Raw genomic sequence first — 102,523 nt, 5'->3', positions numbered from 1 at the left:
CCCTATATAATAGTTTTAATATAATTTCAGAACTTTGTTACATTTTTCAGAATTTATGATGCAATAATACTCCTAATTATAGGTATGGTTATTGTAATTCTGAATATCGAAATTGCATCAGTTAACTTATTTCCATTAAATTCTTATCCTTTGTATTTGTCCTATACTGTCTCGATGGTTTATCGAGATGGTAGTGTTTAAAGTTTGTTTAATTTTGTTGCTCCTCTGGGCTCTCTGTAAGGGAGACCTTTTGAATAGGCTAGTTAGAAGGGGATCATTTTGCAAAAGACTTTTATTGAAACTTTTTTGTTTACTGTAACTAGTCCACACTCCAGTCTCGCAGCCCCCGGTGGAACCTTTTTCCTTTGGGGCTCCTTAGTAGGGATAAAAATTCCTATTAAAATCCTAAGGGGTGTTTACAAAACATTGAAATTTGGAAAAAGTTTTCGAATGTTTTTATTCGAACGTTCGAATTTTGAAATTAGAAAAGATTCGAAAGTTCGATTTCTAACACAAGGAATTCGAAACCGGAAGTAAAACGAGTCAAAACAAAAACTAACAATAATTCAAAAATACTTAAGGGTCGCACTTAAGGGTGGGGTTTTTCAGCATCCCAAAATGCACTGTAAGGGTGTGTTTCTGTGAGAACGCACTGCAAGGGTCGAATTTTAAAATAAATTCAAAATAATTGTTAAAAAGAAAGGCTTTTACTTCTCGTTTGTTTGAATAAGTTTCTATTGTCTGATAATTACTGTCTGATAAAGCTGGTATGAATAATTTTCTCAGTTTTTCTTTGAAACAGAAAATTTCCCAAGCTTCTTCTTTCACGCAGATTTACAGCTGAGAAATATAGTGCACTATAAGGGTTGGGTAAATCAAGAGGAAATGCACTGAAAGAAGTAAACGAAGTAAACGTCATAACTGTTTGAATAAATCTCTAAAGGGTTCGGTCTTCCTGGACCAGACTAGTTGTCGGTTTTTGCGGGTTTACATTTACGGATCGATTATTTCAAATCTATGACCCTTTTGATTTGAATATTTTGCTTGCAACTTGCGAATCGAGTGACTTGCCTGGATCGCTTCGCAATTCTTATACATATACACTAGTCTACCGGTTAATGATCCTGTAGAGAAAAAGAGATTGCCAGAAATAGCAATTGGGTCTTCCCTTGAGCCTCATTTTTACGATTCTATCCATTGTCCTGCTAAAAGTTCAATTGAAAGCTCTAGCACAGACAACGCTTTAGATATCTTTGGAGAAATAAAAAACAGAACCCGGTGAACACGAAAACGACACACATATCAACTTTGACGAAGATTTGGACTCGAACCCATGCTCCACACACGTGTCTAAATTTTTAGAGTCATTTGATCTGTTTTATCACAACATAGTCAAGGATTTACAAAATGGCGATGAAGAATTTCGAAAATCGATGGAAAAATTTCTCGGCCGTTATAGTAAATTCTCCCAAAACCAAAGAAGTTCCGCACTTCAAAGCTTCGGAACAGTCTTCGTTGGTAAAAACAGAGGAAAAATCAAAGTTCAGCCCACTGCAGTTTCAAGACGAGTCTCGCTAATTGGCAGTCGCCAAAAACAAAGTAATAACAAACTCAGAGCATTACTGAACCGAAGAATTACGTTAAAAAGAAAGCACAAGCTTGCTGTTGAATCGAATGTTCCATCTGCAAAAAAGGCAGGTACTTCTATGAAAAGTAATACAAAATATCCAAAAAAAAACGCCAAGGAAACAATAAAAATAATAACTTTAGGGTAGTGAAAAATATATATCTTTATGAAAATAATAACAACTTTTTAACACCTTTAAAACCCTAGAAAATTATCATTTGGTATGTTGGTTTTTTTATGCTCTAGCATGTTATCTCCTCTTCCAAATGTTTTACCACAAATATCGCACAGGACAGTCTTAGACTTTTATGCCTCAAATTATGTCTTGTAACTTGGGTGAAACAAGGCATGTCCCAAATATATTTTGCGTGACGCGCACCGCTTCCCATTATTCATTAACTTTCATATATAGCTCAAAAGAATCGTATCAACGAGAGGATTTCGAAAAGTGCTGGGTCAAAAATTTATATCAAGCCAATCTCAAGATATCGGTCAAAAACTGATTTTGACGTTATAAAATACATAGAAAAAACACGTCAAAAAGACAATTTAAATGACGTCATTATTGAAAAAAGGCGATAATTCCGATTAACTTACTACAATCAAAGCAGAATTTTGACTGGAGATGTAAATTAACGATTCTAAAATATTTCATGAAAAAAAATTTGAAAATTCATGATGACGTCAGCATTTTTTGACGTATTTTTATTTTTCCCGACAACAAATGACGTCATTCAAATTTTCTGAAAATTTTTGAACAAATATTTCAGAATCATTAATTTACAACTCCAGTCAAAATTTGGTGTTGATTGCATTAATAAAATGGAAGTTATGACGTCATTTGAATCTTACTTATGACGTGTTTTTTCGATGAATTTTATAACGTCAAAATCAATTTTTGACCGATATCTTGAGATTGGCTTAATGCAAATTTTTGACCCAGCACTTTTCGAAATCCGCTCGTTGATAAGATTCTTTTGAGCTATATATGAACGTTAAGGAATAATTGGAAGCGGTGCGCGTCACGCAAAATATATTTGGGACATGCCTTGTTTCACCCGAGAAGTTTTGAAAGGTTTTCAAAACATTTCTTACATGTCTCACATTGAAACTTTTTGCTGTGCTTTGCAGATTTATGTCCATTGAGTGCCTTTTCTATATTGTATGACTGCTTGCAATCAGAACATTTGAACAATTTTCCGCACGATTTGATGTGTTCGTTCCATCTCTTTAAGTGTGTAAACTGAGCTTTACACACTTCACAAGGGTCCAAATTGATTCCATTTTTTGCTCTTGAATTATAGTCCTATAGAAAAAATAAGATAATAGTGGTATGTAAAATAGATATTTATATATAATAAATATAATTTCCAGTATTTCTTTGTATAAATTTCGGCAAGTGTAAGCCCTGTAGTTTGAGGTACTGTAGTATCTTATCTTATCTAGTAAATTTAGTTTTTAGTTATATTTTTTTAGTTATGTAGTTAATGTTCTTTTGAAATAAAGTTTTGGTTGGAATTTACTTACTAATCTTAGCTCCGATTCCATCTCCCTCCATGTCCTTTTTAATGCCTTCGAGGTTTCGTCAAAGTTTTGGTTGGATTGGTTTGACTCCTTTATTAAAAAAAAACGTTTTAGTTTCTCTTACCTTAAGGATACTGACTCGGTGGGACGATGGGACCCCGCAGGACTCCCCACCTACTTGAAAATTTGGTCAAAAAAGCATCCTCGGTGAGAAAAATGCCCTGAAACTCCATCCTAAACAGATAGATAATCTAACTAAATTCTATCCCCATTGAGAAAAACAAAGAAATTTTAGAAATCCCTACTAGATTTTTTGAGCTGTAAAGGATAGAATTCAAAATACCCAGAAGATACATGAAGCACGTGTATAATCCCACCATATGTTCATGCATATACAAATGCCAACCATTCAATTTTGCGTCGTTACTCTGTCGATTCGCCTCTTCTCCTTCGTTATTCCGTTTGACCTCGTTTGTCATTTCTCTTTTCGTCATCGGCTAAAATTCAAAGATGATTGTTTGTGAGAAAATATGAAGTTTCAAAGTGAATATTGGACAGGTATTTTCAAAAAAGAAAAGAAGACTACCTTAAGAGAAGAAATTTAATTTATCTTCAGTAAGGTCTTCATTGGCCCAGCGCTAGCGATAGGGCCTTTCATTTGCAACTTTCCGTCCGTCCTTCCGCTGTCTGTCCGTCCGTTTTCCGAGAAACGGCGCCTCAAAGATTTCTGAGTTTTTGACGAATTAGCTCGTCTTTGTTTTATTGTTCGGAGCCATCTTTACCATCTTAGGCTCCAGACTCTATTCGTGTTATTTTTCTGTTCGTGACTCAATTTATTGAAAAGTATTGGGAGCCAAGTTAAGCAGTCTTCACGAGTCTTTTGGTTTTTTCTGAGCTGCTTCGACAAACTGTTAATAGAAACTGCTCATCACACATGTAATTGTATTTGTTACTGCAGTCTTTACTCCAATTAACACTTTTTGATTCCTGTTGCTCAGAAGATTTCCTGCTTGATTGCTGATACAAAAGAGATATATATAGTATGAAAATATAAATGTTTTCTCCTGTCAGACCTACAAACAACAAAGAGTGGCCGAATTCTCTTTCCTCTTAGAGAGACGATGTTACAATGAGAAGGTAGCAAATCTTCTCTGGGTCCCTCTGTCTTTATCCTGGCTTGGGACAGGCTGACTGTCATTTAAGACAGTCAGGCGACATTACCCCAGCGGCCTGTACAAGATGACAACAAACTCCAGGTAGACTGACAGGAGAAGAAAACAAAAAATGAATCAACAAAGGTGTAAACACCTTAGACTCCTTTGGAGCCGACTGCACTATATATTCTTGTTTGATATCTGGTTGATTAAAGAAATTTGAAAGGTAAAAGTCTTTTCTTTTAGATATGCCATTGTTAATTAATACAGTGACTATCAGTTGTGCACACGATTGATGATTGCTGTCTTCAAAGCGACAGGCACAGGTCGATCTAGCATCTGATAGTCAGATAGTGTGTGTGTGTGTGTGTGGAAGTGCCTTTTTGGAAGTCTGCTGTAGTTCGACCCACCAACGTTTTTTTAACAACTTTTTACTATGTCATTTTTTTAAGCCTCTTTGTAGGAGAATAGCGAGTTTATGTTTTAGAGATAAATCGAGGGGGACGGTATATAGCTAGCAAAGGCTGTCATCGAAAAATTATTCTCTTCGCATCACCCGCCCGCATCATATTTTCTGCAGATTTTCCGGTGCGGAGATGCGGAAAAAAATCCGGGAAGGATTTAAAGTATAGCTTTTTTCTCAATTGCTCTGATGGCCATCGAAAAATTGTTTTGCCCGCGTCACCACCGCCCTTGAATTACTGGCGTGATTAAGAAAACCCCAGAATTTTTTCGGCGTTATGTCTTTCTACAAGGAATTTTATAACACTTTCATGCTTATGATTCACCCCGAACCAAGTTTTTCATGGCAGAACTATGACAGATTAAAAAGACGATCAGAAAATGAAAGCTACTTCAATTTGTGAAGCGTCTTTACGTCACACAAAACAAAAATAAATAGCAAAAGAACAAAGGAATTACCAATAGCCACCATCTCGCAACCATGGCGAATCGCAATTTTATGGAAATGGGAATCCTCTTCATATCAAATAAAGCATCTTCAGAAAATTTCATTCTTCCCCATAAAAAAATGCGAAAATGAAAAACGAAGAACCTTTTGTTTTCTGATCGTCTTTTTAAGGGGCCGTCGACAAAAGAAAATCCTTTTTTTTAGACTTTCTGACCCCCTCTGCCCTTCCTCTTAACCGCCAAAAAATTCTTGAAAAAAATTAACTTTTAAAGGCCTGGAATTACCTTTCTCCTACATGTTCTTTCGGGTTCTTTTTTCTTGGCTATGGTACATTAAAATGCTTTTTTATTTCCTTGGGAAAACATGTGGTTTTGAGCCGTGGCTTTGGGATTTACCCAAGGCGAGTAAGGGCGGGATAGGATAAGTGGTTACCATGAGGGCGGGGGAGTGTATTGTGGAATTGGGTCACGTGATAAATTATATTTCTCGATACTTTAACCGGATTAATTTTTGCGAGATTAAATTTCACGGTTTCGCGAATTATCGCCATTTTTGCGAAAATAAAACTCGCAAAATTAAATTCCCTGCAAAATTTTTCAAATGGCTCATTCGCGAAAATAAATCCAGAAAATTTCGCGAATTTTTGAAAGATACGGAGGAAGAAGATAACGGTGAAGATGACGACGAGGACGCGTCGGTTTTGCCAGAGAAGCAACTCTCTGCATTTGACATTTTTGAAAATTTTGATGATGAGAAATAATTGTAATTTTTGTACCATAGTTGTTTTTAGCAAAATTGTCAAGTTTCAAATCGAATTCAACAGGAGAGCAAAAGCGTCAAAAAAGAGAGCAAGATGACCAAAGTAATTTTTTTTTAAATTTCTTCCCTTCGCAAAATTAAATCCACGCGAAATTTTTGAAAAGGCTCATTCGCGAAATTAAACACGAGCCTGACCAAGGGGCATACACTTGCTTATAAAAAAAACATGTATATGTGTATTTGTAACAAACCTTTTCAGGCTTGTTACAAATGTTACAAATATTCTTTCTCTCAAAGTTCAATTTCGTTTGATGTATTTCATTAATTCTCTCCTCTTTTTTTCAGCTCTTGTTAGCTTGGAAGCCACCACGATTTGGCTTCAAAATTGCTTTCTATCTATCCTGAAAATTCTGGTAAGATTCTTAACTTCTTAAAAGAAATTTTCCATTGCTGAAATAGGACGCCCCCCTCAAAATCTTTGTTACTTTATTATTTTGAGCTCAAATTTTGCAAGAAAGTTCTCTAAGTAAAAGTCGGATTTGTGTGTTTTGCAGACTAGACTCAAAATGGCCTTTTTGGCATTCGAGGGGTTAGTGAAAAAACTTATAGTTTCCTCCAGGGTTGATCTCCCCCGAAAATTTTCTTTCACCCGTTGAGTTTCCCCACAGGAATATTGAGCAAATCTCCCTCCCCCCCAGCCCCTTTAAATCATCTTTGCACATGTTTCTGAAATTTTAAATAAAAGAGTCTATATTCCTTCAGAAGCAGCCAACGAGCCCATTTCCCTGAAATATCTGTTTCCCTTTTCCAGGAGAGAGCTTTTTTGAAAAATGGGGAAACAGATCCGATTTTCTAGGAGAGACCTTTTCCTTAAAACTATCTGTTTCCCCGCTCCAGCTGATGACGTCATCAGAGAGAAACAGATCAATATTTCTAGGAGATGACATAATAAATTGGGAAACAGATATCTGTTTACAAAAAAGATGATATTGCATTGGAAACAGATTGAACTTTATGGGGGAAACAGATATCAATAACAAAAAGAAAGGGAAACAGACGAAAATTTCCAGGAGAGGGGAACAGATATCCTATTTGGGAAAACATATCAAAATTTTCATTCTGAAAATTGTGGAAACAGATCAAATTTTCTAGGAAAGATACTTTGAGATTAAAGATTTAGGTTTTGCGGAGAAACAGATCTTCATTTCTAGGAATAAGATTTTTGAAATATTCGGCCAACAGATCAAAATTTCCAGGAAGGCTATGTCTGGGAAACAGATATTTAAAAAAAGGTCCTCGTTGGATGCTTTCGTTCCTTTAACATGAAGTTGAACATTATTTCCATGCTCTGATTCTAAAATCCCAGGGGTTTCCTAGAAAAATTTCTTTGCCTCTTTTGAGAATTCTCCTTTCCCACCACTTTTGGAAATTGTTTGAAAAGATACCACACCCCAGCAGGTGTGTTAGGGTTTCACGAACATTTTGAGCCAACCCTCTATCTCTTCTTTCTTCTTTTCCCGGAAGGATTTAAAACAATTTCCAAATATCGTAATGTATTCCTTTTCTTTTTTCAGGAACCGTCGATCCTTGGGTCACTTCGATTGAATCGAAAATCAGCTTAATCAGAACTTCCTCGGAATATCTGGTTTACTCAGCATACTATCGGCTTAATTAGAACACTCGGTTTACTCAGAATACTATCGGCTTAATTAGAACACTCGGTTTACTCAGAATACTATCGGCTTAATTAGAACACTCGGTTTAATCAGAATACTATCGGTTTACTCAGAACACTCATAATACCCAAAGTTTACTCAGCTGTCCAAACTTGATATTTGAAAAAAGATAAATTAAACTGTTTTAATTTGTTGAATTTGTTGTTTTATCCCTCGTAACGACTTTGCAAACATGATATCAATCGATGCATATAGAATCTCAATAGGCAATTTCAATTATGCTCGTCGACTAGATCTCCGTTCAATATATCGCCACCTGACTTTAACTTCGTCTTTAACAAGTAGAGGTCTATCCCAAATTTTGAAGCCATCTCGTTTTCTATTAGTAACTCTTTACCTAAGCATACTTCTTATAACATGCGGGGATATCGAAGTAAATCCTGGGCCATCTAAATCTCACAAAGTTGTATTAGCTTCTTTTAATCAAGGAAATGTGACCATTTTTGGTCCGCAGGCTGGTACCCAATGCATGTATATGGCCTCTTCGGCATTGCTATATTCCCATTTGAAACTACCAAGGGACTGGGAAAAATCCGATCTTGATACAATTCTTAGATTGGGTAACGAGTTATACCGTGGCATGGGTTTCACTGATGAATATATTGCCTTAACTGACTTGCCCTCGCAATTATGCATTGAAAATAATAACATCAGATTTTTTCGAACGCCTGTGACTGTATTAGTACTAAACGAAAACAGTAGTGACTTTGTGAACCCACCTCCCACTTTTAATTGTGGAATTTTCCTGGCCTGCGGTAATGGAACAGCCTTCATGTTTGACAACAATTGCTATTATGTTTTCGATTCCCACAACCGTACCCAAGAGGGCATGTGCTGCTATGATAGCACGGGGACATCTATACTCCTTGCGTTTAAAACCAAAAGTGATCTCGAGGAATACATTAAAGTGTTCTACTTGCAACAATTTCGGAACAATCAAGTCGCCTTTGAAGTTCAATACGTAAAGACATTAATTTCCGAAGGCTCTCTGGATACCTTTAAAAACAATCTCCGTAGCTTTGGCTATACTGAGAAGAGAAAAGAAACCTTTAGCATTAATAATGACCAGAAATCCGGCCCGTCTAAAAGATACAAACCAGACATCGACGAAATATCTAGTGAGAGCTGGATCGACCAAAAGGCAACTAATCAAACTCAAAAGTCTGTTGAAAATCTCGAAAAAGATCGCACTAGAAAAGCCAATGTTAGAACTAATGAAACGGACACCAAAATCGATTAAAGAAAGCTAATGCCCGTGCAAACATGACAGAGGAGCAAAAGGCGGAAATTAGAATGAAAGATAAATCGCAAAGAGCTACTACTCGGGCGAATTTGCCAGAAGAGAAAAAGCGTCAAAGAAGAGAGCAAGAACGATTACGAAGGGCAAATATGACAGAAGAACAAAAGCATCAAAAAAGAGAGCAAGAACGATTACGAAAGGCACATGCCCACGCGAATATGCCAGAAGAACAAAAACGTCAAAAAAGAGAGCAAGAACGATTACGAAAGGCAAATGCCCGCGCGAATTCAACAGGAGAGCAAAAGCGTCAAAAAAGAGAGCAAGAACGATTACAAAAGGCTAATACCCGCGCGAATTCGTCAGAAGAACAAAAAAAGGCACAGAAAAAGCAAGACAGAAAAAGGAAAAGTACCAAAAAAGCAGTTTTGCCTCATGAAGACGGTATGATGTGCCGGGTGAAAGCCTTCAAAAAAGAAATTCGAAAAGGCCCATTCTTTATTTGCGTCATTTGTAACAGACTACTTTACAAGATTTCTGTTATTTTGTTTGACAAAAATAGATATCCCGATGTCGATGAGGAGGTCTTTGCTTATCGTGTTTTAAGTTTTGACAATAAGGAATACGTTTGTAAGACTTGTCATAAAAAGCTTCTGAAAAACACAGTCCCATGCCAAGCAGTTGCGAATGACTTGCAAATTATAACCTTGCCAGAAAGATTTTCAGATATAAGGAAATTAGAAAAAATCATCATTGCAAAACTTATACCGTTTAAGAGAATAACAATAATGAGTAAAGGACAAGCCCCAAAAATGAAAGGAGCTATATGTAACGTCCCGATAAAAGCTGGTGACATTTGCAACATATTACCGCGTGGGATGGACAATAACGGAGTCGTTCGAGTGGCTTTGAAAAAGAAGATGAACTTTAAATCCAATGTTTACTTTGAACCCGTTCGGCCGAATTTTGTTAGAGAAGTTCTAACCTATTTAAAGAATAACAATCCTTTTTATTTTGACATAGAAATCAACATAGATTCTATACCTGGCTGCTGGATAGATTCGATCGACAACGATGGTCAAGATGATCAAAATAATGAAATTTGTTTCGTTAACGAGGGGAATAAAGAACAAGTTAAAACTGAGGAAAATGAAGAAGAAGATGAAAACCCTTTAGATCATTTACGTATCCCAGCTTGCGAAACACTTTTCGTTCCCGAATTAGCACATGACATTGTCGATGACTCTAATGTGATTATTGCTCCTGGGGAGGACAAGAAACCCTTGCCCATAATATGCGACGAAGATTGTGAGATGCTTGCCCATCCCCATTTATTTCCTACTGGTAAATTTGGGTACACCTACAACAGAGACGAAAAGTTGAGCCCTTGCAAATACTTTAACCAGCGATTATTAAACTACACTCAAAAGTTTTCTGCGGACAGTGACTACATTTTCTATGCGCAATCATTATTGCAGCACTTGAATTTGAACAACAGCATCAACACAGCTATGAAAAAGATTCAAACAGAAGGATTGACTGCCGGCCATTTGTCACAAAATTTCAAGGAGACAATTTCCAATCTCGTTGCTAATGACAACGCTTATAGCTTTATGAACAATTTAAAAGGCACCCCAGCATATTGGAAACGATTCCTTTATGAACTCTTAGCAATGGTAAAGCAATTAGGTTTGCCAACATTCTTTCATACATTATCGTGCGCTGATTTAAGGTGGTCAGAGATTGTCGAAATCATTCAAAAAATTAAAGGGAAAGATATGACAGAAGAGGAAATAAGCAATTTAAGTTATATGGAGAGAACACAGATTCTACAATCTAATCCTGTTTTACTAGCGAGGCATTTCCAATACCGTCTCGAATGTTATTTTAAACATATCATCGCTAAAGGAGCTTTAGGTGGAAAGCTGAAACATTATGCCATTAGAATTGAATTTCAAGCTCGGGGAAGTGCTCATGCCCACTGTCTTATTTGGATCGAAAACGCTCCTATCTTAACACACGAAACCGTTGATGAATATGCTGAATTTATTGATAAAATTATTAAATGCGACCTGTCAGAAGATACCAATAGAAAACTATTCGATTTGGTAAAAACATATCAAATACATCGGCATTCAAAGTCCTGTCGAAAGTACAAAAATCAGTCTTGTAGATATCACTTTGGCAAGTTTTTTACCGAAAAAACCATCATAGCTATCCCATTACATGAAGACCTACCAGACAAAGATGAGATACTTCAAACGAGGAAATCAATTCTAGCTCCCGTAAAAGACTATATCGACAAGAACCTCGATCCAAGGCATAATAACGTACATGACCCATCAAAGGATAACTATAAAGAACCGAAGTCAATCGAAGAAATCTTGACAGAGTTGGACATCAGCAAAGAAATTTATTACAAAAACCTTGCTATTTCTCCCGATGAAGGTTTTCAAATACACTATAAGCGCTCCACGGCAGCATGTTTTGTGAACAACTATTTTGAAGAAGGATTGCGTGCATGGGAGGCTAATATCGACATCCAGCCCGTCCTGGATTACCACCGAGCAGTGTCCTATATGTGTGCTTACATTTCCAAATCCGAAGATGAATCAACTGAAGCAATGAAGCAAGCAGCCAAAGAAGCATTAGAATCAAATGCATCATTGCGTGAAAAAATGAAATCGATATCAAGAGCTTACAGAACACATAGAGAAATGTCTATACAGGAAGCTGTTTCTATTGTCCTTCCAGAAATTTGGCTTAGAAAAACGTCACCGGGAGTTATTTTTGCCAACAGTAATTTACCTGAAAACCGTTATCGTGTTTGTAAGAGTCAAGAGGAAATTTCAAATATGTATGCAGGAGATAGAAATGTATTCAAAAGAAACATGTTAGATCGATATTTAGATCGGCCGAATGCTCGATACATGAATGGAAGGTATGCTGCAGTTGATCGTTTATGTTTTGCGGAATTTCTAGCCAATTACAGCCTTGAATCTAAAAACAAAGAAGAGGAAAACGATTATCAACCGGAAATCCTTGAAGAATTGGATCCATCAGAGGTCATGGACCAACGTTTACCAGCATCATTTCCTTTAATGTCTAATAAAAAAGAACGTTTAAAATTGCGTAAAACTAAAAGTGTTTTGAGGTATCACGTTCCAAGCAAAGACAAAAAACCAGAGCACTATGCTCATCATTTACTGTTTATGTTTTTTCCATTCAGAATTGAAAACGAACTAAAAGGTCCCTCAGGAACATATACAGAAAAATTACTATTCCCTGAAGTATTAGAAAATGTAAATAGAAACAAAGTCCTTTTTGAACCCTTTGCTGATGCTGTCGATGAAGCAATGGTGAATTTTCATGAGAATCCAAGAAGTTTTGATATTTACGGGGAACAAGAAAACGAGGAAGTAAGAGAAGAAGAAAGAAATTATGTAAGTGAAGAAGAGTCGGATAATGAACAGGAAAATGAGAATAATTACAGAGGAGGTGCTTCCATGCAAGCAATTGAACCATTGATTTCAGATGAAGAACTAAGTTTGAGAATACGATCGCTTAACGAAAAACAAAGAGAAGTATTCGACTTCATATTGCGCTGGAGTAGAAAATCAATGCAACGACTAAGAACTAATACACTTGAGAGGTCAGCTCCTTTTCATATCTTTCTAACAGGGAGTGCGGGTTGCGGAAAGTCTTACACCCTTAACACAATCAAGTTCTATCTACAGAAAGCTTTAACGTACGGGACAAGAAACGCATCAAAAGAAAGATTACTTATTATGGCACCAACAGGTGTTGCAGCTGTCAATGTAGGAGGTTCAACTATAAATTCTGCCTTCAGTATGAATCCCGGTCATGACTACTCCAAACACATCCCTAATCTTCCTGACCAATCTAGATCAAATTTGAGAGAGCGTCTTTCAGTGCTAAAAGTAATCATTATTGATGAAATTTCAATGGTCTCAAAATATCGTTTACTTCACATTCATCAACGGCTTTGTAATATCTTTGGATGTAGTGAAGATATTCCGTTTGCTGGTATTTCAATAATAGCTTGTGGAGATTTCTATCAATTGCCCCCGATTAAAGGTGGAACAATATTTTCTCCTTTCCCAGAACCTTTGTTAAATATCGATCACTGTTGGAGACATTTCAAAATAGTTGAACTTACTGAGGTAATGAGACAAAGGGGCGATCAAATGTTCATTGATATATTAAACAACATCAGAATAGGATTAACTCAAGATAATGACATGGAAATCCTCGCTCAGAGAGTCGACACTGAAAACCATCCTGATTACCCTAGAGAAGCCATTCACTTATGGGCTGAAAATAAACCAGTTGATGCTCACAACAAAATGAAACTGGATGAGCTTCCTGGTGAACTCGTAGAAGTTGTTTCGCTGGATAGATTTCCAAAAAATGTAAGTAATTCAGATAAGAGTGAAGTTTATCGCCGTGGTCAAATGCAAACAGGAGGTCTAGCTCATAAGTTTGTCTTTAAACTCGATGCTAAAGTAATGGTAACATCAAATATCGACGTCGAAGATAAGCTTTGCAATGGTCAGATTGGAATAGTTCAGCACATCAAATTTGATCATGCAGGAAGAGTAAACCGCATACTTGAAAATGGAAAGTAATGATATTGGTGTCAAAGCAAAGAACAGGGATACGTATGGACGTGCCAACAACCTGGTACCAATAGAGAAGATAGAAAAGGAATTTGGAGTTAGAACAACGAGACCATACCCTTCTGTTAAACGTACTCAGTTTCCATTGATGCTTTCTTGGGCGTGTACCGTTCATAATGTACAGGGAAAGACAAATTGTTTTCAATGTCAATTTACTTAATCAAAGAAGTTTTAAACCTGGTCAAGTTTATGTTGCTATAAGTCGCGTTACTTCATTGCAAGGATTATACTTAATGGGTACTTTCAACCCGAAAATCATAAAATCTGATGAGAAAGCTACAGAAGAATACAATACCATGAGAGAAAATTTTAGGCTTGAAACGAAAATCGCTCATGAACGGAATGGAGACGAAGTAATCATATCTCTTCTAAATGTACGATCATTGAAAAAACATGCTGTTGATATAAGTTTTGACAAAATCCTAATTGAAAGCTCCATAATATGTATGAAACGCAATTGGAGGAGCATACTAATATTGATGAAATCGAAAATATCCTTGAACCGTTTTCTCTGTATGTTAATAATTTAGCAGAACATGTATATTCTAACATTGCTATTGCCTACAAGCAAGGTATCGAAATATTGGGTAGCGGTAATTTACCTGGGGCCACACGTCTCACATTGAAACATCATGCTATAGATTTTCCCATTAATATGATTCTACTATACCGTCAACAAAATCTTAACAACGATCATTTTCTTTATACGATCCAACATCTTATAGGAAATGAAAACAATGTTCATATTATCTTAGGGGACTTCAATAAGAACTATTTTACCGAAGTATCTAATTTCTTAAGAACTTATTTACTACAAGAATACGAGATGATTGTTCAAGAAGCAACTCACATATCTGGCTCATTAATCGACCATGTCTACATCCATAAAGAATTTAAAACGATGTATGAAATCACTTCTAGTATTCATAGTATCTATTATTCAGATCAGGATGCAGTCCAAATCAACTTCAAAAAGATCAGTTGTTAAAATTTTATCGTTTACATGCGTTCAATTCAAATCAAATAAGTGCTTCAAATCATAACAAATCAAATCAGAGGGGATGTGTGCAGCGCCTGTTGAGGCCCCCGCGGCTAGTCGGGTCCAACTGCCAGCTTTTTAACTTAGCGCATCCGGTCCGCCCACCCCGCAAAAGGGCGATTTTGTTTGGCAGCCATCATGAACTAGTCCCAGTCCTCCTCTTTCATTCAAAGTCGATCTTTCGATATCAATACCCCTTTCCAAAACAAGATCTGCACCATTAACACATCAAAGTAAGCGTCATATTACATCTGAATTAATCTTGTGGTTTCTACACCCTCATGCTATTAACTTCCTCTCATTAGCTTAAAATACATTAGAAAAGTCATTTGAAGCCTTTCGTTTGTGAAATCTAGGTCGATAGATGCATAAGACATCATCTAACTTACTCATTGTAACATACATGTGTTTTTATGTTTAGATGCCGAAAACGCCAAAGCAAGGTACTCCTGGATCATCCAGTCAAAACAACCAATCAAAACGTAAGTTATATTTTCCATTTAGATCTAAAATAGGATTTATGATGTTTTGGAATTTCTAACATTAGAGGTTTGTGAGATTTTTTTAGATTTTAACAGTCCTGGAACATTTTGTCCTGCTTGGGATTTTTTTTGGAAAGGAGTTTAAAATGATTTCTTGTGGAACAGCCCTGGCAGGCTCGATGCTTAGTAATAAAGTTGGGGAACTTTTTAAATTTTGACACAAATTTCGCTTTAGTAATTCCTGCTAGTCATTAAGACCAAGGGGTAGGATCCCATTTACATCCTCTGAGAATCCCAACAGGAGTAGAATTTTGCTAATTTCTTACAGTGAGTGTAACTTTTGGCACTGTTCTCTTATGTAAAAACAACAGAAAATTTTAAAAACTTAAGAATTCTTGACAAAGAAAGTAAGCTGAGAAAAAGCAGAAATATATGCAAAGTAATAGATAATCAGAAAAAAATATACTATGGATAAGATTGTGCAAAATTTGCATATTTTGTTTGCCAGTAAAGGTCGAGTGAGGAAGAAGTACCTGTAAAAATAAGCATTGTCATGACAGCGGACATTATTTCAAAATGGACTACAATAATTTTGTTGATATTTGAGGTATGATAAGGGCTTCTTACACATTTTGATATATTTACATATATTACTTTCCCAGGTGTTACACTCAAAGGATATATTGATAACCTTTCACCAATCAAGATGTCCAGATACTCAAAACCGTACTGTAATATGAGCCTTGAATTGGAGGATAAATCTGTCAGGAGAGTTGTTTGCCACTCAAATGCCAAGCGTAGAATATTGGAGGAAGCAGAACGAAATATAGTAGGTGTGGACATCACCAATGCCACTGAGTATGATGATGGTACCATTAAGATCGATGACAATGTTTGCATAAAGCAACAGACATTAGGTTTTAAACCAGAGCGCAAAGTCAATGCTACAAAAATAGACGCTGTTGTGAATGAAGTAGCATTAGGGTCCTATGTTAACGTTGAAGGTGTTGTCCGTTTAGACGAGCCAACAGTCTTACAATCCAATGATCAAAACATACCAATTAGACGTGGAAAAATTTGTGATGCTACTGGTTATGCTAATTTACTAATGTGGAGAGAGTACAGCACGGTGTTAGAAAATCAGAAATCATATGCCTTAATTAATTTGAAAAAGGTCTTGTGGAATAATGAAATTGAAATTCAATCATCTTCAACCACAGCGTTCAAACAAATTGAGGACATCAAGGACTATGTTCAACCTGAGGATGACCAACTGTTTCACATGTACGACACCAAAGTTATTGCTGCTAAACTCACTGACACGGCCAAATGCTTCTTCTGTGGGACTGCTATATCGTGCCAGGATGTAACGAAATCAACTGTCAAATGTTCAAAATCAACATGTGGCGCTTCAATTATAATCACAGCCAATCAACAAAAGTATTGGTCCATCTATGTCAATGCATTGAATTCGACCATGAAGTTGGATCTATCCATGGATATTGTACCAAATATGACAAACGACCAGGTTGAAGTTTACCTGCTGTCAAACCATTTCGACATTCATTACAGGGCATCTAATGGCACAGTTGTTGAAATGAAAGCTACCAACATAGAACCAAATGATACCAACACCAATAAGGAAAAAGGAAATCCTGCTGACACTGAAGCAAGTGCTGTTGATGCAGAACCAAAACCAATGAGTGAGTGAGTGAGCAGTACTCAAAAACTAATGGACTGTTGAGATTTAGTTTATTTCTTTGGAACTTCTTTTGTTATTATACTGTCCCTAATAAATTGCAAAAATTTAGGTTCGAAAATTATAGACAACTTGAAAAAAGGCTAGAACATGTTACTCTTAAGAAAAATAAGCTTGAGTCGTTTGAAACAATTTTTTTCCTTTATTTTTTTTAACTGTTCATAGTTTTTAAAATTCCGGCATTGAACTATCTATTATAGAGCCTGGTACTTGGTAAAAACTACTCTTTTGCATTGTAAATATTTTCACTGACGAACATACTTTTCATTTACATATTACACATTTTAAACTTTCTTATTGTTAATAGTAGGTACAAACATATATTTTCATTCTAAAAACGAAAAATAAAATCGAAACATAAAAAAAAAGGCTTTTACATCTTCCATTGACACATAACATTCTCTCAGGGGTTTTAAAAGCAAACTACCATTGCATTATGGTGTCCAGGACCATTGAGTTAAAACCCTTCTCAGGCACGAGAAAATGATGCCACGTGCACGCTTTTTTTTAAAAGAAAAGTGTACTTTGGATGAGGCTTAAGTATTCTTAAGAAAGTGCCAAAATTGAGGGTGAAATATTCTGATCGTATTTTTACTTTTTTAAACTTGACTTTTTTATAAACATAAGAAATGATCAATTTGAGAAATTTGAGTCAAAATTGTACTTCCGAAAATTTTCCCGACCTTCAGAGCTTTAGCGTGTCGGATAAAAATTTCTCCATCTGGGTGCCAGATAATATCAAAGGCCGACTATCATTCCCGTGGTTGGCCGCCAATCCTCCATTGAAATACATGTTTTTTCTTTTATAAGCATATGCAGGCTCAGTTTTTAGTACCTAAACAATGGCTCTATTGTTTGAGAACAATAGAATACTAAGCATAATGCGAGCCTGACATAGGGACAGACACTTGCTTATAAAAAAAAAAACATGTATCAGATAAGAAACTCAATGGTCATCATCAGGACATCCGGCCACAGCAGAACTCGACGACTGTTGACTGTACCCTTATAATAATAATCATAAAGGTTGGTGAGTCCAGTTAAAACACAGATTTGATCTGTAGCGTCACGCTTCACCTTGTCTCAAAAAATAAGTCACTGAAATAAACCATTGTATGCGAAACAAACCTGTCGATAATTTTTTTCAACATCAGAAGAATTAGATATTATAGCAGCCAAATTGAGAAAAGGCCTAATAAAGACTATGTGCGGGGGGAAAACCTCTCTTCGTGTACTTTGAGCGAGCGTCAGCTCGGTTCACACTATTCAAGCTCGGTTCCCCCATGTTCACCTGTTACTAGTTACATGGAAATGTTTACGTGTGCACGCTCCTAGCGAATCCATTTACATTGCCAATAGTACCTACTAACACTGCATACAGCACGCAACCTCAGATTGCTCAGTCTCCTCTTTCGCTGGGCCTTCACGCCCAACGGGCTTCTTGTTTCTCCTAAAAATGCCTTTCAAAAACTAAAAAACTTTCAGCTAAAATATTCAAAAAATAATAGGTCGTTTGCCAAAATTAATCATCGCCAAATTCAGAAATTTTCTTGAATCACCAAAATAAATTCTGCCAAATTGTACCAAATTTGGCGAATTGACCCATTCGCCAAAGTTTCATCCCGCCAAAGTTTCTTCTTTTAAGGTAAAACGCTATAATAGGTTACTACCCGTAACTAAGACTTCAGTCTTCTAAGGTTCGAGTGACACTGCTGGTAGTGTGTTGATTGGCCTCTTAAGTGATATGAGTGTGGCGGGATATAAAACTTGAGACGTTTGTAACGATTGACAGGTTCAAACTATTGAATTGAAAAGTAAATAATGACAAGGATTGACTATTTGAAAATTTTAAAATTGAAATTATAAAATACTTAAACTGAAATGACGCAAATGAAAACTGAGAAAAATGTGATTGAACAAACAGAAAATGAGCAAAATGAGACGCACAAAGAAAAAATGACACATGAACTCGCAAGAAAATAGCACACTGAGAATTCAACAGAAAAAGAAATATTGATAAAACCATGTGTCATTGAAGTCTATAAATAAATTTTTACAAAGTGTTTTTGATAAATATGATAAATAAATAAAATCTTACCAAGTTAGCCCAAATGAATATCCCTGAATGAGCTTGAAAATTTGGTTGAAATTTGATTGAAAATTGATGAAATTGAAAGTTGAAATTTGTTGAAGTTGAAAATTCATTGATGTTGAAATTTTGTATACGAACCCATCTCCTCGCACTTCTCTCTCATAGAGAAGATAAAAAACTTGGATTGGAAATCAGAAAAAGTGAATCGGATTTATGAGTCTCTCAAATACCCGAGAGACTTTGAATAATGACGTAATCTATTTATAAGTAATTAGCTAAAGTATAATTTTTTTATTGCACGATTTTTTATGTGATAATTAAATAAAAACAATCAAACGAAATAACTTTTTCATTCAATGATCGCGTTACACTGGCCCAACCAGGATGCAAAAGTTATTTTGTAGCTGAATACACACTATTCAGATCATCCACCAAATCATGTTCATCTGTTTGATGAATGACTATCAGTTCTCTGACAGCACGTGTTGTTTCACGAAACGATTTCTCATTGGCATTTTTGTAAAGAACAGTCACTTTACGAATTTTGTTATCATTACCGTGATGCGTTTCTTTGACGATTCCGTATTGGTAAGTGGAAGAAATAGCAGAATCATTCTTTGCGAAAAGAACAATATCGTCGACGGCGATATCACGATCTTGGACGAACCATTTTGGTTGGTGCATCAACTTTGGTACATTGTTGATGAGCCATTGATCAAACCAAGCGTTGTAGATTGCAGTGTTTGAGTTGAGTATTTTGGAGAAGCTTTTCGTAACTTCTAACGGACCAGCCGGATTACGATCATTGTTTCGTCCTAACTTCAATCGATTTGGCGTGATAAGGTCCATGGTATCGAAATTGGACACAATACCATTGACTGCGACTTCGAACAAAGTTCGAAGTCGACCAAAACGTCGACGTGAAGACGATGTTGTAGATCGTTGAAACTGATTTTGGTGTCTTGGAAGCCTTTGATGATTTGACTTCCTCGATCAACGTACATTGTCTTTGGATACCCATTGTCGCAAGCGAAACGAGTGAACGACATGAGGAACGACGGAGTACTGTAGTCGTCCATCACTTTGATTGACAATGTTGATGTAGAGATGCAGCAATAGAGTGATAACCAGATCTTGATAGTTTTACGTTTGTTGTGGCTTGATTGAATAGGCTTGGAAGGGTCCAGCGCGAGGTCACATTGTGTGTTATAGAAAGCAGGAGCAATCGTTCTGCAACAACTTGGTGTTTTGCCCATGCTGACTTTGACTTTCGATTTTTTTCGAGGAAACGACACAATTTGCAAGATGCTTTGACCTTCTTTGCAACTTCGCGTCCTTCAATGATGAATGCCTTCTGGGATGCATAGCGTAACGTAGCTTCGATGCCGGAATGTTTGACGACTTTGTTGTGCCAGTGAACTTCACTCAGGACGGCGTAGGCGATGGGTGAATGTTTGCTGATGATTGGAACGCAGAAGGTCGTTTGATGTAGATCCATCATCACTTTCGTCATCGGAGTGATCACGTTGATTTCGTCTGTTGGCATGATACGACCAGTATACGTTAGGATGCCGTCAATCTCTGTTGATATGCGTTTGTACTTCTCTTTACTGACGAACTGTTTCACCTCTTCAGTACCCTTGCGCCAGAAGTACGTCTCGGCTTGCTTGAGTTGATCGTCAGTCAGTCGTCCATTTGATTTGAATTCGTAGGTTGGTGCAGATGATTGTTTACGTAGAGCTACTAAAGATCTAAGTAGTTGTAGAAATTTAATGGCTTGAGCAAGTATTCTGATGACCTTTTGAAAACGAAACTTATTTGGGTCAATCAGATATTTTGGAGCATGAATAGTGATCTCGAACTTCGGACACAATCTTCATTGATGCCAAGTAAACTTCACGACTGCCTTGAATTGCCTCATTCTTGATTTCACATAAGTCAGTAGAATTAAAATTAATTTGACTTACAGTTTTGGTTGGGAAGGTTGATTTGTCACCCCTGAGCCAGGAGTGCCCATTGATCCATGTTGATTTGCTGCTGATATCGTCTATTGTTGCACCTTTACGAGTTGCGATATCTGCGAGCATGTTGTTGTGTCGATGTGTTGCCAATCTTCACGAGTTGTGTGTCGAATGATTTCGCTATTATTCGATTTCGAACGAATGGCTTGAGGGAGATTTCATCATTACTGATCCAGTGTAGAACGATGGTGCTGTCTGTCAATTTGATTGATCCGTTGTGTTTGGACTTCAATGCACGTTTGACGACTTCGGAAGTATGAGTGTTGAGGACAGCTGCTTCGAGTTCAGCTCGATGTTGAGTTGATGATGACAAAATCTTTGATCGAGCAAATACGAGTTGGCACGAATATTCACCGTTTAAACGTAGTATTCTGGCATAGATAGCAACGGCTGCCATCTCTTTGGTTGCATCACCGAAGTCGATGGTCTCAATCATTAAGTTAGCTGCATCATCAGGCACGATGGTTCTGGCGTATCGAATTGATTTTATCTCTTGAATCATTTCGAAGTTGGATTCCCATATGGCTCTAAGGTTGTCCGGTATGGCATCGTCCCACTTCAAACCACGTTGTACGATGTTGTGGAGATCAATCTTGAGTGATGCAGTGATTGGTGTGATCCCTAGTGATGTCGAATAGCTCGTGCACCTTGGATACGCAATGACGCCTTGTGAGGGTGGATGGAACGATACCAACTTTCTCATCTGGTTTCTTTCCTCGTCGTTTCTTGGCGAAGTTTAGTTCGGATACGTCGATCGATACTTCGTCATCTTTAGGATACCAAGTCATTCCTCCTACACCGATTGATTTGCCATCTTTGGAGAGTGATTCTGGAGGATCGCTGCCACTGAAGGTGAAGCCTTTTAATCCGAATCCACCTCTACCGAGTGAGATTTCCATTTGGTCGGCTTTTTCCATGGCGGTTTTGAGATTGTCTTCTCCAGTGATACAGTCGTCGACATAGAGATCGAAGTTGACAATGTGATCGATCTCAGGGAATTCGTTTTTGGATAGTGCTGACGTTTGTCGTATTGCTCGCTCTGCCTGGTTGCCGCTCGATTTAACCCCATAAATCAAGGTTTTGATAACTTTTTCTTCCGGAGGTTGGTTGGGATGAAGATCGTTGTTCCACAAGTATCGTTGGTAGCACCATTGGCTTTGAACGAGTTTGATCGCGTTGTACATTTTGGTTACGTCAGTATGAAATGCGACTTTGTGACAGTACCAGCGAATGAGGATTTCGACAAGTTTATTCATACCGTTGGTGCCCTTTGCGAGAATTGAGTTAAGACTGTAGCCGCTGTTTGTTGGTTGTGATGCGTCGAAAACGACTCGGCAAGGTGTTGTGACGGAGCTTGCTTTCCAAACTGCCCTCCATGGTATAAAGTTTTGAATTGGGCTGTGTGCCAATTGGTTTTGAACGTTGGGATGAAGGTTCCTGATGAAGTCGACGTGGCCAAGTTTTTGGAGCTTAGCCTCAGATTCGATGACGTCACGTTTGTCATTCGGGTAAGAGGATAACTTCTTGACTTGTTGGTCGTACACCTTCTTGGCCTTCATTCGATTTGGATGTAGTCTGATATTGGGATCTTGTGTGAAGGGTAGAGTCGCCACAGTGATCTTCTCGTTTGGTATGACTTCGATTGACTTGTTGATGATATCTTGTTCGATCTCTTCACGAATACTGATGGCTGTTATGGAATCGTTGGTCTTGCAGTTTTCGCAGTCTCGACACTTCATACATCGGTAATTGATGATGCTACCAGCTGTCTCTGCTTCGTCGAATTGGTTTTTGTTGGGTTTTGCACAAAGGAGTGGTACGTCTGGGTTGACACTAAAACCAGACTTGTAAATTGTTAATTGATTTGAAAAGAAAGTATTCTTACCACTTCCTTTGAATTGCTGTTCGATCATTGAGAATATTTGGTGTGGTCCTCCAATCATACCACGACTGCCATCTGGATTTTTGAACAATGATTTGTAAATGGTGAGTCCTGAAGGCATTTGGAAGATCACCTTGGGGTGGTATCGTAGGTATCGTATGCCAATCATAAAGTCGACGTCACCTCCGACAGATGATGAAAGCTTTGGTAAAGTTGACGGATTCCCTCCACTCCGACGAAATGCATCATGGATATCATCTTTGACTTGACCATCGAGAGGGTAATTTGGAAATGTTGAAGTGATCTTCTTGAGAGCGACACCGGTGAGTGTCACATTTGAGCCGTCAAAGGTTGGTAGATCGATACTGTAGATGCCCTTGGATGACAGTGTTGATACGTCGCCAACACCACCAAGCTTGATAGGTCCCTTTTCTTGAAGTCGGGCTCTCGATTCCAATTGATCGATCGCGTGGTCACGTACAACAAAATCGCTGCACCCAGAATCGTAGAAGATCAGGTAAGATTTTGAGTTGATGATGATTTGTTGAAGCTGATATATACCTGAAGCTGAGTCGTCATTTTGTGGACGGATTGGAAAAGATTGAAACGTGTAGTAGTTCGATATCGTTTTTGAAAATTCTGGGATGTTGGGTCGTTTGACAATGCATCGGGATTTGAATTGTTCCAGTACTTCTTGGTTGCCAGGATCTGACTTGTGGTCGTTGCAAACGAGAATGTGCTTCTTCATTGTGTACTTCTCGTGGCTCGGATGTTGACATGTGAAGACCTTTTGACATTTGCCTTCACGATGTTTTCCTGTAGTGGCTTGAGCTCCTGGAAATAAGCACTGATAGCAAAGGTTTTTACGTTTGAGTTCTGCAAAACGATTTGAAGGTGTCATTTCGACGAACTTTTTGCACACAAAGTATTGAATCAATTTTGTGCCCTGTGGACCAGAAGTCAATATATGATCGGACGAATCACAAATAAAACATTTCGATTGGTCAGGAGGGGATGAAGTAGGATCACTCACCTCTGTATCAGTATAATGTGAACGTGGTTGTTTCGGTGGTTGTTTTGGAGGTTCGTTGGTTTGCTTCTTGATCTTCATCTTTTGTTGCTGAATCTTCATCTCTGATTCAAGGAAAATGATGAGTCTCTTCCATTCAGCTTTGGGGGATAACGTTTCGTTTGAAATCTGTGTCAACCAACGAGATAATCTAGCATCTCCGATCAGCGAGTAGATTTTGTTGATACCACCTCCATAGTAGAGGAACTGCTCGATCTTGTGTGTTTCTGCAGTTGTCGATAACTCTTTGAGGAGATTGACCATCTTGTTGAGGGGCGTTGGCTGTGGATTCAGGATCTTTCATCCGATAGAGAGGATCGAGATTGGCCAGTCGGGTTGAGTTTTTGGTTGAGTAGTATCATAACGTCACCATATGTTGATTTAAGGCGTGACCAAATCTCGTCAATGTCGGTGAGCATCTTGACGACACCTAAAGCTGGTTCTTGTAGGTAATTATTCTTTAGAAGATCTCCTAACAAATGTTTTGGTGTTGATTTCTCGTGGACCTTACTGAAATGTTTTTGAAAGTATAAATGTCTATGACGTCATCGTAGCCACTAAATTTGCTAATTTCGATATTAAGTTTGGCAGCTGAGAAGAGCTTTTGTTTGTAGACATCACGATCTCCAAGAGAGAGAAGAGGTTAAGTGTTCGACAAAATTTGACTTTGTTGTAATTAATAGTTTCATACCTCTCTCCTAATGTTTTAATTTCCCATAGGTTTCAGGAGTTGAAACTGGTTTTTTCTAGCAGAATAGATTGATATTTCTTGGCAATTCTGTCGATTTGGTTATCTCTGCTGGCAAGACTGGATTTGATCTGGATAAGCTCTTCATCGGTGAGATTGGATGTATTCTGTTCGAATTCTTTGATAAGGTCGTTAACTGTTCTTGTAGTGTCCTTGATGGAGAAGAGTAGAGCGTCTTTCTTACCATCGTTTTGTTGTTGAATCTTTGTGTCCACGATTTGTCTGAGTTTTGCTCTGGAGTCTTTGATTTTACGTACATAATCTCTGATTGATTGAAGAGATGCTTTTGTCGAGACGAGAAGCTCGTGTTCTGGGTTTTCGGCATGGATTGCGTTCTCGTTTTCTCTGAGGAGCAAACGTAGCCCCATCAGTTGTTGAATAGATTCATCTATGTCGGTCAACGTGGAGGTGGGATTCTCCTCAATGACACCGGTGACCTCTTGAATGGCGATTTTCGTTGAATTGATTATTTCGACGGACATTTGAGACGTTTGTAACGATTGACAGGTTCAAACTATTGAATTGAAAAGTAAATAATGACAAGGATTGACTATTTGAAAATTTGAAAATTGAAATTATAAAATACTTAAAAAATGACGCAAATGAAAACTGAGAAAAATGTGATTGACAGAAAATGAGCAAAATGAGACGCACAAAGAAAAAATGACACATGAACTCGCAAGAAAATAGCACACTGAGAATTCAACAGAAAAAGAAATATTGATAAAACCATGTGTCATTGAAGTCTATAAATAAATAAAATCTTACCAAGTTAGCCCAAATGAATATCCCTGAATGAGCTTGAAAATTTGGTTGAAATTTGATTGAAAATTGATGAAATTGAAAGTTGAAATTTGTTGAAGTTGAAAATTCATTGATGTTGAAATTTTGTATACGAACCCATCTCCTCGCACTTCTCTCTCATAGAGAAGATAAAAAACTTGGATTGGAAATCAGAAAAAGTGAATCGGATTTATGAGTCTCTCAAATACCCGAGAGACTTTGAATAATGACGTAATCTATTTATAAGTAATTAGCTAAAGTATAATTTTTTTATTGCACGATTTTTTATGTGATAATTAAATAAAAACAATCAAACGAAATAACTTTTTCATTCAATGATCGCGTTACAATGAGTGATTCCTCATTCTAGGAAGGTAAAGAATAAAGAAAGATAAATAAAAAGGTGAAGATAAATTAAGGTTTCAGTTGCCTGGAAAGTAGTATCTTTTTAGAAACTGGATTAGGAATCAATATAAGGTGTTAGATTACACGCAGTAAAATTTGTTAAATTTGTCTAGCACAATATGCTCCATTATTGAATGCATTTACATCTAAGAAAAGTTTGAAAATCTCTCATGGATCAAAACACTACCCTCAACATAATCTCAGCAAAAGCTGAAACATCATCACACCCCCAATTGCTCGACCGACAATAACAACAAATATGATACAAAACAACAAAACATTCAAACAAACAATTATACAAAGAAAAAGAAAATGGCAAGATGAAGACAAAGCCTAGAGTCAGGTGTGGTACCAAGAGTAAGCACTCTCTGGCGCCCGCGAGCCACCCGTCATCTTTACCAAAGAAGAAATACAGTATATAGCCCCCAAAACGGAGACGGCCCCTAAAACGGAGGTTTTCATTAAAATGAAGATTCTGACTTGTAGATTTATCAGAATTAAACGATTTTTGTTTATTTTGAAAGAATGATGGTTATACTTAAAAATGAGCATGTTTTTGCTGGTTTCAGACAGATTCAAAACAACATATTTGCGTATAAAGGAAATATTTTAACACCAAAATTAGATAAACATTGCATATAACTCACTCTAGCTCCTTGGATATTGAAAATAAGTTATGAAAACGGGTTATAGGAAACTTTCTACACCTAATGCCGTTCAGAAAATGTAAATATATCTGTGACTTTAGAGGCTGGGTAAAAGATATAGCATCTTGAAGGACAACCAGTATTTTGGAACCCTAGAATCAGCATTGACAAAACCGAAAATTCTAAATGTGAGAAAAAGCAAAAAATCTTGGAATTCTATTCCTATCACCTTGAGTCAATAGTTTATAACAAAAAATTAACATTATATATAAAATTTTTCGCTGAATCAGCAAAAACGGCAAATTCTGTCATTTTTTTGCAAAATATAGGAGAAAAATATCTTTAAAGCTTAATATTTTCAGTTTCATCAGTTAAGCTTTTTTTCTAAAATTTTCACAGCTTATTCCATACATGAATGGAACTATTTTCAAAAGAGATTTGTTTTCAAACACTTGATTAAGACGTTGTTAAATCAAAATTGTCATTTTGAAAATTTCTAAATTTTCAGTTTGGACTTTGCAATATCGAAAATCTTAAAATATTTCACAAAAATCATAAATTTTACATCCATCGGGTCGTAAATTTAAAGAAAAACACAAATATGTTCATAGTTTTCCCCCTATTACCACTGGGCTTAATAATTTGATTTTAACTACACCTCCGTTTTGGGGGCCCCAAACCTGCATTTTGACGACCAGGGGTATACTGTAAAAATTTTATCAAATAAATTTATGCCCAAACCCCTCTAAATCATATTTCAAAACTATGTTCAAAATTTTGTATTCATATCTTAAAGATATCTCGAGAAATCGCTAAAATTTCAAACCTCCGTTTTGGGGGCCATTAGAAAAAAGCTACCTGTCTTTAAGCGATTGAAAAATTTTGAAAAAAAATTCCAGGAAATAAAGTAGAGATGTTAAAGGTTTTCATGCAGCAAAGATTTTTGTAAAATCTCTTTTCCTCTATAGATTTGAGAGAAATTTCAAATTGGATCGCCGTTTTGGGGGCCACATACTGTAGTGTTGATCAGACACTATTTCGTACATAAAAAAAAACAGAGAAGAGTATGGAGAGCCGTTTGTAGAAAAATTCACACGATCATTTCTTCGATAAATATGTAACATTATCGCTCGGTAAATTCAATTTTCATTCTGTAAATTCAACATTATCATTCTGTAAATTCAATTATCATTCTATAAATTCGATTATCGTTCGGTAAATTCAATTTTCATTCATTTTCGTTCGGTAAATTCAATTTTCGTTCGGTAGATTCAATTTTCGTTCGGTAGATTCAATTTTCGTTCGGTAGATTCAATTTTCGTTCGGTAAATTCAATTTTCGTTCGGTAAATTCAATTTTCGTTCGGTAAATTCAATTTTGGTTCGGTAAATTCAATTTTCGTTCGGTAAATCGACTTTTTTCATTTTTTCACTAATTTGTTTTATTTTGAAATAGTCTGGTCTGGTCTGTGTCTGGTGTCTGGTGTCTGGTGTCTGGTGTCTGGTGTCTGTCTCTGGTCTGGTCTGTGGAATACCCATGGCTTGATCAGTCAAAGACCTGAGATCAGATCGTCATTGCTCTCTGCCCACCACGCTGAAATTCTAAATCAGGCGGTCGTAAAAATGGTAGATTTTAATCGGATAGCTAAATCGATAAAAAAAATCGACGGCTAATCGATATAAATATCGATGGCTAATCGATATAAAATATCGATTAAAAATATTATTGATGCGATTGGTCGATTTTATCGATCGGTAAGACACCCGCATTTCTGCTAGTAGACTAGGAACGAGCAAAATGATAGCAGTCAGTTCAATGTAAAATCTCGTATTCATGCAACATTGTAAAAAAAACCGCGGGAAAAAATCAGGTGGCAGATTCAACGTGCATTCCCAAACCCTCCCTTTCTTTTAAAATATAACTATTATGGGAATTTTGGAAAAATCTCAGGGTTTTTTGTTTCTAAATACTAAAATCAATCTTTCCCAAAAGTAGTGTCACCTGGTGGGATTCGAACCCATGTCGAATCTTCAAATTTTTAGAAAGTAAAAGAATAGGAATGTCACTGCGCCACCAAACATTGCGAAACTAACAAATTATTTTCTTATTAAAATAAGGGTTTGAAGATGACTAGGGCCCGACACTTGGAAACGAAACCGAAACAAAAGTAAACAAACCAGGAAAATGGTACCGAGCTCGAAAATTACTTTTTGATGAATATCGAGATTGCTCACGCGCGGAAAATTTCGTGCGCGTAAGCGCACAGGCGAGCGCAGCGTTTTGTTAGGGATAGGCACCAGAAGCCGTGTGCTCATCCCTAACATGCACCCAGACGGCGGTGCACCTTCCCGGTGGTGCACCCGTGTGTGTGTGGTCTTCTTGGAGCAATGGCGATCATAACAGTTAGCCTAACTCGTCACTCGGACTTTTTTATATATACACCATATTTCACTTTATAAATTTGCTCAAATTACAGATGATGAAACGACCCGGTGGCCCAGTCGATAGGGCGTTGGTTTTCAAATCACTGACAAGAATACTTTGGTGGTTCGAATCCCACTATGGTCCAAAAATTTCAAAAAAATTTCTAAGTCCGTGAGCAATCTCGTTATTTATCACCATGTCGAAAATTAAAATCGAAAGTAGGAAAGTGAAAGTAAACAGACTGACAGACGTTAGCAGGATAAAAATGGATGGAGAAATCAAAGATTCCAGGAGCAAACGTTCATCCTATTATCATAAGCTACCAGCTGAAGCAAAAAGCAGGTATGATGCCAAGCTTCTTGCAATGCAGCTTGTGTATGATCCACTTGTGATTGGAAAAACGTACTACCCGTTGACTGACCATTTTGAGCAAATGGCCAAATTTGAGTTATGCTGATATATATGCATATCTCATTAACCACCCCAGCACATATAGCCATCAGCAGTTGAAGGCATACAAAGGACTTGATGGGTATAAATATGTAATTGCAAAAATTGTCAACAATGTCCTCGTCAAACCAATGAAACTTAAAGATGGAAACTACCATTTGGTCATGGCAAAGGTACGCCATGGTCAAAGTATGTTTAGCAAGACCCCAGCTCGGGCATGGGTGTATTTGAATCCTGATGGCGAGGTTTGTTATGCCCATTGTACTTGCATGGCTGGACTTGGTGAAGCATGCTCACATATTGCAGCAATCTTATTTTTGCTTTACATGTCCACAAATCATAGAGAGCGGATGTCATCTAACTCGTGCACATCACTAGAATGCCCTTGGCTGCCAGATTCTGCTGTCAAAGAAGTTGAGTGTCTACCAATATCAAAAATTGATTTCAGTGACCCTAAGAAACGAACTGAAAGTGATACTACTGCCACAAAAGTGAAAGAAAAAAACCCCTTTTCAAGTGTACCGAAGCCTACAAAAGATGAGCAAAATGCCTTTCTTTATATTGCTTGTTGGTAACAGTGCCGTTCTTTTGTCTTTCATTGGTTCCTGAATATAGTGATGACTATGTACCCTTTTCAGGTTGCTACAGAACATGGCAATAAATTTGAAAAGGATGCAAAAGATACCTTACTTGTATACTTAAGCTCACAGCATCAGAATTGTGTGATCAAGGATTGCGGATTTTATCGATCAAAAGACTATCCATTTCTGGGTGCTTCTCCAGATGGAATAATGGAGTGTTCTTGTTGTAGTGTTGGCTATGTAATTGAGGTAAAATGTCCCCATAAATGTACAAAATCTGATATGATAGACCTTTTTTTAAAGAGGCCACTCTGTTGAATAATTATGTACTCCAGCAGAAAAACAATGATACAGCCATGCATAATTACTGTACATGCATATTGTAATAATTGATGCATTGTTTATCTGCTGGAGTACATAATTATTCAACAGGGTAGCCTCTTTAAAAAAAGGTCTATTCACCTTGCAGCCACAGATAATGATTTTTGTATGGAAAAAAGAGAAAGGAACTGAAAATAAATATAAGCTTAAACATGATCACCCCTATTATTATCAAGTACAGTTACAAATGTTAATCACAGGAATACCTAGAAGCTACTTTTATTGTTTACTCGCCCACTGTATCTCTGATTCAAGAAATTTTTATAGATCCTGATTTTCTTAATGAGAAAGTACCCATCTCCAAACAGTTTTATGTGAATGTTATTTTGCCAGAATTAACCAGCAAATGGTATTCAAGGAAATCTACAAAAATTCCAGAATTTACAGTTGAAAAACACTTCCTCAAGTGTTGAAAATTACTCAAAGATTTGTGTTGTACATGTAATGGGGAAATGAATGAAGATGTAATTGTTTGTGGAGACAAATCATGTGTTGTTAAACTGTATCATTTAAAAATGTGTTGGTTTGGAATCTGCCCCTAAAAAGAAGTGGTTTTGTCCCTATTGCAGTAAAAAGAAAACACGAAAATCTAAAACAAATTGAACTTTTATATTTTAACATACTCTTTACAATAGCATAACTACATAAATATTTTATATATAATTAAATAAATAAGTAATTAATAATAAATTATTCCGTATTCTTCAAGGAAAATTGATTCTAGTCTTTTTTCACATATTTTCTAAGGAAAATTGACCCATATATTTTTGAGATTTATTTATGTATTTTATTTAGAAAATTTAGGTCTTAATTAAGTGATGAAATTATTCCGTATTCTTCAAGGAAAATTGACCCAATATATTTTTGAGATTTATTTATGTATTTTATGAAGAAAATTTAGGTCTAAGTGTTGAAAATATTCCGTATTCTTCAAGGAAAATTGATTTTAGTCTTTTTTCACGTATTTTCCAAGGGAAATTGACCCAATATATTTTTTAGATTTATTTATGTATTTTATGAAGAAAATTTAGGTCTTAAGTGTTGAAATTATTCCGTATTCTTCAAGGAAAATTGATTTTAGTCTTTTTTCACGTATTTTCCAAGGGAAATTGACCCAATATATTTTTTAGATTTATTTATGTATTTTATGAAGAAAATTTAGGTCTTAAGTGTTGAAATTATTCCGTATTCTTCAAGGAAAATTGATTTTAGTATTTTTTAACTTATTTTCCAAGGAAAAAATTGACCCAATATACTTTGAGAGCTATTTGTGTATTTTATGAAGAAAATTTAGGTCTTAAGTGTTGAAATTATTCCGTATTCTTCAAGGAAAATTGATTTTAGTCTTTTTTCACGTATGTTCCAAGGGAAATTGACCCAATATATTTTTGAGATTTATTTATGTATTTTATGAAGAAAATTTAGGTCTAAGTGTTAGAAATTATTCTGTATTCTTCAAGGAAAATTGATTTTAGTATTTAGGTATAAATGTTAGATATTATTCCGTATTCAAGGAAAATTGATTTTAGTCTTTTTTACGTTACGTATTTTCTAAGGAAAAAATTGACCCAATATACTGTTGAGAGCTATTTGTGTATTTTATGAGGAAAATTTAGGTCTTAAGTGTTGAAATTATTCCGTATTCTTCAAGGAAAATTGATTTTAGTCTTTATCACGTATGTTCCAAGGGAAATCGACCCAATATATTTTTGAGATTTATTTATGTATTTTATGAAGAAAATTTAGGTCTAAGTGTTAGAAATTATTCCGTATTCTTCAAGGAAAATTGATTTTAGTATTTAGGTCTAAGTGTTAGAAATTATTCCGTATTCTTCAAGGAAAATTGATTTTAGTCTTTTTTACGTTAAGTATTTTCCAAGGAAAAAATTGACCCAATATACTGTTGAGAGCTGTTTGTGTATTTTATGAGGAAAATTTATATATAAATTTATGACCCAATATATTTTTGAGATTTATTTATGTATTTTATGAAGAAAATTTAGGTCTAAGTGTTGAAAATATTCCGTATTCTTCAAGGAAAATTGATTTTAGTCTTTTTTCACATGTTTCAAGGGAAATCGACCCAATATATTTTTGAGATTTATTTATGTATTTTATAAAGAAAATTTAGGTCTAAGTGTTAGAAATTATTCCGTATTCTTCAAGGAAAATTGATTTTAGTCTTTTTTACGTTACGTTACGACCCAATATATTTTTGAGATTTATTTATGTATTTTATGAAGAAAATTTAGGTCTAAGTGTTAGAGATTATTCCGTATTCTTCAAGGAAAATTGATTTTAGTCTTTTTTCACGTATTTTCCAAGGGAAATTGACCCAATTTTTTTCACACTGCTCTTATCATTTCTGGCGTGAAAAAATTTGTGTATTTTTCGTGGAACAATTATTATTTATTGATGAAGTATATCAATTATATTTATTTTAATAATACTGTTAATAGAGCTTTAATATCTTTGAAAATCAATTAAATGTATAATTTGTTATAACTGAAATTTAAATTATGAAGAATTAGAATGTTAAAAAACATTACAACCAATAAAATAACAAAAATCAATCTCAAACAAAGTTACCGAACTTTATTTTTTAAAGCAACCGTTTCTTGAAACACATATTAAAACAAGTCAACAATAACAGTTTTCAATCTTTTGGAATAATGCTAGGGCAGACATTGCACAATGCGCTGCACACAAGGACGATGTCTGTTATTTGACTGTAGTTATTCACATCATTCATAACAGTGTTGATGGCTAAAACCCTTTGCAAATAAGTATACTTATTTCTCAGTAGACCAATCACTCTTTCAACATGAATTCTCACCCTGGAAATTGATCTCGAGGTATCCACTTCTTTCATACTCAATTGTGATTTACCTTTTGTGAAAGCAGGGATGACAATTTCAGCACAGTAAAGGGCAGCTGATTCCTGTAACGTGAACCCTCTATCAGCAAGAACTACATCTCCTGGTTCAAGTTTGGATATCAATCCACTGTTTTCTGTTAGATAAACATCTGAAACTCTTCCTCCCCAAGGCTCTGAAATAAAAGACACATCTCCTGGTTCAAGTTTGGATAGCAATCCACTGTTTTCTGTTAGATAAACATCTGAAACTCTTCCTCCCCAAGGCTCTGAAATAAAAGACACAGTCCCTTGTGGTGTTATTCCGATCAAAACTATGATGGTGTTGTGTTTCTTATATTGGGAATATGTTGATGCCCGAGCAACAATTTCGGAAGGCTTTTCAATGAATATTTCGAAGCAATCGATGATAACTGCGCACTTTCTGAATGATTCACGGAAACATGTCGGCATAGTTTTATACAGCTCATCTCGTTCAGGCCAACGAACCAAAAAACTCATGCGCCTACCACCCATTGTCCCAATCCAGCGCTTAAAAATTCTACTAACTGTAGATTGATGGACTCTAAATCTTAGGGGGGGGGCGTACGGGGTTTCTGATTTCCGAAATTCCGAGCATTTTTGACCTGATTTCCGATATTCCGCCGCAAAAATATTTCGCTAATTCCGATACCGAATTTTTTTTGTAGATGATGATTTTCACTTAAAGAAAAACTTTGCTATTGCCGCGCATAAAATTAGGGAAGAAACTGTGGGAAATAATATTTTTGCCACATACAGTACAACTATTATACCAACCTCGTGTCCCGTGTATCTCAAGCGTTATTTTTTGTTACTAATGGACACTGGAGAATACCCTGGAACTCGCTACGTCATAAAATGATTTGACCAATGTCAATTGTCTTTATTCAATTGATATTGATTTGACGTTAGAAAGATGTACCACCACTGCATTGACTTCAAAATTAAAGAGCAAATTAATTCCAGGGTAGTGTCTGGCGCCCATGCCATCAGCAAACGTTGAAAAAGCCGATAGTACGCTGGGAACGAGGTTGCTATTACACCCATTCTAGTTTCAAAATAAACACGCTTTACAAAATTAATAAAAATCATCGAACAAGTTCTTTGAAGTTTATCGGACTTCTGGTCACAGGATAACAGCTACCTTTTCTGCTGGTAAAATAGTGAGCCGAACATGGATACAAATGTTTAAGAGATTCTTTCACGGACGTCATAAATTCAACAGAAAGCGTCATCATATTCAACATGGTAGTGTTTTAAAAAATAAACATGTCGGTGTTTTTTTTAAGTTTTTTTAAAGACCATTCAGTAAGTTCAAGTGAGACAGAGAGATGTTATAGTAACTATCACATCTTTCTGAGATAGATAAACGATTTGGTCGAAACAAAACCATGAGCACCAGTTAGGGAATCCGGGGTTTAATTGATTCTCTTTCTAATGTCCGTCTCGAATGACGAAATAGAGAACAATGCTGCCTAGCGACCTGGCTTAATTTTCTGGGGGTGCAAACTATGAAATTGGCGCCCCTGGTATTTTTTGCGCCCTCCATCATTGTGAAAATATTAAACTGTAAGAGCAGTTTGGTTGAAAGTAACGCCCGGAATCTTAGAGTCAAAAAACTTGGAATTTTCATTTACAAGAAGATGGTGTAATGTTAACTTGATATATTTATTTCCTTGTAATTTGAAATGTCAAAGTTTTTGAACAAGGAGGCGCAACCATGGTTTGCGCCGACGGAAAACTTTTCAATTTTCAACTTTTAATCTGTCTAAAATTGCCCCATATTATACCGATTTAGCACCAAAAATAAAACCTCTCAAATAAAATACATGAGCTGTTGATACTTGAAATTGAAGTTTTGTATTTGTATCAATGTTGATGGTAGTTTTAAAAAAACTCAAGAGAAAGGATGCAAGAGCGTAAAAAAAGCGCCGCAGGCGAAAAAAAATTAACATAACACTTTATAAAAGGCGCTATAAACGTGTGGAAGCGCGCCAAATCGCCCAATTAAACATCAACCAAATTTTGGCACCCCTCTCAGATCTTTATGCACCCTCTGCACCCCCTGCCAGGTCGTCACTGAATGCTTCAAATACCATACCACTAGCCTCTGGAAGCGACATTCTGTGGAAAAGGGAAAAAATCTAGCTCACACCAATGTCCTCGGTAATGTAAATAAATCGCCTCAATAATTTGCGTACCCTGTTCTTATTTTTATTCACCCTTATTGAAGAGGGTAAGGAATTATAATTAGATAGAGACCATTGAAGCCCCTGCAAAAAACATTCTTGACCTTGAAACCGAAGTTAATATACTTTATACGTATACTGGCCATATTAAAAAAACAAGAAGACAAATGACCTTCTCACAAAGCTCTCAATGCATCGTGCCATTCATCGTACGAGCTTTGGTCCGTTTTGAAAGATCTTCAATTTTTTGCTGCTTACAAAAGGTCCGCGCAAGAAATAAGATTGTATTGCGGAGCAATCCATACCTATACCCATCCATACCTATTCCCATATATCCGCGCGACGCCGCTAGCATGACGCCTCTAGCTTGACGCCATTGATTCAGAAAGCATCTTTTGTGGATAGAAATTATTTCCGAAGCACATAATTCGATTCCGAAAAACCGAAACTAAAGCTCTTCAGACCGAATTTCCGCAGTAAAAATAGGCATTTTTCCGAAACCGAAGTCTTTTTGGATTCCGAAATACCGAAGTGTTTTGACATGATTACCGAAATTCCGCACAAAAATAGGCCCATTTCCGCAATACTGAAATCTCGTAAGCCCCCCACTCTGTAGGCAAGGTCTTGCTCTAAATGACCAAGCCTCAGTCTCATCAGAGTCATGATCATTTGTCGAAACTTGGAGAGCTTCGTTGTTAGAGTCGATTCGATGTATGGGGCATTGATATCATATACAGCTCTAAGAGCTGCTGCATTTGGAAGGCCAGTGTAGAAATTAATTTTGAAGTCACTGTCAAAAAAATTCCAATCCCATTTGTAATATTCAACTTCTGCCTGAAGATTTTTAATTTCACTGGATGAAATGGACGAGTCAAACGAAAAATCTATTTGGATCGAATCGTCAGTTTGACAGGCAGTTGAATGATTGGTTGCTTCACTAGCTGGATATTACTTAGTTTTCTGATAATAATGGATCTTCCAGTAACGGTTCCAAATCATTTTCGTGGTCTGTAGTTTCATTTGATGAATTTGAAATTTCATCATCAGAAATTTCGTTCACAGAAGGTTCGTTATCAGAAATTTCGTTCTCAGAAAGTTGATTATCTGAAGAGTCATTTTTATCAGAGGTTTTCGCATCGATTATTGATTCATTGCCTATAGCGTTTTGATTTTCAAGAAACTTTTGATGTCTTCTCTTGAAAAGTCTGTTGTATCGATCAATAGAAGGGTTATTTTCCTTTCTATTTTCAGCATCATAGTCATTAAAAATCGTTGGTATATAGCTCAGGTGTCCAGTGATATCAACTTGTTTCCCAGATTTAAAATGTCTACCACAAATTCTGGCAGCGTTTAGGTTATCAGGTAGACAGCCGTATTTCATGCAAGCCCTTATCCATAGTTCCCTTCGTTCCTTATTGACCGGGAAGCGATGAAATGGAATTTCCTCTCCTTTCTCTTTGATCGTGAACGTCTTTTCACCAACTGTCTTCTTCTTTTTGTAAACTCGATAAAATCGTCCTTTACAGTTGGGAATGGAACAGTTTTTTACCATCACGTCAATCAATTTTTAGGTTGCTATAAAAAAATTTCTTGCGTAGATTATAAAAGTGACAAGTGACACCTGCCAATCAATTTTATGTTTGACTAGTGTCTTTCGCCCCGGGGGCAAAATGGGTTACGGGGATGGTACGACCGCTGGTCAGGGTACCTTTTTTGACTCCTACGAGTCCCAGGTAGGGTCGCAAAAACACCAAAGTAGAAAAATCAGTCCCTCGTAGGGTGCCTTTTTGCTTTTTTGGGGAAAATTTGGATAATAATAGAAAACTTTTAATAGAGAATTTTTTCGGCCGGAAAAAAAAGAAAACAGTCAAAGGTAAAAAGAGAGTAATTTAATTAATGCGAGGAAGTTATTTTCACCATTTTGGACTAGTATAAATCCTCTAATTATTAGTGCGGGCACCAATTAACCTATTTTTTGATTTTCCTCTAATTTAATACGGTAAAGTTCAAATTTTCCTCTAATCATAGTACGATTAGAATAGCAAGATAATTTTAACGTATTACATTTTCATTAAAAATCAACCCTCAAAACCAGGTTTTTGATAGCTTCATATTGTGTTTTGAGCAGTCTATGAAACTTTGGAAATCATTTTTTGGGTGCTGATTTCGAAAATCATACTTATTTCGGCTGAAAATCAATATTCAGCATGCTCGCCTATGCACAAGTTAGGTAGATTGCCCTAAAGTAGGCATTTCTGTGTGGAGCATGTACCAACTGTTCTTCGACTATTTCCGGGTAATGTATTAAAGTTTATTCCAAAAGTATGTGGACACTTTGCTTTTTTAAAGTTTTCTCAACACCCATTTATGCTACATTAAAAAGTTATACACCGTTGGAAAGATAATTCTACCTCCAAGGTAGGTCCAAAAATCTAAAGGTTCAAAAGGTTGATATAAAACGAAAAATATAAGGAATCAGGGGAGAATCAGTTACCAAAATTTGCAAAATTTTTTACAATAGTACATTGGGAAGTCCATAAGTAGGAAGAACTGAAGCATAAGTTTCACTATAAAAATTGTTCACAAGAGTAGGAAAACCATCACCCGCCCGGTTTCAAGAAACACTACATTTTTTATTTTCACCTCAATACAAATTTATTTTAGAGAATACTGGAAAAACCGTTTTTCGGCATTTTATCGAGATATCATTAGTTTCTTCTGATTTTCTGCACAGGAGATGCGTATTACGAATGCCAAAAATATGACCGAATCCGAGTTTTGAGAAAAATGTTTATCCGGCTAAAAATGCCGGAAATCGCCGTTTCTCCAGATTTTTATTGGACTTTTTCCTTATGATATTGCGTTGTTTTTTTTCACACAAAAACATCAGTGTGCTTTTTCGTTCGTTCGTACTTTCATTATCAGGTAGGTCCAATCAGCATGTGGCTTGTTTTAATTTATTTCACAGGATGTCTTTTTCAAGTTAGAAATGTAAGGCTTTGCGATTTTTTATCTACAATTTTTTGAAATCATAACAATGGAAACAAGACGACTTGAAGTCGAAAATTTCGCCTAGAATTTAAACAACATAGGAAAAACAAGAAGTAGAGATTGAAGCCAATTTGAAATCTACTTCACATCGCGCCTTGATGAAACAATTTTGCAAGAACAACGAGGCTTAAAATCGCTAAAAAAAGAGACCAGTTTAAGAACAATTGTTGTTTAATTTTTAAGAACTAATAAACAAAGGTAATATCACCGTCTATCAAAAGTTATTGATTTGATTCTTATAAAGTAAATGCTTATAAGAAAAATGAATATACTCATATTGTGCACCATCCCTTGTTTACTTTGTAGCCATTTGTAAGGACTAATTACCGAAAGGTATATCGCCGTCTATAAAGAGTTATTGATTTGATTCTTATAAAGTAAATGCTTATAAGAAAAAAAATGTGCTCATATTGTGTGCCATCACTTGTTTACTTTGTAAGAACTGATTACCGAAAGGTATAGCACAGTCTATCAAGAGTTGTTGATTTGATTCTTATAAAGTATATGCTTATAAGAAAATGAATATGCTCATATTGTGCGCCATGTCTTGTTTACTTTGTAAGAACTAATTACCGAAAGGTATATTACCGTCTATCGAGAGTTATTGATTTGATTCTTATAAAGTATATGCTTATAAGAAAAATAAGTAAGCTCATATTGTGCGCCATCCCTTGTTTACTTTGTAACAACTAATTACCGAAAGCTATATCACCGTCTATCAAGAGTTATTGATTTGATTCTTATAAAGTATATGCTTATAAGAAAAATAAATATGCCCATATTGTGCGCCATCCTTTATTTACTTTGTAAGAACTAATTACCGAAAGGTATATCACCGTCTATCAAAAGTTATTGATTTGATTCTTATAAAGTACATGCTTATAAGAAAAATAAGTAAGCTCATATTGTGCGCCATCCCTTGTTTACTTTGCAAGAACTAATTACCGAAAAGTATATTACCGTCTATCAAGAGTTATTGATTTGATTTTATAAAGTATATGCTTATAAGAAAAATAAATATGCTCATATTGTGCGCCATCCTTTGTTTACTTTGTAAGAACTAATTACCGAAAAGTATATTACCGTCTATCAAGAGTTATTGATTTGATTCTTATAAAGTAAATGCTTATAAGAAAAATAAAAATGCTGATGTTGTGTGCCATTGCTTGTTTACTTTGAAAGAGATAATTTCCGAAAGGTATATCACCGTCTATCAAAAGTTATTGATTTGATTCTTATAAAGTATATGCTTATAAGAAAAATAAATGAGCTCAAATTATGCGCCATTCCTTGTTTACTTTGTAACAACTAATTACCGAAAGCTATATCACCGTCTATCAAGAGTTATTGATTTGATTCTTATAAAGTATATTCTTATAAGAAAAATAAATATGCTCATATTGTGCGCCATCCTTATAAAGAAAATAAAGAAAAAATCAAAACTGTGGAGCTAAAAACACAAAGATATATGACGTAATCCAAAGAAAACCCGCGAAAATCGTCCGTGGTTATACGAGCGTGTAATTTGTAAATTAAATTTAGTGAGTTCGTCCACCGTATCAAGCACTTTCGTTTTCTAATTTTTTTTCCGATGACACCGCGAAAGGCTATCGTAATACTTTCGCTATGCGAAATTAACTAGGTCACAGTGTGGATACCACACTGAAACGACCGCCGGCAAAAATTCATGTATTGTATATGCATTGTATATGCATGCTAAAATTTACGAAATTACTACGCTATAATTCGGATACGAGCGTCTTAAATCTTCATCTCCTTAATGTTAGATTTTTGGGACTATCTCCTTGGCATTTAACATTTAACAGCAAAATTAGCTATATTAGATTTGCAATAACAAATACAAATTTCCAGCTTTTATTCTTTATTTTTTGGAAAAGTCATGCGTTGAAAGAACAAACCAAATGCACAAAAAGACGACGTGACTTTGAAAGGAGAAAGTTTGTACTTTAAGACGGGAGGGGTCCACTACAAAGCGATGAATCCTAGGGATTATTGATAGAGATGTTTCTGAAGTCCTAGAAAAACTTTCAGAAATCTGATCTTTTAAAAAGTGAGGGCCAAAAGAGCGGTAAGTGATAGGGAGCATATTGCCGTGGGTGAAAATTTAAAAAGAAACCATAGTTTTGGTGGCTACAATTTTGAATGAGTATTCATAACACAAGATATTAGCACATTCGATAACCTTTACAAAAACATCCTTTTTCTTTGGCGACATTTAGGTTTAACAACTTTCAAATGGGTAAGAGGCTTCAAACGAAATGACATACATATTTTGTTGGTGTTGTAAGAAATGTGAGTTTGTAATAAATGAAAAATACAAGAATTCTAGTACAACAAAATGTTTAATTAACAAATAACTAATAATGCTGAAACATGAAATGAATTCCCAATATACTTTTTTTTTCTCTCATGATCTCTTCTTCAAAGAAAGTAAAAAAAGAATCTGTGGCGTATTTTTAATCAAGCGTCGTTTCATGATTTTAAAAAATTAATCAAAGTCGTTAATAATTATCCAAAGATAAATTGATAGGTTATAGTGATCGAGTAATCAGAACGAAAAGAAGAACTTAAAACTCCAAGTTAAGTAAAATAACAAAATAGATGAATGAAATAAAATTTGAAGCATTCCCTGCATTGCGAATTAGCCAAACTATGCCTTAGTAAAAGTAAGTTTAAAAACAAAGACGTTTGTCTCTAGAGTAAATTTACGATGTAAATAAAATATCAAAAATACAAGCTACAAAACATTTTAAAAATTAAGTTTTGTTCAATAAAAGACAAAAGAAATATGCAAATAAAAACTGGTACAAAGTTTTAAATAGAATGTTTGCATGTATGTATACATAAATGTATCAACGTAAAATATCAAAAATAAGCTAAAAAGTAAAGTACTTCAAAATGTATATTATATTATATATTATAACAAAAGAAAATATGCACATAAAATCAGTATAAACGTTAGTAAGTTTTTGAAATAGGATATTTCTGTTTTTCCTATAAAACTTAAACTTAAAGTTTAAATATCTTTTCAATAAATAACAAAATAAATATACACATGTAAGAAAGTTAAAAAGGCTCTTCTTAATCCTTTGTCTTTGGATTTAAAAAAGGTTTACTTTCATTTATATTGAGACGGAAATATCGTTTAATTTTGAAAAGGCAACAAAAAGAAATTAAAAACAGTTTTAAACACTGAATAGAGTTGTAATAAAGGGCGAATGTATTAAAATCAAATTTCTTTCACATAACGATTTAGCTAGGTTTGAACAGGTTCAAAAGATGTCAATATAACGTGATCAAAAATACATGTAAAATAAGTTCAGTGTAAGTTCAAATAGTTCGGTGTATTCATATTTAATTAATACTGGTTATGACGTTTCTTCTTGTATTGATGACAACATTAATATTTTCCAAATCCAAAATCGACTGTTTTAATGTTGTTAAGTCCTTGACGGTAGATTCACCAAAGAACGTGTTTAAGACATCGCCATAAACTTTTGAAGAGATAATTTCGTCTTTTGAGTCGAAAAAGTCGATCATAACGGTTATTGAGGAAGATTTAGAATTCTGGGTAAGTTTATCAACCGAGAAAATTTTTCCGCATTCTTTGGATGAACAAGAACACATACCTGTTCCAGTTTGGATATTAACCTTGTTGTTACAAAATAAACAGGAGAGAAAGGTATTGGCTTTGATTGCTAATACTGATTTGATTGTCACGGTTTTTTCTTCCACTGAGTGATCGATTTCAATGGGATTGAAGGTTACATCGATGTCTGTTGATAAAAAACAGACAGAAGTGGAAAAATCTGTCCCCAACACAATCTCGTCACTGTTTGGCAACAAGATTAGTCAGCTGTAGCAGTTGGTTTTCTCTGATAATATCTATCATATCATTCCAAAATGTTATTTTCATTGAAGCGGTTCCATCGTGGATTAGACACTCTCGTTTTTTGTCTGTGCGTTGCTTGTTGTTTTTTTCGTAGGTTTTCAAATTGGGTTTTTCGAGAAACTTGATTTTACCAATGATAGATGGGATCGAACCTTCACCATCCACAGTGCTTAGATTGTATGAATCTGCCTCGTTCAAATCGAAGGTTATCCTGATTTTAGCTTCTTCAATATAACTGCTTTTGTTGAAAAAATGCAATCCGTTACCTTTGTTAAGCTTCATTATAGAAACTGGTTCCTTGTTGTGGAAATATGATAATAATTCTTGTCGCACTCCAGTAAGGTCCGGATGGTTGTTCACCAAAATCCTTTGAAATATAGTTGGACCTGTTTTGAAATGAACGTAAAACTGCTTTCTGGTTTTTTCACGATTTAGTTTGATTAAACCAACTGCTCCAACATAACCATGGAAATCTGAGAAAAGTAAAAAAGTCATCATTAAAATTTCAGGTTGTCATGTAAAATATATTTTCTTCCCTATCTTTACTGTATTTTGATGAATTTGACATCACAACAATCAGCGACATGAAACAAACCGCTAGGGTGCCTCAGTTTGTATAGGTTACATAAAATGAGGTTATTTTGAGCAACATGAGGGACTTTCCTTAAAGTAACTGGAAATTTTTCAAAAATTGATATAAGGTCAACGAAGTTGGAAATATTAAAAAAAATAACAAGCAGGGAGTGTTCATTAGGCACTCAAGAGTAAATTGTCTGAAATATCACCTATCACATTGAACTTATAATTTTTAGCATATGTTTTAGCTAACTAGATTGTTAAATTTGATAAGGATCATTGAGGTGTAAAGAGAAGATGTTTTTGGAGACATCTTTATTTTACTCTTGGGTACCTAATAGGTGTCCCCCCGCTAATTAATTTTTCGAAAATTTTCCACCCATGACATTCTTATTCCAACCCCCCCCCCCGCTCATTAATTTTTGGCAAAATGTGTTTTTAAAAGTTTTCTCTTTTGTCCTAATTCTGAAGTATTATCCTCCTTTTCAAAAATTTTCCACCCAGGTTATTTTTATTCCAACCCCCTCGCTTATTAGGTTTTCAGATTTTTTCCAACTCCCTGCTTATTCCAGTTTCCCCCAGCTATTAGGTACCCGAATGTGATTAGTGATGAAAAGTTAAATGTAAAGCAATAAATCAACGAGTATGATAACATTCGGCTTTGCTTATGAGTCTTCTCAGAAAAATTGAATTATTCATGTTGGTTTTAAAAATTAAAGTAATTAACTTACCAGTACCAGATGTGGCTTGTTTAGGGGAAGGTGATGGTACAAACTTTCTCATCGTGATTTTGGAAGGTGTAGTCTTTTTTGGTGTGGTCATAACTGAAAATAAAACCATAGTGTTAATTTCATAGTCAGATTAAATACTTTTGTAATAGAAAAAAAATTGGATGTAATAAGAAAAGTCAGACGTGGGTGTGAATGGCCGGCTATAGCACGCACACACACATGCTGGCAGATGCCTAAAACTGTTTGTGAGTGTGAAAAGAGCATGTCAAAATCAAGCAAGAATAGTCATTAGATTGTAAATTTTTTGATTAGGGGTTTTATTAGCACACACAAGGTTTTTTTAATGGCCAGGCCTGAAAGTAAAAAAATAATACCTTTATCATCCGAAATGTTGTCATTTTCAGCAAATTTCTTTGAAGTTATTTCTAAAGTAGAAAATAGTGGATATGAACATTTTATATTAATATAAATATATTGGTTACCCACCAACTAAAATAAAGAATATATTTATTTCATTTTATTTGTTTTTATTTTCATTTTAATTACATATGGGTATTTGCCTAATGTAACGAATTCCAACTCCTGTTGGACAATTTGTCTGCTCTCCAAAGCTGCCCCAAATTTTGCAGACACACATAAATTCTCAAATTCTAGCTCAACTGAAGTTGATAATAGACTCATCAAAAGTAAATTAAAATAGTAAATATACCAATTTGATTTTCAGTTGGATCCACCAAAGCTTTTTTTGCAGCGCGATGTTGAGATTGGTTGATTGAAACTAATTTCCTTTTGTGAGTTGCTGAAACTAAAACAAAATTTTAGAAATAATATTAATAAATCTAATATTAATCAAATTTATTAAAAGTGCTTTTCAAGCATGGAGTTGTGGAAATTCATAAAAAGATCCAAAAATATTTTGTAAAGATGAGCAAAAAAGTGCTGAAATAGTCATGTTTATAGTAATGTGTTTATTTATTGTATGTAAGATAATAATAATAATAATGTAGCATTAATTGCAAGTTACTGTATGAGCAACAAACCTGTTTCGCTGTCATCCATAACTACATCTTCTTGTGGTGAATCTGTGTCTGAGCTGGATACAACTAAAAGAATAGATTTAATGAAGTTGAATTAATTTATGATTTTTTAAAATCTAATTTGAAGTTGTAATAAATAGAATGAAGACTACATGAAAGCATTATCAATTTAGAAAAATATAGACTCCAGCGGTTTGAAAGAGTAATATAATTAAAACAGCTCAAAAAACTATACAATTCTGTGTATATTGTGATGGCTAAAAATTTTACAGTACATTTTCTCATTTATTTAATTTTCCAGCTCTTCCTTATACATAAAGTTTTGAAAAAAGAACCAATTTGAACTCATTTTCCACTGTAATAGTTTTTAGTCATACAATCATGAATATTATTATTGGACTTACTACTTGTTTTTCTCCTGGTTTGTCTTCCTCTGGGCACTATTAAAAAATTACATATTTACAGTATTACATTCTACTATTTACAGTATTACATTTTACTATTTACAGTTTTGAAAAAAGGGGAGGCTAGGGGGTGCTGAATAAGATCAGCCAAAATATTGTTTTAGAGAATTATAAGCAAGCAGTATTTTTCTAAATTATTACTAAAGGTTGTAATTTAAGAACAATGGTGGTGGTGATGGGGGGTCATTTAGTCAACTTCAAGCATTTTATTGTGCATTTTGTGAGTAGAAACAGCTTTAAAAGGGGGAGGGGTTGTAGGGGTTCGAAATACAGTTTTCCCGTCAAAATTTTTGCTGAATCCTGGAAGCCTGAAAATTGAAAATTTTTGTGAAAGACTGCTTGACCCCCCTCCCTAGAATAATTTGAAAATGTGAAGTATGGTAATTTATTTTTAAGTTTTGCGATCATAAAGTGTGAAGAGAAAGGTTGTTTAGCCTAGTTTCTTCCTTCAATCTTTCAATAAAGCCTTTGTTTTTATGCAAGTTTGATAATCTTGCATAGGGCATTGGTTCTATGATAATACTATCCAAAGATCTTGCACGGGATAAGGCAACGTATGACAAGCCTAGTGTTCGTTCACTTTTACCTAAGTCTATTGATATTTTATCTAAAGTAAGGCCTTGGGATTTATGTATTGTTATAGCCCAAGCAAGACGAAGTGGAAATTGGATCCTTTCATAACTTTGACCAAGGGATTCTGAATTGCTACTGCAAGGAGGTATTGGAACTAAATTTGGAGTAGAATTAGAATAACTAGGCCCAGAATAGTTATCAAATTGGACCATTATGGCAACAGGAAATGAAGGAGATGCTTCGCTATCTTTGTAAATTACACTTTGAACTGTGCCTATTGCACCATTGCATAACCCTGCTTCAGTCCAAATATTTCTTGTCAACATTACTCTTGCATTCAATGATAGGTAAAGAGTAGGTACAAGTCCACCCATGTCATCTGAAGAGCACTTTGCTGCAGTTTTATTGTTATGAACAGCAGGAATTTTAGCTATAGGAATTGATAATTTTTTTTAAAGCAATAAAGTTATTTTCTGCAACATCTTTGTTGCTGTATGAAAGTTTCACACTATCTTTGAAGTTTGGCAACAACTTAGTGTTTACAGTTGCAGATCTTGTAAGTAATAGCTCCCAATCATTTACAGTTACTTTCCCATTTCTCACATTTGATAATAGATTCCTAAACTGCTCTTGTTCTTTTCCATGTGCTCTTTGATTAACTTGAAGTTTTATTACTTTGTCAAACAAATGATAAACAAAAAACCCTTCTAATTCTAGTTCATTTCTAGGGTGCTTGTGGTAGAGGGGCATGCCTTTTACGGGAGGGAGTTGACCCAAATCGCCTGATAAAATAATACTGATACCACCAAATGGTTGTTCTAGTTTTCCTGTAGCCTGTTTACATCTTCTATTAATCCATGCAAGATCACTTTGACTTATAACAGAAAACTCATCTATTATAATAAATTTGATACCTTTCATGTTCTCTTGTATTGTCATTAGAGAAGATCCCTCTAAATCTGCTCTACCTTTGCCTTTAATTGGTAACCTCAACAGATAATGTAATGTTTTCCCTCCTATATTATATGCTGCAATACCAAATAAAGCTGTCACTAAACATTGATCTTTGAGTAAATTTCGTAGTCTGTGAATCAAAAAACTTTTTCCACAACCTGCTCGGCCCGTCACAATCATTAGAAGTTGTTTTTTTGGATCTTTCAAATGATTTACAACAATATCGAATGCTTTTCTTTGATCAACATTCAATTTTTGAATATAGACTCCTTCATTAAAATTGTCAGTTGTATTTTCTTGAAAATGAAATGTTTTTTTAAGATTGTGTATCCATGTTGCTAATTCTAGTTTATCTGAACTATTTAGAACAGTACATTGTTGAAACCAATAGAAAGAATTATCACAAGACTCGTTGATTCCTTGTTCTTGTTTGGTGTTTTTATTAGTTAGAAAATCTGATAAAATCATCCAGTCTTCTCTATCGTCATTTTCATTGTTGTCATTTTCGTTGTCATCATTTTCGTTGTCATTGTTTTCTTGATTTGTATTGTCTTCATTAGATTGATAGTTTGTTGAATAAAGATGACGTTCTATTGTTTCGAGTTCTTTAACATGATTTGGAACATTGCTGCCTTCATCAGATTGTAGAAATTCTATCCAACATCTCTTCAAATGATCATCATCAGGTTCACAGATATCATCCCATGCTGAATTTACATTTCTCACCCAAGGTTTATATTTCAAAAGACTGTATTTGCAATATAAGCCAAAGTTTGGGTTTTCAGGGTCAGATGAATAATTAGGGGAAGTTCGAACAACAACAACTTTTTTCCTAGTGTGTAAACATTCTTTTACTACAACATAATTTGCATGGAAAGAGATGAAATTTGAATTCAAAATTCTTCTATCAGTAGTGTAGTCTCCTCTATTAGCATATAAGTCTAAAAGTGATGGATTGGATGTGATTTCACCACCATTTATCTCAGTCTTTCTGGTCCCATTCAATGATACACTGATAACTTCAAAGGAACTACTGCAGTATTTCAAAGCAAGTGTTTGATGACAAACTTCTTGGATGCTCATGTCTCGTAATCCTACAGCACGCATCATTAATTTTTTAATCGCAGAGGCAGGAGTAAAATCATCTTGATTAAATTTTGTAGCCACATGTGCAAATGCATCTTTAGTTACATTGCTAAGTTTTTCTGGCTTTGAGGCATATTTTGTTAAATATTCCACACATGAATGATAGTCAATCACTATGCTTATGTCAATATTTGCTCTCCATCCTTGCAATAATACACGTTGATGCCTATTAACTCTTGGATCATTTCGCAAGGTTACAATTTCAGCTCTATAAAAGACAGTATTATCTTTGGTTTTCAATTTTTCAAATTTCAAATGAGTTGAGGGGCAAATTTCATGAGGAGGAAAGTGGAAGCGACATGTGTTTTCTTCCTTGTTCTTTCGTAAACAGTACATAGAACTGCAGTTATGTCTTTCTACTGAATTAACAAGATTTGCATAATCTAGATCAAAATCAATCTGTTCTGTTCTTGTTATATCAACTTTACAAGGATGATTTTTTGGCTTAACCCAAGTATCAGGATCAACTGGGTTTGTTGTACATAATAAAGAATCAACATATGAACAAACAAGTTTTTCTGCATCATTCCCAAGTTTTATTTGTCTTTCTAAATTATCAACTTCCTCATTTATCACATTGTTATTTTTCATTTTTTCTGATGCCAAAAAGCCTTTGAGAGCAATACTTGTTAGTTCAACCAACCCTGGGTCATCTTTCAATTTCGACAGGCCGTGACAGTGAATCGTTCCCCGAGAAGCATACTCGAATCTATACCAATGCCATAATGCACCAAGATGTTTGTAAAGCCAATGTTTCACAAACTTGCCAGTTCTCTCAGTAAAATAATAATCAATGATATGAGGATTTTCTGCAATGAATTTAGTAATTGCTGATGAATCATTTGAATCAATATCAAAAATACTTAACAGATCAGGCCAATGATATTCCGCCATTGAGAATGTGAAAAAAATAGTAGGAACTCCAACTTGTTTCACAGTGGCTACTAGATTATTTTTCATTCTATTCCAAAATGAATGAGACCCACTAACTTCTTTTGTATAAAATAGTAAATTTGACATCAAATTTGTTGCATTGTTTGAGTCTAACATATTATTGAAATCTTGAAGTGTGAAATCTAATTGACCTGGATTTCTTTTCACGTAAAGATTTCCTCTACTTAAGATACGCTTCCTATAAAGCATGTTGAAAGCCCAATAGAGAAATCGTGGGTGAGCAGCAAATCGATAAAACCATTTGGAATTTTTCATATCTGCAAACTTAAGTAAATGACGAATTTTCAATGAGAAAGAGTCTAAATCATTTGTTGCAATGAGTCTCAGTATGGCAGGATTTGTTGGATCACCTTTACTGTCAGGAAAAAGGGTTGGAAATGCCATGGTGGCTAAAAAAGGTGTGTTGAATTCATTGTATGGAGCACCTTCCACAATATTCAATTCAGTAGGAGATTGTAAAAAACCTGTAAGCTTAGATTTATGCATTTGGGTGTTCAAGGCTGTTGGTAAGAACGAAGTCATTTCATCAGGCCTAATGTTGTCTTCTGTTTCTGGACCTAAGTCATAGGGAATATGGTATTCATCATCTGTATCAGAATCATCATCTGTATCAGAATAATTGTTAGATTCAGTATCATCATTTAGCATTTCAACTAAATCACCGTTTTCAGGTAAATTGTTGAGTCTGTTTTGATCAATAATAATATCAGAATAGACAGGATTGTTTGTAGCTAACCATTGAATGGCTCTAAGTACTTTTTGTTTACGAATTTTGAAGTCCTTGGAAACATAACCAGAATCTTTGCTAGAAATTCTAACAATAGGCAGCTCATGTGGTAAATTTGGCAAAATTCTAGCAACTGTTTGAACATCAGTGGGGAAAGTTATCACATGTCCTTTATAAGCTCTTTGTCTTCCTTTTGGTCTGCAGTATACATTCATAACTGGCAATGCTCTGGCAATCAACATTTCTTCAACTTGAGAAAGATCTTTCAATTCGTCTGGCACAACTGATGGGATCATATCATTTGCTTGACTAAACCTTTTGGGAGAGCCTTTGTCTCTTTTACATCTTGTACATATTTCATTGGTTATATGAAACCAGGCCTCGTTACATACTTGACATTGACTGATTTTGTAATTTGACATTTCTTTGTAAAAAGATTTAATTGTTTCGATACCAGAGTCATTTAAAATAGACTGTTCATTGGAAAAGAAATCAGTTTCAGGTATTGATTGTGTGTTGTTTTGCAAATTTGACTGGGAATAGGCATGATCTATAGTTCTTTCGATACAAAATTGTTCCGAAAAATCTATGGATGCTTTGCTGTAACTATGATCTATGGTCTCAAAAGGAAAGCTTTTTTCATTTTCTGGAACAGAGTACTGATGATCTATTAAATGTGAAGGTCCTAAATAGGTTGGTCTCGAAGGAGGATTTAGGGTTTGTAACTGATCTTCACTTTTTTAAAATATTAGGTACAGAAAAAAATTTTATTGTTTCCTTTAGAAGGTTGACCGTTGTTATTATTATGATTAGAAGTTGAAGAATTCGAAGGGATGGTAATGTTTTGCAAAAATGACAAAGTAAGAGGTTCTGGAAATGATGAAATTGGCATAAGATTTTCTAACTTACTGTTATCACAATTCAAAATATTGGATTCAAAATACAGACTAGATCCATTAGATGCATTGATTTGGTTTTCAATGTTGTCATTATGATTTTCTTGAAAGCTTTCAAGAATGTAACATGTGAAAAACCAGCCTTGGGGGTATCGGTTTTTCACAGCATTAAAGGAAACATAGACTTCAACATTTTTACTCAAATCATCTAGATAAAACCAAGTTCTACTACGTTTATTAAAAACTGCAACAGTGAAGTGGAAATTGTGATTCCTAACAACAGACACTAATTTATATGAAAGGGTTTGAATTAAAATGTTTTCATGAATCTCTAACAAGTCACTGACATCTGGAGAAAATTCAATGAAAAGAATAGATGATGGACTAGCTATTACATTGTTAGATGGAAATTTTGTTTGACATGTACGACATGTTATTTCTCTAACAAATAAATTTTGATGAAAAAGATGTTGAGGCCAATACAATCGAAACACTGACATATCCAAATTTTCACCATATTCAACATACTGCAAAAATGTCGAAACTGAATCATTACATTGATTGTGACAAATTACACACACACCTCGTCAAAATAATAAGTACTAAGAAAAATGGCTTTCTCATAATCATTTTGAAACTGAAATACATTCTCTGTAAATATTTCAGAAAATTGAGCATTGCTATCTCTTGATCTGAAGGAAGGACACTTTTCAATTAGATAGTCCCACAAAGGCTGACGCATACGGGAAAGGTTGTTATTTGCATTGTTTAAAGTTATCAATCTGTCTCTGTAAGAAATTTTGAGTTGTTTGTATGTTTGACCAGAAGAAAATAATAATTGTAGAAAAATGCTGCTTGCAGATTGCTGATCTATATCATCAATAAGAGAATAAAAAAACAGTTCTATGAATGAATCAACAGCACAGCTGTAAACTCCGGACTCAGATCGAACAGAGTTGATCAGATGTAAGTCAAAGGTAAAATATGGTACATTGAAGTTGTAAGAGTTATAAGATGATACCAATGCCCTTTTATTTGTTTCATCATTATGATTGTTGTTGTCTTTATCAAAAAGTTTGTGTTTCAACACTTTTTTAGCTTTCAAGCTATTTTGAGTATTCATTACTCTTTACTTTTGATACACATGTTACCTTGGGCTTACATCTTTTTAAAATTAAACCACATAAAAATAAAATAGTATTTTACTTGTGATCAGATCGCTTTGGCGTTGTTTCTTCGTTCTGTCAGTCTGTCTTTCCTTCTTCTCTGTTAGTGTTGCTCTCTTGTTTTCGAGGAGCACGTTTTAGTAGTTTTGAATTTGGTTTGCTAACAGTGACTGGTTTCTTTACAAGCTTTTGATGAAACATTATTTTAGTGAGTGCGTTCATGCTAATATCTAAAGAATTGTGGTCTATGTAAACAAAGCGGGATTCTAACGTAATGTCATTTCCGATACATTTTAGAATTTTCATTTAAAACAGATTACATTATAGTCATTTTTCATGTCTCCATCATTCAATTGCGAATAAAAGAGATTCAGGGGAGAAAAAAGAAAAAAACCTGGGTAATCTAGTTAAAAAAAACGAAAGTAAATGGTAGACAAAGTAATGAGCCAAGGCAAAACGAGATTAGCGTACCACTATGAAAGAAACCGCCTCCGGCGGTCGAAAATGTAATAGCAAGAGATTTTCATAACGACATTTTTATGTATATAATATATTGTTATATATTTTTAAGGTTTCATTGCATCCTTTATTTTCATTCCCTCAGCGTCATCAGAAATTGTCAGAAAGCAAAGTTCAGCCAGGAGTAGAAACCAAAATGAAAACAACGAAAAAGACCGCAAAAAAAATTCCAACTAATGATGAAATCTCGAGAAAATGCCAAAGAACCGGTTTTCCGGCATTTTAGGCCGGAAATAATTTTTTCTCCGTCACATTTCGGGCATTACCATTTTGCATCATTTCATTCTTGATATGCGTAAGTCAAGATTACGTCATTTTTCCTATCGGAAGCACCCGAAAATACCGGAACTTGACCCCTGAGTGTTACTAAAAATAGAAACACAGGGGTCAAATTCCGTACTTTTCTGATAGGAAAAATGACGTAATCTTGACTTACGCATATCAAGAATTGTGCCAAAAATCAGAAACAAATAATGAGCCGATCCCGAGAAAAGCTGGCAACGAGAGAACGAACGAACGGACAAAGGTTAATTTATAGGACCTCCCAGGTAGGGCCAAGCTACTAAAAAGGTAGGGCCCGGTCGGCAAAAAGATAAAACGAAGGTGAGATTTCACCCGAAAACTATGCTAAAATGGCAGCAAAAATTAACAATTTCTGATAAACAAGCCAAATAGATAATTATTAAAGACACTGAAAATTGTAAATTTGTGAATAAAATGAAGCTTGGAACATAAATTTCTCGAAAACCTAGAAAATTGGTATGTCAGCAACAATGGAAATATTAAACATAGACAACCAAAATTGATTTTATTTTTATTTCGATTTTTCAAAATTTAGGGTCGGTCGGGCCCGTAAAACAACTAATCAAATTAGTTCCATTTTCAAGATTTTGAGACGAAGCTTTCACAAAAATTTATTCCCGGTTAATCTAGTTTGGTCTAACGCAAAAATTTTTCCAAAATGTTTTTCCTCACCGAAACTAAGCTCTTCAAAGTTGAAATACTCTTCTTCGCATAAGTCTTCATCTTCTTCTTCGTTAATTTTTCATTTAAATCTTTAAATTTTCAGAATCTGGAATAGTTGGTCTAACAGAAGATGTATAACATTTCATAGTTTTGCTGGTTATTTGAGGCAGAAATTGATATTTTGTGCATGGTAAATACAAAAAATTTACTATGATCAGAGTCCTTAAAGCCCCAACATTTTTCCCCGATCAGGTATTCCTAAAATTACACCACATTTTTGTAACATACCCTTTACTTGCAGAGGTGTTCCTAGACTAATTTAAACTTGTATCAAGACCAGGATTGATGAGATGCGAGTCAGTAATAAATTGAATGTAGAAAATCTTTTATTTCTTTAAAACACTAATATGCACTAATAATATAAATTTACAAAAGTCAATTAATAAAATAAAGTTTATGTCAAAAAGGCTAGCAGTCTTTCTAGTTTACCCAAAGTCAATTTACACATCCTTACACATTTTTCTTCCAGTTGATACACTTTCTCGAAATGCATGAAATCGAAACATGATACCCTCACACGGAAAGATTTTTCAAAATTTAAAAAATCGCCCCGCTGTTGGGCTTTGGTACAGGCTACAGTTATCTCTGAATTCGGTGGAAAAGATGAGGAAAACAACAACCGAAAAGAAGATGAAAGCAATGAAGATCAAAGAAAAAGCTCTACTTCACCCTACAGGAATAGGGAAGATCGAGAAAAAAGAAAAGAAGGCAGAGATCTACTTCCTCTTGTTCAAATAGCTCACCATCACCCGACTGAGAAACAAGTTCAAGCTAATCATCAGATAAGAAAATAGAAACAGACATTCTAATTCCTGCCTCGGTACTCCCCCTAGGCTGCGCGCATCCTCGAAATAGTTTTTGTCATAGAGGATGCGAATCGTACCCGCAGAAGGCTTCCCACTTCGCAAATTTTTTGCTAAGCGATTTGGCGAGTTGTCTTGTGAAAATGCTGATGTCAGCGAAATTTCAAAGGGGAAGGAGTTGAGACGCATAACCAGACACTCGGCAGAATTCTGCAAAATACATAGCTATTCGGCAAAATCCTCGGGAGTCATTTCCGGGTCCGATTCGCATCCCTTATACAAAAACAAAAAAAGGGATGCGTGCAGCCTATACTCCCCCTGTTACAGTTGGGCCTTCAAATTCCACATGTATACTGAAGTTTAGCCCAGTTTTTCCTCTATTATATCTCGAAATTTCGCGATTTTTAGACCTCGCAAAAGTTTGTACGCCTAAAGTACTTTCGACTGAGTGCATTTTCTCGGGAAAAAAGTTTTTTCTAGTTGTTTTAAAAGCATAATTAAGTACCGGTCTGCGTAAACGTAAATAACCTAGTCAGTTTGTTCGAAATAATAAGGTGAAATCAGTTTTGACTAGACTATGGAACATGATTGAGACAAGAATGGGACACAAAATGTAAATACATTTTTCGAAATATATTTGAAATATTCGCTTGTGTTGATGTGTGACATTCTAATTATAAAGAAGCGACTTAGATCTTAACCCTTTCTGTCCCCTTGTAGCCATATGGCAACATAAACTTTGACCTCTTATTTTCTTTTAAAACACACTATGGGGGAGTGTTTGGATGTTTATTCGTGAAATACAGCAGGCTCACTTTGCTTTAAGCCCTTTATATGACGTGCCATAAGTTGTTTTATTATTTTTAACTTGGTGTAAGCTTTTTACCATGGATTTATCATAGAACTCTGGATACACAACAAGCTGGTTTTTCATCGATTTCTCGTGTTCTAGCCTTGTCCGCAGTAATGACATTATTGTTCACCCTCCTCCATTCACTAATCATTTTTTGTAAGTTTTTTTATTGCATTTTTCATCAAAACACAGCTATACAATTCCCAAATGAGACTTGAAGATCTCTCAAGAGAGTCAAATACATCAAATTAATTGCTAATGATATGTCGTTATGACGTTTCAAGCTATGAGAAAGATGCGACAAACATGCTATGTATAAGAAATTGAATGTTGACACCAGAAAATTTCAAACTTCCACCTCACCAAAACCACCGTGCCACCGCGTGCCTCCAAAAGATTTTCATATAACTATGAAGCAAAGATATTCTAGTTTAACATATGTCAATCCTAGCTTTTTCCAGAAAAAACTTGGAAAGATATTGCCATTTTTATTTTCAGAGTCATTCTAGGCTTTTTACTCAATTTTTCTTGTTTGATGATGTTTTTGTCAAATTTGATTTCATAAATGTATTCATTAAGCTTTCTTGCTTTCATTTTCAAAGTTTCATCCAGTAAATATACAAAAACAAGAAGTTACAGGACTTTTTAGAAATGGGATTATTAATCATTTTTCAAAATCAGAGACCTTCGAGCCGCCATGACAGTTGTCCTCTGCGGACAAAGCTAGATCCTCGATTGTTTTCTAAAATAATGGAAAAACAATGCTTCGCTCTCCACCGTTTTATTTGATGTTTATCCAGAGTTCTATGATAAATCCATGTTTTTACCTAAATAAAGCCGTTTCGCGATGTCTCGAAGTCACTTTTCGCGATGTCTCAAAGTCACTTTTTCGCGATGTCTCGAGCGTACTTTTTCGCGTTGTCTCGAATACACTTTTCGCGATTTCTCAAAGTCACTGTTTCGCGAGGTCTCAGAGTCACTTTTTCGCGATGTCTCAAAGTCACTTTTTCACGTTGTCTCAAAGTCAGTTTTTCGCGAGGTCTCAAAAGTCTCTTTTTCGCGAAGTTTTAAAGTTACTTTTTCATGAAGTAGGGCGGTAATCGGGTGGCGTCGACCTTGCCGATATGCTGATCGCCTTGTATCGCATCCCTGCTAGAACCAAACGGTGGTACCTCAAAATATTTTGGCACATGGTAGACATTGCCAAAGTAAATGCTTGGATCTTATATAAACGGCAGTATCAGCAACTGAAAGAAGTGCAGCCCACGGAATTCAAACCTGTGCAGCCAAACACTGGCAGATTCCTGAAATTGATCGACTTCTCGAGTGAAATTGCAAGTGCCCTAATAGGAGCAAACAAACCCACACCCTCATGCTCCAGAGGACGACCAGCAAAGCGAAGAAGCATGGACACATCGATTCCCACTAAAGGAAAGCAACCAGCAGTTCTTCTCCCTGTCACCGACATTAGATACGACCAAATTGGGCACTGGCCAGACCCAGTCAGCCAGAAGAACAGGTGCCGACATTGTGGGATGACATGCCGAATGATGTGTTCAAAGTGCAAAATATACCTCTGCTCACAGCAAGACAGAAACTGTTTTTTTCAATTTTCATAACCCTAACGTTTAATTAAACTCGTTTGTTATCATTAAAGAAGCTGAAAGTAAAATCCGAAAAGCTTGTCAGATTTTTTTCGAATCCTCTATGCCCCAGTGTTGCCATATGGCAACAATAACTAAAATCCCCAAATTTTGATAAAATGAATTTTTTTTGGTCATTCCAGCTTAAAACAACCCAAATACTTAAAAAAACCAATGAAATATTTTTAGCAACTGTAAGTCATAATTCGGGACAGAAGGGTTAATAAAAAAAAAAACTAACAAAAAATTAGAAATGAAAACAATTAATATAAATCCTATTATTGGAGTTTTGAATTTCAATACCTATTTTCCGTAAAATTCAATTAACGTTGACCTGTTTGTTCTTGGCCCCCGTCTTTTCCACCACATTCAAGTTAGAGTTGAAGAGCTAGAATCTGAGAATCTGAGAATCTTGACGTACTCTCTCGGGCTGCCTAGAGATCTGAAAATTACCTTACAGAGATAAAATTATGTATACGTCTTTCTATGAAACTTGGAAATTATGATGAGATTTGACATCAAAATCATTCAAAAAGTATCCTTGAATCGACTCGAAACCAAAGCACTAGAAATTGGGCTTTGTAATGTGGAGAAAAAACCCAAATACGGGATTAAAAAGCTAAAAAGTTTGGCTTGAAATTCCTGTCACAAATCAAAATAAAACTGAAAATCGCATCGTTCTCGTATATGACACAGAAACCCAACCTGGACAATGACCAAGGCAAAATGCTGGTGAATGGACCTAGCTGATGATAAATGCCAGACAAAAATAGGGTCCGACACTTAAAGGGTTAATATGGCACCTTCATAATGCGATTCACAACAAAAAAACTTCACCACCACCTCATGGCACAGACTAAAGGTTGGCAGGCTGCATCATCTCTGTAATATGGTCATACTCCGTTCGACATATCTTATTGAAGAACGGACTATGGTGAAGTCACCTGAGAAAGTATTTATGGAAGGCATTAAGTTATTTTCAAAAGGACCAATGCAATGCTCTAAGAATCGATAAGATTAGAGGAGCTGATACGCTGATAAGCTAGACAAGAACGAAATTCAAAGCGCCGTAATGACAATTTGTTAAGGGCGTTCAAAAAGAAATCAAATATAAAATGGCTGATGAAGAAATGACGATAGTGAAAGATGGGCCAGTAAAAAGCCTTGGAAAATGGTACGCTGAAACCCTACCCGACAAAAGAAAAGGGTTTGAAATTCAGAGGCCGACTGAGGATGGATTGCAGGCAATTGACACAACAAAACTTTAAAATTTGGCTACTTCAACTTGGTTTGGCTTTAGAGAAGATTTGGGTTTCTTCAATAGAAACATTGATCAAAACAACAGATTGGAAAACGTGGGTACTCTTGACACCTCTACTTGCCAAGAAAGCTTTGACACCAGGATGGCAATGGTTTTTAGAAAACCTTCACATCTTATTCTGACTGGTCAAGGGTCTGGATTTTCAATACCAGTTTCAATACCCCCAAAGAGGAGAAGCATAATAAGGTGTTCATTTCGGGAGGTCTTCCTGAAGATATAACAAACAGAGAAACTAACCTATTGACTTGACACAATGGTTTTTGTGTGTCGGAAAGTCGTACTCTAAGGTTCCAATTTTTGCGCAAATACCTTTTCCGATTGAATGTGGCTTGCTACTACTTGTTAGTACTACCTCACGTCAATTGTATAGTTCATTGAACAATTTGAAGCATCTTACACTTGCTGAAATTTGTTGCCTCACTGATTACGACTTTATGAATATCCATCAACTGTCATCTTTGATATCCTTAGACATTATAGTCAAGGCTCGACGCATGACATATTAACCCAATATTGGTCCAATAAGTATCAGCAAAAGCAAATCACTTAAGCAGCTACTTTTATCTACTTTAACTAATTTTTTGCGAGAACTATTTTTTTGCGGGAACTATTTTTTGCGGTTCACAGTTTTGATATTTTTGCCGGGAACTTAATTTTGCGGATTTCTCACTTGAAAGAAAATTAGAGCCGTTCAGTGAACAATTCCACCTTTGTTTTTCGCATTTGAAAGATTTTGCTGGAACTTAATTTTGCGTTAAAATTAGTTCTCGCAAAAATTAGTTCCCTTAAGCACAGTGTGCCCAAAACGTGAAAAATTGGAAAAAAATCCATATCTCAAGAAGTAAAATTGCTACAAACTAGAATGACCACTCGTTGGAAAGCTTATGAAAAGACGATTCAGATAAAAAAAATTTTTTTTAAGTCTTTTGAAAATTTGGGGGTGTGGGGCCGAATTTCGATTTTTTTGAATTTTGGGCCTGAAAGGTCCCCAAGGGCCATGGGTCACCACTAAATGTCTCAAATCGTTCAAAAATTGTTCGTTGCTAAGGTCAAATGCTTGAAATTTGTGAAAATCAAGAAAAAATCAAGTCAAAAAATGACGTTTTTCAGCAAAATAAGGCTCAAAAAGTGCTTTTTCCGGTGTCCGAAATCCTTACACATTAAAAATACATAGGTTTTAATATATGGATTTCGGACACCTGTGATTTCCAAATTTCACCAAATATCACGGTTGGCTTGTTGCTATGCTGGACTTATAAAAAAAAAGAAAAAAAAAGAAAATGGCTATTTTCAACCAAACTTGTTGGTGGGTGGTTTTATTTTTGCACTGAAAACAGAGGGGGGTTCCCTGAGTTATGACGTCATCAAATTTCTATTGCCGTCATATGCCGCCATATTGTTTATGGTTTTCAGAGCCCTCAGGGACTCAGGTATCTAGGGTATAAGTCAAATGCCTGCCGCACCCTAGCGCAAAATTTCTATTTTAGCTTTTTCCTCAAATTTTTACGACAAAAAACCACCGTAAAATTGGCTGTTTTTTTTGGCTAAATTTAGAGGAAATTCAAATTTTGAGCCACTTTTTGACTAGAATCTGCTAATTTTTGATTTGGAACAATAAATTAGGTCTATTTCTTGATCAAAACAAGAATTTTGAAGAAAAAAAAATTTTCTGGGGTCGAAATCTGGCCATTTTTTAAATTTTGCTGAAGATTGGTTGAAAAAAGTGATTTTTGCTCTGAGTGGTGACTTCAGAGGGGGGTCCCAGGACCCTAAAATCACTCCCAGACTCTGTCAATGGCCATTTCTTATAGTTTAAGGTATATACTTTCAGAAAAAACTCAAATCAGGCCTTCTCAGCAACTTTCATTTTGGGGTTTTTTCCAGCCTGGGCACACTCTGTGTTAAGGTTTGTTCACAGGTCCTATGTTCATTTAAGAAAATTTGATGGAAAAGCCTCTTTCCTTGAACAAAATGAAAAGAATTCAAAAAATCGTTATTATTGGAGAAATGCCAAGCAATGTCTGGCTGATCATCAGTAAACTTGGTGGTGAAAAGAAATGGAGTTTGGTGTTGTAAGATAAGGAAAAAACACGTCTAACTCACAATTTTTGGGAATATAGAGAATTTTTACACCTATTAAATTGAATTTCAAATTTCTTTGATCAGAACAAATCATACGACCTTGGAATATGTTACGAACAGACAGCAAACGGAGCAAACGGATATTTTGTTGAATTTTGTTAAAATTTGGATATTAGGCCGGAATGAGATTTTGCTCATGACTTTATGGTCTTGTTCAAAATTTTCCTACAAAAGCAAGAGATCCAAGAAATACTAGCTGAGATAAACAATTTGAAATAATAAGACAAACAAGAACAAGATAGAAGAATCCGGCAACAAAACTCAATTTGACAATTCAAAAGAAATAGAAACCAAATCCAATCGATTCAAATTAGATCACTTAAACAAGAGCAACATCGATTCTAATTTTTGTGACCACTAATTATTACAAAACTAGCAGTATCCTAAACAACAAAAAAATATCAATACACAAAATAAGGATAATTGTCATGGGAGTAAAACCAAAAAAGACATACCTATCAATGAGCTTTGGGATAAGTTTAAAAAAAAACAAAAAGCTGTTTCCATTCAGCATCATTTACCTCTGGCTCAAAGCTAAATTTTCTACAAAACAGTAAGATTTCGTTATTAGTCCGTCATCCTACTTGCAGCTTATTGATTATAATAACTTTTAAACACGTACTTCTGAACCAACTGGTCCACACATTTTCTACAGAATCTAATTTTCTTTTCAACCACTTAAATGTGATGTTTTGTTGACGTATTTTCTTGATATAACTGAGAAGGAAAATTTTGACCTCAAAAGTTTCAATTCCTGGAGTTCCGGAAGGGCTTTGTTAATGTGCATTTTACAGACCGTTCTTCAAAGTGCCAACTGGAATCATTTTTTGTTACCACTTAGATTATTTCACTTTAGTTGGCATACATCGAATGGCTTTGTTCTAAAACTGTTAAAAGCTTGAAATAAAGGATAAAAATTGAATAAATCTTTTATCTTTTTACTGTAGTGCAAATGGTGAATATATATACGTGTCCAGAAGATCGTGGTGTAATTCGGAATCCACTAAAAGCGGATATAACAAGTTTCTACCAATGCAAGAAGCTACACGGATTGCTGAAAGCACAAATAACATTTTCTCGATCAAGTTTAAGGTTAACTATAAGTGATTTGATTCAACATATTCGTTCGGAAGGCTACGTTATGAACTCAAGGATGCCCTAGTTTTCATGTTTACTTTTTTAGTAAAGCGTCTTCTGATAATAATAAAAGAATCCAACGACAAAACTCATACTTGCGATGCAAAGGAATAGAAACGAAAACGCACCGTTCACAATCTTTCGTCATACATCCTGACACCAGACGAGAAGAAGGTGCTTTCATTTGGACTTGATCAACTCAAACACGCACGAACAAAGTTGCTTTGAAAGCTGAGTTTGAGCGGTTCTATCAAAATATTCTCCGAAAATTCAATCACATTAACGAGGGTATCGAATGCATGTAATCCACTAAACGTAAAAAAGATAACTATCCAAACTCAATAGTTTGAAACAGGACAATCTTTCAATGAATTCAGAAATCCTTAACTGAGCTGCAACAAATTCACCGCATAAATAAAAAAATTAAGAGGATCGTTAAACGAAATGGCAATTCAAAGGAAATTGATGCGGTAACGAATCGTTTTACCCTAATGAGATTGATGAGGTATGCAAATGGTCCAAGAGGAGAACAAAGAGTTGAAATTAAAGCTATAGCAACAGCCAGACCGCCTAGTAAAATGGAAAATAAATCCTCGGACACAGAAAAACGACAAACACTTGCGAACTAATTTTGATCGACAAAAAGGACGAATCAATCAGCTTGAAACAGGGCAAGGAGCTGTCAGGAATTCTACAATTGAACCTACACAGAATTCGGCAAGAAAGAACTTGCTACATGCTTGATGCAAAAATTTACGAGGAAACTCCATATTCTAAAACAGTATCTCAGTACAACTTCCTACAAAGATTAATTGCAAATTCATGTTCCCAGAGTTTTATCAAGATACCGCACAAAAGCATATTCTCCAGATTGTTTCGGTGCGAATTGAGTGGAATTTGAAAACTACATCTTCAGCTATCTATTCTCCAACTATCCACTCAGTTTAATAAGACTGTCCTAAACACGACCAAAAATAAAACGTGATTCATTGGAAACAATTCTCATCGGATGCAAATCTCCAGCAAATATAAACAATTTCAAAAATATCAACCACTTGCTGGCGACAGTAACAATATTAGATATGAGAAGTTTGTTGAGGTACTTGGGATCGATTTTTACAGAATCTCTACCGAACAACATACCAGGAAGTCGAAAACTACGATCTCAGGGGAAAAATGGTAGGCTAGCAAAACCTATATGATACTTATCAGTATGAGGAGGCCAGGAAATTGAACCCGTCATATCCAGGGCGTACTGGGTAAACAGCTTGCTGTTGAAGATCCGGAAGAACAAATTGATGCAGTCTTCGATGATGTCGAAATCAACGACGCGGAATTCTCAATGGAGGAGTATGGAAAAGCCAAATTTTCAGAGTGGACCTGTCAATTGCATTGAAATTTGAGCCATTGGTTAGCCAATCAAGAAAAAATAAACTACACTTTTCCGTATTATAAAGATTACGAGGAAAACAAACATTCCAAAAGCTGGTGAACCTTTCCGCAGTCGGTGGTAGAGAAAGCCAAATTTTCAGAGTGGACCTGTCAATTGCATTGAAATTTGAGCCATTGGTTAGCCAATCAAGAAAAAATAAACTACACTTTTCCGTATTATAAAGATTACGAGGAAAACAAACATTCCAAAAGCTGGTGAACCTTTCCGCAGTCGGTGGTAGAGAAAGCCAAATTTTCAGTGCAAAAACGGCGATTTCCGGCATATTTCCGGCATTTTCAGCCGGAAAAGATTTTTTCTCAAAATTTGGACTCGGTCATTGTTTGGGCATTGTTTATACGCATCTTTGTGCAAAAAATCAGAAAAAACTAATGAAGAAATCTCGAGAAAATGCCAAAAAACCGGTTTTTCCGGCATATTTCCGGCATTTTCGGCCGGAAAAAAATGTTTATCAAAAATCGGGCTCCGTCACAATTTAGGTATTGACATTTTACATCAGTGTGCAAAATTTCATGAAAAAATATAAAGTACAGCTCGAGAAATTCAAGAAATACCGTTTTCCCGGCGAAAATCGGCTGTTCCGGCGATTTTTAGACAGTTCCGGCTCTAAAAATCAGTTTTATTGACATTTAAACCATGCTTTATGGTGGGCATTGTTATTAGTAATGTTTTTGTGTCAAAAAACAACGAAATTTAAGGAAAAAGTCCGATGAAAATCTAAAAAAAACGCGATTTCCGGCATATTTCCAGCATTTCCGACCGGAAAAGATTTTTTCTCAAAAATCGGACTCGGCCATGTTTTGGGCATTGCTAATACGCATCTGTGTGCAAAAAATTAGAAAAAACTAATGATGAAATCTCGAGAAAATGCCAAAAAACCGGTTTTCCGGCACATTTCCGGCATTTTAGACCGGAAATGATTTTTTTTCGAAAATCGGGCTCCGTCACATTTTGGGCATTACCATTTTGCATCATTGTGCCAAAAATCAGAAAAAACTAATGAGCCAATCTCGAGAAAAGCTGGTAACAGACGGACGGACGAACGGACAGACAAAGGTTAATTTATAGGACCTCCAGGTAGGTCCAACAAACATTCCAAAAGCTGGTGAACCTTTCCGCAGTCGGTGGTAGAGAAAGCCAAATTTTCAGAGTGGACCTGTCAATTGCATTGAAATTTGAGCCATTGGTTAGCCAATCAAGAAAAAATAAACTACACTTTTCCGTATTATAAAGATTACGAGGAAAACAAACATTCCAAAAGCTGGTGAACCTTTCCGCAGTCGGTGGTAGAGAAAACTGTATCATGTATCAGTTTGCGGATTTACCCTTAACTCTGGTAGTACCAAATAATAAAAGTAGCTGATTATCACGAAGCAGGCAAATTCAATGCTAGTGAATATTTTTAAGTCAATGCTTCTAGATTGTTGAAATAATTTTGATATTGGATACAGCAGACAGCCAATATTAACCTTTAGCTCTTTTTTGAGACATTTTTAGTTCTAATCAATGAAACATTTATTATGAAAATAATAGTAGTACTATTCATTCGATTTAAAAAGATTTGGTTAGTTCAAACTACAAACTGCACTTTATGACAAAAACTTTATCATTATCAGTTAATAATAATACTTAAGCTGTGCAAAAACATACCGATCCAATGTCAACTGTGCTCGCTACGAAACCGACACGTTCCATTTTCTTAGACGTGCGTAAAACATCATATTTCGCACTATTACCTAAAATGAGAAAAAAAAGAGACAGTACTTGCTCAAAGAGGAGACCAGCTATGTTTTCATGGTTAACACAATAACAGTACTAGTAAAATCAAAATAAGCATATTATAATATGAAAAGGAGGTACGGCACGAGGGCTGTTGCTGTTTTAAAAACATCTAGCAGGTTAAAACCTCTTGCACAAACAAAATGACACCACAAAATTCTTGTCCGTGAAAAAAAGACAGTGCTGATATAATGATAATAGCTTTTTATCGGAATCTTTAAAAGGTTGCTACTTACCAGGCCTGCACTTGGACTTCTAGATTACACACATTAAACGGAGGAAAATTACTCCATTACACAATCATTATGATCTACCATAATCCACTGCCACTCAAGTTGATTCGATCTATATGGCTGGATAAACATACTTTCAATCCCAAATTGTTGACCATTGTTTAAAACAAAAGCTGTGGTCATGACAAACACCATAATATCAGTTAAATTAGTTAAACCAAAATTGAAAATAATTCTATTGATCTCACTCAGTCTATAATTATATGCCTCCAAGTTGAAAAATATAGCTGCCATGAAAAAGGTAGGTGCATTTGACACACATAATCGTTTTCAATACAAAGATGGTGTAGGAGGATACCAAAACTGGTGTAGGATATCCATAAATTCCAAAATTCCCAAAAGAAATTGATCATACATGAACATCTCCAAAGCATGTGACATTTCAGTTACTTAATTGATTTTATTTTTTTATTAGGACCTGAAAAGATAGATATTGAAATTTATATTAAGTTCAAGTCAAAAAGATTTATATGTAACTGCAGTCTAAAATTCAACTATGGGAAAGTATTTTCAGACAAGATGAGACACACATAAATAAGTATGAGAAAAACAATGTGTTTTGATATAGGGAAAACGCTAATGAAGTAATAAGTGCTGTTTACTATGGAGGTGGAAAAGAACAAAATCACTTCCATCATGTTAACACCGTACAGAGCCCCCTTGAAAACAGAATAATATATTTCAAACTCTGTTTTAAAAAAAAGTCCACACATTTTGATACATTACTTTTGGAAGAATAATAATAAAAGTAATACCTCACTACTCTTTTGTGCTTAATTGTAGGGGGTGTAATTAAATGGGGGGGGGGGAGGTCAAACAAATTTTTTTCTAGGGTAGTAGGAGGGGTAATCAATGGCTTAAAGTGTTGCTCTTACCGAATGTGTTTCAAAACCGTTGAGTTTTCTATATTATTTCAATTTAGTAGGGGGCCATTCTTTAGGACCCGTGACAACAATATCCGGAGTGGAATTTTTTTTGCTCATTCGAAAGAAGGATGTATTTAGAAACTTTTTTGAGAGGGAGTAAATTAATTAGGTCCAGGAATTTTTTTTATGGGGAAAAGACTGACGTCACAAGCAAAAACCCTTGGGGCCCGAAATTTGACGAAATTTCAAAGTCGCTAAAACACAAAACCACTTATACCATTGGAAAGCTCTCGAAAAACGGTATAGAGGACTTTTAAGCGGATATGGTCGATTTCTCAACGTAACTCGAGAAAAACTGTGCTAAAGTGACGTTTTCTCAATGTTTGACGTTAATTTTATCGAGTTAGGTTGGGAAATCGACCATAACCGCTTAAGTCCTCTATATCGTTTTTCGAGAGCTTTCCAATGGTATAAGTGGTTTTGTATTTTTAGCGACTTTGAAATTTTCGTCAAATTTCGGGTCCCAAGGGTTTTTGCTTGTGACGTCAGTCTTTTCCCCATAAAAAAATTCCTGGACCTAATTAATTTACTCCCTCTCAAAAAAGTTTCTAAATACATCCTTCTTTCGAATGAGCCAAAAAAAAATCCACTCCGGAAATTGTTGTCACGGGTCCCAAAGAATGGCCCCCTACTAATTAGAACACTTTTTTGGTCAAAAAATGGTCAAAACTTGGCAATTTTCTCCCAAAAAATGCAAAATACTCTCGGGTCCCTAATAAACGTACAGTAGCGAATAAACATACAGGGCCAAAAATGGAGGCATAAGAACCTAATTGAATGATCTTTTCACTGAGGTTAGGGGGTAAATAATGGGTATTTTGCGTTCTTTCAGCGAGTAGATAAAGCCTCAATAGTCGAAGATGGATATTTAGCATCACAGACAAAAGTAGGCACTTGAAATTGGCCACAATTTTTTGTCAAAATTAATAAACGTACATGTACGTTTATTAGGGACCCGAGAGTAATCCCCCTACAATTAAGCACAAAAGAGTAAAAGGTAAATTTTAGGTTTAAGAATTTTTCAAAAGATTTTTCACTACTTTGCCAAATTTTAACTTTTTATTTCTATTCTTTTTTCTTCGCTGAATTCAAAAATGTTTCAAGACTTATCTTTCTTCGAAAGAACAGTAACACTGACCGTTTTTGACCATTTTTACGCCAATTTTGAAGGACTCCAACTTTAGTACTTATTGGAGACCCAGTGCTATACGCTGTTTGAAGGTTTACTTTGTTCAGTTTCCGTCATGCAAGGATACCGATATGTTTCAATCAAACGATCAGCTATGTACGTCAATGTTCAAGATAAATAAAGCAATACTACAATGTTTTCATATCATATATTTGATCAAACGATTTATCTGAAATGCATCATTTCATGTATGGCTATAATTCGTATTCATTTTTCCAAAGACTGAAATTACTGTATACAGACTGTCAACCGGGTGACATAATCAATCAAACGATCAGGTAGCTGTATTTGTATTCTGATGTTGCCATGATCGTCATTCAAATTAATACGTGGCTCATTTTCTATCCCATATATCAACGGATTAGGTATCTCGCGATCCTCATCTTGATTGATGTTATATAATTCGGATGTAACAGAAGACTGTGAACCATAAAGCTCGATACAACGGGTGACAAATAGCTGCATTGGACTTTGGTTATTTGCGGTACGCATCGGGTGATGATTCAATTGACCAACCAACTCATCACAGGATCTGTTGATTCTATCAATAAAGACAAAATGCAAAGAAAACAGATCAGCTTCTTGCAGCGGATCAAGTATACCAATGCTTTCCATGTAATAAAATAAATTGCTGAACTGCTGAACCACAACCCTTCTTACGTCCCTCCAGAGTCTTTCAATCCTCTGGTTATGAACAGAAGCACCTGTTATAAAGCTACCTCTGTCTAAGCCTCGGACTCGAAGCATGTAATCTGCAACCAATACATTTTCGCCACCATAGTCCGATCTAACACGAGATGGGGTGCCCCAATTGGTAACCGCACGCATGAAATATTCTAACACAGTTGTACTTTTATTATTCCCAGAACAACGCAAGAATACACAACATCTTGAGTAACCGTCGATACCTACGATAAAAAGAAAACAACATTGTAAGACTTACAGAAGACAAGTGGCTTCTTAGAATCCAGACCACATATCTATGGCGACTCAGTCTGGCCTGACTGTAGCACCAAAAGCATTTTCTTTTCGATTTCTACTGAGTAAATTTTTTACATGGTAATATTTCACTCACGATCAATTTTTCAACGAGCAAAGACCACTTTTTACTTCAAACTCTATCAAAAGTTATTCAACTGACAGCATATTAGAAGAGAACTTTAAATTTAAGGAACTGGAAGGAAAAAAAAAACTTTTCTTTGCAAATACACAATGCAAATCTTCACTCCCAATGTTCAAAGTTTCTTCTATAAAGTTATGGGATACTGAGATTACCTAAGAGTTTGATTGAATTTGAATGCTAGGAAGTAAGATTAGTTATGAATTTTTGGTGGGTAATGATAAAATACTATAACATAGTAAAGGAACTATTGTACATACCTCCATGGATCACAAATCTCCATCTAATCAACTTGTGATGTCCATCGATATGCCTAAAAAAACAAGCCACATGCTGATAATGAAAGTACGAACGAGCGAACGAATGGACTAACGAACGTAAAAGCGATATCACTAATGTTTTTGTGTGAAAAAAAAAATATGTGGAAAAAGTCCAATGAAAATCTGCCGAAACGGCGATTTCCGGCATAGAAAATTTTTCTCCAAAATCGGACTCGGTCATGTTTTGAACGTTGCTAAAACAATTTCTTTGAGCAAAAAATCAAAAAAAAAGGAAGATTAAATCCCGAGGAAATGCAAAGGCTTTTCCTGCAAATTTCCAGCATTTTCGGCTGGAAAAGAATACTTCTTGAAAATCGGGCTGCATCACATTTTAGGCATTATCACTTTCCATCAGTGTGCAAATTTTTATGAAAAAATTTTAAGTAGTACAGCTCGAAAAATTCAAGAAATGCCCTTTTTCCGGCGAAAATCGGCTGTTTTGTTCTGGCGCTATTTAGAAAGTTTCAGCTACAAAAAAAATCAGTTTTAATGACACTTGTACCTTGTTTGATGGTGGGCATTGTTATTAGTAATGTATTTTGCGTGAAAAACCACCAACGAAATATAAGAAAAAAAGTCCGATGAAAATCTACAAAAACGGCGATTTCCGGCATATTTTTGGCCAAAAAAAAAATTTTTCTCAAAGATCAGACTCAACCATGTTTTGGGCATTCCTAATACACATCTTTGTGCAAAAAACCAGAAGAAACTAATGATGAAATCTCTAGAAAATTCCAAAAACCAGTTTTTCCAGCACATTTCCAGCATTTTTGGCTGGAAAAATTAAGTTTTTCGAAAATCAAGCTTCATCACATTTAAAAGTATTGCCATTTTGTATAAGTGTGCAAAATTTCATGAAAAAAAAAAACAAAGTACAGGTCAAGACATTCAAGTACCGTTTTTCCGGCGAAAATTGGCTGCTCCAGTAATTTTTAGAAAGTTCCGGCTTCAAAAATCAGTTTTAGTGACAATTGAACCGTGTTTGATGGTGGGCATTGTTATTAGTAATGTTTTTGCCTGAAAATACAACGAAATGTAAGGAAAAAGTCTGATGAAAATCTACGAAAACGACGATTTCCGGCATTTTCGGTAGTAAAAAAAAATTTTCTCGGAAAACGGACATATTTCTGGCATTCCTAATACGCATCTCTCTGTGCAAAAAAAGCAGAAAAACAAAAACAAATGATGATGAAATCTCGAGAAAATGCCAAAAATAACGGTTTTTCCGGTACAAAAAATTTTTTTCCCGAAAATCGGGCTCCGTCACATTTTGCCATTTTGTATCTCTTTGTGTGTCAAAAATCAGAAAAAGCTAATGAGCCAATCTCGAGAAAACGCCGGTAACAGACTTTTTCAAATGTGAAAAAAAAAAAAAGGTTGAATAATTACAGAACAGCTCTAATTTTTTCTTTCAAGTGAGAAATACGCAAAATTAAGTTCCCGCAAAAAATATCAAAACTGTGAACCGCAAAAATTAGTTCCCTTAAGGTATTTCAAAAAATTGGACAGTCTATCTAGCAAATTGGGCTACGACACATTTTGGGCATTGCACTTTTGCATCTTTGTGCCAAAAATCAGAAAAAATAATGTGCCAATTTCAAGAAAAGCTGGTAACAGACAGACAGACGAAAAATAGACGAACAAACGAACAGAAAACAGGACCTCCAGGTAGGTCGAATAAATGGGGGAATAGATTAATAAAAATGCTACTGGGGGTAATTTGAATTCAAATCATACCATAACGAATTAGGTCCATGTACATGATACTGCCTTCTAAACACAGTCCTTCGTCTTCTACATTCACGTCCAATGGGATCAAGACGGAGAATCGATTGACGGATTCGATTTCTTTGCACGTGTAGGCCTCTTTCACGTAATGCACCAATGGTGTACCTTTCTCCGCTGTTTGGGGTTATTCTCAGTATTTCCGATATGACCTCGTCTAATTGATTATCATCAATGTCAGTGTACGTTCTTCGCACCGATGGCATTCCATATTCATCTCTGCGATTTAATATAGTATGCCTGCTAACGCCAAGCAATTGAGCACATTTAGTAATGGTGAAAAATGAGATCATCGAAAGCTTCTAACTGCTCTTGAGTTATATGTATTTTGGGTCTACCAACAGATCTTGACACAGGATGATTCACGCCATCAGCATCAACAATACCAGCATCGTTGTCATTTTGACGAACAAATACATCATCAAAGTCATCGATTTCAAATGGGAAATTCCTTCCATAGTTTTGAATTAAGGTTTGAAAGTTTTCAATTAGTAAATTAAAATCATTTTGCAGGCCCGTATTGTTTTGTCCCTCTTCGTTACCCCCCACAGCTTCAACATCGCCAGCTACAGGAATCCTCATATCTATATGATTTTTAATCAAGCAAAGAGTTCTCAGCAAATCCAAGCTAACCAAAATTAAATATTCAGCTCTGTCTGCCCCATCTGCTCGAGCATCATTTCTTTCCAATTGGTTTGATATTGAAATTAAATCATTAAAAAAAATTTCAAGATCTGTCCTTGTGTCATCTACAGCTGCCATTATTTCATAACTAGATTTCTTTCTATAATGAAAAAAGAAGAGCCAGTATGGTGATAGTTCTGAGATCATATTTCTATACTTTCCCTCCCTTTGCCTCCAACTGCGCCCTAAATCAAGAAACTCCTTGAACCCCTCCCCTTCACAAAAACCCTACCTTTAACCACCAAAATGTCCATACCCCACCCACCCTTTAAAAACAAAAATAATTTCCACGTTTCCAGACTTGGTCTCAGGTAGGCCAGAGTAAGTTCACTTTTTATAATTATACTAAAATCACATTTTGTAAAAAAATTTCAATAGATCTTGCAGAATATTTTTCCTTTGTATACGCCTGCACACCGTGTTGTTGAAAAAAAGACGATATATAATAGAGCAAAAGTTTGAAAAGCTGATTTAACAATAATTCAAAATCACTATAACCAAAACAGAATAAAACACAGTATAAAAATTGAATTAGAAAGTCCTCAACCCCATCCTCGGATATTACACCCCATCCTTTGCCTTCTACCTCTCCCTAAGCCAAGAAATCCCTGTAAACCTGTAAACCCACCCTTATTGAATTTTTTGAAAATAAAAGAATATACCTTTTATTATTGTCGTAAAACTATAACAATAACTCACATTTTTATAAAGCATATCTTACTCCACGTAACTGCACTTACAAGACTTACTATTCAAATGAAAAACTGATCATAATATATGTACTTTTAAAATGATCGCTTACATAACATGAGTATGTCATAATAAAAAGCTGAAAAAAGTGTAAAACTGTCAGGATAGTTTTGTCAATTGACATAAAATGATAACAAATATTAACAGTTTTAGTTCTAAAATGACCATAATTCGACCATGAATTGAAATTTTGAAGTTAAAAAATAATATCTCCATATTCACCTTAGTAAGGGGCACTTCTGAGGCAGAAAATGACTAGTATTCAGGTATTGATTGGGTGGACAAATTAAGAGTATTCCAGTACTTGACAGAACATTTTGACTGGTATTTGAAGTATTTCCACCGGTATGTTTGTATTTCAGGAAAAAAGAATTTTCGCAAATCAAGAATTTAGATTTTCACGTGGACTTACCTTCACGAAACGCGCAGTTCTAAATATTTTGTGACGACTTCTTTTAGCAAAAAAGGGTTTCAATGATAAAAATTCGCAACTGTAAATGTCTTTGTTATTCATTGTTATGCTAGTTTTGGATTTAAAAAAAATTTCATTTAAATTTCAAGAAATTTTAAAGGCAATTTTGAATCCTTTTCACTCAGAAAGGTATATTCAACGAATTTAGTTAAAATCTACCAGATTATGAATTTTTTTTCTACTTTTGATACTTTATGGAAATTCCTAAAAATATTACCTGGACTTTATTTTATGAAGCAGCTGTTACCAAATATTTCGGGTGGATAAAATCTCACGAGAATGGCCAAAATTCGTGAAAATTGCAAAATTTAATCCACTTTTTAAAGGTATTTTCTATCCTCAGAAGCCCCCCACAAGAAAACTTAGAGGGGAATTAACGTCTCCAATTAACCCTAATCTTCTAAAAAAAATCTAAAGAGGAAAAGGAACAAAAAAAACGAACAAAAAAAAGACCACTTCAAAAGTTATGTTATATGCTATGGTGAAAAACCTTTAAAAAACCTCCCATTTGGTTGTAAATGAGAGAAGTATAGAACACTATAAATGATTCCATTTTAAATTTATTTTAGCAAAATGTTGCAGAACGTCACAAGTAGAAAACAGAAAACACAACTAAGACAATTCACTGCCGTTTAACATCAATTTTAAGCCTAAAATACTGCGACTTTTGACGCACGCATGTGGGAATTGACATCAATCAGAGTTTTATAGATTTCTGGACAGAATGAACAACTTAAATTATTTTAAAATCCCTAACTTTTGGTCCAGTCAAACTTTTTCTATTAAAAATGGAATTCAGATTGACACCAATTCATGTCAGTGTTAAAAGTTGCAGTATATTTGAAACTGTCGTTCTTTTCTTGACGGATTTAAAATGTTAATTCCCCTATAATTATACACAAATTAATTTCTAAATCAGTAATACAAACGAAAGTAAAAAAAAAAAGTCAATGGTAATAACCATGAATCAAGACGCATTGAAACTTTGTTCTCCAGGTATAATGACTGATTTGAAGGCATTTAAAAGCATTTCCTCATTTTCAAAAAGTGCTTCAGGAACCGTCAATTCCATTGAACATGTTGACGAAAAAAATCCAGCCGCGTCTGGCACAACTCTGACGTAAAGGTTTTGATCTTTTAATACGTTCAAATTATCTGAAGCAGTTGCGTATTTGAGCAACTGCTTCAGTTCTTTGTTGCTCATTCTACGGATCACTTTTGACAGCAAAGGCCCGTGTGACAAATTTTGACTGCTACATGTTATGTTTCTCAGCATGCTCTCAGGATTTACATCATCATAGCGGGCATCATATGTTAGAAGGGGTTTACATAAGTCTTTGTAGAGTTGTAGAGTTTTTAAAACTCCAACAATTTCCAGACCTTTTCTAATATGCTCATAAGAGGTACGTCTTTTGATTAATACATCATATACTATCAATGACTGAAGCACGAGTTGCTTTGTTTCTTTCTAAAAGAAAAATCGATCATTACTTTAAAAAAATTAAGAGTAGCTTTGAAACGCCCTAGATATTGTCTCAATCTAGGATATGAATTGCTGACTTAAAAAAGAATAACTATCTGGTCAAAAAAAACTTTAAAATTTTGTCACAGTTTACTGAAGAAACGAGATCAGAATTCACAAGTGAAAAAGTGTGCTTCTTTATAAATGTAGAAAGGAAATGTGAGAGCAATCACTTTAAACATACTCACAACACATCAAGCTGTCACGGCAAAAATAGCACAAACGAATGAATGTTTTACAGAGAGATTCCCATTTTTTGAATATTTTAATTGGTCAAGTTTTTTATTGAAAATTTAAGATAAAAGTTGATTCCAAATCTGTGCTCAGATTTCTTTCTCGGATCAAAAGTTACAGCCCTTTGAAGTGAGCAAAAACAAGCAAAAACTGTCAAAAAGGGTAAAAGTGGATCCACTTATATGGGCTGTAGCTTCTGATCAAAGAAAGATATTGAAAAATCTACTTTCCAGGTTTTCAAGTATTTCCCTGACCGTTGGGAACCCTGATTTTGTACCCAGCTTCAGACAGTTTGTTTGCAAAGTTGTTAGTAATTTTATTATGCCCCTTTTAACTCTGGTCTGAATAATGCCAGTGTTGCTCTATGCTGATTGTCAAAAAAATGATTCAAGCAAAAATAGCATTACAGTCAGAGTGCATCTTTCTCCTGATTCTTCAATATATTGAAGTAGTTCTGCGTTTTTCTGCCAGCTCTTTCAGTTTTCTTTTTTCATCTGCATCGGATATCTAGGAAAAACAAAAAAAATTTTTAAGTTACGAACTGCTGGAACACATTATAGAGAATATATAAAATTAGTTGTATTGTGCTAAGCTCTTCTTTAGCAACTATATACACAATCAGTGGGTCTGAGCTGACTCACTAAATTGTATTGTTTTAAGCCTTGTAATACAACTGTCAATCATTTTTAAGAAAACTGATTGGATAATATTGATGTACCTTATTAAGTGGATTAATTTTGGCGTGGATTAATTTTCGCGAATTTTGGCCATTTTCACGAAATTTTGTCAACGCGAAGTTTTTTTGATTGAAATTTTTGCCAAAACCCCTAGGAAAGTGAAAGAAATTAGGTGAAAAAAAGCTGATTTGCTAAATTTAGTCCATGCGAAAATTAATCCAATTAAGGTAACAAGGCTGGTCAATATTTTCCTACAGTATCCAGTTATCATAAAGAAATCAAATTTAAATGTTAATTTTTACAATTTCAGTCAATATAAAATACTTGTTAATTACTTTTATCACTTTATTTTTGCATGGCTAGAGTGTGGTACCCAGTTGGCGTGAATTTATAAAGATTCCTGTTTATTTACATCGGCCGTATATCTTACTGGGACTTCTTTTCACATTTAGATAGCCACTAAGGAAGGGAGTACAAAACACTTATTTCATTAATCAGTTTGATTTAGTTTTTCAATTATAGCAGTTTGAAAGTCATTTTTGATTTACCCAGCTGGCGGTAGTCTTACCCAGTTTGCGTGATAAAATTTGAAGAGAAATATCACACTCAATAGTGAGGTAGAATGCGTCAATTTTTAGATGTATAGAAGCTCAAACCCCTCATCTTTCGATATCTGTGGTAAAATTCAACATTCTCCATATATTTGGAAGATACAAGGTTGAAATAGAGGATTGTCATTTTTCACAATTTTGTCTTTTTTTCGGAAGTTTTCTTCCAGCGTCAGTTAATTTTGACGCCAGTTCGAAATAACGTTAGAATTCCTTACAGTACAATGACTTCTAATGCTATTTTTAGGTATCACACCAATTGGGTAAGCTCTAGTTTTCTTGGTACCTTATATTGTCTTCGATATCTTCGAAAAGGTTGAGGCTTTTACAATGAAACTTTTTTAATTTTTAGAGGAAAAGTTCTTCTTCTGCACGAACTAATTTTTAGCGAGGAAAGTTTGGTAAAGATTTAGATTTCCAACATGCTACTTATGGGGCCGAACATTGAACATTGATGCATATCAAAAACAGCAACAAACTAACAGATAAGAACCCTTAAAACTTCTGTATGTCAAAGATTTAGAGCTTCATACAGGGGGCAATAAGCAGTTAGTTCGACCCTAGAGTAACAGCTTGACCCTGGCTTCATACCTACCTCATCAACGTAATATTTGATTGCTTCACATGAAACATCATCCGCATCTAAATACTGCAAACAATGTGTGATGTCTTGTGTAATAATGTAATAGTAGGCTACTGTAGGAATTTGAATCACTCGGATGCCATGCAACAAAGCATGCCCTATGATTTTCCCAATGAAAACAAAAATCTGTGACAGTGCAGTTGATGTGGTACAAATGGGCAGAAGGGAATACCTATTGCCCTCAAATAAACGGCTGTGTCCTGATTTGCGGAGAGTAAGAAAGACTGTGTCAAAGGCGTGTCTAGTAAGACCACCAGCGTCTATGCCAGGCCCATTTTCAATGATAACCCGAAGTTTCTTCAGTGGGTCAAAACTTTTGTCCTTGTAAAGTGACAGGACCCCTGAATATATATCCTTGTCATGAACTCTAAGAATTTGAGTTGCTGAATCAAATTTGTTCTCAAAGTATATGAAGACATCTTCTAGCGTTTCCAATGTTTTATCAGCTTTACTCTCATTTTTCTCACTGATCTCAGCAGCAAAGCTTGCTGCCTCTTGCAAATCCGGATATGATGAAGATTTTCGGACACTTGCCAGTCTGTTAGATTTGGGAATAATTCCCTTAACTGTGACTGAGATCTTGAGCAACCAGGCTGTTGAGATGGTTGTTGGTCTGATAGTGGTGTTGTGGTTGAACCCTGCAATGACACTGTTGATCTTGAGCAACCTGGGCGTTGGTCTGATAGTGGTGTTGTGGTTGAACCCTGCAATGACACTGTTGATCTTGAGCAACCTGGGCGTTGAGATGATGGTTGGTCTGATAGCGGTGTGGTGGTTGAACCCCACAATGAAATTGCTGATCTTGAGCCACCTGGCCGTTGAGATAGTGGTTGGTCTAATTGTGGTGTTGTGGTCGAACCATGCAATGACATTGTTGATGGTGTTGAGGATGTTCCTCGGTGCTGCAGCAAGGCATTCTGCCATTAAAAAAAAAAGGAATAAAAAAAAATTTTCCAGCTTTTTCTCAGCATTTTCTGCCAGGAAAAAATGTTTTTTGAAAAATGGGCTGTCACATTTTAGGCATTGTTATTTTGCACCAATGTGCTGCGATGTGGTGCGAAATTTAACGAAGAATTTGTCAAATGCAGCTCGAGAAAGAAAAACCGCTTTTCTAGCAAAAATCAGTTTAATTGATAATTGAATCATGCTTTATCATGGGCATTGTTAACCATAGTGTTTTTGTGTGAAAAAGGACAAAAATTTAATGAAAAAATCCAATGAAAATCAGCAGACACTATCAAAATCCACCAGAATCAAAATCCATTTTGCAACCATCAGTGCCGCCATTTTGAAATAATTTTTCATCATTTTTGTCGATTTTTTCAACAACGAAATGAAACAACCATTTTTAGTTTTGTTGTCAATTTTTTGACAATGAAACAAAGTAACAGTTTTCAGTTATGCTGTCAATTCTTTAGTTCCATAGTCTTTTTTTTAGTTTGGTCGTTAAAAAATTAAAGGAGAATCTAAATGGCACTGATGGATTTCCATACAAAAATTTTTTATCTTAAAATATTTTTTATTGAAACATTGAAGCTTCGTAGTACACTCAAAAAAGATGCCTTTTCTGGCCTTTTATTAAGAATTACTCAGAGAGAAAAATGACAAATAAAAAAGGAAACTGTAAATAATGCAAGAAATTACTTCCAAACTATTGTCGGGACTAGCACCATCTACTTCAATGTTTTTCTAAAAAAATAAATGAAAATATCAGTGAAGGTCCTGTCCTATATATTCATCAATTTCAAGCAATTTGGTAGCTGAGGGGGGGGTGGACAACAGAAATTTTCAGATAAACAAGCTGAATGCTAATTGGACCTACCTGATAATGAAAGTTAAACAAATGAGAGCAATTATAGACATTAATGGAAAAGATCCTAAAAAACGAACGAAAGTAAGCAAAAATTCATGAACGAATTGAGTACAACTCGAGAAAATAAAGAAAACCTGTTTTTTCCAGCACGGCAACCAGCTGTTCCGGCAATTTTTAGAAAATATCAGAAATTGCTTTCAACAATTATTTATGTGATTAAAAACAAAGAAATAATTCCTCAAAAATCGGACTGGGTTATATTTTGAGCATTCCTAATACGGATCTCTGTGCAAAAAATCAGGAAAAACAAATGATGAAATCTCAAGAAAATGGCAAAAAAAACTGGTTTTTCCAGCATCCGGCATTTTTGGCCGAAAATGATTTTTTTTCGGAAATCGGGCTCCATCACATTTTGTGAATTGCCATTTTGCATCTTTGTGCCAAAAATCAGAAAAAAACCAATGAGCCAATCTCAAGAAAAGCTGGTAACAAACGAATGGCAGGACAACGGTTGATTTATAGGACCTCCAAGGTAGGTCCAAAAAGCGTAAATTCAGATACACATAAAGCAACTCCATACACATTTATTTTTAATAACTGAGTTGCTAAGCATTTTTCAAAACCCAGGTCCAAAGTTGCTTGCAAGGTTGCTTAAAAATTTTCAAGATTTCATTGGGTGAAGGACATCACACTGTTGCATTTTTCAACAAATAGTTTCTAGTGAGGTTAAGACCCCCCTTAACAAGCAATACTTATATGGACCTACCTGATAATGAATCAAACATTTTTCATTTAGGTGCAATTATTAATTGCTATTTGCTTAAATAATACCAAAGCATTAGGAAATAATAAACAGTAACTTAACCCTATTATTATCAGGCTTTTTCGGATTTTGTATTCTCAAGGGGGGGTGTTTTCTACCAGCCTTGCATAACTTTTGATCTATAAAAGATATGGACTTGAAATTTGGCATAAATGTTCTCTACCATAAAAGGAGTTCATAGAAAAAAATTTGGGTTGATGACGTCATCATAAAGGTGGTGACGTCATCACAAACTTTCACATTTATCGCTTACTAATGAAAAAGTACTATTCAATAAAATAGCAATTAAAGTTGAACGAATGGAGATTTTTCAATTCTGTTTTGAATTTCTAAAAGCCAAAATAAATATCTTTAACATATTTGCCGGTTTTAAACATACTAATAAAATTGACCTTTAAAATCCATGCAGAAAATGAGTAAATTTTTTCAAAAAACAATGACGTCATTTTCGATGACGTCAGTAGTTTTTTAAATTTTTTTTAATATTTTTTAGAATTTATTATTGATACCTAAAACCTGTCAAAATTTGAAGTTAGTTGGATGACTAGGTCAAAAGTTATGCTAAATTTAAGATTTTTGGATTTTACAGGGTTTTAGCTGGATTTTACGATATGCCTGCACAAAAAAGTCATAAAACCTGATCTGGTCGGTGTATAATTGTAAAATTTGGTATACATGCTGCTAATAGGATTATATTAAAAGTCAAGAACTTTCAGAGTGTTAAAAGTTTTTTTCAGTGAGCTATTAACAAAAGAGTGCCAGCCTGGTGGAAAACACCCCCCCCTGATAAAAATAGGGTTAAAATGACTTAAGGTATGTGTTCACCTTTCTTGACACATTCTCTTTAATTGATCATATCTTTAGAACAACAAATTTTTATATATCAAAAGTATATATTTTCTGAAAACCAATAATATTCTCTTTCTAATGGTAAAAGTTTCAGCTGAATTTAAAAAACTGGGCAGGATATAATTAAAATCTTAAGAATTTTAACCTTACCTACTTCAAAGAAGTTAAAGTCACCCATAGCTTTTGAATTTTGAAAAAATAATTTCGATACTATCTTCCCAATAGATTGAACTAAAAAAGTGTCTTGGGATTTTTTTCGGATTGATTTTAACCCGTTAAATCCTTAATTCTGTAAAAATATCGATAAAAAAGTAAATTTAAATGTGATTTTTTCAGTTATCTGTAAATTGAGGAAAAACAACTCGGTTAGAAATAAAATCCTAAGACACTTTTTAAGTTTGATCTTTTGGGAATCTTATAAAAAAAGAATGAAGTCGATAGCTAAATGCTATGGGTGACTTTAACTTTGTTAAACGTAGTATGGTATGGTAAAATTTCGTTTTTTTCTACATCAATTTGAAATTTTTGACGAGATAATTACTGTTTAATTGAGTAATCAGAGAAACGTGTCAAAAATGTTACTATTCAATAGATGTGAGAATAAACATCAGCTGAATTCTTTCTTTTCTCTTTGTTGTTTCCGAAAGAGACAATTATTTGAGTAAATAGTCAATCATAAGACGAACTTTGTTTTAAAATTTAAATGTTTATAACTCTGGATCAAAAAAAGATTTTAAGATCGCGATTTTACCAAAATGAAATCCAGTAACTTTTCTTTCACTTTGACTGAAAAAAAAATTTTTGACAAAAAATCGGAAAAAAGGTGTACACATACCTTAAAAGAGAAATATGAAAAATTAGATTGAAAAACGAAACCTTTAAGACATTATTTTGGTTTAAAGGCATGAAGGAAATAGGAAAGCTAATATCCAACTTATTGTGATATGCTTATAAAAAGGATCAAATTTGACCCATTTTCTCATAAAAAACAAAGCCAGCAACCAAAACTTTATGCATGAACACAAATATTCTTTCAAATTACGATTTAGTGAGCAAAAAAAATAATATCCCGACTAGAATTTGATTAATTTGGTTAAGAACATTGACCTATGCTCTTATAAATATCCAATTTTTCCAAAAGTCAAGCTCGTCGCATCCGAGAGTTTATAATTACGCATCTTAGTGCAAAAATTCAGAAAAATTGAGCAAGCCAATCCCAAAAAAAGCTAACATCGGTAATGTGCATATTAAAAAGATCGAATTTGGTCCTTTTTCTTATAAAAAACACTTCTAGCAGCCGAAATTTCATGCTTAGACACAAATATTCTTTCAAGTTATGATTTTCATGAGCAAAGAAAACATCTATCTCGTCAAAAAATAGAATAATTTGGTTAAGAACATTAATCTATGCTTGTAAATATTGATTCTTATAGATAAGGAAGTGTTTTTTTGAGCCGAAAAAATCTTTTTGCAAAAATCAGTTTGAACAATCTTTTAGGTTTGATGGTAGTTTACTTTCAGGCAAAAAATCAGAAAAAAATAATAATTTAGTATTTCAAAAAGTCCAAAAAATCCTTTTTTAGCCGTTTTTCGGCTGAAATTTGCCCAAAAAAAATTTTTTCTGAAAATCTGGTTCTGTCATATTCGAGGGTTTACAGTTATGCATCTTCGTACAAAAAATCAGAAAAATTGAATCAGCCGATCTCGAGAAAAGCTCATAGTTAAGTTATTGATAATGTGCTTATAAAATAAATCGAATTCGGGCTATTTTCTTATAAAAAAAACACGTCTAGGAACCAAAATTTCATGCCTTAACATAAATATCCTTTCAACTTATGACTTCATGGGCAAAGAAAACATCCATCTCGTTAAAAAATTGAGTAATTTACTTAAGAACATTGATCTATGCTTATAAACAATTATTCTTATAGCTAAAGATGCTTTTTTGAGCCGAATAAATTTTTTTGTGAAAATCTGATTGAGCCATCTTTTACCTATGATGGTAGCCTACTTTCATGCAAAAAATCAGAGAAAATTAATGATCCAATTTTTCACAAAGTCCAAAAAACCCTTTTTTAGCCGTTTTTTGGCTGAAATTTGCCCAAAAAATTTTTTTTTCGAAAATCGGGCTCCGTCACATTCGAGGGTTTATGGTTATGCATCTTTGTGCAAAAAATCAGAAAAATTGAATTAGCCAATTTCGAGAAAAGCTGGTAACGAACAGACGCACTAACTAACTAACGAACATGGCGGGTTAATTTATAGGACCTCCAGGTAGGTCCAAAAAACCGAAAAAATACCTTAAGGGAAGGAATTTTTGCGGGAAGAAATTTATTGCAGAATTTAATTTCGCGATTTTGATTTAATTTGGCGATTTTGGGTGTAAATCGCGAAATTAAATTCCGCGAAATACAATTTTTTTCAAATTTTTATAAATCTACCCTGAACTCCTTTTGGATCGAATTTCCGTGAAAATTTCTTCCCTTAAGGTAAGACCCCCTAAAAAATTCTTGCTACCAATGTTTTTTATTACAAACAACTCTTTCTATTCAAGTTCCTTGCGATGTCATTATGTTGTTTTTTGCAGCCATTGTCATTTGGACACATAAACTGTAACATTAACTGCGCCGCAGGCACAAATTTATTAACTTTAGATGGAATTGTGGTAGAAAATTAGCACCGAGGCAAAACTTTTACAAAAACTTGAAACCCCCCTTAAATAGGAAGATCCCCCCTAAAGGCTGACGCCACCTAAAAAATCAGCAGAAGAAAGATCCCCCTTAAAAGAATTTTCCAAATCCCAAGACCCTCCCTAAGTCTAGGGGGTAGAAACTATTCTTCATCTGTAAATGGACAATAGAGGCATTTTCAGCGGTTGTTGTAAAAGGTAGTATGGTCCCATGGACTACCCCAATGGGGTACTGTCTGGGATACCTAAAAAATATTACAGACCAGATTAGAAATTGCTCTGGAAGGAAAAGTAAGGACCTACTTACATTACTCCTCATTGAGACAGGAGTCTCTCATTGAAATGTTGATTTGCTCTAAGACTGCTCTTGTGCTTTCTAGCAGGACAAGTGGCTTGTGACTGACCTCTTCTTTTATTCTTTTATAGCATGTGCGTCACATTGAGTATGAGATTATTTTTTCGATCAATTGATATGATAGACTCCAAATATTATTGTTACATTAATATTTTTGTAAACAAAAGTTAATTTGTGAGTAAAATTCCAATGAATAATTAATGAGATTTTGTGTTCCTCTAAAACGCACACCTCAGCTCTCACAAGTTGTTCCCAGCTGCCGATTCTTATCCTTTCATACTACTTGCATCATATTGAGTATGATAAAAATTCCTTTTGGAAATGTTATGATTGTCACGATATTTTTTAAACAAAACCTCAATTTGTTGAAAAAAGACAAAAGGACAATCACTTCAGTAATCTCCATTAGCCCCTATTGAGTAAGTAAGCATTTTGAATACCAAAGTTATTCTGCAAACAAAATCTGATCTGCTGAATTACGAAAACAGCAAAGATTCTTATGCAGTGCATGCGCTATAAAATAAACTTTTACCGCCAACAAACCTAGAAATAAAGAATTCTATTTTTCATCAGAACATACTTCAGAGATACTTTTATGTCATAAGTTAGCAGTTTACAGATAGAGGAACAATGTGGTCGACAAATTTGTGTTGATCATTGCTCTGATTGGGAATAATTGGGTATCCCAAAAGGTACCCCATTGGGGTAGCCCATGGGACTATACTACCTTTTACAACAACCCATTTTTCCGAGATTTGCATTACTTTTAGCATTGTATTAAAGTTATTTTTTATTTGTGAAGAAAGAAATTTCTAATTTGGATTTGAGGCTGCAGGGTTGCTAAGCAACTTGCTTATTTAGGCAATTTTGAGGCCTTAGCCTTTAGGAACTCAGTTGTAGGTGCATCAAAATACAAAACCTGTTGGCTGCATCCATGAAAATCTAAACTGAAGTGTTTGAAGTGAAGATGCATACATAGCCTTTAAGGGTGTATGGGTTTATAATCAATGTTGCTAACTATAATACAAAAAACTTACAAGATCATGGGTTGCTCGAAGATAGATATCTCCCTGACGACAGATTGATAGCACTGTTGTGCTATCGTAAGTCACATTATGGCCCAATGTTGGCGTGACAAGCTGCCCACTTATGTACTTGACATACTCAAACCTAAATTGCGAGAGAGAAACATGATATAAATTTATACCAGATAAAAAAATAACTTTTCAAAAACAATGAAGTAATGAAAATAAAAATTCTTTTTGGCTTCCCCAGTAATCTGAATTAGACATCTTCTGTTATAAAAATTAGGACAATTTAATTGGGATTGGAAATTTTCCTCAAAAAAGGGGGGGGGATAGCAAGAAGGGGGGACTGACATGAAATCTTCTTTTTCTGGTCAGGATTGTGCATTTTTCTGTACTTTTGTACTTCCAATAGGGAAATTTGCCCAATTTACAATGCATTTCCTATTTATAAGGCAATTTTAGTGTGGTATTTGAGTGTTACGCAGTCAAAACCATGCATTAATTTCCAAACTCGAAAAGCCCAAAAACCTTGGGGGATAGGCATTTTTCAAGGTGGGGGGGGATGCCAAAGCCAGACCCCCTTCCGCACTATGCCATGTTTTGGTAAATCAAAAGCCGTAAAAGGGCAAAATAATTTTAGTGCTTGTGTACTAAAATAACACTTTCGAACAATAGGTGGGGTGTCAAAATTTAGCAAAATTCCTTTTAGTACTCATGTATGTCTTACATTTTAGTACTGACCCCCCTGTTTATGTAATTATAAGAATATGAAAAAGTTTTATAACAAATTTTTGGAGGGATGATATTAAAAATAATTTCATATCTAGCAGTCCATGGTGGCCACACAATTATTTTTTGCAAATTCAAGGACTTTCAAGGACAATTTTGACTTTTTCCAGGACTTTAGGTCATAAAATTCCAGGATATTTCAGGACAAAATAGCATAAAACAGAAAAAATCAAGGATTTTCCAGGATAAAAAGGTGTCAAATCTCAACAAGAAAAATTAATATTTAAACATATCTAGTATGCAGAGGGGTCCAGCCCCCAGCATTTTTCAGGGGGGGGGGGGCTAAGAAAAATAGCCCTTGCTGAATTTTAAAAACGTAGCCCCACCTTCACAGAGCAAAATATCAAAGAAATTTTGCTTGTAAAGAATTGGCAATAAATGTATTGCGCCGCAGGCAAAAAAAAATTTTTTAAGAGGGGTCAAAACCTTCCGGAAAAAAGATTATCCAGGGATTTTGAATATCCAGAAATCCCAGGAGTTTCAAGGACTTTTCAGGAGAAAACATTAATCCCAGGGTATTCCAGGAATTTCCAGGAGTGTGGCCACCATGGCAGTCTGTCCGATATGCGAAAAAGGATATCTTGGTTTTGACGTTAGAAATTTCCTTTGAGTTGAAAAATTCGAAAGTTCAATATATCCGAAAACGGCAGTGGTCGAAATAAGCTTTTTTCTTCTGGTCGGTTATTTTTGTGAATCATTTGCGTGGAAGTGTCACCGAAGCGCGACCATTGTTCGCCCTGAGGGGCAGAAAATTTGGAAAATTCGCCCACTCTAGTTGCCTTTAAATCATCTTATTTTTACAGCAATTTGCAAAAATATTATCTTAGAAAAGCCTTATTTTGACGAGAACTAATTTATTGAGTAGAAAAATCTTAAAAATCTTGGCGAATTATGCCTAAATCTCGAGAAAATGCTAAAGAACCAGTTTTCCGGCATAATTCTGGTATTTTCGGCCGAAAAAAATTCTTTCCGGAAATCGTGCTCCGTCACATTTAGGGGAATACTGTTTTGCATCTTTGTGCCAAAAATCAGCAAAAACTAATGAGCCAATCCCCGAGAAAAGCTGGTAACAGACGAACGAACAGCAATAAAAAAAGTGCAGGGTGATTTGCAACGAAAAGAATTGGAAAAGATTAGATATTGTGAGTCTTGCTTTTTTGGGGTTTCCACTTTCATGAAATTTGTTGAAAAAAAATCTTCTTTCAAATCTTCTTCATTAATTGACACAAGTGATTATCACTTTGGATATTCAAATTGAATTCAAAGAATGCCAATCTGTCAACCACTGATTTCAGCCTAGATTTCAGTGGCGTATACCATGAAAGTCCATCAAAACCAGGGGTCCCCTAGCCCTATTTATATCTGCAGTATTTCTTTAAATCACAATAAAATAAAAGGTTTGCTAATTGGAGAAGTCAATTTCTTGCAAGGTTAAATTCTTGCAAGAGAGTTCCTCTGATACAGTTCTTGGAATACAAAGTAAAAATGAAAGTTTGATGACATGAGTCTGTAACAAAAAGTGATGTATATATAGATACCTGGGAACAGGACTTGAAAAGTCTAACACTTCTGAAAAGCATTGCTCAAGTCTATCATACAGCTCCTCCTCTGTGAGATACCCTTCTAACTGAAACGCTGTTATAACTTGTTTCCTCTGATGCAAGCTGCATTTATCTGCCCCACGAGGCATTGTGGTTGTCTCTTTGTCAAGAAGGTAAACATCTTTTGACACAATCTTGACTTTTTTAGCTTTGGGAGTACCATTATCACGGTTGTTTCTCCGAAAAAGTCTATTCCTTTCAGATAATACACTGTTGTCTGAACCTAGAATCCTTGCTACAATCCTACTACTATTCATTGTCTTGGCTAAAAAATCAGTAAGTAGCAATTACTATAAAGATAAGAATAATGTAAGGGGAAGGATAAACAAAAAGGGAACCAAATGTAGTAGGGGGATTTTTTTTGGAACTTTATGACTGTTTAAGCACTTTTTATACTAAAATAGCCTCAACCCTCCTCTTTCAATCAAAAAATTTGACCCAAAAGTCAACCCCCCCACTATGGTAAAACGGGTTAAACCAGACGGTCGTTAAAATCGATAGATAATCCATATTAATCGATGGATTAAATACCGATTAAAATCGATAATCGATAGCTAATCGAGGTCGAAAAAATTGTAAATATCGTTTAGTATCGATTGCTTTTCGTCATCGATTAATATTGATTATAATTATGAATATCGATTTTTTACCGTTTAACGATTTTAATAGATATTTATAATCCATCGATTAATATCGATTATCTATCAATCTTAATCGGTAATCGATTTTATTGATTCCAGACGTAGGTACGACGTATTTTTAATCGAATTCATCGAAAATAATCACTTCGATTAGTCTTCGATTAGTCTTCGATTATCAAAATTAATTGAAGACTTATCGAAGTAAATGAATTTTGCAATCAATTTTTTTCTTAATTAGTTCGATTAGTTTCAATGAATTCAATTAATCTTCGATTAGCTTTGATTAGTTTCGATTGAAGGTAATCGAAGCTTAAATCGAATCTAATAGAACTAATCAAATTTTCCAATCTTTTTTTAATCTCAATTTGTTCGATTAGTCTTCGATTAGTACCGTCAACGGCTCTAACTTGGGACAGTCTGACGAAACATGGGACAGCAATTCAGGCATAATTTACCGAACCTCCGAAGTCATTTTAATTAACATAATAGTCGCAAATCTCATAGAAAACAAACTTGTTGTCAAGGGAGATTAACAGTAAGTGAAAATACAGACCAGAAATCAACCATCCCATATTATGACCACTCGTCCCAAGTTAGAGCCGTTGACAGTATTAGATTAGTTCGATTAATTGAAAACTAATTGCTTCGATTAGCTTCGATTAAATTCGATGACGTATGACAATTGATGTCTAGCCCATTAGCTACCCACACCACACTCGGCTGTATTTCAATGGTTCTATCTCCATATCTTCAGTAAGGATCCTTTGAAAGTTATTTCAAGATATGGGCAAGATATTGAGCAGCAAAATTTTTGAAAATGAGCAAGTCTGCCTCCTTTTGACTAAATCCCTGGTCTGCTGCATGTGGAGTTACTACTGTAGATACAGCCTTTATACTATAGATACAAATTATAACTTACAAGTTGGTCAGTATGCTACCATCAACAGAATAAATAGGATGGTATTGAAGGTCCAGACATATTAAATAGATTCCAATTTGATGTGTAAGACAACTGACCTACATGTTACGAGGTTACGTTACACGTGAAGAATTATCTGCTTTCGTTGACGATATGTTGCTGTTGCTAAGAGGACTAGGAGCTAGTCTAGTTCCCAAGCCCTATTCCCCGAATAAATCGATTTGATTAAACTTCGATTTGTTTCGATAATTATCCGAATGGATCGGCAATGTAATCGAGGGCTCGATTCGCAGTTCGATCGACCCAGTTAAAAAGACCCTACCCTATTTCCCCCATCGGCCGCGCGGTCGTGCACGCTCGGTCGAAATTTCAAAATGGGATGGAGCTCTCAGAGAAAAAACAGTTAATTTCAAAGACCAGAATGCATGAGCGAGAAAAAACAAAATCCTTATCGACCGGTGGTCTAAGAAACATGAAAATAAAAAACATAAAAATTGTTGTATCTCTAATTTACCGAACAATAATTGAAACAAACCGAACAAAAGTTGAATTTACTGAATGATAATCGAATTCACCGAACGATAATTGAATCTACCGAACCAAAATCGAATCTACCGAACGAAAATTGAATTTACCGAACAACAATTGAATTCACCGAACAATAATTGAATTTACCGAACGATAATTGAATTTACCGAACGATAATTAAATTTACCAAACGAAAATTGAATTTACCGAATGATAATGTTGAATTTACCGAACGATAATTAAATTTACCGAAAAACAATTGAATTTACAGAATGAAAATTGAATTTACCGAACGATAATGTTACATATTTATCGAAAAAATGATCGTGTGAATTTTTCTACAAACGGCTCTCCATAGAAGAGGGATTAAAATAAAACAAATTGTAAACAAAAAAGTTTAAAATTTCTGACCATACATTGAAGTACAGCAGAAAGAAAGAGAAAAAGTTGAAAGGTTGACCGAGAGCCCGGTTCGGAGCCCCGTAACCGAGTGATACAACACATTGAAATATAAAACGACTCTATCGATTAAAAAGAAATGAAAATTAGTAAATTAGTAAAAGAAACAGTGACAAGTCCAAAATTTTTTTGCTGTTTAGTTGTGCAGTAATGAATCTGAAAATCTTTTCGCAATACTGAAAAAGGTTCTCAAAACTTGATGGCGACCATACATTTTCCTCAAAACTTTTTCCAACCGTGTAATCTTTGCTCCTTGCTTCTTTGCTCTATCAATGAGAGACATACTTGCACTAATGAAATTGTTCACACTGGAACAGACCCTACCAATCCTCAAAATTTCAGCTCCCACACAGTTATAAAATTTGAATATTGCTCGACGCAAATAAAAGACGAACAATCGAAAAAGGAAAGTTATCTCTTTTGTCATAGAGTTTTGCATCTATGTAACCGTTGTCATTGGTTAATGAGAGATCCAAAAATGTAATAGTATCGCCTGAACTTTCAAGATTGAGCTGAAGTTCAGGAGGGTAGATTTCTTTATAGTTTTCCATGAATAAATTGTCATCATTGATGGTTAAAAGATCGTCGATGAATCGAAAAGTGTTTGAAAAGCGCCTTGCTCTTTGTAAATTTTCTTGAGGCTTTTCACCCATTGACTTTCAAAATGATATAAGAACAAATTAGCCATAAAGGGAGCTGGGTCCGAGCCCATCGGAATACCTATTGTTTGTCTAAAGATTTTATTACCAAATGTGAAATAGCAATTGCTCATGAGGTATTCAAGTGCCTCTTTAAAGAGCGGTCTTGTAAATTTCATCCTAGACCGATTATTTTTGGCAACCCAGCTAGCCCTAGACTTAGACAAAGAAAGTAACTCGTGCGAGCCACCTTGAAAGCAGAAGTCTGTAATTTGGTTCATTACATCTAAAAGTTTTTCATGAGGGATCAAACATTGCTCTAAGTATATTGTATTGTGACCGGATAGCTCAGTCGGTAGAGCATTCACCTTACAATCTAAGGGTTGTGGGTTCGATCCCCGGTCACCGCCTACTCAGCAGATGAGTAGCTTAGATTGGGTAATCTAATCTAGGCGGTAAGTTACTGGGAGCTGAGAGTAGGTGTGGTGCTCCACCTCAGCATTCGATCTCCCAGGTCTAGCGCAAATAGAAAAGGGGATAGACTCCCTCACTCCCGGCTCCGCCGACAGCCACTAGATGAATATACTACTAATACTACTATTGTATTGTATATTGTTTAAGAGAGGGTTGTGTCAAAATCGTTTAAACAGTTAAATAAGCGTGTATTATCATACATACCGTTTTTGATAAGAATAGATCATTGATGTTGATCTTCTCTTTAACGATTTGATAAAGATGGCACAACAAAAGCTGTTGTATCTATGTATTGTCCAAAGCCAATGATTTTCTCAAGATAATTCCTCGTCTTCTCTCATCAATATCACAATTGCTGTAATCAGAGTAGCTATACCACATATGTTCATATTTGGACCCTGATATGGAATGACAAGACATCCTGGCTCTGTACACCGATGTACTTTTTTTGGCGGGATTTCTCTTTTATGTCCATAGACCACCTTGAATTCTCCTTTGAGCCCAAACAGGCGTGTAAAATAACTAATATCCTTAGCTAGTTCTTTTGGAGCACTCCATGATAACGAATCGCAATATAAAATTTCTGTAGACTAGGTATCCAGGAAAAAACAAATCCAATGGCAACCAGTTCTCTCTTTGTTTGCAAAAAAAGTATTGCCTGCCTTTATTCAACAATTTAAAATTATGCAAAACTTTCTTACTCCAGATTCCGTCCACACTTTGAATTTCTCTTCAAGAAGATTGCCTCTACGCCAACATTCCAACTCAGCAAGCATGTACACCTTGCTGCTTGCTTCTAGCTCGTTGTTTAGCAATTTGGTAAAGTGGTGAATAATATTCAGATCAAGCAAGTTGTTTCCAATCAAGAGGCGTGCATCTGAACTAAGCAGGCTTTCGTTAGGGTTGAACTTTTTCTCATGCTGATGGTCCAATAAGATATTTTCAAAAATATCCAAAGAATTTTGAAGTTGAAAATCCATACCATCTGGACATTTCAAAGTCCGCTTAGATTGTTTAAACCAAAGCCCGTCTTTTTTTACTTCCTCTCTTATGGAAATGATGTCATGTATTCTTTTTGATGAAGTAATGTCTTGACGGTCAAAAAAGTATTTTTTATTGAATACGACCCCCACATCGTTGGAACCATTCAAGTTGACGTCTATTATAGTCAAGTCTGATAGTGGTGGAAGTATATTTTGAGTTACTTTGGGAATGTTTTTGATGGATTGAAAATCTCTTTATAATACATACCTTTAGATGCAACATTTTTTTCTCTCTGCACAAAAACTGACACACAGGGACAAAACAAAACCATGCACGATGAAATTTGATTTTTGATTTTTGCAATGCAGAATCTTCTGTATGATTTAGAAAAAACGTCTCTTCATCGTTGAGCCTTTTATTTACGAAATCCATAAAATATCGCTTCGCTTACTTTTAAAAATTAAAGGAGGAGTGTCACAAAAAATGAAACGTTGTTTGAAAAAAGTATTCGGCCGTTGTTTTCCCATAAGTATTTAGTTTACTTGCTAACTCGATCAAAATTTTCAACTCTTTTTTACATAAGGTCTTCAGCCATTAACCATATGCTCTAGACAATAAAACTGGCTAAGTTTTACAGGTCTTTGGCCGTTAAATAAGGTCTTCGGCCGTTAACCCAGTACGGAAAAATGAAAAAATCAGGTCTTCGGCCGTTACGTCAGGTCTTCGACCGCTAACTTACTTCGGAAAAAATCCGCTGCGCCGCTTGACGATTCTAATAGATACGCGTTGGATGGGACGCACGGGCCAGCTGACAGAAAAATTAGTGCTGGTGAGAGAAAAAGGCTCAGTCGAACACTTGCAATCACACCTACCGAGGGCAAGTATATTTGCAAGTCTTGTCTGGTGGAGGCTAGAAAAATGAGAAAGCCACCAGACAAGATCAACTTCGATGCAGCCGCTGATTCGTTGATCGGGATGATCGAAGAGGATATTAAAGGCATTAAGTTACAACGGACTATCACCGTCGAAAGACTTTTCTTGCAAAAAGTGGTGGGATGAGAGACCAAAAATTCTCATTGATTACTTCACAGTTTTATGTGGGATAGATGAGTTGTCAACCAAAAGAGAATACGCCCAAATGGAGCAGATTATAGAGCTTGTTTACAATACACGAAAAGACCACCTTGTTTTACGCTTTTCCCTAACTAAGAATACAGTATTGAGTGTACCCATTCAAAACAGTCCGTTAGGTGCACTGGCACCTGGGGGCTCGTATCAGCATCTACATGACCTCTTCAGTGGGTCAGCATGTGAGCCAAAAATGGTACCAGACACTGATTGCAAAAGTATGTTCGATAACCCTATTTTTATCAGGGGGGGGGGGGTTTTCCACCAGGCTTGCACTCTTTTGCTAATAGCTCACTGAAAATTTTTTTAAACACTCTGAAAGTTTTTGACTTTTAATATAATCCTAGTAGCAGCATGTATACCAAATTTTACAATTATACACTGACCAGATCAGGTTTTATGACTTTTTTGTGCCGGCATATCATAAAATCCAGCTAAAACCCTGTAAAATCCAAAAATCTTAAATTTAGCATAACTTTTGATCTATGCATCCAATTGACTTCAAATTTTGACAAGTTTTAGGTATCAATGATAAATTTTCAAAAATATTTTAAAAATTTTCAAAAACTGCTGACGTCATCATAAATAACGTCATTGTTTTTTGAAAAAATTTACTCATTTTCTGCATGGATTTTAAGCCTCGATTTTATTAGTATATTAAAACCCGGCAAATATGTTAAAGGTATTCTATATGGCTTTTAGAAATTCAAAACAGAATTGTAAAATCTCCATTCGTTCAACTTTAATTGCTATTTTATTGAATAGTACTTTTTAATTAGTCAGCGATAATTGTGAAACTTTGTGATGACGTCATCACCTTTATGATGACGCCATCAACCCAAATTTTTTTCTATGAACTCCTTTTATGGTAGAGAACATTTGTGCAAAATTTCAAGTCCATACCTTTTCTAGATCAAAAGTTATGCAAGGCTGGTGGAAAACACTCCCCCTTGAGAATACAAAATCCGAAAAAGCCTGATAATAATAGGGTTAATGGACAGGTGCTTGGTAAAAATCTCCAGCCTCTTCAGAAAATGCCAGCCAGTGTGATAGCCGTACATGCACAAATACCGATTCCAAACTCACGACTTCAATGGAATGAGGAATTCAAACCAAAGCATTGGCATTTCAGTGCGACCCCTGTCGAAGAAAATGGTAATCGTGAACTGTTTGGACGGTTTCAGGACGACTTTTTGGAGAACAGATTGAAGGGAAGGTCAGAAAAGCAGGAGGTTGTAAAAAAAATCAAGGACAAGCGTGCCCTATATAGGGACTCGAAATTTTACAACCAAAGTGGGGTGCAGGACCTGAAGTCTGATAACAGGACTGCTTGTCATTGGTGCTTTGGTACAACTAAAGCAAGGAAACTGACCCTAGAGATAATCAAGGAAGACAACACCAGTGAAGAAGACACGGAAAAGGAAGGATGAGGATGAAACCAACGTTGACTTTTGTGTAGACCCATCAATGGAGATTGATGGCGAGAGTGAAAGTGAGAGTGACTCTGCAATGGAAGTGGACATGTTTGACAATGGCAACGCCGTCGACAAACTACCGGAACTAAACGGGTTAATTGTCAAAGAAATAAGACCCTCTGTACAATGAAATTTATAAGATAACTTGTAACGTAATATGTAAACACATATTCTATTGTATTCGTGTGGTCCTTCGTGGAAATAATTCCTCAGCTGCATAAAAGCTGGAATTATCTTTCGAAACATGCAACATAAAATATTTGCTATTATAATAAAATTCACCTCAAGTGGATCTCTTCAAATGCTCAATCTACGAGCGAAATGTCCAAAGAAAAGGTGAGCCAGTTGAAGTTATTTGTGGTGAGCCGGATCTAGTCAACCCAAGTGGTTATGACAGCATTTCGTTCATTCTGCACAACCATGGCTATCGATCAGGTACACATACTTCCTTTTAGCCATAATCATTACTTGAATAGCTGGAAACGGCGCTATAAAGAGATATGCATTGCTAAAACAGGAAGCAGCTTCTTTGCATGCTTCTCCCCGTGGCCTAATATACTCTTTTTCGTTTACATCACTGTTAATCGGTATACACACACTACGGCATTTCTCACCTTCAGGAATACGGCGGTAAAAAATGGAACACGTGAATGGCAATTCATCGAGGTTGATGCGCTTATCTACCCAATAATTCTCGAACTAATAAACAATACCTACCACTGCAATGAATGCGAGAAGAGCTTCTACGAAAAGTCTGCATTACATGTATTTCAGAAATTACTGTCCGTATTTTTGTTCAGTCAGGAATTGGTAACCAGACTTAATCGGAGATTCTAGTTTCCAAAAATCGAAATTGCTACCAAACTATTCATGTTTTACCATTTACAGGCACACGAATGTTACGATGACTACGAAAGGGAATTTGATTGGATAATCCTGATACCAGGTGTGTATCTTTATCTATATGTATGCTCCGACTAGGACTTGTTTGTTTGTAATGTGACATTAAGGGGGAAGTGTTACAGCATGTTGGAAAGAAATACGTAACTTTAGCTTTCATGGAACTGAACTTCGATGTGTTCATTAGGAAACTAATCGCTAGAACCATCACAACAAAACTACGTGAGCTACTTTATACGAAACGATAGCATTTTATTTGCTGCCGGGTCCTCTTTCGATTTTACACTACCCTCGCTCACAGCAAGTACAATATTATGTAGCTATCTTGTTTATATGCCCCATTAGTCTTTCGTAATCAAAGAGCACACAGCATTTATAAATGACATGCATTTTTATGATATCCAGGTTAAAGGATGCACCGATCACCACAAGACTTGGCGTTGGGTTGTATTGATGCTGTTTGCGTTTGCTGACGAGCTCCTTGATCCTTACTTGAAGGAATTTGAGGGAAAACGCGTGTCAGCTTTCGGGTACTGGAAATAGGCTGCCGAGAAAGAGGAAAATGGTGACATTTCATCAAATTACGTTTACGTGCAACACAAGATCCTCAACGTGTTAATGTCGATGGTATGCTTCCGAGTCAGCGTACGTATAAACTGTTATGAAGGTGAGCAGACTGTGTAAAGATTCTACGAATTTATAGTCCGCCAAGTAGAATCTAACGTTGCAGGTTCAGTGGGCACATCAACGGAAAGCTCTTGCATAAATGTGTTAAAGTGGAAGATAGCAGTTCGGATTTGTAGGAATAACTAACGTTTGTCAGAAATGCGTCACTCTCATACAGCTTCTATTAAGAATTAATACCACTAATAATAATTTAATATTGAGACGGTCATGAAAGTGTCATTCCTTCCAATTTTAAGGTGTCATGGCATCAGTTCAGACGTTCGAACCACTATTTTTCGCTCGTATAGATTTTGCACCGGAAACAAAAAAAGGCTTCAACTTTATAATATAATTCAAATTAGATAGCAGTTTTGTGCTTTTTGAAGAAAACAAAAAGGAGTGGAAAACTCAAAAATATTGGAAATGCAGAAGAAGTTAAACAATTTTGAAATAAGTGTGCTATATAATTTCCATTTCCATATCACACTAGTGATTCTTTGATCTTATAACAAATAATAAAGCTTTACAGGTTTGCAGGCCACCGTGAAGACACATGGGCCTCTATAAACCGCTCGTACTTTTTACAATGATCTTTTTGAAATAGAGTTTTTTTCGCGGGCTCCCCCGGACTTTCCATTTTGTGTTGTCTTCCTTGATTTTAGCATTCATTTTTTCGGCTTCCTTACACCATTCTTTAATTATCTGTCTTTCATTTTTGGTCAAATCCTCTGTCACTCGGTAAGGAAAGCCTTTTTCTTTTGTTATTGCTTGCAACACTGTGTTCTTGTCCTCTTCGTTCGTAAATGTGACTTTAATTGGTCGGTATCTCGCTTTATCTTCTCTTTCTTTCGTAAATTTCCCGATCCGCTGCGTCTCGGTAATCTTTATATTCCTCAGATGGAGCCGCTGACAAATAATTTTGTCATGGATAAATTCTTCGTCCTCGATTTTTGTTTCTTCTTCAGTTTCATCTGTCGATTCATCAATCCCATGAAAAATTAGGTTGCGTGCTGTAGATCGAATCAGCTGCTCCTCCTGTTTTTCTTTTCGAATCGCATCTCCAATGTTTTTCTCGATGTGTTTGGATGTGATTTTAGCGTAGCTCATTGGTGGTCTTTTCTCTTCTTTCTTTTCGATGATGCTTTCAATCTTCTTTTCAAGCGTGGTTATTCTGGTGTCGATAGTTTCTTTCATTTCGTTGACCATAACATTGACATTGTCTTGTGCTTTCAAATGGTTTATTTCTTCGTCCTGCCTTTTCATTATATTCTCACAAGCTTTGATTTCGTTTTTGAATCCTTCAATTTTTGATGTTTCATTTGAATTATACCTTTCCATTACCTGTGGTGCGATTTTGGTACAGTTTTGACACTGGAAACTTCTTGATTTGTATGACAAGCATATCTGGATCTGGTAAAGTGGTAGTTCTGTACAAAGATAATGGACTAAACGGTGGCACTTCCTGCATTGCAGGGTATCTTTTAGTGCGTTTTCTTCATTTATGATGCACTTTGACGGGCTGCAAAAGTCGTTTATTGATGGTGATTTTTGATTATTTTCTTGAATTTTTTCCGCCATCTTTGTGCATTTTTCAGACGACAACCGTCCCTTTTTCACATTTTCGTTTTTATCCTTTGTGAAGTTTTTTCCCTTTTTTGGTAATATTCCATTACTGTTTTCAACAAGCACGAAACCGCTGTCTAGTTTGAATTCTATCAAAAGTTAGAGCCTTTTTTGCCTCTGCTGCAGATTATATTGCGAAAAACTTTAGATGGTAAATGACGCCAATAATTTCTAATTCTTAAAACGATTTAGTCATGTTTAATTGCTGTTGCCTTAACGTACCAGAGACAACATAAGAACGCAGCATAAACGAATCTACCATTTCTGAAGGAGCGCCCAAGTTTATTTATTGTTGGTGTCGTGTTTTGGACGGAGGAACTTAACATTTTCCTATTCTTCCTCAGTGAGAACTATAGTCCCAGTACACCTAGAGTGCACCCAGTAGTTACATCCGGCACTATCACAAGCAACGGGTGCATTATTGATCTTTGGCACCTTTAGGGCAGCCCCAGCTTTCTCGTCGGCGGAACTACAAAAAATAACTTCGCACACCCCACACTGAGACTTCTGTGCTTTCGGGACCTCCATTGACACAGTCTTTTTCCCCCTGAGATGTGTGGAAGTATAGAGGTGGGCATTAGCACGACTTTTCCAGCGACAGTTGGCCTCCCTCGGCAAATGGTCCTTTGCTTCCGTGGGCTGTTTGGAGTCTTACTTGATCATTGTTCAGATGCTCCGTTGCAAGCAGCTACGTTAACGTGAGTAGTTATGGGCTTAAGTGGAAAGTCGTTCAATATCACCAATTGTTGAAAAACCAAAAAAGATACCACTTCCGCCAGAAACTCGTTTTCAATGTAGGTTTTGATTTAAGACAAGATCAATGATTTTGGGAGTCACTAGTACAAGTCTGTGTTCGTGTTGGATCGTTATTCTCAAAAATTTCAATGGTGAAAAAGCTCCCAGACACGGACAAACTAATTTGATTTACCTTAAATGGTTTCGTAAACAAGCCATTAGTGCTACATATTGAATAACAGGCAGTGCTTATGCTCACTGGGTACTAACCCTTTCCAGTGTGAGTGGGGTATTATCTCTAAAACTTGGTTCATTATGCTCTTCCTCACCATCCTCATTGTTGTGGGAGTTGTCGGTAGTACTTTTCTGGAGGAAAACCTTGAAATTTTGAATTAAAACTAGGTGTTTATTATTTTTTCAAAAAACTTGTTATTTGGCCGCATATTGGGCTAAAATTTAGCAGTTTTGCAAAATATTTCCAGTAAAAGATTATTTTTGGACAAATTTTTTCACTTACAGAATGATAAAGCATTACTTCAGCCTAAATGAGACATATAAACTATAGTACTTGAAGACTTCTACCTATTTGTCAGTTCTTTTGTCGATATTAGAGCTGGAATTTAGCAGTTATTGCACCAGAAAGCTTGCTTCCACAGCGGGATATTTCAGGCTTTGAAGTCGGCCAAATCGAATTCCCGCGCGGTCTCCCGATATTACCTATTAAAATTAACTGACAAAAGCAATTTTTTTCGTACGGTTGTAAATGGTAGACAAAGAAGCGGGCGGAAAGTTGGAATTCTGGATATGGCTCGTTGTTACTTGTTTTGAGCCTCCAGTTTTTTTTTCACAAATTCATTGCTTTTATTTCTTGTATTATTTTGGAAAGCTATTATTGGGTCCTACAGTCTATGTCTTTATACCGGCTCTGCTCTGCACGCTCACAAATCAAAGCGCTATAAACTAAACAAACACACAAAGACCATAATTCTACAGCTTTAAATTACAATCAAGAATGGTGGTATACATAAAAGACTTGGTTCGTGATCTCTTGAGAAGAAACACTTATAATGCGATTATCTGTCATATGGAAATCGGTGAAGCTGAAGGCAAGGGTAGTAACAAACAACCCAAAGTATGAGTTAGTCGAAGATCTTCAAGCACTCTTGGATAATTTTGGAGCATGAGTAAGCTGATTTTTCTTTTTACTAAAGTCAACCCTGTATTTCCAGCAGGCTGTCTTTGGGCACAGATAAACACGATAATTATGAAAATGTTTTACGTGGCATGCTAAAAAGTATGAACTTAATTCAATGTTTTATTTATGCGCGATAATTTTAAAAGTTATGCTAGAGTATTCTTATTACACAATAGGCTGTCTTGATTCACAAAAAGACTATTTTCTTACCCAGGCCTAAAATTATTTTTGGCAATGTTTACTTTTAAATTTAAATTGAAACTTGGTGAAGCGTGATGCTGCAGACCAACTCTGTTTTGACTGGACGCACCAACCTTTATGAAAGGCACAGTCTGTCTATAGACCTTTAGAAAAATGTGACGGTCTATTCAATATTATTAAAAATTAATTAGTTATTCAATAGGCGGTCATGATTGCCTAAACAACTATGGTAACAACTTAACTCTTAATTTTCAAGGGATGATACTATGTGTTAAATTTTTTAAGACTATCAGAACTTTATGACTGCCTTTTGGATAATTAAAATACTCTATTCTACACTCTTGCGTAACTTAAATTTCTCCCGCATAATATAGCTTTAGTAATTTCAGTTCATGCATTTTAGCACGCCATTAAAAAAAATTCATTCATTGTTCCAGGACATAACTGTTGTTCTTATCGTGCTAAATTTTGTGATTGTTTTGACTGTCCAGATAATTTCCCCTTTGAAACTGTCAGCACACAAACCACACTTCCACTTCCTTCTTTGCCCTCAATCAGAAATGTAACATCAGAGGACGAAGAAGCCATTAAAGAAACAAGAAGAAACAGAATTCAAGATTCCAGGAGAAAATAGGCAATTTTTGTATATACATAATTGATCATATCTTTAGCTAAAACGCACAGACGAAATATTTTCCCGTAGATCAGATTCTTTTGATAAAAACAAGCTTACTCTCGTATGACTTTTTACAGTCGAGATTTGTTTATCTTTGTCACAGCACTACATGTACCCGTTTTCAGCAATTGAGGGAATTCCCTGACTGATATCACATACATTTTTGTAATTGTGTGAAATGTAGAATTGCAGGTGTTTTCAAGCTTGCCAGCTTACTGTAGACATACTCTAGTCTTGAAATATAAAGCCAGGACCAACTAGATCTCTAACGATTCTTTTTTAAATTGAGGCAAATTACGGGTCTTGCTTTTATCATCAGAACTCATTGTTGGTGCATTTTTATGTAAACAATATTTTTGTTTGTTTGTTTGTTCATATTTTTGTCTGATTGTATGTTTGATGGCTTTTTGAAAGGAATTTATGTTCAGCTTTCAATTTAAAAAAGAGTAGCCTTTTTAAAAAACTATTTCAAATGTTTGCTTTCAGAACACTCAATGTAACCCCTCATGAAGTCTTGAACTGTACACCACATGACCAAGGTATGAAATCTTTTCAAGCAATTATGAGTGCTATCAACTTTTTTTCTTTCAAAGGTTCACAGTGATTTTAGTAACTACCCCAGTCTAATACCAGTGTAATATGTGCTGAAACAATAAATATAATTCGGATAAAATCAAAGAATGAATGACTGATTTTTCATAGGAATGTTTGATGATCAAATGTACTATACACCAACGGGGGAAAGCATTGAACACAGTCATCTGTGAGTTTAACCTTTTTAAACTGAAATTCTATTACTACACATTTTAATGGAACTGCTGTAAACAACGCCACTTGCCATAGCTAAATGAATTTAAATTTTTGAAAAGTTTAGGCTTAACAGCAGTATCCCAATCAATGGAAGTCTCTCTAGCTATTTTCATTGAAAAGTATGAATTCTGGCCCAAATACTTTTAAAGAGGCTTTCTCGTGAAATTAAATGCCTCTTTATTAAGAATTCTTAACAAATTGCGAAAGTTTGCTCGTATTCTCACGTTCAAATTCTTTAAAAATTTGAAAATCTTTGAAGCTGTGAAATCAAAATTTAAAATGTCCCTAGTAATAAAATCAATCATTGCCTAATTTTAAGACTGAAAATTTTAAACATTTTTTTATAGATAGTGAAAGAACATTGACAGCATCAAACTTGTTAACGCATGATGAAGGAGAAATGAGTGATGGTTTTTACAGAAATGACGATGAACGTGTCAAGGAAATTTATTCAGACAGACAGAGGGGGTCGGAATCAAGTGATGAAGTAAAATCTGCACTAAATGTATCATATCTTGATGGTGGACAAATAAGTGATGGCTTTTATGGAACTAATAATGAATATGATGAGGATATTGATACAGACAGAGATACTGAAACACTCGGAAACAGAATCGGAAAGTTCAAGTGACGAAGAAGAATCTGATAGTTTTTTAACTGGTTCTTTACTTCAGTTGAGCTAGAATCTGAAAATGTGACTGTTAGTCAGTCAGTATGTCACCTCAATTTCAAAACTTTGGGATGACAGACTGGAGACTTAAATAAATGGTCAGATTTGGCTGAAGTTTTGCACCCTTGTTCCTTGGGTGAATATCTGGGGTGTTTTTGAAAATTCATAATTATGTAAGCAACAACACAATGAATTCTTTCTTTGATTGGATATGTGACAAAATTACGTAAATTCGTTCAACTTTTGGTTTACCCCAAATTTAGGGTAACTCTCGAACGGGAATTTCATACACAATATGCATCCCCTATATCAAAATCGATCCTAAGGATGCATGCATCCTACTATTCAGCAAGGGTTAACCGATGATTTATATTTTATCATAGCCATGATGATGGTGATGAAGAAGATGCTGTCGATTTCAATATCTCCCTAATCAAAGATTAATTGACTATGATGTTTCCTCAACAAATGTAACTGAGAGTTTAAACCTTAACGATTCAAAACACTCCACTGTTGATCCAGTTGACCCAGATGGTACAATTATGGAACCAGTTGATATGTCTTTTGGTACTGTAAACGAGTCAAACCTTAATGGTAAGAACATTTGACAGCTGTGCGCAGGTACCTAAAGACGTACCTTATGTCTTATCTGTTAATTCTAAGATGATCATGACCTACACCCTCCACACATTAGTATTTAGGAGTATAAATGGGCTTAGAGTTCTTTTGACAATGTATCAGTAAACCTACAACAGCATCAAATTTCTAGGAATGATTTTGTTACTTTCCCATTGGAATCTCACTTAGACGAGTCCAAGGGAAAGCTACAAATCTTCACCACCAAAGTATGTGCTCAACCAATACATGTGAATCAAAATTGATAGAGAGAGAACGTGTATTGTCTCCCTAGAAATGCTACTGGAACTAAAGGTGACCAATGTAAACGCTGCAATGAAAAACTTGGAGTTTGAATGGCGTCGCAGTGGTGCCAGGGGGGGTCAAGCCTCAGGGTACTAAAGCATAGCCGGTGGGGTGGGTGTTTTTCCAAAAAAAGTACCCGGGTACTTTTTGGGTGGGTGGGGAGCCAAGTTTGTTTAATCAAACAAGTACCCGGGTACTAATTGGGTGGGTCTTATTTGAATTTTCTTTGTAAAATAAGTACCTTGACTCAATTTTGGTGAGTACTGGTGAGTAGTTTTATTTTGTTTTCAAGATAATTTAAGGGCTTTGAGACTTAAGTATTGTTAAAACCTGTGACATTTTTATTCAATCATTGGATGGTTAAAAATAAGTTACTTCTAGCATAAAATTTGACACGAAGAACAGATAAAAACATGATTCTGCCATATAAAAATATTATCGATGAAAAGAAAGTTTTAAATTGTTTTATATTGTTGGTGTAATATCAAAACATAAAGACCTGCCAAGAAAAAGAAATTTAGGGAAAAGTTTTGAAGTGAAAGTGAAAGCCAAGGTCCTGTTTTGTTTGTTTTGATCGAGCTCCATCTGAGTGTTTCCCTTTCCTTCTATTCTATTATGTTTTCACGTGAAATAGTGATGTAATGAACTCCTTCTGAGTGTTTATTTTCACTGATATATTTTCTCTCTCTCTCTTACATTTTTTCTTTTCTACTACAAAAACATTCGAAAAGTTTCCTAGACGTTCGAATCTTTTATCAGAAGCTTGTGAATCAGAAGCCCATAAGAAAGCAAAGCTCCTGAAGAGGCTTTTCCTGCGTTTTACTTGGGAAATAATATTTTGCCTTTTGTATACTGTAACTGTACAACATTTTGATGAATACGTAAGTCCTCATTCATTATGATTGCCAAGTAGCTAGTTAAGAAAAAAGAAACAATGTATCACTTGAGAACAAGGTTGATCTCTCAATGTAAACAGAGCACTAAGTGCTTTCGAATCATATCATAACAAAACAAAGTGTTCGAACGTTCGAACATTTTGAAATCAAAGGTTGATCTCTCAATGTAAACAGAGCACTAAGTACTTTCGAATCATAACAAAACAAAGTGTTCGAACATTTTGAAATAAAAACAAAGAGAAAAATTTTTATTTGTGGATTGACATACTTTGAAATTGACTTTGGTGGGGCTAAAAAGAGATTTTGTATAGTTCTTTTTAAAGACTTTAAAGAGTTACATCTCTTTATCTTAAAACAGCATTAGATTGTACGTTTTTTTCTGTTGTCAAACGTTTGAAAACATTTTTTTGCGTTGGATAACGTTTTTTTCCGTTGGAAAACGTTTGCCATAAAAAATT

At 35.3% G+C, this 102,523-nt stretch overlaps 7 protein-coding genes across 9 annotated transcripts; 1 reads left to right on the top strand and 6 right to left on the bottom strand.

The window, feature by feature from the left end:
- Nucleotides 1-8,973: 8,973 nt before the first annotated feature.
- LOC136816643 (uncharacterized) lies at nucleotides 8,974-13,596 on the top strand. Its single transcript, XM_067072978.1, has one exon. The coding sequence runs from the start codon at nucleotides 8,974-8,976 to the stop codon at nucleotides 13,594-13,596; it is 4,623 nt and encodes a 1,540-aa protein (XP_066929079.1).
- A 6,501-nt stretch (nucleotides 13,597-20,097) lies between these two features.
- On the bottom strand, nucleotides 20,098-21,542 carry LOC136816642 (uncharacterized). Its single transcript, XM_067072977.1, has 2 exons — nucleotides 21,085-21,542; nucleotides 20,098-20,770 (listed from the first exon to the last, which is right to left on the bottom strand). The coding sequence occupies exons 1-2, from the start codon at nucleotides 21,540-21,542 to the stop codon at nucleotides 20,098-20,100; spliced, it is 1,131 nt and encodes a 376-aa protein (XP_066929078.1).
- Nucleotides 21,543-33,066: 11,524 nt separating this feature from the next.
- On the bottom strand, nucleotides 33,067-33,801 carry LOC136816641 (uncharacterized). Its single transcript, XM_067072976.1, has one exon. It carries the CDS (start codon nucleotides 33,799-33,801, stop codon nucleotides 33,067-33,069), a length of 735 nt encoding a protein of 244 aa, XP_066929077.1.
- A 2,646-nt stretch (nucleotides 33,802-36,447) lies between these two features.
- Nucleotides 36,448-37,047, bottom strand: LOC136816640 (uncharacterized). The gene has a single exon (XM_067072975.1). The coding sequence runs from the start codon at nucleotides 37,045-37,047 to the stop codon at nucleotides 36,448-36,450; it is 600 nt and encodes a 199-aa protein (XP_066929076.1).
- A 5,349-nt stretch (nucleotides 37,048-42,396) lies between these two features.
- On the bottom strand, nucleotides 42,397-51,873 carry LOC136816639 (uncharacterized). Its single transcript, XM_067072974.1, has 7 exons — nucleotides 51,724-51,873; nucleotides 45,211-45,243; nucleotides 44,807-44,869; nucleotides 44,476-44,571; nucleotides 44,141-44,191; nucleotides 43,767-43,859; nucleotides 42,397-42,932 (listed from the first exon to the last, which is right to left on the bottom strand). Coding segments are annotated over exons 1-7 (873 nt in total). The 5' UTR covers nucleotides 51,725-51,873.
- Nucleotides 51,874-66,992: 15,119 nt separating this feature from the next.
- On the bottom strand, nucleotides 66,993-70,257 carry LOC136816638 (uncharacterized). Its single transcript, XM_067072973.1, has 3 exons — nucleotides 69,942-70,257; nucleotides 68,145-68,197; nucleotides 66,993-67,672 (listed from the first exon to the last, which is right to left on the bottom strand). The coding sequence occupies exons 1-3, from the start codon at nucleotides 70,193-70,195 to the stop codon at nucleotides 66,993-66,995; spliced, it is 987 nt and encodes a 328-aa protein (XP_066929074.1). The 5' UTR covers nucleotides 70,196-70,257.
- A 3,882-nt stretch (nucleotides 70,258-74,139) lies between these two features.
- On the bottom strand, nucleotides 74,140-85,858 carry LOC136816652 (uncharacterized). Of its 3 annotated transcripts, none has more exons than XM_067072986.1 (5): nucleotides 85,464-85,858; nucleotides 83,146-83,278; nucleotides 77,224-77,268; nucleotides 75,532-76,496; nucleotides 74,140-74,158 (listed from the first exon to the last, which is right to left on the bottom strand). In XM_067072986.1, the coding sequence occupies exons 1-4, from the start codon at nucleotides 85,781-85,783 to the stop codon at nucleotides 76,002-76,004; spliced, it is 993 nt and encodes a 330-aa protein (XP_066929087.1). In that variant the 5' UTR covers nucleotides 85,784-85,858; the 3' UTR covers nucleotides 74,140-74,158; nucleotides 75,532-76,001. The 3 variants fall into 3 exon arrangements, with proteins under 3 accessions (XP_066929087.1, XP_066929089.1, XP_066929088.1); XM_067072987.1 differs by having other exon boundaries at nucleotides 74,141-74,158; nucleotides 75,528-76,496; XM_067072988.1 differs by lacking the exon at nucleotides 77,224-77,268.
- Nucleotides 85,859-102,523: the final 16,665 nt, after the last annotated feature.

Source organism: Clytia hemisphaerica, unplaced genomic scaffold, assembly GCF_902728285.1.
Source record: "Clytia hemisphaerica strain Z4C2 unplaced genomic scaffold, Clytia hemisphaerica genome assembly, whole genome shotgun sequence".
Lineage (NCBI taxonomy): Eukaryota > Metazoa > Cnidaria > Hydrozoa > Leptothecata > Clytiidae > Clytia > Clytia hemisphaerica.
Note: the sequence above shows the minus strand (reverse complement) of the source record. Positions and strands in the feature narration are given on the sequence as shown.

Bases quoted from the DNA above. Each gene is read 5' to 3' on its own strand.
- LOC136816639 (XM_067072974.1), bottom strand. The intron at 44,192-44,475 runs GTATATTTACTA...TTTCTACTTTAG, and splicing joins TCCAACTGAAAATCAAATTG to AAATAACTTCAAAGAAATTT. The intron at 42,933-43,766 runs GTAAGTTAATTA...TACTTTTCTCAG, and splicing joins ACAAGCCACATCTGGTACTG to ATTTCCATGGTTATGTTGGA.
- LOC136816640 (XM_067072975.1), bottom strand. From the start codon at position 37,047: ATGGTAAAAAACTGTTCCATTCCCAACTGTAAAGGACGATTTTATCGA.
- LOC136816642 (XM_067072977.1), bottom strand. From the start codon at position 21,542: ATGATTCAAGAGATAAAATCAATTCGATACGCCAGAACCATCGTGCCT. The intron at 20,771-21,084 runs GTAAAGGTGCAA...ACAACTACTTAG, and splicing joins GCTCGCAGATATCGCAACTC to ATCTTTAGTAGCTCTACGTA.
- LOC136816652 (XM_067072986.1), bottom strand. From the start codon at position 85,783: ATGAATAGTAGTAGGATTGTAGCAAGGATTCTAGGTTCAGACAACAGT. The intron at 77,269-83,145 runs GTAAGTTTTTTG...TTATTTTTTTAG, and splicing joins TTCGAGCAACCCATGATCTT to AAAAACATTGAAGTAGATGG. The intron at 76,497-77,223 runs GTAATTTCTTGC...TTTTAATGGCAG, and splicing joins GTCCCGACAATAGTTTGGAA to AATGCCTTGCTGCAGCACCG.
- LOC136816641 (XM_067072976.1), bottom strand. From the start codon at position 33,801: ATGGGTGGTAGGCGCATGAGTTTTTTGGTTCGTTGGCCTGAACGAGAT.
- LOC136816643 (XM_067072978.1), top strand. From the start codon at position 8,974: ATGACAGAGGAGCAAAAGGCGGAAATTAGAATGAAAGATAAATCGCAA.
- LOC136816638 (XM_067072973.1), bottom strand. From the start codon at position 70,195: ATGCCATCGGTGCGAAGAACGTACACTGACATTGATGATAATCAATTA. The intron at 68,198-69,941 runs GTATGATTTGAA...TTGTTTTTTTAG, and splicing joins CATGGACCTAATTCGTTATG to GCATATCGATGGACATCACA. The intron at 67,673-68,144 runs GTATGTACAATA...TTTTTATCGTAG, and splicing joins GAGATTTGTGATCCATGGAG to GTATCGACGGTTACTCAAGA.